We start from the raw sequence: 144,179 nt of genomic DNA on the forward strand, positions 1-144,179 counted from the left end.
TCAAGATATAGGTCAAAACGTGGACCCGGGTAACCTTCGGACGTGTATGTACAATATGGGTATCAAATGGAAGCTGTTGGTGAATGCTTTAGTTCAGAGTATTTCCATCCGCTCCGTGACTAGGGTCTCGAGATAGAGACCAAAACGTGGACCCTAGAATGTGTTTGTACAATATGGATATCAAATGAAAGCTGTTGATAAGTGCTTTAATACGGGGTAATTTTCATACCTATTGATGACTAGGGTCTCGAAATATATGCCAAAACGTGGACCCACCGTGACTTTGAACCGAATTAAACCAAACTTACACACATTGTTAAGGAGGTATTGAAGATGACTTCCGCATAGTTTGAATACCTATTGGTAGATAGGGTCTCAAGATATAGGTCAAAACGTGGACCCGGGTAACCTTCGGACGTGTATGTACAATATGGGTATCAAATGAAAGCTGTTGGTGAATGCTTTAGTACAGAATATTTTTCATGCCGCTCCGTGACTGGGGTCTCGAGATATAGGTCAAAACGTGGACCCGGGTAACCTTTGGTTGTGTATGTACAATATGGGTATCAAATGAAAGCTGTTGATAAGTGCTTTAATACGGGGTAATTTGTTATGTTATGTTATGTTATGTTATGTTATGTTATGTTATGTTATGTTATGTTATGTTATGTTATGTTATGTTATGTTATGTTATGTTATGTTATGTTATGCTATGTTATGTTATGTTATGTTATGTTATGTTATGTTATGTTATGTTATGTTATGTTATGTTATGTTATGTTATGTTATGTTATGTTATGTTATGTTATGTTATGTTATGTTATGTTATGTTATGTTATGTTATGTTATGTTATGTTATGTTATGTTATGTTATGTTATGTTATGTTATGTTATGTTATGTTATGTTATGTTATGTTATGTTATGTTATGTTATGTTATGTTATGTTATGTTATGTTATGTTATGTTATGATATGTTGTGTTGTGTTGTGTTGTGTTGTGTTGTGTTATGTCATGTTATGTTATGTTATGTTATGTTATGTTAAAGTATATGTTATGTTAATGTTAACTCATTCTCTATATCCATACAAAATATGTATCAAACAAATAAAATTAAAATTTTCTTTTGAAAAATGCAACCATTCAATCAGTATTTTCTTATGACGTTATCACGTTAAACTATCGTCAGTAAACCGACTTTGCAGACAACCTCTTTTTTACCAAGATCGAAAGGAATACTAACCAAGAGCAACCAAGTTCACCTTATATGGCTACCTACAATATTTTTCTGTTTGATCAAGTCAAAAACAACCACGGCGAACGCGTTTTAGTAGCCGAAAGGAAGTAATGGATAAATCGAAGACGGCTCAAATGGCTTTTGTATTTGGAATTTTCTGAGTATATTCGGGGAACTTCTTAAACAATGTGGTATATTGTTAAGTACATACATCATTTTTTTCTATAGAGACATTCTCCAAATCTGTTTATACTCCATGGAAAGGGTTTAATCAGTAAATAAAAATACATAAAAAGTTGGAATATGAAGGCACCTTTGGCCCCTTCTAATTTCCCAAGTTTCTACTTTTATCATACTATACTATTAACTGATTTTCAACGTCTGAGTTAGCCTATGCAGTAATTTTCTGCCGTGGAATCTACCACCTCTGCTTCACGGCTGAAGCAGAAAAATTAGCAATTTCTCATTTAGAGCCGTTTATTATTTTCCCTGAAGAAAAACTTCGAGCTAAATTCTGTATAAGGAACAAATCTGGCAGGTAAGAGCATGGATTTATAACCAACATGACCAAGGTGCGATGAAAAATGCAAATGTAAAAAAGCCGACCCTTTGGACCAGAACGATACTCTGCCAAAGTTGGGCTGGGTGACATCCTCTTTCATAATTACAGTAAAACCTCCTTGGGGTGGACGCTCACTGTCACCGTCCAAGAGCGGTGCCCACTCAATAGAGGGCAACTTTTTTCCGTTACACAAGATTTGGTATAAAAGAAGTTTAAAATTAAAAAAAAAATAAAAAAGTTTAAACTAAAAAAAGGTGCGATGAAAAATGCAAAGCTTTTAGAGGGTTGCTGTTTATATTTTAGGGCTAACATTGGAAATATAAACATTCTTGGTTTTATATTTATTTATCAAAATAACAGTCGTATTTTCAGGGCATTACGTGGGATCCTATGCGAATGCATCTTTGGTACCAAAAGGTGACCATGCATAAGTACAAAACATATAAAAATTTAAATAGAAATTAGGAAAAAAATCTGTTTTGCAACTATTCATCGCTACTTGATAACAGGCGTACACGTTTATTATAGACTGGAACAAAAATGCTATCATCAGTAGATACTAAATATATTATTAAGAGCTTCCCTTGGTTTTTTCGCTGTAACGAAGCCTGCTATTAAAGACTGTTTTTTTAATTTCTCGAGTTTTTATACAAGGTGGCACAAAGTTAATCACCCTATTGGAAGAATTATATTTTTTGCAAATGGCATCGTACGTGAGTGATATTTGATACTTGTGAACTAGACAACTGCAGTATGCAAAGAGACAAGCAATGGAGTGCGTAATGGTCAAATACAAATTTCCATAACTCCAAATTAATTTTTTTCATTCATAAAAAAAATTAAAAAAATTGGATGGATTAAAACATAGTTCGACTTATTAATTATACTTAATTCTAAAATGTACTTATTGCCCTTATCTTACACGAAAAATGTTTACTTCATAAGACATTCATTAAGGAATCCTGTTTTGTTTAGAAAAAATATTTTATGTTTTGAGATTCGTGTAAAAATAGAGTTGTGTGTATGTGGGTGTTGCTTAATTATTTCGCGGCACAGCACCGATATTTTCTAAAAAAAAATGACTAACGACATTGGACGACCATTCCGGAATTCATCGAAAATTAATTGTCCCAATTTTTTACCGTGCTAAAGGGTGGCGGTCGCCGTAGCCGAATGGGTTGGTGCGTGACTACCATTTGCAATTCACAGAGAGAACGTAGGTTCGAATCTCGGTGAAACACCAAAAATTAAGAAAAATATATTTCTAATAGCGGTCCCCCCTCGGCAGGCAATGGCAAACCTCCGAGTGTATTTCGGCCATGAAAAAGCTCCTCACAAAAATATCTGCCGTTCGGAGTTGGCTTGCTTACCATTTAATTCCATTTTTATTGCCGAGGAGACTTTTTAGTTGGTTCGCTCCGAATTTACGCAGATCTAAAAAAGGGATCGGGTGAAAGAAAATCACTCCCTATAGAAATGGAGTCAAAAAATATACAGAATCAACTTTGAGAGAAAGTGAGCCAAATATATGTATATACTGTCAGCTTCAAAGGAAAGTGTATTGATGATTTTTGATTATTTATTTATTTATTTTTAATTTTAATTAATTTTATACAAAAATGAGGTACAATTACCTAATTTTTATAATTTGTATATAGTTTTCTGAAGACGAAGATAGTTTTTCGATGTATTTCTTTTCTCTAGAACCCAAAGCCTATTTCTGATAAAAAATTTATTTATGTGTGCATTATTATAAAATGCTTGGATTATATTATCTGATATTTTTGAATAAATTAAGTTAAGCAATTCATTTTAAATTTATTTTAACTAAATAATTACAAGAAAAACTCTGTTTGTGGAAAAAAGTTAATGAATTGGAGTGCACGTAAAAAACAGGTATGTCTTCCGAAGGTTAATGCTGCTAAGGAGCATTAATATGGTTTAGACGTCAAAACGTTCAGAGTGCGTAAAATATGTCAAAATTTCCCGTGAAAACGTCAGTTGGCGCCTAACAATACTACAAGTTTCCAAGCTCAGAAATATGCATAGCAAGCTTCCTTCCATATTAGGTATGGGATTTATGGTAGGACAAGCGCTAAAGTGCAGGTGTGGAACTCTAAACGGTGAGCATTTGGGTTATCAAGTAAGCATCTTGCGCGTGCCAAATTAACGTACTAATACGAAGCATAACGGCACTGATTTATTTCGGAAGAGGAAAAAAATTAATTACTTTAATGGTCCTTCGATCTTAAATAGTACAATAATAATCTCAATTTAAATGCCAATAATAACAAAATAAATATGGAAGTAAAAATAAGAACAAAAAAAATCCTTCGAGCCGGATTTGAACCAGCGACCTATGGATTTCTGCTCGTACAGCCACTTCAATCACTTGCACTCGCAGTGAAACTCAGCTACAGTCCACCGCTCTACCAACTGAGCTATCGAAGGTGATACATTTTTGTTTTAAGATTGCCATTGCCTCATTCATTTCTCTTCAGCTGAACTGATTTAATTGAAATGTGAGTCATCAGACGACTTTGGTGCAAAATTGAAGAACAAGACAAAAAGGCAGCCTGCAGCTTATCAGTGGAATGTTAGCATTGTGCGGCATCAACTTTGTTAGCGCCGCTACTTAAATAAATACGAAATACGAAACAATTAAAAAAAATCTGACAAATACATATACACACACACATAAAAGTAAAATAAATACATAAAGACAATTAGCAGGGCACAGCATCGCACCGTACAGTAAAGCGGCAGCTAAAGTAAAGCAACAAAATTACCGGTAATGTGAATAGAGATAAGCAAGAAGAAAAGTGAGCGATGGCAGAAGAAACCTTCCAAACAGCCGACGTTTGTAAGCGTAAGTCAGCGAGGGTGCAAAAGCCATGATACCGCCAACATTGACAGGGATATGTATGAAATATTTGTATGTATTTTACCTATTTCTGAATATGTAATCAAAGCGCGCTCATAGCAACACATGAGGCATGTAGGGAAATTTTCTGGTGTGGAAATTTTGAATTCAGAATTATAACGGCATGTCAGACCTGCTGCTTTTCAAAATAGGTGGGCTTCCATTAAGCGGAAGAGCTTGGGTGATAAGCAATGTTGATTCAGTTTCACAGATTTGAAACGTTCTGATATACCTAGAAGAATAAAAGCATGATTTTTCGCTATGCTCAAAGTTATATGACAACGTCATAGGTATATATTTTTTTGTAAAACCGGAACACCGTAGTCAGCATTTTGGCTTAAAAGTTGTAACACTCTGTGAGGGAAATTGATCAATCAGAAGGCGAGGGGGTCATGCGATGAGTCTTGAGTACTATGCCCCACGTCGATGTATGGAGTTTCGACGTGCATGACGCCGCAGGTGGGTTTCCCACATTTCTGCGGGTACAACTTGGTTACTGCATTTTTCGCGGGCTTAAATTTTTATATCTATAGGGTGCATCCATAAGTTACAAACTTAAAGAAGATCTGGTAAGCTCCATAGGTAAGATACCCAAATACTCAATAGCACGAGGCCGCATCTAACCAGAAGAACGGACGTCTTTTGCAGCCGCTCGCTCTGAGACAGACGCTCCGAGACAGACGATTCAAACTTCGGAAGGCCTTTCAATTGTATATCCCAAAGTAGCCATCCGAAGCTTTCCACTTTAGTCACATGGAACAGCAGGAACTTCGGCGAAGTCAATTTTTATACAACACAAATGGTTTCGTGGCTCTGGTATTTCCAGAAATACCTGTTCAAAATAGGGAAATGCGAACACCCCACATGCATATACGGGGATACCGCTGACCACACATTCTTCCAATGCATGCATTGGGAACAGGAACGTCGAACGCTGGAGAATGCAGTCGGTAACATAGCCACTGGCAATGTAACCGACAAGATGCTAAGTAGCGAGGAAACGTAGGAGATCTTCAATAGTTTCGCGGAATGAATTCTTCCGATAAAAAAGCGGGACCTGAACGCAGGTAAATAGGCATTGACCTTTGTAATGAGGAAGATGGAACGCTACTCTGAAGTAATGCGAAAACGGTTCCAGAGTGGGCGCCCTTTTCAAACGTGGAGGACTTTTTTAGTCTCCGGACATACCATTGCAGCGACGGCAGATCCGGTTTGATTGTCCTTGTCTCTTCTTTATCTTTCTTCTACTTCCTGAATAAGAGCGAAGAAGTTTTATTCACCTTGGTCACAAAATAGCTCTGGGTATATAAATGGGGAGGCCACCCCTTTCCTGGCTAATCCATTAGGCACTTCGTTCCCAGTAATTTCATAGGATACGTATCTGGGTGTTCTGGCCTAAGATGGCCAGCTTATTAAGACATTCCGGCAGGAGTTTTGTTTTAACCTGGACAGAGTTAGTCAATCGTATTAGCCTTCAAAATTAAAGCATCAAGTATACAATCTGGGCAGGAAACTGTGATTGGAAAGAGTATATACATAAGTGTTCCTCTAATAAAAAAATTAATTCTGCATTAAATTGTACAGGCATAACAAAGAAAAACTTGTTAAATTGTTAAATTATATTTTATTTATTTCATTTATTTGTTTGTTTATTTAACCTTACAGATTAGATTCATATTTCTACGTATGTATATTTGTTTCAAGCTTTGGGATGCAAAATATTCTTACATATCACACAGCTAACATTAATCTTAGGGAGGACTTGTAACATTAACTACAGAAGGACTTGATTGCGTGAGATCAAAATCTAAAGCATTAAAGAATAAGTTTCCGTTGAACCCAGTAGGTAATTACTACTAGGAAAGGCAATTTTAAAAAATTCCGAATGGCGAAGTATTGTAGAGGTTATATGAAATACAATCTTCTTTAAACGAGCAGGGCAGTTAAGTGGGCCAGTTATTATGTTAATGACAAATGAGATGGATCTTCTGCCTTCAAGTGCAATAGTAAGAAAGTAGTGGTAGAGAAAAATTTAATGAGTGGAAAGCAAATAGTGTTTTTTTATTTTTTTTTTAGAAATTTTTGTTTTGATAATTTTTGGAATGATAAATGAAATACTTTTATGGATAATTTTTATGCGACAGTATTGTGGCCAATGGCTGACATTTCGACCTTAAAAAATTTTGTGTGCCCAACTCTTATTGATGGTTGATAAGTCTATTACTTTCGATGATTCGTGAGATTCTCTGCATAGAAAGTTTACATAAGAATGATAATTTAAAATTTATTATTTTCTTTACAGTCAGATCAAATAATTTCAGCAAACCTTAGCCAACTATGATAAGAATATTCAAGTAAAAAAGCGTTAGTTTGCGGACCCAAGAATCGAGTGTTTTTAAGAGACTGAGAACTTAAAATGATAACAAAAAACAGAAATTTTGTTCAAATATTTTTTTTTTTATTACAATCCGGTAGATAATTTCATGGCATTTATTTTTTGAGTATGATGAATATGTATGTACATACCTTCTGCTCAAATATGAACGAGACTTTATCAATAAAACGGTCCGCGGATGACATATGGCAAAAATACATTTTTTGTTGGATGGTAGGACTGTTATAAGCTTACATGGCAAATTTCAGCGTGATATGTCACATAGTTTGTTTTCTGTGCTACTGTAAACAAGTCAAGCTCGAGTGTGTTTTCGAATTTAACGTTTCAGACGCCTTAAAAATGTTGCAGACAACCTATGGGGACTTTGCTCTATCGCGTGCACGTGTTTTCCAGTGGTACAAATCGTTCAAAGAGGGCCGTACATCGGTCGAAAACTTGAAACTCGTCCAGCAACATCAGTAAACGACGAAAACATCGGAAAAGTAAAGGAAATTGTGCTTGGAAATCGCCGTGTGACCGAAAGAGAGATAGCTAGTGAGCTGAGCATATCAAATGGAACCGTTCATACTATTATTCATGATGTCTTGGGCATGAGACGAATGTCCGCGCGTCTTGTTCCAAAATTGTTGAATTTTCTTCAAAAAGAACAACGCAAAACTGTCGCTAAGGAAATGCTCGCCATGACTGATACGGACATCCGGCATATCATAACTGATGACGAGACTTGGGTTTATGAGTATGACGTCGAAACAGCCTAACAATCATCGGAATGGCGCTCCCCGGAGAGCCGAAACCCAAAAAACCACGCCAAAGTCGCTCAAAAATTAAGGTTATGCTGAATGTTTTTTTCGATTACGAAGGTGTGGTGCACTCGGAGTTCCTTCCGCAAGGTCGATCGGTTAACGCTGAATATTATTTAGACGTTTTAAAGCGTTTGCGCGAGAACATTCGTCTTAAAAGGAAGGAATTGTGGGACAACAAGTCATGGTTCTTGCATCACGATAATGCACCAGCTCACACATCACGTCTCAAGTTGCCGCTCCGTGGAAAACATTTTGAGACAATTGAAGTCATAAAAGAGAATTCGAAGAAGGAACTGAAATCCATACCGAAATCGGCCTTCCAGAAATGCTATGATGATTGGAAAAAACGTTGGCATATGTGTATCGCCTCCAATGGTGATTACTTTGAAGGAGATAAAATAAAAATTAAACAATAATTAACCGTTTGTGTTTTATTAAATCAGTCTCGTTCATATGTCGGACATGCTGGATAAGTCTGCCGCGGTTACGAGCTACAAACCGTCGACCCGTCCAATAAATCGATTGTGAGGTGTGCTGTGTGGCAAGTTACGTCGCCTGGAACCAAATGCCATTGTTAACACCCTGTAACTCACAGCTTAAGATAAATAAATAAACATTAAATTGTTTGATTTTACTTTACGAGATATCGATCACTATAAGCATCTATCGAGAAAAGAATGGTTTTCTTTTTCCACTAACTAATATTGTGATATTTTTTCCTCCATAAATATTTTACATAATTTGTGAACTTTTAATCAGTTCTCGCCCTGTGAAAATCCAACTAAAAATACGCAGCAAAGTTTCAGCGCGAATAAATTTTAAAACAAGCAGATTAATTCTATTTCCACATGGCTTCTATTTTCCACAGGGCTTCCACTAACAAGCGTGTGCCTACAACGGTTGCAACATGTTTTCCCATTGTTGTTGTTTTCTACTTTCTATTGTTTTTATTATTTTTTACTTAAGCGCCAGGTAAATAAAATCAAAAACAAAATAAAAAAATAAAAGCAACGATTTGACACACCAATTAGGATGATCAGAACAACAACAAAAAAAGTAATGTAGCAACAATTACCACCAAGGCATATGGTGGCAACTTTAAAAAAACCAAAAAGGGCAATTCATAGGCAAAAGCAACAAAAACAATGATTAACAAACATTTATTTATTTCAGTGAGAAAAGGTACTCGAGCACAGCATAATCATCTTTGTGAATCAAAATCTCGTACATAAGCGAGAATGCGGCAAACGCCAGCGTAGAACCGAAAAAACTGACAGCTTTGGGATAATTACTTGATATCATGAAAATTCGTGCGCATGCGTATGCGTGTGGAGGGAGAATGTTCAAAGATGCATTTTACATGTGAACATCTTTCAGTCGCTCTTCTTGTAGCCTTTCGCATAGCGAGAGCTAACGTTCTTAGCCGCTATGGCGCTTATTCACTCATACATATTCACTTATGTATATGTTTGTTTGAATGTAATCAATGTTGACTTACAAAATAACCACCTCACATCCATTTCATCTTATTCCAGTTGATTTCCGTTTGCTGCCTTCTTTTCATTTGTTTTACATGCTTGATTGGTGGCGCTAACATTTTAGTACATTTTTTTCCATGGAAAATTCTCGATTCTCATTAGAGCAATAGAATTCGTTGCGGATAATTTAGAGTGTTGTGAGCACTTACCTTCATATGTATGGATGTATGTATGTAGGTGTGTAGAATTTGTCTGCAACTGGTTAGGTTTGTAAGTTATTACCATTTCGTTATGATCAATTTTTCGCTTAATTTAATTAAATTTAATTTAATTTTTTCGTTTGGATTCGTGATTTGCTTCATTTGACAGAATTCACATTCATCATACTACTGCTGCTTGTTATATGCTGCATTACCATAATTTTGATTTAAAAAATTAGAGTTTGTCTAGGACCCAATTAGTGCGTGAAGAGACATTTCGATATGCTACACCTGCAACCTTGGAATATCGTTTCTTGTCACGATCCACTGCTCTTTTCAAAGCACTTGAACTTGTTGAAGAATGTACTAATAACTACGTCATTTAGTCAAAGAGCACTCAGATATCTCCATTCACTTCGGCCTTGAGACTCAGGCTGTTGCCTGTTATTATTGTCCGCCAGGGCTCGACACCTGCCGAGATAGTGACGAACAATTTTTTTCCAGCCCTCGAGTTTACAACTAAGCACCGAGTAATGTGCTTAGGGAATATTTCAGCTGCATGATAACCGACGATATTAGTATAAAAATACGCCTACTGGACCTTCCCAGAAAGTTACTTGTTTTAGACGTTTTGTAGTTGCGTCAAGGCTGCTTTGTAATGTTACAGATCCGTATTTTGCTGGACAATAGCTCCTTGTACAGAATTCCACACAAGTGTAGAACATTATTGAATGAGAACCGTCTTGGAGCTCACTACTTCAAATTTTGTTCAAGTGCTCTCTGGATAGCAATTCCATTGATCATCGACGAGGTCCGTAATTAATCGCTTAATCTTAGATGCTACAGTGATTGCACCATGTATATAAGTATATAAATTCAAGAACAAAGCTAGAGAAATTGCTATATTATGTAATTGACAACATAGGATATCTTCCTGCTAGTCGGGTCCACCTAACCAATAATTTTTTGCCCGATAAGCTGAGCGGGATCTGAGAACATAAACTCGCCGTGAATCTCAGCAAACTAATTTAAAATCCTCGACTTATGCCCTCATAAAGTTCAATTAACTCATATATAGATAACAAATAATAAAGGACTTAAAGCGATTCGCATAGTGACGTGATTCGCATCCCTTTATAACTGATGAAACCAATGAAGAACTTATGAAGCTTGCATTAGAAGATCATTGAAAAAGGGAGACGACAGCCGATTCCGCAGTATGGCTCAAATGTGTCACAGATGGAATATTCTGTATACGACGTTGAGAATGAGTCACGGCTTGTATCAAGAGTGCTTTCTTTCAACCAAAATATTATATCATGCAGCTTCTCTGCAGGACCCAAACGCGAAGAACACGGCAAAGTTTAACCCTCCGTTGAGTACCCGGGTCTGGCCAGAAATATCTAGAAAGCCCTTTTCGACTTCGAACGTGAATTTAACATATTTCTATTAGAGCTAATGACTTGAGCTTCCAGGTAGCCTCCTAAAATTGAATTTTCTATCGATTTATGGATATATCCTTTTAAAAAGGATCCTCCAACAGGACAAAAAAGACCAGACTCGGGTGCCCAACCGAAAGTTTTAGAAAGATGTTCAACGGAGGGTTTAAGACCAAAATTATAGTTTGGTTGACCCTTTTGTTTGATTATCATGATGTGGCTTATCCCGAACTCCTTCCACTAGGCGACTATTTTACGAAAATAATAAGTGTGACTTTTTAAGAGCTATAGGAAAATTTTTCAAAAAGACACACGTAAAATTCAGAAAAATGCATGTAATTTTTATTTAAATCGATAGTACAGTCCATATAATTTAATGTTTGAAGATTACGACTGCGCTTCAAATGGTCCATACGCTTAGTCCAATTTTGGCATACTCTTTCCAATGTTTCGGCCGGTATCTCACATATAAATGCTTCATTGTTGTCTTCCAATTCGTTAATTGAAGCAGCACAAAAAATAATCTAAAGGCATTATATCGCATGATATGGGTGGTCCCTAACGTGAAATATGTCATGCAAGTCGAGCTCTTGCATTTTGGGCACAAAAAAGTTAGATATCATTTCACGGTAGCGCTCACTATTTACAGTTACGTTACGATTCGCAGCATCTATAAAGAAGTACGGTCCAATGATACCTCCAGCCCATAAACCGCACCAAACTGTGACCTTTTCTGGATACATTGGTAGCTCTAGCAATTCTTCTGGCTGATCTTCACTCCAAAATCGACAATTCTTCTTATTTACGTACCCATTGATCCAAAAATTAGCGGCGCTGAACACAATTTTTTGATAAAAAAGTGGATCTTAAACTTTCTTAACAGAACACGAATTTTTATAATAAAATTCAATGATTTGCAAGCGTTGTTCGTTTGTAAGACGATTCATGGTTAAATTATAGACCAAACTGAAGATGTTTGACAGTGAAACAAAACACGAAACGTGCGTCAGCTGTTTGAACGGTTATGATCATCGAAAATAGTATCGAATATTGGCTATAACGTCGGAATATGTGTGTGGAGATTATTAAATTGCAGTGAATAACCCTTCATATCGGCAAACAAATAACAGAGTAGTGATAATGGAATATGATATATCGAGCCAAAGTAATTCATACCATTTCATATTTTTTTCCTTATTCATTCCTCTCGGGAGCATAGGGCCTCGACAAGACTTTTCCATCGTACACGGTTCTGAGCTGTTGTTTTTGCACCGTCCCATTAAATGTCGGCATCTGCTAGTTCGTGCAGTATCGAACTTCTCCAAGTGTTTTTTGGTCGACCGCGACGCCTGCTCCCTCTGCTCCCATTTCATCTTATGTGGGAGTAAACTTTGATCGCCCTCTAAATAAACTCAGACGTTGGCTGAAAATATGAGAAATATTAGTAGTTGGTTCCATTTACCACATTCCGTTATGTGAATCGTTGTCACAGTGTAATTGAACTGTCTTCATTTTCCTGATAATTCCCGCAACGGAAGTGCGCTTATGGATGCTAAAAAAAAATGCATTTACGAGTGACTCATGCCGTATTTCTATAATAATCCACCTGTTATAAGCAAAATCCTCAAGTGTCTGAGAATGCAGACAATAACCGGCATTAACGCGAGCCATCACCTATTGTACTCGAAACAACTGTTGCAGCTCCTGTTAGCGCTTATGTTGCATTGATGCGGATGAGGATGCTGTTAGCATAACTCAACTGCCTGCTGTGTTATATTATATACTTATTACTGTGTGCGCATTTGTGTGTGTCGTGCTTTGTTGCATTTATTTTTGATTCATCATGCATTGTTCTTTTTGTACTCCAATTAATCTGTCGAAAGTGCCTTGAAAATACGCTACCCTCATCTTCTACTTCTGCTTCTGCTTCTGCTCAACTCCCTCCCTCGTGTTTCGCTTTTCATCTATTCATTTAGCCATTCCGTCACATTTCATTACTGACAGATTTGCTGCTGATCCATTCTGTTCTGCATAGCCAACACATTGCGAAGATCATCTTTTATCCATAATTCATCGATATGCATGTATCTTCTTGTTTTTGTGGCCCAGTATCTGGTATCTTTCGTACATCTTTTATATCGCAAGTCATCTTCTTAAGTTTTTGAGTAATTTTTTGAATGAATATGAATGGGCGCTGCCAACACTTCTGCTCCTGTTGCTGTTCCGACCATTCGCCGATGTTGTTGTTATCGCTAGCAGCAGCCACCGGCGAGTTGTTTCATCGCCTAAAACGGTTGCACTTCTCATTCTTTTGCTCCTTTGTTCGCAATCAATTGATCTTTTGGAGTGTATTGAATATCAATACTTAAGTGGGTAAGTAGACTGTGGTTCCCTTTTCCTTTACCATTTTTTAACTTCCATGATTTGTATTCCTTTCCTTCTTACAAGTTGTAATTATTTTATCTTTTTATCATTGTTTTGTAATTTGTTAATGGAAGTACTTATATTATATGTTTGCGCATATGCTTGTAATTTTGTATCCCTTGTTCTTTTCCTGTTTGAAGCATTCAACCAACAGCATGACTCGACGCGAGTTTTGTTTTGGAAATATTTTGAGCCGGAAGTCAAGTGAAGGAAATGCCAAAGCAAAGCTAAAATTGCTATATTGTAGTAAATATTAAAAGGCTCCAGATTTCGAGAGTGATTGGCCTTAGATTTAAATAAGGAGTAAAAAAATAACTTTAAGAAATAAAACAAAGCACAAAAGATGGTTTTTTTTAAATATTATTAAAATATTGTTTCACCACCAAAAGTGAAATGAACTAAGGTCAGAAGTTATCATTTAATAATAATAGGGAAATTTTAAGTTAATATATTATAATTATGCCATCTTTTGCTTGAATTGTGAATTAAGAATAAGCATCAGAAAATTGATTTCTTATAACTTTTTTTATTTCATGTGATACACGGATTCCTTTTGATATTTGGCGCCCAATAATACATAAAAACACAGTAAAATAATAATGGGAATGGCTTTTTCAAAATATTCTTCTTTGAAGACAACATATTTCTGAATTCGTTTGAACCGATTTTCAAAGCAGATTTGCCACTCAGAAGTGGATACCTCCGAAACGAGCTGTTTAGAGACTTCAACAGCTTTTTCAAGCATTTTATTTTTGACGCTCGGGAACAAAAACAAATTATTAGGTGCTGGGCTGTAAAGTGGATGGCTCGTTAATTTGATCTTTTGAATGCTCGAAACCTCTCATGTGAACCGGCGTTTAGTTTTCTCTAATTTTTCGAAAACTTAAGTATGTCAAATAAATGTTGTATACCTCTCTGAATTTACTATTTTAAGTTACCCTAGCGATACCAGCCATTCGCTTCGAGGCGCTTCTTCCACGAACATCTTTTCTTGAATGAAGCTCGTCAGGTAACATCCATATTGTCCATTGCTGTTTTATTTTCGGCTCATATACATAGATCCAAGATACATAGATCCAAGATTCATCAGCTTTTATGATGTCATAGATGTGTTTTCAACTAACGTGGCTCAATTTGTTTAACATTTCTTTACCCCAATCGACACGAGTTCTTTTTTGGGCAATTGTCAAATTATGCGTATCCAATGTCAAGAAATCTCCTTCACGACCAACTGCTCATGCAATATTGAATATATGTTGGTCCATTAATACCCATGGATGTCAATATCGGCAACGCTTATTTCTTGTACAATAATCGTTTTTGAACGAAATTGTAAGCATCGACGGTCAAGTGAGAACTCGTTGTACCAGCGTTTCACAGCGACAATATCAAAAGTTGAAGTCAGTTGATCAATGCACTCCTGACTCTATAATTCACGTCGAAAATCGTAATAAATCATCGGCCGAAAAATCATGTTTTTTTTTTAAATAACAGAAATGGTATCGTTATTCTATTCGTTTGTAGAATTTGGACGTGACTTCTTTACTTTCCTCTTGTATTCTGCTTCTGTATCATCTCGACAAACAGATGATATCCTGATGGATTCGCTAACATATTCATCGCTGTAAGCCCCACAATTATCCGGAAAACTTTCAAATATGAATGAAAATGTGAATTTGTAAGGACATGTTCTTTATATGATGACAAGATACTTTCGACAAGTTCAGCATAATTATCACTCCCTTTATTTCCTAAGAAGTTTTTTGGGAGAAAGTGAAAATTATCGAAGGCCTTTTTTCTTTACCTTCTAAAAGAGAGTCACAGCTATCATCTTTAAATAAATTCCTAATTAAGGCGGGCGCATTCTTCTTCTTTTTTGGGAATACCCTTGCCTGTTCCGAATACAGGAATACCCTTGCCTATTCCGAGAGGAACCTGAGAGCATGCCACACATACCACTGGTATGACGGCACTGAGACATTAGAAGAAGAGCGTATAGCATGAAGCTGGTGCACCCAGACATGGGCGAATAGTATTGCTCCATTTAACACCATTCTGGGCCTTCCCGAAGTAATGGAATGTAGTTCCGGGAAGGGGTCTTCCCAGAAGAGGAGGAGGAATTGTTTTAGTGGCTACACCATTCGACGCAGTTGACGACGGTCGTTGTAAGTGCGAAGGCATTTTAAACCCTCCTCATCCACCACAAAACAAAAAAAAAATATGTCATCTACCACTAGCTGAAGGTCAAGCTCAGAGCCTTTCCTTGCACACTCATCTGTGTGGTGTTGTATTGTTAGATAAGCGACCTCCTACATTCTTTAAGTGATGGTAAATGTAGGGAAAATTCCCTACATGTAGGAATTGTTGTCGAAAAATGTGGGTGTAGGTAAAAGAAGGACAGATTTTTGGAAATTCTTTCAAAGTATGGAATTTTCAAGAAGGACGGAAAAAAAATAAAAATCCGTAGTAAGATTTCATACCAGACTTTTTTTCCTTATGGCAGCATACTTTTAAAAGCGTTAATACGGCAACATTGCCATTTTTTTCTTCGTTAACGCTAACGCGATTTTTTCTTCGCGCGAAAATTGTTAGTTGTCCCGCGTTTTCTGGTGCTTTTCACTTTTGAAGTAAGTTTGCAATTATTTTAGTTTCAGCTGTTTTTATATTTAAAATGCATGTATTTTACAGAAATGAGCTCCACCTCTTCGACTGACTCTTCGGAGGAACACCAGGATAAATAATGCAAGTATCCGAAACAAAAGTTCAATAACAAGTGGCTTGTCGACGACAATTTTATTGGCTGATTGGAAGCTGAGGCTAACGATCCATTCAAATGCAAATGATGGGGATTGAAAAGTTTTGGAGCGAAGTCTGTGAACTTAAAAATTTCAATGACAATTTTGTTTTTCCTATTTTGGCTAAATTAGCAATGTTTGTTTTAGCTTTACCTCATGGTAATGCAGACTCCGAGAGAATTTTTTATCGTAACAGATCTTCGCACAAAAAAAGGAATAAACTCAGTCATCAAGTTTCAACTTCGATCTGTATTAGCCGTTCTTTTGTGCAAAACGAAAGTCAAGATTGCTGAACATTTCAATGCATTGAATCTCATTTCAAGAAAATGGTATCTGCAGAACTCTATGATCACGTGCAATAACTCATGAATTCTTAATATTGACACTATGTTCCTTAGCCAAACGCAAATCAGTACATAATACAAACCTTTGTATTGTTTTATTAGTAACTTAGCTTTCGAAAATGAGCTGAATGTAATTTTTGTGATCTTAGTTCAACAACTCTCTTATGCTTTGTTTTTTTTTGTTTTAAACAGAACTGAAAAAGTCTAATTTTTAGTCTTTTTGCTGAATTATCCTTTATATGTGTATGTGTTTATAATATAATAAATGTGTGTATTTATATATATTTGAAATAAAATTTGTTTTTATTATAAAGTGTCAAAACAGCACCAAGTCAAAAACTTAAGCAAATAATTCAATTTTGACGTTGCAAGTGACTCATTATAGTGTAAACACAGGAGAAAAAAATGTAGGGAATTTTGTAGGAAAAATTTTTTGTAAGTGTAGGGAAAAGTAGGGATTTTTTTTGGGCTGTAGGGATTTTTCAAAAACTCATTTACCATCGCCGTCTTTAACACATTTTGAATTGATACGCGCTGAGGCCAGTACCTTGATTGCTGCTTGACTATCAACAAACAGGATAAGGCTTGCTGGAAGTAAGTCCATTAGTCTTATCGTTTTTGCTGCATTGTCTATAGCATCGATCTCAGCTAGGAAGACGTTACACCGGTCTTAGAGTCTGAAGGAGTAATTTAAAAATACTTGTTCTGAGTACACTCCCGATACAGTGTCATTGCCCATCTTTAAGACGTCAGTATAAATATTGTGACCATTGTCAACTGGGTCCATTGTCAACAAGGTGAAGTCCAAAATAGATAAGACTGGCGTCATAAACATTTTTTTGATGGCGCCATCTTTTTAATGAGTTAGTGCGTTAGAAGTTACATCCCTAACTTCCAGTGAAAGCTTGGCGACATTCGGTTAGTGGAAGCGAAGTTATTGCGTCTAAAGTGTCAGTATATTTGTGTCATCGTACAAAAATGAGTTTCGAAGAAAGAGCTAATAGCAAATTTTCTTTTAAAATCGGTAAAACGTTTACCGAAACATTTGAAATGATGAAAAAAGTTTATGCCGATGATTGTCTATCTCGTGCCAGAGTTCATGAGTGATTTACACGTTTCAGAGATAGTTGTGAGGACTTAAATTACAATGAACAGTAATCACCGAAAACTCCATCGAAATAGTTCGTAAATTTATCAAAAATTCAAATCATCGTTGAAATTCATGGAAACGGAGTTGAATATCTCCAAAACATCGAAAAGGTCTGTGCAAAATTCAATATTCGAAAGATCTCATTAAAGAGGTGAGAAAAACTTTCTTTACAACATTGTACCTGGTGATGAAACGATGTGTTTCCAACATGAAGCTAAGCGTCACCCAAAAAATCGCGTTTGGAGAAGTGAGAAATCAAGTCGATGCTTATTTGCTTGTACGATGCCAAGGGATTTGTCCATAAGGAGCTCGTGCCAACGGGCCAGACCGTCAATGCAATTTTCTATCTTGGTGTGTTGTAGCGTTTGTTGTATCGCATTCGTCGAATTCGCGCTAAATAGCGCGAAGAAGGAAGCTCGCGTTTATTGCCTGATAATGCACCATCTCATCGATCCACTTTTGTGACTGATTTTTTGACTAGAAATCGCATTTTAACCATCAATCATTCAACGTATTCGCCTGATATAGCTCCCTGTGATTTCTACCTATTCGGAAAGTTGCATTTGGCCATGAAAGGAAAACCTTTTGCATCCGTAAAGGGCATCCAAAAGGCTTGTATCGACATCCTGAAGGACATTCCGGTCAATGATCTGAAACACTCTTTCGAAAAGATTTTATATTGCGCAAATCAGTGGAACGAGACTGTCGTTTCTATTTTAGCTCACTCTTGTTTGTTTTGGACGTAACCTTGTAGAACTGATCCATGACGGTTCGTGTTTTTTTTTAGTATGCCTGCTGCTTTAATGCTGGAAGCACATTTGACAGCTATCCCTTTAACATATATACCAATGGGTGGAAAAAGTAGGATCACTTCCAGTGCCGCCTGAAGCGTCGATAGAAGCACGCCTGTTATTTCTACACAAGATACTAGTTGGATTTTTATGACATTCTTAGGATTAGGTCTGTATTGATTCCTGCCACACGAAAGCTCCATAAGTCAAAATGGGACTGATGCTCGTGATTTATAGACGGTTTATGACCCCATTTTTTGCCAAAAGTCCTCTTACAGGAACGAAAAGCTTTATTCACCCTTTTCTCGGCGAATTATGCCAAGATACTTGGCTTCGTTTGATAGGGTGAGTGCTACTCCATCAATAGAAGGTAACTGAAAACTCGGTATCTTATACTTTCTAGTAAACAGAACTATATATTATCATTTATTTGTGCTCTTCGAAGTGCCGAAACTAAAGAAATGCTAATAAATTCAACAATCAGTTGGTTATGGTTACGGCGAGCAACCAGAATTCAATTGGTCTATACGGTAGGGATATGACTACGACATTGTGCCAGTATGCCACTTCTAATTGATTACAGTGTTGTCCATAGGTTGGTCCGTTCAACAGATTTATGTGGTTATGGTTATTGCCTCTCTAGTTTGAGTTAAACGCAGCAGTATTTGCCGGCAACTACCTGCATAAGCTATTCTGGTTTCTACATGCGAAGTACATATTTGTTTTTCTATTCCATAATTTTCCTTTGGCATGAAAATAAACAAGTGCAGATATTTTTTCTATAAAAATTTTGTTTTATATTTTTTCTTTTTTCGTTCTTTTTGTTTTCAAATATATTTATAAATAAATAAAAATTTATGTTTATTTATGTTTTTTTTTTTTTGGGTGTGTATGTGAGATTGTTGTTTATAACATTCTTTGCATTTAATTTTTTAGTATAATTTTCCACTTAGAAATAATTTAATCTACATACACATATTGTAGTATTCGACCATTTCTGCATATATAATAAAATTTATATATATTTAATAATTTTTAGGAAAGCATACACATTTGCTTGTAAGTATGCATGCATACAAATGTTGCTATTTAGTAGTAAAAAAAACTTTACAAAGTAATTGTTTTTATATATTTAAATAATAAATTTAAATAGTATCAAAATAATCGTCATATAACTGTATAACTAAGACTTTGTGTGGAATAATTAAACAAAAACTAAAAATTAAAATTAAAAAAAAAATATTATCATAAGATAAACATACATACATACATAAGCATAATAAGGATGCGGCAAATGAATGCAGGATTCCTATTGTTACTGCAGCCACATACATACTCGTACATAACAAATTCTATCAGTAAATTGTATGAGTATAAGTAGAAGCTAAGTTCTGTTTTTTATGTTGTCATTATCCTTACTCATACATATATATTATGTGTAATGAATATATATAGGTGAATATTTACATATATCTTTAAGCCTGGCGTAAAGCCCATATTACGCAACGGCTTAGTAGTCAAGTGTGCTTGAAGGAGGTACTTGTATACTTTCTTCGTTCGGAAGAAAATCGAAGCATTTTTTCAAAATTTGTAGTGTTTATAAATTTCTTTTTCCCCTTAATCAGGCGTCAATTACATACAGCTACTACCAATGACTCAATTCGATTGTAAACAAAAAAAAAAAAAAAACAATTATAAAACAAATATTGTTATTGCGATTTACACATAATACAAATTTCATACATTCTAAAAACTAACAGTTATTAACAAAACATTAATTTATTTAAAATTACTATAAATTTTTTCTTACTAACGCTACTGTACAACGTATTCTTTACATCTCAGCTAGCTTAGTTGCGTCTGCGCAGAAGTACGCACACATCTACAGCCCGTGTCGTCAATGATGCTCACGGCAAGATAGTTGCCAACGCGCAGTTGTCAGCAGCACGTAGCTATTGGAAAATGACTAAGGACGCCGCTACAAGGTAGGTATTTATGTGGCGGCGACGACGGTGTCGGTGTTGTTCGCGACTTCGTTAGATGATCGGTCGTGGCGATACACGAGTTTCATGGTGAGCACTTAATTTTCTCCCTCTTTCGCGTCTTCACTTCCTTGTGCGTGCAGTATGTAGTTTCTACGGCTATGCGGCTCTGCTGTGGTGTTGGTGTGCTTTTCTCAACTACTAAAAGTCTTTACATCCAGGCTGTCAATAGTGAGAATCGTGAGCATTCAAAGCAAACTTTCAACCAACTCTCTACGCAACTCAGCTACTTCTCGCATTTGCTTATTTGTCCTAATCTGCGCTGTGCTGTCTCTTATCAACTTGCTCCATCATACAAAATAAAGTCTAATTTATACTTAAAATTCATATAATCAGTCCATTTTATTTTCATTTCGTTTAATAAAATTTAAACTTATTAAAGCGTGAAGCGGCTTGAAACCCAGCAATTAATGCTCTCTCGTCTGCGCTCCCGACTCGTGTGCTCGTGTGTTTATGTGTGGGGCATTGCATACTGCGATTGGTCTGCGAACTTTGACCTTTCGTACCTTGGCAAGAGACTGGTAACCTGAGGCTACTCGTTTTCATTCGTTAACTCCTTAACTTATGTTGCTAACGAATTGGCGTACATCACTTCGCATATCGCGTACAGTGGTCATCTCGTTTACTCATAATTACCAATCGTATCGTTCCGTTTCGCAATGGAATTTCACTTTCAACTCCCCTACTGTACGCGATAAGCTAGTCTATATTTTGTGTTGTAGTTTTTTTTTGTTTTTTAATTTTTTGCGCTTGCGCAAGCACACGGCGTTTGCATTGTTTGGTCGACGCATTCGACTACATTGGTTTGGCTTCTTGTTTTTATTTGCATTCGTTTATCTCGTTGTTGCGAATATCAACAGTTTGTTTGTTGTTTGTTTTGTTGTTTTTGTCGTTTAGAGCATTATTGCTGCTCCCTTTGGCGCCTGATTACCGACACCCACAGCCGACCACTGTCATGTCCTGATAGTTCTTAAGCACAACGCTATTCTGATCATTCAGATAGAGCATCGAGACACCCTCCAACTGTGTGGGCACACAGCAGGCCTTTGGCACCTTCCCCGGATTGATGTTATTGACTAAGGTTTGCACGACCGCATGATTTGTAGAGTTCAAATGCTCCGCAAGTGGAAACGGACATTTGCCCTGACAATAGAAAGCATCATAGCCAGGTGGTGCTACGATCCAATCACTCCAGCCCACATCCGCAAAGTCCACATACAACGAATGCCGCCGACAAATCTCGTCATTATTCTTCCTACGATGCGTACGCCGATGATGTCCGGCACGTTTCGATCGTGAACTCACTTCACGTATTGAACGAGATTTGGGTTTGCCATCGTCGGTGTATGTATAGAGCACCGGTTGTTTTCGTTGCCAAGATTCTTGTGATTCCTCGGCGTTGCGTCGCAGGCGTACATGATTATAGGGTGCAGGCTTTAGTGAGCGCGACGTTCGCACTTCAATTAGCAGGCCGTAGTTCTTTTTCGGTTGCTGCAGCCATCGATCAACCGCTGGTTGTACATCAAGACTGAGTGCCTCGGTGCTATTTAGACGCACCGTCTTGTTGTCCAACAGGAGATAACTAGGCTCTCGCTTACCTCGCACACCCACCCGGGTTATATCATAAACGAGCACCTGATAGCTTGTCCGATTGGCAAGGCCTGCATTGAAAACCGCATTATTAATGGCGACACGTGACAGCTGCAATTCGGCAGCTTTCAGCTTCTCATCGGCGGGTATGCTCTTCACATCAAAGTACAAACGAAACCGATGATGATGCGGAAAGCGATCGTCGATTTTACTCTCTGCAAAATAGAAAGATAGAAAATTATAGAAAATTAGATAATGTCTATACCAAATGAGTTAAATTGAGATAATCGATTTGTAAGGTAGGGATTATTATTAAGGAAAAAGTTGACCGCCGACAACAGTGAACATAAATTTTAATTATTTAAAGTCACAAACTAGTAGAAAACCAGAAAAAAGATGTTAAGACCGTTCATCCAACGACACTGCGTACCAGGAGTCATGATATAATAATAGCTTTAAAGGCTAAAATTTCTAATATTCTGTTTGCTAAAAATTTCTTTGACGATGCCGACTGCTTATTTTTCTGAAGCAGAAACTCTTTTTGAGAAACAAGTTTGCTAATATTTAAATTATTGAAAGGTTCTACGAATATCTGATATAAGTATCTACCTAAAAAAGGTTTCGAGCTGAAAACCAGTACTACTCGGCTAGGGCCGAACGCAAGACTAATGGTTAAGGAAGAAGATTTTATTTATTAGCCATTCTTCGTCAACTAAGCCGCACTTCTGCCCAAAATTCCAAAATTGGTTTAATTTTAAATTATCTGTAATAGTCTGGACATTTATTTAAAAACGTTTCGTTTTAAATGCCGAGTGCGGATTTATTTGAAACTCGTTACGGATATGAATTATTGTAAAATTTTTAGAATATGTCGCACAAATGGGCAAAAACGAGCCACGCTTGGAAGTATGTATTCGAAGCGAAACCTGCTGGAGTTAGCAGAGGAGTAATATGACATCCTGTGCAGTACTAATATCTGCTGAAAAAGTACTCGAATGCACACGAAGTGAGTGCCAAACTAAGCACGAGAAATAAACGTTTTTGCGGGCTTTGCTGAACTCGGATCAAAATCGCTTAATTCGGATGAAACACGCAACAGTTGTTTCTCTATAATATGACATCCTGCACTTTCCATCAGACAACAGAGAGCACTTTGTGCCACAGTCAAATCTAAGTGACAGTAAATACTTATATATATATAATTGGCGCGTATACCCTTTTTGGGTGTTTGGCCGAGCTCCTACTCCTATTTGTGGTGTGCGTCTTAAAGTTGTTCCACAAATGGAGGGACCTACAGTTTCAAGCCGACTCCGAACGGCAGATATTTTTATGAGGAGCTTTTTCATGGCAGAAATACACTCGGAGGTTGGCCATTGCCTGCCGAGGGGCGACCGCTATAAGAAAAATGTTTTTCTTAATTTTGACCTTTCACCGAGATTCGAACCGACGTTCTCTCTCTGAATTCCGAATGGTAGTCACGCACCAACCCATTCAGCTACGGCGGCCGCAGTAAATACCTATACTTTAGATTTTTCCGGCGTTCCAGAATGTAGGCATTTTAAAATCCCGAAAACCCCGGGATTATAATATCAAGATTCCGAGAATTTCGGGATCGTAAATTTTTAAAAATTTCCATTCTTTCCATTCCACACACACACATGCATATTCAATACGAAAATTCACACATATCCACAGTGTGAATTCTCTATAGCTGTATGAATGCAATGTAATGGCAACCTGCCGTCTCGCTACCTACAGTGACATGAACAAAAAAATTATTTGCGGTACTTGAAAACTTAGCGGGAAACCGCCATAGGTAACAACTTTGCTGAAATTTGTTGCAATCACCTTTTAAACGCTCAAATGTCAGCATAATGGTCAAGCACTCGAATGCGCAGTAGGAGTTTAAGGATTTTGCGTTTAGCGGCAAATGAAAGGATCTTTCTGTGCATAACACATAGCCATACACATTTACTATTTCTATAGAATATATGGCACAAAGCCGTTTAACCTTTTGTGCTAGTTATTGTTGCACTTTACGTTTCACACCAACAACAGGTAAATCGTAAAATAAATAAACAGGATAAGTGCTGTTACTTGAGCCGTTTTAGCACAGCGCTGCAGCAGCGTGCTTCCAGGCAGCTCCTTTCCTCCTTTCTCTGTAATAATTGAGCCTGCGGACGTTGTGTGTGTGTGGTAAAAGGTAGATGTGCCGAAGCAAATATGCTTTGTAATTGTTGTTACCAAGGAACAAGTGCATTTTATGATTTCTAGTACTTATAGCTCCTGGTGACGCTCAAGCATGCATCCCCTGCAGCTTCTATGTGTGCGTGTCGGGTGCATGACGCTAATATCTAAAATTTTTATTTTCATCATGCAAAAGCCGACAACAAGTATGTGTTACACGAATCAAGTTCGTGTGCCACCCGACACGCACACATATAATCTGCAGGACATGCATGCTTGAGCGTCACCAGCAGCTATTAGACATACATATGTATATCAGGTCATTCCATATTTCCGCCAAAATTTTATTTTTTTTATAAAAGTCGTAAAAATGCAACAGCTGCTGCTGCAGAAATAAACACTGTTCACGGAGAGGATACCGTGAATGTAAGGACTGCGTGAAAGTGGTTTTCAAAATTCCGAAGTGGTAACTGCGACGTGGAGGGTGCCCCTCGCGCTGGTCGTCCTGAAGTCTTTAACTCCAACGCCTTGCTCGAACTCGTGGCAGCTGAGCCAAATTTGACAGTCGATATTATAGCTCAGAGGTTACATTCATCGCATGGAACAGTTCACAGCCAGCTGGTTCAGTAGGTTTCAAGGCTCGGAAAATGGGTTCCGCATAGACTTTCCGTCGTTAACCTTCAGCAGAGAGTGAATGTGTGTTCTCAGTTGCTGCAACGGCTTGAAAAAGAAAGTTTTTTGAACCGTATCGTCACGGGTGATGAAAAATGGGTCCTTTACAAAAGTCCTGTTCGAAAACGCCAATGGTTAGATAAAGATGAAATACCAGAACCGACCTCTAGAGATGGCCTTCACCCCAATAAGATTCTCCTGTATATTTGGTGGGATATGGCCGGTATTGTTTATTATGAACTTCTGGAACCAAACTAGACGATAACTGCTGATTATTATTCCCATCAGCTATCAAACCTGAACACTTATCCTGAGACACTTAACAAAAGTCGGCCATCTTTAGTGAATAGACGCACCACGGCAACGCATGACCTCATACCGCAAGGCAAACATTAGGCAAGCTGAACGAGCTCGGATGGAAGCGAATGCCGTATCCAGCATACTCTCCGGATATTGCACCTTGTGATTATCACCATTTCCGTGGACTTCAATATGAGTTACAAGAACTACTCCTCAAACAAAGCTATAAAAAGGGATATCGAAGCGTACTTTGGCTCAAGGACAAACAATTTTTGAGCAGGGAATTAAAAATTTGTCTAAACGTTGGGAAGACATTGTAAATAATGAAGGAAGATATATTATTGATTAATAAATACTTTAATCTTTTTTATTAATTTTAAAACCACCTTTAAGAATCGCACGAACTTATGGACTGACCTGATACTTCGATAGGATTACAGATTATTTGAGTGTGCGTACATGTGTATGTGTGTGGATTCTATTGAATCAACATCAAGGTCATTCAGTTTCATATTCCATACAAATCCCGACTTTAAGCGTCTTTAGATGCCAACTATTAAACCAATGAATTAAATGGAAATAGAAGTGATTTTTTAAGCCATTGCAGAAAGTGTGATTTGCATATCCGCATATATGTATTTATGCATATGTAGGAATATATAAATATTTTGGCGGAAACATCCTTTATCAGGTGTTTGGCACAGCGGCTGGTTTGATGCTGATCTTTAACTATTCAACCATTTTCGAGGCTGGCAATGCCGATGACCAAAACTTGACTTCAATTTCTTTCACTTAAAGCTTAACTAAAATAATAATAGACGCACATAACCTTTAATTTTGCTGATTTTTCTCTATATTTGTTGAACGTGCGAAGAGAAATAAGCAAAACCAACCAAAGAAGCATTGGTACAGTACTGTGCTAAACATAAATGGCTGTTTTTTTCTTGTTCGTATACATACTAAGATTCTTCTTAGCTGGTTCTTGAGAAGAATCTTCTTCTTCTTCTTCTTGCAATCTTCTTTGCACGAAACACTTGTGAGCTTAGGCGAAAAATGCACTTTAGCGAATTCTTTAACTAAAAGTACAATACCGTTGAAATGTGTTCTGGGGCATGTAGCTTAAGTATATATGGATGTATAAATTCATATTTCATTTTTCATCATTACAATATGCATTCCATACATACACAAGGACAAAATAAATTTAAAAAATCAGCGTAATAATTTTAATTTCACGCAATTCACAGTAAAAAAGAAACAAACAAATTACAGTTTAAATACAATTTCCATCAAAAATGCCTGTTCTCAATTCTCGTAAACCCCACAGCTGCAAGCCCAGGAGAAAGATATTCGGTGGAATCGTATTTTAAGATGGTCAATTCGCAAATTAGTCACACACTCAACTCAGATCCTTCAGTAAAACAAAAGATCGCCAAAGCACAAAGTGCACAAATTTCACATCTAACTGGCCTTTTCCCCGCCAACAACTGCAAATGCCGTTCTCCTCAGCGTTGCTCCTTTGATTCGTTTCTAACGAAATGCCAGTTAAACATTCGTGGAAGACTAAATCATTTCAAGGACTTATATGTATGGTACATTTGCAGGTTTGGAATGTATTCTGCTGGAGTTGAGGTAAATAACAACTATGGGTATTGGTAAATAATGTATACATATATAAATACGGCGGCCGGGATGGGTTGGTGCGTGATTACCATTCGGAGTTCAGAGAGAGAACGTCGGTTCGAATCTCGGTGAAAGATCAAAAATTAAGAAAACGTTTTTTCTAATAGTGGTCACCCCTCGGCAGGCAATGGCAAACCTCCGAGTTTATTTCTGCCATGGAAAAGCTCCTCATAAAAAATATCTGCCCTTCGGAGTCGGCTTGAAACTGTAGGACCCTCCATTTGTGGAACAACAACAAGACGCACACCACAAATAGGAGGAGGAGCTCGGCCAAACACCCAAAAAGGGTGTACGCGCCAATTATATATATATATATATATATATATATATACTCCTAATACAAGTAACTACCTGTGTGTATTAATTTATATGCAAATAGAAATGCACCGTGCAGTGAATAACCAAACTACCCATAAACTTTCTATAACTAACATATGTACTAAAGAAAGTAACCAACTGTATTCATATTAATTTATATGGAACATTTTATAAGTTCGTGCACTAGTCCCAAAGTGGCTATAATTGTACCAGTTGCAAAGTAAGCGATTAACACAATTTTTGAAATGTATGATTTTTAAAACTAAATCATCGCTGGCTTGCCACAAAGTGGTGATTTGAGCCACAAATCGGTCTAGAATTTTGGGTGTTCACTATGAATTAGGTCATTAAATTCAATTAAACACTGATAGTTAAATTGACATCTGACAGCTGATATTTCACAGTACACCGCGTTGAGTAAAATACCAGTTGCTAGCAATCAAAAAAGGTAGAATACGAAGTACTTCAGCTACGAAGGAAAGAGGCAGTCAAGTATTTCAGAACTATTTGGTGTGACAGCATAGGGTCGTTACATTCATCTATGGGCCATGGCAGTAAATGTATTTTCGTACTATTAAGGGCTTATTAAACTCTGGGGCCCATATACATGTCTAACGGTTGATGATTGATATTCCTTTTAAAATTCTGCAGGTAGGTTTTGCTTTTGTTGTATTGAAATAACGGAATCAAGCAAGCTAGTTTGGCGTTCTCAGAATATTAACAAAGCATGCCCTGATTTTTCACGATCCATGTAATTGTATGCCAATTTGCAGAAAAGGGTGTGGACGTTTAGTTGATTTCTTTTGTGTTCTCAGAAAAATTGCTGCCTAAATTGATTTGTTCTTCTTGTGCTAAATTACCGAGAGCAGAAATTTATGGATTCCCAATTCGCTGATGTTTTTGGGTTAAAGGATTAAGAAAAATAATACCTTTTCGGAAGAACTATTTTTTTCATAACTGCTAAGATTTAATTACTGCGTATATTTTAATACCAAGGTCACTATTTTGGTCACAATATTATGGTCATTTGAGGAGACTATAACAAAAATAGTTTGGTCCCTACATAGGCCCTTGAAATGTATTCAGGCTAAGCCATTTCTTAATGTTGCTCTATAAATTATGTGGCCCTCAGCTTTATAGTACCTTCCAATGGCAGATATTTCTAATGGAGGCTCTCTCTTTGATTTCATGGATTTCAGGCACGACAAGAAGCAAAGAAATACCGCCAAGTCGAGCTTGAGTAAGAAGAGAAAATCCATTCAGAAGATAAGAGGAATAAGCTTAGATTGTAAGGCCTGCTTGGTGGCAAGTCATGCGGAGCGTCATGCGCGACTGTTGTTTGAAAAATACAATGATTAACTTTTGCAGAAATCAGCAGTAGCTCAACGATGATTTTCAAATTCATGCGTGCTAGCTCCTTACATGACTTGTCGGTCTTCAATTGGGTTCATATGGTTATGAATACTAAGCACGAATAGTAAACAAATCTATAGTCCACAATTTATGTACATATTTCTGTCTTATATATTTAACCTAATTTTGAAACAATAAACTGTCTAATAGTACAGTCTGAGAAAAATCTTAACGATCCTAAGGCGCATTTCGGTAATACATTAACTATGCAAATAAATTCTAAAATTTTGTTGCAAAAGATGTAGTAACTAATTATCGATACGCATGTCTGGCTTTTATTTCTTATTTCTGCAAGATAATTTGGTGTGGAGCCCCAACTGCGAGTCTACTTAAGTTTTGCAAGAACAGTCTGCAGTGAAATATTTATAATGTTTTAATGTTAGAGACTTTAGGCTAACGTCTAACCCTGAAGGCATTTAATTTTTTTGATTATGAAAATTAAAATAGAGTCGAAAAAGGAAAAATTTGTAATTTCCACTCACCTATATGTGTAAAACTTCGCACTGTATTCGCTGATTTAGTAAGTAGACCCGGCCGTGGTATCATCACTGAATCCAATTCATGACCCATAATTTGTGCGTACAGCTGTTTCATCGCTTCCGGTATAATAATTTTAGTGCGATCTATTTTTGGTGGCCTCTTCATATTGAATAGCGACAAAAGGCTATTCTCAATTTGGACTAGAGTCGATGGATCGGGTTTGAGTTTCTCACCGATGATGTCTTTATTACTGTATGTGGCGGGTTCCCTGTTGATGTCGATATGGTCTTCGCTGTCGATATCTGTATCAGTATTTATAGCAGACATATAGTTTGAGGAGAAGGAAGAAGTAGAATCAGCGGGGCTAACATCTGGTATTGTCGCTGACTCTCGCGCCAACTTTTCAGCGGCTTCTTCATGTGAAATTGTGCTTGCTGCTAAAATGTCTTCTGCTGATTTTGTCGCTAAACGGTCTACCGTCGCTAAGCGTTCATTTTCCGTTGCAAAACGCTTTTCCACAGCCGCAAACTCCTGTATCGCTTTTGCTTCAGCGTGCATTTTTTTATGTTGCTGATGATGATGGATGATATGTTGATGTGTGTACTGCTCCTGCTGTGAGTCCTTATGCTGATGCTGTTGTTGCTGATGATGATGGTAGGGGTGAGGTTGCCTATGATGTTTGTGGTACTGTTTGCTGTGGGTGGCTTGCATTTTGTGCGCTGCCACAATAGATTCTGCATTTTCTTTAATCGCCATTTTTCTAAGATATTCGAGTTCGGTTTGTACTTCTTTTGCACTAATCACTGCACTGATTTCTTCTATTTTATTAGTACTTTTTGTTTCTTGATTGCGTAGATGTTGTTGCACTTTATTTGTTTGCGATTCCCAGGCGCTATTTTTCTTTATTGTATTGTCTAAAGTGTTTCCCGCACTTTTTTCGTTCACTTCGTTGTAGTTTTGAATTTTGTTTTTAAACTTTTGTTTTACTTCGAAATTTTCTTCAATTGCTTTCAGAGCGTCACTTGTTTTCCCGCTTTTGCTTTCTTTAATATCCTTTGAACTAATTTTATTTAAATTATTACTATTATTATCACTTCTAACGATCGTAGATTTTGCTGTATCACCGACGGTGTTTGATTTTGTTAAACGCGCGAAAGCACCCGCAATTTCAGTCGTTGCTGATTTTGTCTCTGATAACGGTGTTATATCGCTAATTGCTGGTAGACCTATTGACGTCACGTTTGATGATTTTTTTCTTACTTCAAATATTTCGGTCATAAATGGTTTTCGCGCACTAAATGCTGTCTGTTGTGTTTCTTTAATTGGCGGAGATATCGCTTGAATGAATCTCGAAGTTATATCCTCGGTGCTAGCAACTTGAACGATCGCTTGAAAAGTCGCCAGCACTGCGAGGAATAGAAGCCATGCGCGCATGGTCGTTTGCAACTCTGAAACGATACAAAAACATGGAAATTGACCAGCGTTAGTCAAAACGTTAACAACGATTAAATAACAGACGAAGCGTACACGACAACTAAACGGTTGAGAGCCGAATGCCAATTAATTGGCAATACCTAAGTATATACATGAAATCGTACACTAACTAACCATAGGCCAGAACACGCCGATCATGAGCACGAATATGAGAGCGCGAGCACACAACTGCGGCTAAATATTGAGTGGCAATGATACTGAAGTGTAGTGGTGGTGGCTGAATATACACACCAACTTGGCTGGCTAGTAGCCGTGCAATAGTGTTAGTTATGTGTTAAATGAGCGTAGTGGAATTGCAGGCGAACAGCGAGTGCGATCGAATGAGTGAAAATCGGTATAGTATAGATTTGGTTTTTGCTATGAGCTAGAACCGCACAACTAGCTGGAGCACTACTCACTCAATTCGATCAGTAATAATGACTTAAAATGAAGTTAGCGAAAGACTCACACTCTATGTTACTGTAGTAAGTGAATACATAACAACTGAGCAAATGAGTTATGATTTCAGTGCCAAATTCGAGAGAGTTCGCTTTTCTACCAAAGGCCTATAATTACGCTCTCTCTCTCTCTCTGTACCTTTTACTACAATGATACCTGTTGTTGCTGCTACCACTGCCATTGTCATTGCTGCACATGTGCAGCTGTGTATGAGTATTAACCCATGCAAGTGCAACAACAACAGGTATGTCCTCATGCGAAAGTGCATACGGTCAGTCCTTGAAGACGTCGGCTATTATTTGCGCTGAGTGTTTTCGTGCCTGGGTCATATCCTTTTTGTTTCTGTTCTATTGTAGGATTTCATTACCAGGTGGAAATGGCACATGGTTGTGTACACTAGAAATTAGGAACATTTTCAATTTTAGGTATTTCTAAAAACCTTTCTATTTCGCAATGCTATTGTACTATTGTACTAAACGATTAAAATTCTCGGTAGTTGTTAGTATCTATACTTAAAGCCTGCAAGTGGATGCAGGTGAGGTTTAAAGGACACCGTTTTTCAGGGTCAGAGAAAGATAAGTGAATGAAAAATTTGGTATGGGAAGCATTTATTTTCTTATACATAATGTATGAAGATACTAAAAATATGCATACATATTTATAAACCTGCTTTCGAAACGGAACATTTCTTCTTTGCTAACGAAAAATGTGTATGTGAAAGAAACAACAGTTCAGCGGTTTTAACGTGACATGTCGAGGCCTGAGGAAAAATTTTGTACAGTCATTATAAGACAAAAACTTTTTTCTTAAAGTAGAAAGTAATTATTTAAATAAAGCCGTGATCAAAAAAATAGTTCTCCAAGTCCACTGAATAGAAAGAGGTCGCCGTAGGCGAATGGATTAGAACTCAAGAAAATTGAATGTTAGTCAGAGACAAACTCACTCGGCTTTGATAGCCGTCCAGGAAAAATATTGAACAAAGAATTATCCACGGGTATGTTTAGAAGAATTCGTGGAAAAAATTGGTTCCCAGAGATTGTCTTACTACACTAAAACAAAAAAAAAATAAATGTATTTTTCTGGAGGGTCGAGATATTTCTCAAAATCAGTGTGATATCTCAATTCTTCTGCCCTTTATTTAAATAAAAAAACGTTATGCTCTTATAGAGATAAACTTGATTAAGTTACCTAGTATTGAAAAATGAAGTACACCTTTTAGACCCTCATAAACGTTTTTTATTTAAACTGAGTTACGTCGTAGCAAGAATTGTTCAATATTTCATCTAAATGCGTTGGAAGGTTTCATATCATATCGTGCTTCATCATCGGCACGCACATATGTATGTATGTACATACATATGTATTGTATATCTATATATTGTGCTGCACCCATCACAACTCCACATTTATTACTTTAACACACACCACAAGCCTCAGAATGAAGCTCACGCTTGTTAAATTTCCCACAAATCTACTCTCAGTCGAATATGCATTAAAAAAATGGAAAAATAAATTAATTTATAGACAAATTTTTATTGCTTAAGATTGCTCAAAATAAGAAAGAAAAAAAAACAAGGCAGCGGCACTTTTGAAATATAAAAAAAAAAATCTTGTCAAGTTACTAATGTACTTTCATTATAATTTTAAGGTTCGTTCAAGAAAAGAAAAAATAATAATAGAAAAATATTGAATGGTTTTCAAGTATTTTTTTGTAATAAATTTCATTTCCGCTGTCCAGATTCTAATCTACAGCAAACTATTTTAGTGTCGCTTAAACACAGGGCGATAATCTAAAAGAAATAAAATGAAAAATTCAAGAACACAAAATAAAAAAAATGTGGGACGTGTTCGAGAACAACACATCACAGCCAACAGTTCAATTCAAAACTAAGCCAAATTACATTGGCTTAGAACTTACACCAACAGTTCACCAAGCATCTAAGAACTACGAGTATGCATGGAAAGATGAGGAAAGCAGAGGAAACAAGTAATCCGCATAAAATAACTACGTTAAAATTTATGTGCTTTTGTACGTGTGTGCAACACTAATGTTCCATAACTGCGCTACAAACAAATTACAAGTTATGCGCTTGTTGTTATTCCAAAAACAAAAACAAAGAGAAAAAACAATATATCCCGAAATTTAGTTTTTGTGCACCTAAATTTTTGTAGATTAAAATCTTATCGCATTTAGTATGCAGACGAAATCGCAGCTAAGTAGAGAGGTAAGCATATACACACATAAATAAGCAAAAACCAGGAGAGAGAGGAAAAAAAAAAACCAAATTCAAAAATACCAATCATGAAGAATTTCTAAAATATTCTTTAGCACACGCCAGGGGGTAATTGAGTTTAATTCCTTGCCACGATGAAGTATGAGCCCACACGAATAACCCAAGATCTCAACGAGCTGATAATAAGAGTATTTTACTACATTCATTTACAAGACTAAGTGAGTATGTGTGTGTAGAGTTATAGCCATGCACGAAAATTAGGCGCTGCAACTAAGCAACAGCATGAAATTATGAGCACGAGCAGTGAAAGAGCGAGCAGCCGCAGTAGAGGGTAAAATACACTAATGTTAAGTGAAAGCAGCAGCAGTGCACATTTACAGCGATCACTTTGCCGTCTGTTATCAACAGGAAATAGCTAAGCGCATTATGTACGCATTGCAGGCCCTCCAAGTATCAAAGCAATAGCAAATATAGTACTCAATGCAGCTGTACGTACACAATGAATGTCCTTGAAAATCCGTACACATTCAAATCACTTACCACTGGTACAAACATGCACGTGCATGCGTACGCAGTCAATAACTTTCCAGGCAATAATGCTAACGCGTCGCTGCCAGTACCTGTATCATTCCAGTTTCGCGTACAAGCATATGTGTGCTTGTGTGTAGCGTGTAGTTGTTGGCTAGTTAGTAGTGAAGGCTTGGAAGAATAGTTTTTGGGGAATTTTAAGCTCAATGCAAGAGGTCATGAATGAATTGAGGGTGGGAATTTCCATGATCACATGAAAGGCACCAAATTCACTCACTTACTCACATAGTTAGCTACCGACTGCTAATCGTAGAGGTAAGTAGTGTAAACCTGATATGCGAATTTGGTCACTGCCATTTATAATACTGTTGTATACATATGTATGTATGTCTATTTAGAACAAGAAGTCGTATAATAGTTAAAGCACGGCTGAATAAATATACCATTTATATGCTATACAATACATTAGTAATCAACGAATTAGCATTTATCGCGCCAAATTTCGTATATAAATTTGAAAATTATCTCAAACTTGTTTTCTTAGTCGCAATTATTTTGTTTATTTAATAAGATTTTGTTATAGTTTTGACAACTAAAATGCAAATTAAGTAATTGTCAGAGATAAGCAAATTATAATTTTTACATATACAAATATAACGGCTAACTATTCATATACATACATACATACATACATAAGTATATGCATGTATTTATGCTGGATCATAAGGTTGTGCAAGCAGCTGTGGTGTATTGGGTTTAATGACTCAGCAACACAATAGTTAAAGAGTGCTTCGCAAATTTAAGTCTTTGATGCCTGTTTTGCACTCATCTAAACTAACTGTTCTTTTGGTTCCCTATATTATGCAGCGACAGATCCGCACTAATGACGCCAATCATTTTGCCCAAACACAAAAAAATAGAGAAAAACGTTGCAAATTTAGGTGATTAGTAAAATTAGTGTAATATCATTTCTATATATAAAACTCTTCTAATAACCCGCTTCCCTTAGATCCGACCTCGCAAAACTCAGCTCGTCTCTTGCGCATGGTATTGATGACGACGACAAGCGGGAAACGATAGAGGGGCAAATCGACAAGTGTTATGTTTAGTAAGCTGCGACCACAACAACAACAAAATCACTTATAAAACAATTTGCTGTATGCACCACACTACAGTTTAAATTAATTATTATAAAAGCATAATTACCTATAATTTGAACAAATCGTTAGAACACGAAGACTTTCTTTGCACTGATTTATAGTTGGAGAATCGAAATTGTTTATTTGCATAAAGACGGATATGCGAGAGAAATGCAATGTTTTTTTGTTTAACTATTTTTAATTTGATCTTATTAAAGATTCACTTTTATATTGGTTTTCAGGATGAATATTTTTACCAACAATCAAAAAAATTTCTAACTTTAACTTAACGAATGAAATTCCGCGCTTTTCACTTTCACATATTTTTATGTAAAATAGATTGTTAAAAAAATACAAGCACACAGAAACCGGCCGGCTAATCAGCTGCTTTGATTATAAATTAAAGCATAAACACTTCCAGCAGAATGAGCGTTCATCTGCAAACTGGGTGTCGAGCACCGTCCAAACATCAACTAAATATATTTTGTGCATGTGCGGGCACGCATGACCTCTAGACCAGCTCCACACCCCGAAAAAGTCAAATAATTTCCAATGGAATAAAATTTGATATACATACGTACATAAATTTCGAACACTGATTCCAACGAAAATGTTTGCAATGCATCAGAATGTGATTTTTCCTAATAAAAAGGTGCTAAGTGGAAAAATGGACAGGGAGAACGTAAAGTTCAGAAAATGTAGACAACGATGACGTTAATAGGAGCGAACCTAAAAAAGAGGTGTTGTTCTCGCCCCTCCAACAAAAAAACTTGAAATAGAATAAACCTGTTGAAAGATTGTTTAGGCCAAAAGTGTTTGGAAGAACTCTAGCGGTTTTTACAGCAAGGGGGATAGGGATGTCGTAGTGTGCGTTCATATATATTCCTGCATGTGTTCATGGACAGGTGTGTGTGTTTGCAAGGGGTGTGCTACATATATACTTTGAAAACAATTGAAATTCTTTGTTAAAAATCTCTTTATACATAGAATACTTTCATATAAGTATTTCATCAAATTACAACAACGCATTTAAGTGTAAGCAGCGCTAGTGTAGCGCTCCAGAGTTTGGGCGGGTGGCGGGCTATTGAGCGGTGCCACTCTGACGTACTCACACGCCAAATAATCACGAAGCTAGCGATACGCGGAAGAAAATCAATATTATTTACGTAAACTATAAGAAAAATAATCGTTCATAGAAAAGCGAAAGGCTACAGCTGTTGCGATTTTTTGAAATTGTCTAATTAAAAATAAAGAAAGGGAATATTACATCTACTTAAGTATGTCCAGTTGCGAAATTAGACCGATTGTTTGGCATTTTCAATATAGTGCAATATTTTGAGCCTTTTCAAAATTTATCGAGTACTTATATGGATGTCTCCCTAAAAAGGATTACAGTTTTTCACCGGTGTTATAAAATTTATTATCTAGTAATGCCAACGCCAAAATATTTCGGAAAAATATATAGATTTACGTGAGCTGATTTGAAAATGCCTCCAAAAATCAGATTGCTTTGAATTAAAAAGAGTTTTTAAAAATATGTTTCCGAAAAATCACATCAGGTGATAGAAGAATTTATGCTTAAAATGTCTGCATAAAAATCATTAAACAATTTATCAAAAATTTACTTTTATATTGGATTCAGCTAACATAAGCTCACAATATGGCAATCCCATTCAAAATAACAAAAGCAACAGTTAAGATTAGGCTAACTAGAGGTGGCTACCGCAAGTTTCAGCGGCGGTCCACTTAGGATAAAGATAGACTCTTGTTTTACCATCACATTTGTCCTAACAATAATCATCCAGTGTCTTTGATAATCCAGCAGTTCTCTTGATTCGTCTGATTTAGATGTGCTAAAAATTAAGTTTTGAGATGTCGAATCGGGTTTTTGGAAAGTGGAAGGCAGTCAACGAATTTTATACAATTCTAGAATTTCACACCTCGTGTCCATATGAATTTTTGAGTGGCTAATGGGTTAAAATGTTCTATGAAAATATTACCTGTGAAATTTTACCGTACATGGTTTAAACTTTCATTTTACTATAAATGTATTTTAAGCTCTTCTGACTTTTTTGAAAACTACTTAGGGCGGAAAATGAAAATTGTCTAGGCCGTAAAAAAATCGAGCTAATGTTTTACTATAGAAAGGTATACCTGTACTTTCAGAAAATATTAGCAAAGTCCGGACTGGTTTGAGTTGCCACAAAATAGCCACAAAATGTTACCATCTGTATCGGATGGACTTTCTTGCTTAGACGTAAGCTGATTGTGCCTTAGGCATGAAGATTCATGAATCACTCACTGCTTACGTGCTTCATTAGGGGGTCTCCTATTTTGGATATTAAATGTTACATATGTATTATTAGGCTACAAAAAATCACTATTGCGCTGCCGTTCAGCGGGAATCAAACCTGAAGCCTTGCACTCCCTTACTAGTGGTAAATAAGAATAAAAAAGAGCAGGAATAATTTTTAGTGCGAAATTTGCTAATTATAAATGTGAAGGTTGGGAAAACTGCGAAACATTTGCTTTTATCCCACAACAGGTGCGAAATAGTCGCTGCAGCAGCTGGTTGCAATTAGATTTGTTTCGCATGCCGTCTTCTTCGTGAGTATTTGCGTACTTTCCACGTAAAAATATAGCTACAAATATTTAAATAATCCATATTTTTTTCGTAAAATCAAGTTTAAAAATATCAATAAAATTCTGCTTTATTTAAATGTAGCAACTTGTCGTTTGCGTAGGTGCGGCACGTCAGCGCTTATAAAAAATTATGAGAGCAATAAAACACAGATATGCTGGCAGTTGTTGTTTACAATTGAAAAGTATTGTAGCTATTTTTGAATGAGTAGCTGGAAGCGCGAAAGCAGAAAAATGATGAATTGCTTGACTATCGATGAGTTGCTGTTTACACGTGGCACATATGCCCACACATACAAACACATGTATACATTAACATTTTCTGCTTCAGCTACATTCAAGCACAAAAAGTGGCACTTGCAAATCCTTTGATTGGAAGAAATCAGTGGTTACACAAATGCATTCACCAATACATAAACGCTCACGCGTCAGCTGCTCTATAGGAGGTAAGTGTACTATGTAAATGTGTTTGTTTATATATACATATAATTTTTTTTTTTTACTTTTTATGCCATTTCTTATAATTGACGCCTTTGGCAGTAAGATTCCCGGGGCTCATGCACTTCGGCGGTTGCATGGAGTCAAAATTTCTTGTATTTAGAGCAATTAAAAAAAATGCTTTACTGGGCAGCATTGCATCGACTCGAAATGAGTTGTGAACTCAATTCAGTTGCTTGTTTATTTATTCATCATTGCAGTGCAATCAATTCCTTTAAATGCTCTACACACAGGCGCTTGTCAAAATAATTAAATAACATACGAAAAGCTGTTAAAGGTGTTGCGCGCAGATCTATCAAGGATTGCACGTACATACATATTTACACAAATGCAGTTGTATATATGTCTATATGAGAGCGTAAATATTTATGACATTTGATAGCAATGCCTATTTGGATGGATGGCCAGTGTGCGTATACAAATGTATATATACATACATACATATGCATATACAGGTACGTACACCTTAGTTTTTGGTTAAAAAAGTCGTTGTTGTAGGATTGAAGTCAAAGTAAAAAATGTTTGAATATTTCTCCATTGAAAATGAGGTTAGGTGATAAATAAGTTCGTCTTATTCAGTCATTCGCGAGTTCTCTTTTTACAAATAATTACCGGGAAGCAATAGAAACCTAGTCAAAGGAATTTTAAAACAACAAAAGTGCTTGACACAGATATGTGACTAAGTAGACCAAAAAGCAACTTTTAAATTTACACTTTTTTCGTATACGAGGTGTGTGTCAAGAAATAAGGTGGCTTTCTACTTTTATCTAAAAATATTTCTTTATTATCAATGTGTATTTTATCCGCTTCAAAGTAGTCCCTTAAAATATAATGCACTTGTGTCAACTTTTTTCTAATCCACAAAGAGCTTTGGTATGGCCACGATTCTGCCACTTTGAATATTTTCGTTTTTTCTATTTTTAACAATTAAAAACAAAAACCTATGCCGTTTTGCTTGTTCTTATTTTTCTTATTTGCGAAAAAAATAAATAAATTGACCTTCAGCCGTTTTGGGCCACAATAACAGCAATCACGTTTAAATGGTAAGCAGGATTTGGTTGTTTTAGTAAAAGTTATAAAGGTATGCAAGTATGGAAAGATTAGTCACTCTTCGATATTTCGATACTCCACAATCACCGTTAGTATATTCACATATGTATATGATAATATTTGAAATACTTTTCACTGTACCTTTTAACTTTCTTTGCCACCCAAAGTTGTCGACTAGGTTGTGTTGCCTCTACTGATTGCACAGAGTGTTGCGGAATTGCGGGAACAAGTGAAATATTGTTGAGCTATGTAGGAATACTGCTGCAGATATAGCTGCCGCTGATGTTGTCGATGCTTTTTCTTTTGTTTTAGCGTTAGCTGATAGTTCTTCACTTGCCGTAAAATCAGCACTTTTTCTTCTCCTTCTTCTTCTGCAGTGATCTTGCACACTCTACTACTGGCTGGACTTGCTGACAGTGCCGTCGCTGACGTTTCTGACACTAAACGCTCAACTGTTGGCAAATGTGCTGTTAACGTTAATGACGGCAACAACATTTAGACTGCTCAATAGTGGTGGAGAATGGAGTGAAATGCAAAGACTTCTGCTGTGCACTACTGCTTAGCGCTTCTATGCGAACTCGAATGTGTTGTTGTTGTTGTTGTTGCTGTTGAGTTTTATGTTTTGTTGCTGTTCTTGTGCACGTGGCTTGTGTCAACACTATTGCTATTACAAAACTTTCAAAGTATGATGATTGTGGCAGCAGCTTAAATGGCGGCTTTGTCCCATTGGCTTATTGGTCAATATTTCGATGGCGTATGATGCAAATGCAACAATTGCTGACTATGGCACTGAATTTAGTTCTGCTGTTCGCTTTACAGTTACGCCAATGTTGGTGTTGTTGGTTGTACTAGAATTTTGGGCACCTTTGTGGCTGTTGCTAATTTTATATGTTTAAAAAAATGTTCTTTTTTTTTGCTCTTAAGCAAGTTTGCTTTGTTCATGTAATTCAAGTCGCTTTGGTGTCTCTTACAACAAGTTGCATGCAATTTGATAACACCTTTTAGTCATTGACGGTCGGTCGGTCTTCTTGCTTTTAATGTCATTGCAGTTTTTTTCACACAGTTTAATTTCATTTACTTTGCTGAGGAATTTGTGTGACATGAAAACCATAACTTTTTAATAATTTTTTATTTTTATTTTTTTGCTTTTGTTTGAGTTTATGTTGCAATCTGAAATTTCGGAAAGAAAATCGAAATTAATTCAGTTGCCATAACTTTTGCAGTTCTCAGTCTATCATATAACATTTCAATAATCGGAATGCATTTTGGGGTGGTGTGGCTGTTTACAGAAAATTAAATTGATATGTTTGGCTTATTGTGGAGTTTGTACTTTCTAGGGAATTTCAGGAGTCATTTTCCAGTGCCTTCAAAAGTGTATTTGCAAGTGGTTTACCCTTCTTTTATAAATAAATGGTTGATTTATTAAAATTAAAATTTATCTAGGGTTATTATAATTATTTAGGAGATTTTAAATTACTCGGCTGCAAAAAAATATAATTACTTGAAAAAATCGAAAAACACGCTCTAATTCAACAAAGTCAACAAAGTATTTCTACAATTAAAGTTTTTTCAGTTTTGAAACTTCCTGGAATACAGAAACTCTAAGTTGTAGCTGCGATTTCTTCGAATAAACCTCTGCTGCTGTTGATATTTTTGTTTCTGTCAATCAGCTAGTCATAAAACTCTTTCCTGATTTACCTCGACGTCTCTGCTTACGTTGATAAAACAAAAGCATGCGACCTCTAGAGTTGCCCATTACAACCTGGATTTAGCAGGTAACACTTCGGAAATTTAAAATAGTTCTTCTGACGAAATGACTACGCCGATGATAGTCAAAGTATGGCGTAGCGTACTTCAGGTCAGTGAAATCTGGAGAGAAATTTTACGAGAAGCCGCTACATCTCTTGCTGAGTACTTGAAAACTGAAAAGATGTACTTGGAGAACCGAATTCGCACTCACCAGGTAGTCTACCCTTTAATGCGAGGCAAATGGTAATTGCAACGCAAAGGGAGATTTAGTGATTTGTATTGCATTATAGCATTTAAATATCATCGTACATCTAGGTAAATATCAGGTCAGTCCATAAATAAATTTCACTTTTGTACGATTTTTCCATACAAAAAATTATTCGCGAAATATAACGGAACTATTTATATTTTCTTTGATATATTGTGCATTCAACAAGTGATTTTAATCGCGGATAGAAGCACGTGCTGTTAAAAAATAAAATGGAATCTTCGAACGCGTATAAGAGGCATATTTTGTATTTTTTTATAAAAGTGGTAAAAATGCAGCAACTGCTGCTGCAGAAATAAACACTATTCACGGAGAGGATACAGTGAGTGTAAGGACTGCGCAAAAGTGGTTTTCAAAATTCCGAAGTGGTAACTGCGACGTGGAGGATGCCCCTCGCGCTGGTCGTCCTGAAGTCTTTAACTCCGACGCCTTGCTCGAACTAGTGGAAGCTGAGCCAAATTTGATAGTCGATATGATAGCTTAGAGGTTAAATTCATCGCATGCAACAGTTCACAGGCACCTGGTACAGTTGGGAAAGGTTTCAAAGCTGGGAAAATGGGTTCCGCATAGACTTTCCGTCGTTAACCTTCATCAAAGAGTGAATGTGTGTTCTCAGGTATTGCAACGGCTTGAAAATGAAAGTTTTTTGAACTGTATAGTTACGGGTGATGAAAAATGGGTCCTTTACAAAAGTCCTGTTCGCAAACGCCAATTGTTAGATAAAGATAAAATACCAGAACCGACCCCTAGAGATGGCCTTCACCCCAATAAGATTCCCCCGTATATTGGGTGGGATATGACCGGTATTGTTTATTATGAACTTCTGGAACCAAACCAGACGATAACTGCTGATTATTATTCCCATCAGCTATCAAACCTGAATGAGACACTTAACAAAAATCGACGATCTTTAGTGAATAGACGCAAAGCAGACGCAAGACCTCATACCGCAAGGCAAACATTAGGCAAGCTGAACGAGCTCGGATGGGAGCTAATGCCGCATCCACCATGCTCTCTGGATATTGAACCTTGTGATTATCACCATTTCCGTGGACTTCAATATGAGTAACAATAACTACTCCTCAAAAGAAGCTATTAAAAGGGATATCGAAGCGTATTTTGGCTCCAAGGACAAAAAATTTGTTGAGCAGTGAATTAAAAATTTGCCTAAACGTTGGGAAGACATTGTAAGTAATGAAAGAAGATCTATTATTGATTAATAAATACTTTAATATTTTTTATTAATTTTAAAACCACCTTTAAAAAAGGCACGAACTTATGGACTGACCTGATAGAAATATAGTTTCCAAGAAACTTAACCACATTGTCAAACAAATGGTTTTGATAATACAATTTTCGCTCGAATAGCATTGCAGAGTAGAGCAGCTGATAGTAAATAAGGGTTCAAGCGTGTGGTCTTAATCCTTTTGCAGCGCCGCTTAAATACGCAATGTACTCAAAATACCTTGCGTCCGTAATTTTTTGCGTCGGCAAAACGTTTACTCTTTGTTCTAATGAAAAATAATGTTAAAGGATTACCAAAACTATTTATTTTCATGAAACTTTAACAAAAAAAAAAAAAATAATAATTCATTGCGGATTATTCCGTTCTTGGTGATAAGAGAGAGATTTTGTTGGCAGATTATGCCGTCGAATGATGAATCTATGTCTTGTCTGTGTGCCGCTTATCCCGCTTACTGGAGCTTGGCAGACAGCGAATATACACAAACAGTAATATTTTGATAAAACCTTCTTTTCATTTTCCAAATTTTAGTATTAATAACAAGTAATTGATAAATCTGAGTAATGGAGTGTGAGTGTAAACAGGGGTTTATAGCAATAAAAGAGTGTTTTAATTGGTTGGGTAATTTTTGACTTTTTGCAGTTTGAAAATTAATTTTATGATTTTTTAACGTATTTGGGCTTACAGAAACGTTTTTTTTTGAAAGTTTATGTAACCTATGTCTTTCCAAAAGAGATTACCTTCAAAATACAAAAAACCCTCTGCAAATCGGAGCAGTGTGTACGTAGTTATTAGCGTACGTATCGATGGTTTTCGAGAAAAGTGACACAATTCAAAAATACAAAATACTGAGGTGGGTCAGTTTTCTAGATAACTGACGCACCAATTCGATCACCTGACAAAACGACACTAACGCCATCTCTCAGAATTGCTTCAAGATTCGCTTATGACGCTTTTCCAGAAAAAATATATAAACTCTGTAGTTGATTTTTGCTTTTAACTGCAAAACTCCGAATTTGAGTTAATTTTGAGTTGTGTCGCTTTTCTCGAAAACCATCGATATGTACTTACCAGGTGGTGCAAAATTAATCACACTATTTGAAGATTTAGAATTTTTCTAAATGGCGTCACACGTCAATCACATTTCACACTTACGATCTAAGCAACTGCAGTATACAAACAGAAAAGCACGGAAGCGCCAAAAAGTCAAAATAAAGATTTCCATCATTCAAAATCTATTTTTGTTTAGTAAAACAGTTGGATGATTAAACAAAATCGGTGCTACTTTTGCCATCCGAACTATAAAATTTCTTACATTTTAAGACTCTCCTGGCCATTTACATACATAATTGTCGCTTATATCTGGGTATTTGGCCGAGCTGCCCCTTCTACTTTTGGGGATGTCAAAAATTTCGATTTTTGGTGACGCACCCTAATGTGCATACATGTATTTGTATGTCTTCATATTTATTTTCCGTATTTTGGATTTATTGTTTCCACTTTGCTTTGCCTCCTGCAATGCTGCACATCTTGTCTTGTATTTGTTACAAACAAAGAAATATACAAACATCCATACATACACATATAAGTATACTAAATACACCGGCACTGGCACGCGTTCAGGGTTGAAAACGTAATTTTTCCAGTTACTCATTTCAGTCAACTTACACGCTTTTATTAATACAGCAACCGCTCACTTATGTGAACTAAGCCTTCGGCTGAGAAGATGAGTTATTTAGCAAAAGTTTTCGGGTTTTATTGGATGAGATTAACTAATCCCGACTTTACCGTTGGTCGCATGATACCAATTCGTGCACCGATTGAACCTTGTAAGGCTTAAGACCAAATATTATCTCGAAATTCGCTATGTGATGGTTTTAGGATGGTTTGCTGCGAAAACCGTGCAATTCGAAAAGTTTAATATTCTTCAAAGCTTTCTCTTAAGGCACTGATATTTTCGAGTGAACGTCCGTAACGAACATGCGTTGATCTTTTTATGTATAAGAGGCAGTCACAAAGTAATAATAAACGGAAATTATTATGGTTCTAACAATCTAAAGAAAATCGTTTTCACTTGTATACCCGTGGTAATTAGCGGGGGGAAAATATATAAAAAGGAAATCTTTTCTGGAAGACACATTCATTAGCGTTGAGTGAAAACTGAAGTGGAGAAAAATTAAGTATATTAGCTCTTACTTAATTTTTCTCCACTTCAGTTTTCACTCAACGCTAATGAATGTGTCTTCCAGAAACACGAACCTTAGTACAACCTTAAACAACATCTAGACAAAAATTCATCCCGAATTGAGATGCTCTTCTTTTCCATGTACTCCAATTGCAATATGCTTCAAGGAGTTTAAGTTGGGCAAAACAACGCTCATCCATCTGCCATACCCAAGTTAACGTAAAAAAGTCCTAGAAATTGTAGTAGCTGATTAACGAATGGCCATTCGGTATATGATTTAGATCATGCCTTAAAAGAATTGGGTTTCGAATTGCTTAAATAACATCCATTCTTTTCAGATTAACTTCCTATTCTCATTTCTTACAACTAGAAACAACTCAGCGGCTAAAAGTTTTATGACAAAGAGAGTATTTTTTTTAAATCCATAAAAACTTTAGAGAAGAGATGGATCAACTTTATCGAAATATTAAAATATTGTTTAGAAAAGAGTTTACTATGAACAATTAAATGCTGCTTACCGAAGAAAAGCAAGTTTTAAAATTTACTTTTGTTTAAAACAAAATTTTGAGTTTCCTCAAAGTCAAAGAAATACTAGGCATTTTTGTATGAAAGAAAATACCCAACATCATCAACATTTAATAATTTAAAATATTTTAATGAGTTATAAACAATCAATACGATGTTTTTCTAGAAAATCTGATTAAAAAGTTTGAAATTTTGTTGAAAAGTGAAAAAAAAAATTCTTTAATCAAAAGTAAATTTTAAAATTTGGATTTTATGGTTTTTATAGTAGGTTAATTTATGCCTACATACAAAAATTATTAAATTTAAATGAGTAACAAATAGATTGCCAAAAATTGTCAATAAGCCCCTGTGCTATGGTCATGAAATGCACTTTAGTAAGCTAATCGGTTGATCGACGTGATTTTTGTAATCGACGACGAGCAACAGCGTCCGGAATAAAAATTTTATCACATAATTTTAGACAACGGGCTGGATTCAATGCGAGGAACGTAAAATTTTTTATTAAAATTTGTGGAATGTGTAATGCAATGTAAATTTGCGTACGTAGTTGTACTATGGTTGTTTTAGTAGAAAAACTACAGTCTAGTAAAAAACAAAAATTAAAATTAAATAAAAAACAAAAAGAAAAAAAATCGTCGAAATTTGGCAATAAATACCTCTCCTATGGTTATGAAACTCGATTTTAAAATTTTTTTAGTTGCGCCATTTTTGAAAAATACTCTGAAGTGCCAAATATCTATCTGATTGTCCCTTTAACCGAGTGACTACTGCACATTTGTATTTTATTTGATTATATTGTATTATTATGCTTTTACAATTACTCGTATTTTAAAACACAAACACACACTTGCATGCACACATATATGTATATACACATATATATGTAAGTAGTATATTTTTGCAGTGCTGCTGCCCCAACACTTTCAACCGAAATGAAATGTGAAACTTTGCGTATACGCACCGTGAAACCGACGTGTGCCGCGCCGCAAAGTACAAAACAACAAAGCAAATGAATAATCAACAAAAACACAAAGAAATAAACATAAAATACTTTTGATTTTTTTGCGATGCCTGGTTTTTACTTTCTTAGCGTACCCTACGACGTTTGCTTATATTACAAGTACATTACATTACAATTAAATGAGAAGTGTTGTTTTGTTTATCCTATCCTATACTTGTGCTTATACACACACATATACATATAAATTTAATTATTTTGATTTTTTCGAAGTTTGCGCCTGTTTATTAGATATTACTGCAATTTACAGCAAAGCACGAGAGCAAAAGTATAAATACTTCTCTTGTTTTTGTTTTTTGTTTTTTGGCTTTTTAACAGAAAAATTGCTTATGTCGAAACAAAAATTAAATGGAAAAAATGAATAAATAATCTAAACAAAATAAAATGCGTGAAAAAATATAAATCCAGTTATATGTTGATTAAATTAAAAAATAAAAATGAAAAATGAATAAGAAACATAAATACACAACATTTTTTATTTATTTACGGGTATTGTCGCTATGGTGTAGTCCATTGTGGTTGTTGTTGTTTTCCACTATTACTTGAGTCGCTGTTAATGCATTGACAGCGTATTAATATTAAAATAAAACTCGATATTCACACAGGTGGCTTGTTAGCTGCCTAGCTGGCTGGCTGGCCGGCTGTCTGTCTCGCTCACTTAAATACCAACTGTCTGACAGCCGAAATGTTCAGCCAACTGGCTTACTGCCCAGCCGGCTGCCTGGTTGACTAGTTGACTGCTTGACTGGCTATCCATCTAACTAGGCTCGCTTTTCAAGCTACAAAGCTGTGGTTATGTTTGCATGTTTGACTGTTTGAATGTTTGTTTGCTTGTACGTATGTGTGTCATTTTGACTGACAATTTTTCGGTTACTGGCTGTTGCCATGATTTTTGATTTTTGATTTGTGTATTTCTTTATTTTTTTGCGTTTTCGCCGTTTTGCCTTTTTGTTTCTGCAGCCGGTTGCTGCATGTTGCATACGATTTATCGATTTTTCGTTGCTATCATTTGAAATTGTGTTGTTGCTGTTGTTTCTGTTGTGCGCATTATGTTGGATCAAATTTATGGCTTGTTGGTTTTTGTTAACACTGCGTAAGTGAGCAATGCATTTTCATTAAACTCGTTTTTTTGTTGCCTTTCGTTACAACAAAGTTAATCAGCTGTGGTTTGTTGAATTCGTATAAGTAAATTTACACTCTTATTGCATTAAAGCAATAGTTTAAGCAAGTTACATCTTAAGTTTATTATTTCATTCGCCTGGCAATATGTTTTTAATTCTCATATGGCCAGATTTTGAGGGTAAATTCAAAACACTGAGAAGATAGTTATTTTAAAGTAAAAGAAAAATGTTTTTTAGTTTACTTCAAATAAGTTTTTTTGGCGCACAGTGCAATTGAAATGAAACGCATGCTGCTTACATCATACCCGATAGTAGGCAAAGCTTCCATCTTAAGTGAACTCCGTGAAATTCCAGCCGATAGCAGCCTAGCTTCTATCTTAAGTCAACTCGGCTACATATACCCCAAGGCGCTGAGTGGACATTATTGAATAGCAAGTGATTGTTAGCAGCATCACGTGCAATCGTTTCATTAAATCTGCTATGACCTCTACAAGTCTCATCAAGCTCATGAAATGAATAGCTAACAATAACAGAAGTTCATCTTTGAGCTTTGCCTGGCTGTCCACATGACCCTCTGTACCAACAAATCAAATACCGAATATTACTTCCTTGGGCAGGCGAAATAGCTTATTGAGGGATTTCACGTCAAGTGATCCAAGTGTTTTGGATACTGTAGTACATTTGTCTGAAAATTGTTTTATGTGCAGGCCTGGGTATAATAAGCAATAAACTGGAAACAATTTGAAAAAAATTAAAAAAATTTGAGATATATTCAGTGCCAGAAATTTTGGTATAGTTTATTTTTTGAAATGCTTATGTTTTTCGTTTCATTTTTTTTAGAATGAAACACACTTTACAAATTTTTCTGTTTCTTTAAAAAAAAATTTAGGCATTTTGCGAAAAAAATTTGGGAAAAACATTTTTTTGTTGTGCTCAAATATTACAAAAAAAATGATCCCCATTTTTTAAAAGTTTAATTTTTTTACAAAAAACATCAAATTTTTAAATTTGTTTTAAATTGTTTTCAGTTTACTGCTTAATTTAACAATTTTAATATAATGTTTTAACAAATCAATTTTTTTTTTTTCAAGTTTTTCAATTCCAAAAAAAAAAATTATCCAGTGGCTGCTTAACTTTTGGCCAATACTGTATGCACACCCACGTACATAAATTTCCTTAACAGCAATTTATTAGAAATGTTAAATGAATAGTTTCTTTTACCTTTATTTTACAAAACTCTTAACCCTCTGTAGTCCAATGCGTGCTTTAGCGCGCGCTCCAAGAAACTATTTCTGTTATCGAGACGATCTTTTGTTTTGTACATTGTGTACAGACATTTGTACACGTTTGTATGCACATACATACATACATATGTTTGTATGTATTTCACTTTTTCTGCTGACATAGTAATCCAAATAACTTTGAAGTGACAATTTGAATATCGCTTGGGTATCTGTTTGCATCAGCTGTGTGTGTGTGTATGTGTGTGCGTAAGTTGTTTTTAACATTCGATATCTTTTTTATTTACCTTTTATTTACATACTTTTGATTTTATTTTAATTAAAATTCACACTTAATTTTTTCAGCTGCATACTTGAATATGGATTTGTTACATATGTATGTATGTATATATAAGCGACTCGTACGTTATGCCGCCGGCTACCAGTTGTCGGCCGCCTTCCTCTTCCTCTTACACGCCTACTTGCGCTTATTCTTCCTCTTCTACTTATGTTTCTTCTTCTTCCGTTCAGCCACAAGTTAACCTAACAAAAACAGCAACAACGTGAGCAGCAACAGCTGTAACGGCAACACGTTTTCTTGCTGCAACGTCCTCCAGTCCGGGGTTTTCTTTACAACTTGTCTGTTGACATTCCAATGAAATAATTTTTTTCGTTGTATTTTTTTATTTGTTTATTTTTTCTTTTTAATTTTTGTAATGTGTTTCTGTTTTTTTTTGTGTATTTCCGTATGCACTCTGGAACTTTTTCGAAATTTTTTGCATAATTTTATTGTAGCTTAAGATTTAATTGTCGCTTAAAGCTTTTTTACTGATTATATTAAAATATGGATGAATAGGGTATTTAATTCAACATTGTTTAAATATTTGTGTTCAATAAATAATGCTCGTTTATAAGTGAAATAAATTTCACTTACTTTTAAAAGTTTTTGATTTTGTGCATTTTTGAGATTTTATTTTGGTAATTCCTGAATTGCAACTTTTTCGGTCTTGAATTTCTGAGATTTGTTTTTGTAAATATGTTCGTTTTTTTCGCATTCGTATCCCATATGCACGTGGTGATGCATATGTATCGGGTGTTTTTTAGGAGCTTGGGGATTTAAAATGGTAATGCAAAATATAAATATTTTTCTGATGCAATTTTTGATTATTATCTGATTTCATGGCATTTATTTTTTGAATATGATATTCGGCATACATTCCGTGTATTGTCCATTCGATTAGTCCAATTTTTCTCTACTTTTTCCAATAAGGCGCACGGTATGGCGTCAATGGTAGCTTGAATATTGCAATAAATCGATTACTAAGCACGCTGTGTGGCAAGCTGCGGAGTATTGTTGGAACCAAATGTCGTCGATGTTGACTGAATAGTTTTTGGAAATTAAAATTCAGTCAACAGGGCTCAATAGTGCTCGCCATTCACCGTAACGGTAGCTCCTTCCTCATTTCGAAAGAAATAAGGACCGATGATGCCGCCAGTCGCGAACAGATTTTTTTTTTTAAGTAAATCTCCAAAATTTGAAAGCGTTTTTCTGGCGTTAAGTGATTGATGATGACTTGCTAAACCTTACTGAATAGAAATGTTAGCACAGTTTTGCATTCCCAGTTCTCAAATCATAGTTATCGATATCGATATTGAGAACTGCAGCTAAAAAAACAACATTATTTTAGAATTGAATTAAGTTCAAAAGAAAATGAAGTTTTGGAAAAGCTTGAGCCTTTCCTTGTTCCTTCCACACTTGAAAAAGACCAATATTTGTAACTAATTCCAAAGAGTTTCAATTGTGTACTTCATCAGTTTTTTACTTTTCATTGGAAAATAAATAATCAACTATTCAGTTATTTTCAAAAATTGAACAAAACTTCTATCTCAACTAAAACTTCGAAATAAGGGCATTTTACATTACAAAAATTGGTTTTTTTTAAGAAGGGTACTGTTGAGGCATTACAAAGCATACCTATAATGTAATTCAAATGCCACAATTTCATAAAAAAAATATTATCAAAACAAAGAAAAATTGTCAAGTGGTTGCTTAACTTTTGGTCATTACTGTATATACACCGACGTACATACATTTCCTTTTCAGAAATTTCTTAGCAATGTTAAATTAATAACCTAATCTTCAATATTTTAGAGTATTTGAATAACCTACTAAAAATATTAAACGAAAAAATCAGGCCAATCAACGATTATATAATTAATATATTTGAATATATTAGCGACAAAAGCATGGAAAATTTCATCCCCAGGGGTTTGGGGTTAAATTGGTTCACTGTAACGGAAAAAATTGTAAGAGGCAACTTAAATCCACAACTCAGCAGCATTGAACATTTTCGAAGCATTTAAAAAATTAATTTTTTTTTAAGTACACAAGTATAAAAAGTATCAAATTGAAAAATAAAGAAGGTAAATTACGTTACATAATTCTTACGAGAAAAGTACTTTTTTAAACTTCATTTCACATTTTTCCGTATTTGAAATAAAATTTTCAAATTTTGTTGAATGAATATGAACATGAATTAAATTTAAAATGATATTGCATTTGCAAGTTTTTTGACGAAAACTGAAGATTTTTTTGTTGATTTCAAACATTTAAAAATAATAATTAAAACATGTAAGAATGCGGAATTACTGAAAAGCATCAAAAATATGTATTTTTCACATAGAATTTCTAAGGAATTGGTTTTTCTTAGTTAAAACAATTGATTTTTAAAGTAATCATAATGCTAAAGTAATTGATGACAAAGGAATCGTTAACACGTTGAGCCCGGCATCGATATTACTGTACTTTCCATTTGGCCGGCAACGAGCGAGCAATCGGGAATATTCAGACTGGAGACTGGAGCGATTAGTTAGAAACGAATTGCAGCAGACAAAAGTACACTTTGAAAATATATTCTGTTTAGAGTGTTTCAATAAACTTCATTAAAATTACTATACATTTATTTTTTAACTATCGGTCTTAGTTCATTGTCGGTCCCTAGGGACCGACGCCGGCCAAACGGAAAGTTCACTGTCGGTCCCTAGGGACCGACGCCGGCCAAACGGAAAGTTCACTGTCGGTCCCTAGGGACCGACGCCGGGCTCAACGAGTTAAATGAATGTTCCTTTTAATAATGCATTTTAATCATAAACAATATAAGAAATAGTTACAATTACTTTGTAAGCATTGTGAAAGTAATTGATTACAAAGGAATCATTAAACGAATTTTTCTTTTTTTGTATATTTCAATTAAGTGCAAGAGTAAAAAAACAATCAACAACTATTATACAGAACACAGAACAGATTGCAAATAATCTCGAAATTTGAAAGTATTCCAAATCAACCAAGATTATGGGTAATTGATTACAAGGTAATCATTAAATTCCTAGCTCAGATTGTAGTGAGGTGGTCATTTCCGACAAGTAACAAAACCAAGACAAAAAAGTATACTAAAAATTTATTAAAAAAGTATCAATAAATTCACAATCCGTATTGTAAGTAATCATTCAAAACAAAAACAAATAGTAGTGTGTGACATTTTGATATTCAAAGTGGATATCGAACATATGTATGCAGAGGATGGGACTACGAACACGCGCTAGCAAAAAGTATTAAAGCGCTCTTCTGTACATATTTCTTTCTAGTTCCAGGTAAGATAAGGTAAGATATAAGGGTATCATAAGGGGGAGGGTATATTTTTATTTTTTTGCACGCCGATATTACGCCTCTAATCTGAAATACCCAAGGCGCCTTCAGACTCCCTAATGAAGAGGAAGAAGTAATTAACCAGCCACACTCCTAACAGTCTTAGCATTAACTAGACTTTTCTGAAAAAATGTTAACCTAGAACTAGCCAAAGTTGGACTGCTAATAAAATGTGTTGAGCCTTTTCCCCGGCCGGCCAAGGCATAGACGGCAGACGCATTCGCTCTAACTCTTAAGTGATATATATTTAAAATGCAATCGTGTATACATTTTTAAGAACATACGTACTTTTAAGAATTATTTGTTAATATTTACTCAACATTCTTGTAATCCATTATTTTCATTTCATTCGAATTATGAGTTTCATGTAGTTTTTCATAATTTTTTTTTTTCGTAATTTTAGTTGGTGGGTTAAAAATTTTGGTAAGTTTTTGTGTTGAAAAACAAATTGTGTACACAGGATTGATGTACACTTTTTCAAAATTTCTTTTGTTAAAGTTCTTTTCAAAAGTTTTGGTTTTGTTTTATTTGCAGTTTGTTGACAGTTCCGATGTATCACTGACATTCAATAGATTATTTTAACGTGCCGTGATGATTGGAACTGATACTTTCTCCAAACAGAATTTATAGCACTATTCTTGAAAAAGTGTTTTATTTACTCCATAAACGCAATATTGCTTTTTGGCAAAACAAAATTTTCGAATTTCTTATTGTTATTTAAATTTTTTAAATACAGTTTTCATGCGCAAAAAATACATTTTCGTAATTACCCGGCCCACAACAGTGTTTGTCGTTAAAACGTTGTCTTTGAATAAGTATTCAAAATTTAATAAATTTTCACAATACAAATTGTTTTCATGTCACTTCAATTTTCTTTTACTCCAATGCTTAAACCAAATGCATATTTCATTGATTTAAATAAAATTAAAAAATTCCAAACCACTTCAAAATTTTTCAACCACATTTATCACCCAAAAGTAACCGGTAATATTTCGAATAAGTTTTTATTTTTGAGGTACTACAAGTTTGCAATATTCACTAAACGTACGATCTATCCAAATATGCTGTACTTCTTTTTCTCCTCTTGCTTCTGCTTTAGCTCTTTTTCAGGCATTTTACAGTAAAACATTTCACCAAAATAATACATTAAATTGTTCTAATTTGAATGAGGATAAAACGACGCATTGTCGTTTGGCTTTTCCATCGATCTACTTTAACTTTACACCGAAAAATTGATTTAAACTCGAACAGCGCTGTAGAACGACTAACGCCTTACTGTCTACCTGTGCCACAAAATCAACCGATCTACCGATCAGACGATCGATCTTACATACGAGTGTATATATATATATATAAACATGCATACATGTATGAGTATGTTACGAAAACAAAAACAACGAACCAAAATCAGCGCCTATAGCCAACTCGACCAACACAAACACTAGCCACTAGCATCGCCGACACTACCCTCAACACACTAACACGATCTCTGCGATACGCACATTGAGAGACAATTGCGTTCTCATACTATCGAGTAGGAGTGTGAGGCGTTTGGAGAAGTGATATGTGAGTGAGCGCGCAGAATTGCTCAACTTGGGCGAGTTTCCGATCGCTGCAGAGTTTTTGGTTGAATGTTTGAACACAGCTGGCTGGACATTAGCTAAGATATTATAGTTGGCTTGCTTGAAATATAGTAAGTTCGGCATGTGTGTTTGGCTGCGTGTGAGCGCGCTTTTCCACTTATTGTCGGCACTTTGTTATACGACACGACGCAGCGAATTTGAGAAAGGTAGGCAAAGTATTTGTTACAGGTAAAAGGTGTACTAACTAAAACATATTGGAATTTTAAATGTTAAATGCAACTTTAGAGATAATCGGCGCGGAAATTATTAGTAGCAGATATTGCAGCGAATGTTAATTAGTTTATTTGTGCAAAAAGAAATTGCGATATTGTAAGGAGTTGTAGGCTCTTTTACTTCATTTTTCTAACTATGCGTCAAAAGAGCTGCACTATTTATTTTAATCAAAGCTTGGATTTATGCAGCCGATAATCATCTCTTTAATCCACTCAGTTAACCAGCTACGGCTAACAGGTAATGAGTGACCAGATGAATAAGTGAGTAAGTGGGTTGAGTTGAGTGAGTGAGTGAGTGGGCGCGCGCGCAAACTAAGCCGCCAGTAATCGTGCTATACATCACTCTCATAATTATACTTATCAACTCATAAAGGCATGATTTGTTGAAAAATAAAAAAAGTGGTATGTGCTGATTTTATGATAATAATCAAACTCTCTGAGCCACAAAAGTGTGGTGAATTTATTTCTTTCAAAAACTCTTTGTGAAACATTAGAGCACGTACAGTGCATATATACATACACACATACATATACATACCTGTGCATGCATTACGCGCTTTGTTGCCTGGGGCAAAAGCGAAAGCACAAATAAATAACTGAATTAAAATGAAATATCTTAAGTTAATTAAACTCTTTATTTCACCTGGATAATTAAGAAAAAGTTCATTAAATTTATAAAAACTGCAAACCTGTGCATTTATTTACTTTGTAGGAGAATATTTTTGTGTTTAGGGGCCTCGTAATTTGTGTGTGTGCATTAATACACAATTGCGAATATTCGATAGTACCACCTACAGCAATTCCTCAAGATCCCCAAGATGTATGGGGAAACTCCATAAGATGCATTTATTGTGCAGGGTCAGTTGGCTCATGACGTCGTCTAGGACGATGGCGAATAGAAGGGGCGACAGGGGTTAACCTTCCCTTACGTTTGCGCTAGTAATAAATGGGTCGCTGATGTTGCCGTTGTGAAGCACTGCCTGTTCGCCTCATAGCTGTGGCCGCTTTTAATAAAACGAAAAATTCTTGCCAGGGTCGTAGTTAAGCCTTGTTCAAAAATTAGTAATACCATCGATAGTATGCGCTTAAAATTCTAGAAGCAACTAACTTTTGGGGTATGAAAACTCGTGGTAATATTCTATAAGAAAAACTACGCCTTTAAATAGTAAGCTTAGTTTCGGTTAAAATATTGCTCACTCAACTTTTATGGAATTATGTTTTTAAGCATTTGAATTTAAATTAAGCCACCTTAAGCCGGTATACTACTATAAATAGTTCAATATTTTAAAGTTAGTCTCTAAAAAATTAAAAAAAAACTACTAAATTGGATGTTTCACTGGTTGGGTTAGTACTGACGTCTCAGGCAAATTAAATTTTTTTGATATCCTTTTCGTGGAAATTAAGTAAAGCGACCGACTTAAGGATTAGTATCAAAGAAAATTCATTTTTTGGCGAAAACGTTACTTAGGTAAAAATATCGGGTTTTTCGAAAATCGCAAAACAACCTCAGCGACTCTAATACTCAGAATAGGCATTTAAACTTCAAAAGCCTTTTTTTCGAAACAACGTTGAACGACTTGGTTGGCTTGATTTAGATCGGACTAAATTCGTAACAAACTTTTTTAACAATTTACGCTTGAAAAAATTATTCATTTTTTTTTGGATTTTATCAAGGCAAATCTCTTAAAAATGGTATTGGAAGATCAGCTGATTATTTTTTTTTCTTTCGCCGTGCCCATGCGGCTGTCAGCACTGAATAAAACAAGGGAAATTCAGTCTTTGATCTCTACTTTACCGTGAAATTCAAACGTGCAATACATTGTTGTTGGTCTAGTGCCACCACCTTTAATTATTTCGCCTTGGAATCACCATTAATAACTAGCTTTTTTGTTGTTTCAGTACCTCCAAATTTGAGACATCATGTCAATCGTTTTCTAATATGGGCAACTTCAAATTTATCAATGAGAACCATCAAAATAAGTTCGAATATGAATCAAAAAATTTTGAGAAAAAGTTAACTCTTTGGTAATAGCCTCTTAAGACCACAGAAGCAGTTTACCACACCAGTAGTACTCGACTGCATTCGCGTTTGCATCGAAGGGGTCTATCAGATGATAAAAAATTCCGCTTATGTATGCCTGGAGTCCTAAACACATTTTCTTAAAATAATAGATCTAAACAAAAGCATAATTCGTCCCCTTAGTATTAAAATAGCCTATCAATTTTTTGATGTTTTGAGAAAATGAATTTCAAACTTTTTGTCGAAAGTAGCTCTCACTCAAATCTCGTTATGTCTGTAAATATTTATTATTTTTTGACTGACGTTTTGACCCACTTTGTGGAACTAGAATTTGACAAAATTTTGACCACATATAAAATCGACGATGGAGAATCCAAAAATTCAATAAAAAATAATAGCCTATGAGCACATATATTATAATTGAACTTTTGAAAAGGTTGCTACCGAGATCTTCTTAGCCTTCACTATGTAGTCTGAAGGTGTTCTGTGCATTGGGACTTAGGAAACCGTCGCGGTGCTACCCAAAATCTATCTCACCTTATGCAGATAATTTTAAAGCAGAATTTTCATCATTATTTTCCGGTGTAATAGATACATTGATTTATATATTTAATGCAATATATTTTTTAGAGAAGCCAGTTGATTAGCTCTGGGATAGTGTAGCGAAAGTGGGATGAAATATTATTATAAATATATATATGTATTGGATTTATGTTGTGAGGTATTTATGCATATCGTGAACCCGGGTAATAGACTGCTATTATTTGAAAGGTTTATTATTTTGGCGGCCCAAACTATTACTCGTACTACGGCATTATAAGGCATATGCAAAGCGTGCGAAGAGAGTGCCCTTAAGGCTTGATTGCGCACATCACTTAACAGCAACAAAAAATGTTGAGCCTTGCGACTCGGTGACTCGCTTTAAATGACGAAAATTGCTCATTTAAATATGAAAATAAACGACGAACAGCAAAGTGATCTGTTACTGTTACGAACGAAGAATTTCGTTTGTAGAAGCGTCTACCGAACATGCTGTACAGCAAAAATGCATACATATATGCATGTATGAGTAGAGAATTTTAATGGTGGTGTGGACGAAGCTACTTACGAACGATATACTGGTTTTTAGTCCTGTTGGTATATAGTGAATTCGGGCTTTGCTTTAAGGTGTGCAAGAGCAAAACGATAGAAACATAAATGTAAAATCATGCTGATAGTGGAGGGCACAATAAATAATCGAATGCATTTCTAATATAAGGGGCGCAAAATTAATCATGTTATAATTTTGCTAATGGCGTCGTACGTCAGTCATATTTAAAACTTGTGAACTAGACAGCTGGAGTATAAACAGACAAATAATGGAGCGAGTAAAGGTCAAAATAGAGATTTTCATCAGTCAAAATCATTTTTGCTATTTAGTAAATTTTTTTAAATTTACTTTATTTAGTATAAAAACGAAATTGATTATGTTTGCGAAAACAAATGATTAATTTTGCGCCACCTTGTATAAAAAACTAAATTATTTCAAGCGTATTTTAGAGAAAGAGGCTGGTTTTCTACCTTATAAACAGAATTGTGATATGAGTGGGAAGTTTGGACTACATTGTTGGATGTTCATGAGGAGTGGGCATGGTTTCCTTTTTTTTTTTGATTTCAGCAATAAAATTTTGGAAAAAAAGTATCAGAATAATATAATGAATGGTGTCTGAAATTCACACAAATTCAACTGAATATCATTACATAAGTTCGATAGGATGATTTATTTAAGTCAAATATTAAATCTTGTAAAACTAATTAAAATAATCTAAACGTGGCAAAGTTAATCAACCAGTTATTTTTGAGTAACATTCTCCTAAATAAAAAAAAAATATTTTGAGTGATGGAAATCTTTATTTTCACCTATACACGCTTGCCTGTTTGTATACTGCAGTTGTGTAGTTGACTAGCGTACCACGTCATTTGCAAGAATTATAACTTTTTATGGTAGGATGATTAATTTTTCGCCACCTTGTTACATACATATATAAAATATAAAAACTTCCCACGATTAAATTTAAATTTGAAACAAACGTTCATCTGGATTATAAAATTTGTTATACACATACATATACATACATAATTCTAAAGAGCTTTCAATTAAACTTCTGATAAAAAACCACATTCTGACTGTTTTTTTTTTAACTTTCGTGAATATAAACCGTGGCTAGCTTTGGCTTGAGGCTGCTAAGTACTAGAAGAATAAGATATAGGCTCTTAATTATACTAAATTGAGCAGAACGATGAGTTGATTCGGTTAAGTCCTTTGTTTGCCCACCTGTATGAAATCGAATTATAAATAACCTCTCAATTTTCAAGGTATCCTATTTTAACTATGTGTATGTAAACGGGTGTCTTTCATAGTGTTTTTATGGTTTGATCATTTTTCGAAAGATTTGACTAAATCGAATGCCTATAACTTAATGCTCCCATATAACAGATTATTCAGATATGAAATTTTTCTATAAAATTCCATTTTGACTGCTCAAGCCGTGAAATTGAGTGATCTGCTCACTTACCAATCATATAAAGTGTTTTAGGGTAATCTTCAAAATCGTACATATTTACATATACATTTACATATTTATATGCATCTCTGCATCTTTGATACCACCGACATTGTAATAATCCGGATTGGGCATTTTGCACTACGACTAATATTTGAGTGGTTTTATTATCACTAAATCTTCAGTGTTTCAGTGTTTTGACTATCTGCTTAATGCATTGAATATTTAGTGCACTATGCCCAACCCTGGCAATAATAAAGATTTTTTAAAACTTTTTCGAAAAAATGCCTAGTTAATTTTTTTCTCACATTTTGGACATATTGCAATTTTTGTCACCCTTTTCATTAATTTCAACATTTTCGGCAAGACATGTTTTCGAGATTTTAAAAATGTTTAAATTTCGACATTTCAATTTTAATATCTTTAGTTCGACTTATCGTACGAATTCCATATGTTTTATATTTAAGTATGTCTGCTTGTCCAACTAAAACGTTCATCCGATTGCAGCATTTGAAAGAACTGTCGGGAGTGTACCCCGTTGGGGATTTGCAAATTTTTTTTGGTCCACGAGGTGGAGCTGGAGTCGGAATATTTCTAAGAATCATATTTACAGACCGATTTGGCTCATATTGAGAAGGTAAATTGACTACGTAAAGTTAAGTAATTTGTAGAAATGTGGACCAAGCATAAAAACTATAAAAAGTGTTATTTAAAGGCAAGAAATATTTCATAAAATAAAGCCGACTGAGGTTTTTTGACAGAAACCATACCAAAGCAATTCTGGGTATTTTACAATTGCATTTTTTATATTTATTAATCAATAAAATCAATAAAAAACGATACCAAAATAATTACTTTCTTTAAAATCCAACGGGTGATTTTTTAGCTATTATCTTTTTAAACAGTTGGTTCAAGCAGCTGACGCACGTTTCGTGTTTTGTCTCACTGTCAAACATCTTCAGTTGGGTCTATAATTTAACCATGAATCGTCTTACAAACGAACAACGTTTGCAAATCATTGAATTTTATTATAAAAATGCGTGTTCTATTAAGAAAGATTATCGCGCGCTTCTTCTATTTTATGGTCACTTTAATCGACCCACTGAAGCGGCTATTCGAGCTATTGTGACTAAATTTAGAAGCAAATTTACATTATTGGACATCAAACCACCAACACGCTTACGTAGAGTGCAAACTGAAAAAAAGTCGCAGCTGTATCGGCCAGTGCTAATGATGACCATCAATTATCGATTCGTCGCCGTTCGCAGCAATTGGGCCTCTGTTACTCAACAACGTGGAAAATACAGCTGGTGCAAGAATTGAAGCCGAACGACCTACCGCAACGCAGAATTTTTGGTGAATGGGCTCTTGGAAAGTTAGCCGAAGATCCACTTTTTTATCGAAAAATTATGTTCAGCGACGAAGCTCATTTCTGGATCAATGGGTACGTAAATAAGCAGAATTGTCGATTTTGGAGTGAAGATCAGCCAGAAGAATTACAAGAGCTATCAAGCGCAGTCGCGATCAACATTTGCATGAAATAATCTTCAAACATTTAATTATATGGACTGTACTATCGATTTAAATAAAAATTTCATACATTTTTCTGAATTTTAGGTGTGTTTTTTTGAAAAACTTTCCTACAGCTCTTAAAAAGTCACCCTTTACATCTCCGAAGGTTTTCAGCTATTTTTTTTTGTTTTTGTTGTTTTCGGGTGTACTTGTATCCATCAGCAACAACAAAGCATATTTTGTATGTACAAGTATTGGTACGCATAATTTCTATTCTCAAACACCAATACAATTCGAGGACAATTTGTTGACGATCGCAAGGGCCCGATACAAAACGATTTATGACAAACGAAAACCGCTATCGCGCTTGCAGGTGTACGCACGCACTAATGTTTTCCTCATAAAACGTGTAAAATTATTTTACAATGGTGAACTACGTACGCAACACATTCGCAGAAATTGTATACATTGACGTTAGGCACAGCTGATTTACATATAGTAAAAAAATGCTCACGAAGTTGTGAAGTATCCGCTAGACTTTTGAAAGTCGGAGTCGAGCCGGCTGGAGTACAATATTTTTTCGTAAACTTGAAAGTCGGTTTTTGTAAACATATTTTTGTTTTTCTGTTTTGCAAAATATGCCCACCACATCATTTACAATCCAATTGATTTAAATCCAGTAGGCAGGAATATTTGAAGATGTTGAAACTGCATGCTCCAGTTTCACCCAACAGAATTTTACAGAGTTTTTTAGAACTTTGAGCTCAGCAGAGACTATAGAAAATCCCCATAAGATCTTTCTTTTTCCACAAGATTATATATAAGTCACCAGTTTATCGAAAAAAAACTTTATAAAATAAAGGTAATTTTGCTTACCAAAATATCGTCACTATCAAAAAGCACTGCGTTTCCAATTCTTTCAAGTTCACCCGACGGTTTTTGTATTTACTTCTGTATTTCTGTGTCACTAAGCACAACAACTACACGCGTCACTATCTTTCGCCGTCGTTGAATTAAAAATCACTTTGCATTGAAATGCGAGTAGTACATTAGTCAAATGTTTGGCAAATCACAAAATCACAAGCCAATAATTTTAAACAACTACTAATAGTCAGTTATTAAATTCTTATGCTCTTGTTCATGCTCATGCTCATGAGCGGTGCACGTTTCGGGACGAGAGATCTGGTTCGTGTCGTTTGATGGACTAAATAATGCAACAGACTAAGAACAGCACCAAACTGTCTCGAAGATCGAGCATCAGAAGAACAAGCCATACAGGCAAACAAAGCACATACAAACATAGCCACACACACTCATGCAAACGAGGTAGGTATATGTATGTAAACGCATAGTTCAAGAAGCACATAATTGGTATGGCGAACGAGCGAAGAATGTGCCTGAACAACCGACTGGGTGGCCGGTACCAAAGCTGTAGCGTTACGGAGCTGTTTAGTTTGAGTTTTTAGTCCTTAATGAGTGACCTTAATGCGGTTGAGCGCACGCACACGTACACATATTTCCATATATATATGTATGTATACACTCTCATGTGCACCAGGGCCAACAAACACTCATTCACTCGTTTCTTTAGGTAGTTTCGCGTGAATGAACAACGTGACTCAGGTGCGGAGGTGTGCACAAGCATGCCTAGAAATACACATACACAAACACACACACACAAATGCAACACTCGCGACTAGAATGAAACCTAAGGCAAAAGCATGAATTAGGATAATTTTTATTGGTCAAAATCTGCCAGCCGTCGTGGCGCAGCATAAGGAAGCCGCTGCATACATACACACATACATAAGCCACAACCGTACGCTGAAGAGGGAAGGCACTTAACATTCTGATGCATTCGCTCCTACTCGCATCTACATACACACATGCAGACATATTGTCCATACAAATATGCAACGAAGTAACGGTGTGCCGGTGTGCGTGCGCAGTGCTTTTGTCGCGCACACCCGCGCTCACTACTACATCTGCATGTATGCATCAGCAGAAAAGTGAATGAGCAGCACGAAGTCAAAATATTACTTTGCTTCCATATTTCTTGTTGTTTCTTTTTGTTTTGTTCTTTGCGAGACTTTGAAGCGACGCAGGCGTGACGCAGTCAAAGAGGAAGACTAGTCTGCGCCGCCACCACGAGTGCGCGATCTACCAACACTAAGGCAATTTTCAAAATGTTCTTCTGCTCCGGTGGCTCACTTAAGCACCTGTCGTGACTTACTTTGCGCTTGTGTTTGTGCGCGCACCACTTTGTATTCCTTCTTTGTTTGTGTTTGTTAAACAAATGTATATATGCGCATATACATATATATAGGTATATGTTTTTTTCGTTTTCGAGACTCACGGTTTTGTGGCGCCGCGAGTGTCGTCGCTGTGGCTCTGTTGAATTCTGAGCTCAACAACAATGGATTGTTGTCTTTGGTTTCGTTGTATCCCCGCGAGTGCCATTGCCATCGCAGCAGAATCGGCGATACTTATTGCGCATGCGCTGCTACAAGACGTATTGACGACATGGCTGGCGTCAAAGGGCTAAGCACAGTGGGTTTAGTTTTGTCAATGTTATTTGTAATTGTGCGAGTTCTGTTTCGTATTCGTTAATTCATTTGTCTCCCAGCAAATATGGCTGCGGTTCTCAAACGATTTATAAGATAAATAAAAAGCACTTGTGGGCTGTATCTCAAAATCAGGCTGTGGCCAATAGCACTTCTAGCCTAAGCCAACTCCCTTGTAATCAAAATACCTGCATCAGCCATATCCACTGAGCCACTGAACCTTAATATTTGTACTATCGTTTTATCATCATTTTTTCAGAAGTTGAGATGCCAGATAGAAATGAAGCAGGGAACATCGAGATACACGTATTTATTCAGAAGTGGGCATGACACCGTAAATTTTTTATTTTTAGTTGTATCTCATTTATTTGTACTAAATTTGAGTAATTTTGCATAATTTATAACGCAGATATAAAGGATGGTTGAACTCTCTCCACCGCACAGATACATATATTTTTTAAATGACCGTTAGATGAGAGGCGGTCATGGTTATTGACCGATTCGCCATAGAAAATCACCTCGGAGAAAGAGTAATATGATTTATTGAGATTTTATATTAATCATACTCGGACGGATGGACATATGAATTGGCTAAATTGACTACTCTCATCATTCTGAACATTTTTGTACATGCGTCATGGTGAGTTTTATATGGCGCAAGAAGTGTGCTTACTGAAAAGAAATCAAAATCATCTTTTCTGGTGAAGCGCATTTTCTGCTCGGCGGCTATGTTAACAAGCAAAAGTGAATATCGAGCAAGCCATCAGTGAAATAGAACCAGAGACCGCTACCAAGACCTTGGAAAACTGGATTAAAAGGATGCGCTACTGGGAAGTTAACCGAGGAAGCTACAATAATGAAATCGTGCTCCATACATAATGAGAATTTTTGCTCTTTTGAATAAACCAATAATATACCGAAAAAACTTTAGAAAGTTAAGAAAAAATCCACTATAAGGATAAATATCTATATCTATCGTCGTTCCTTTATGTTGTTACATACGACAACCGTTATGTGGAAAAAAGTAAGAATACCCTTGGGCACAAATTAGCACGGGTATAAAAGAGAGTGTGGGCCCACTACACACCGGCCTCTTCTATGGCACTATCGAAGAAAAGCTACTTATGTAGAATTAAGAAGCCTAGAAAAGTTTCTAGAATGATATACTTTGACTGAGCAATATGCGGAGCTTCCGCATTTGAAGCCGATTGAACTTTGAAACTTCATGAAATGAAGAGTCTAACCTTAGGTATAATTAGTATAGTAGAAGGTATGCAGAGCTGAAATTGATTTCAAACAAGATTTCGTTAAGTACTCCAGTGACTACAAGGGAAGTCAAAATAGAGTGCAGCGAACTAGTGGCTGTGCGTCCTGGGCTCGAACCATACTGTAGACAAGATCGCTTCTCAGCAGACAATTTTTTTTTTTTTTGGCGGTGAGGTTGGGTTAAAAATGCCTTCGCACCATATAGTAACCGTCACTACTACGTGTGTGGTGATTCCACTAAAAATATCCCTCCTCTTCTCTTGGATTTTTCCCTCCACCCCGGGAATGCTTCCGCATTGCTTCGCGGTAGAGGGCCAAGACGGCGCCCTAAGAAGGACACTTACTTACTCACCCTGCGTCCAGGGCCGCCTGTTTTGAGTAACCTATGCTCAATGCTCTGCAGCATAGCTTTCCATTTTGTGCTTCTTTTTTCGGATAATATCCTCCATAAAATTTGCGACGGCATTCCATTTTTCTTCGTCTATCATCATTTTCTCGATAATTTCTTCAGGTGTAAATACACCAATAGCTGGTTGTAGACCTGTTCTCCCTACGTTCCACCTCCCGCATTTAAAGAAGGTGTGCTCCGCATCATCATACTCAGTATCTCCATATATTCAGTTTGGTTGGCTCACTTTTCCCATTCGTTTGAACTCTAATATCGGAAAAGCGTGGTACTGGGATTCCTGTGATTTTTGCAGACAACGGCAAGCTGCTGAATGCATTTCTGTCTTGAAAAAGCTTCTCTTAAAAACTATCTGCCGTTCGTAGGTGGCAAAAAAACTGTGGAGAGATCAAATGTAACAAAAAAATTATATCCTAGGTAAAAGTAGAAGCTTGATATAAACACCAGCTGATTACACTAGATAAGACATTATATTACTTCATGAATACAAAAGCTATATAAAGTAATATACTATATTATAAATGAAGGGAAAGTTATGTGAAAGTTTACTTTCTTGGAGACACTCTCCAAAGTGTACGAAAAAACAGGGTAGTTGGAGTTCTGAATTGACCAATTGAAAATCTGGACTAAATGAACCAAATTTTCCAAAGTGGGGTTTCAATTATTTATATGTTCATGGGCGATTTGGAAAGTTTGCAGTTTTCACGTAAATTTTTATAGTTTTTGCAATATTTCAGCAAAAGTGTGTTCGAATCATATGAATTTTTGACATCAATTAGAAAACGTGTTAAGCTACAAAATAAGGTTGTTAGATTGTAAAATTTTGACGTGATAACGTCTTATAATTCGATTTAACAGGCTGCACGCACGAAAAAATGTGTCGTTACCTTGCTCATTAGTGTTACCTTGCTCATTGCCGTTACCTTGCTCATTTGTCGTTACCTTGCTCATTGCCGTTACCTTGAATGAACTGCAAGCGAAAGCGCGGAACGAACGACAAAGCAAACAAAGCAAACGAACGGCAACGTTCGACATCTTGCTCTCTCCTACTTAAGTGAGCGTATATGTGTATGTATATGCGCATATGTACATATATAAATTCACGTATTTGTATTTGCATATGCCTTCTTATTGATTATTATTAATTTGATTTACTTGAAGAATTTAAAATAAAACCAAGTTTGTTAATAATACCTGTTGTTTTAATGTTATTATTATTTTTTGACGTGATAACGTCTTATAATTCTATGTAGCCGGCTGGACGCACCAAAAAATGCGTCGTTATATTGCTCATGCGTCGTTACCTTGCTTGAGCAGCATGTTATGTTATGTTATGTTATGTTATGTTATGTTATGTTATGTTATGTTATGTTATGTTATGTTATGTTATGTTATGTTATGTTATGTTATGTTATGTTATGTTATGTTATGTTATGTTATGTTATGTTATGTTATGTTATGTTATGTTATGTTATGTTATGTTATGTTATGTTATGTTATGTTATGTTATGTTATGTTATGTTATGTTATGTTATGTTATGTTATGTTATGTTATGTTATGATATGTTATGTTATGTTAAAGTATATTATGTTATGTTAAAGTTAACTCATTCTCTATATCCATACAAAATATCTATCAAACAAATAAAATTAAAATTTTCTTTTGAAAAATGCAACCATTCAATGGGTATTTTCTTATGACGTTGTCACGTTAAACTATCGTCAGTAAACCGACTTTACAGACAACCTCTTTTTTAACAAATTTTTTGTGAAGAATTTTTTTTTTAATGAATTTAATTTTTTCACCATGTCTTCATATACTTAGAAAAAATTTAGAAAGCTAAGCAGCTAATTTATTTTCCTAAAAAAATTGCTGTACCTTTGAACGACAAAATAGTTATGTTGTTTATAATGAAGGCCAATCAAGCCGAAACAAGCCCGATCAAGAAAGTAAAACATCTGCATTTAAAATGTTTTTTAATTTTTTCTTTTTAAATAGCGTTGTCGTTTGTTTACGAGTATTTATATGTATGTGATTACATGGGGCACACACACACCATCTTTTAGCCGACTTCAAAGCTGCATTCAACAGTACCTACGAAAAGGAGTTACCTATATGCCGCAATGCCTGAATTTGGTATCCCCGCAAAACTAATACGGTCAGAATTGGGAAGGACCTCTCCAAGCCGTTTGATATCAAATTAGGTTTCAGACAAGGTGACTTGCTGTCGTGTGACTTCTTTAACCTGTTGGAAAGGATAGTACGAGCCGCAGCGTATCGACACCCATGTCACTGTTGACAGTTATATCTTCGAGGTTGTGAAAGACTCCGTATATTTAGGAACCAGCATTAACACCGATATCAATGTCAGCCTGGAAATGCAACGTAGAATCTCTCTTGCCAACAAGTGCTACTTTGGACTAAGTAGGCAACGTCCTCTCTCGACGAATAAAACTAACACTCTACAAGGCTCTCATCATGCCCGTCCTAATACATAGCGCAGAAGCGTGGACGATGACAATATCCGATGAGGAGTGTTTGAGGGAAAGATTCTGCGTAAGATTTTTGGGCCTTTGCATGTTGTTAACGGCGAATTTCGCAGGCGATGGAACGATGAGCTGTATGAACTTTACGACGAAATAGACATAGCGCAGCGAACACACTCCAGTGGCTACTTTGGCTGGATCATGTCGTCCGAATGGATACAAACGCTGCGGCTCTGAAAGTATTTGATGCGGTATCAGCTGGTGGTAGCAGAGGAAGAGGAAAGCCTCCTTTGCGTTGAAACGATCAGGTTGAGAAGGACTTGGCTTCACTTGGTGTGTCCAACAGGCGTCGGTTAGCACGAGAAAGAAACGACTGGCACGCTTTGTTAAACTCGGCGAAAGTCGTGCAAAAATTAAAGCTACTTAATTGTTTGGGGCAAATCCTTTTTATTTTTCGGCGTAGTCTCCTTTAGACGTATACACTTCGTCCGACGATGTCTAGTTTGTTGATGCCATTCGAATAATGGAATTTGTCAAAGTCTGAAAAATAGCCATTTGTTTCTGCAATCACCTCCTCGTTTGCATAAAATCTTTTTCCAGCCAGCCATTTGTTCAAATTGGGGAACAAATAGTAGTCGAGGGATTCAAGTTTGGAGAATGGGAGGATGCGAAACAAGTTAGAACCCGATTTCCATTAATTTTGCCAAATACAAAGAAATATACACATCTGGCTGAAACTTGATGTCTGCTCTTCCATGCTACTAATTAAATGTACCCTCGATATGCGCCGGTGGTGCCATCCCTCTGACTTCTCAAACGACCCTCATAAAAACTAACAAAATTGGGACTTGTCTAAGACATTTGACTTTTCAATTTTGTCGTGAAAAAATTATAATGCAATTCTGGATAAAATGTGGAAAACTGGAAATTAGTGAATTTAGAAAGCTGCGAAACTTATATTCATACCATTCTTTTATCACAGAGTGTTATTATTAAGGAAGCAAAAGAAAAGGGAATCAGCTATCGGAAATGTTTAAGTAAATTCGGCAATACTGGTTATGCGTACATCCGTGATTTTCTAAATAAAATGAATTTAAAAAAATAAAAGATACAATAATTTAGCAATTCGCTAAGATATGCATTACGAAGGCAAAGAAAAAATGCGCTAATTTAAAGTGTTTGGAAAATGAGCGTATCTCTGCCCTCTTTTAGATACATCTTCCCGATCATTTCATCGAACTCTTCTGAAATTGGCACACAAATCGCCACAAATTTGCTGATCGAACCAACATATGGGCAAGACTGCAATCGATTAGAGATGACATGCCATAACTCCATAGTCATAACCATAACCGTAGAGCCCAATTGAATTTTTATTTTTCGCCGTAACCATAACCAATTGCATTGTGTAAAGTCGTTATTTTAATGAATAAATTACGAATTTCCTCGTTGTTATCTTTTCATTAATTTCTGCACTTCTCTCTGTTTTGAGCTTACTTGAGCACTCACCGACCGCAACCCCTGTCTGTTGCCCGTGAGATACACAAAATTGAGCAAAATTTGAGCCCGTAGAAAACAACTGCTTTCGTTTGGTTACATATTTGCACAAGACATGGGTTTGTTTGGGTTTGTGTTTGGTGGTATCGACACAATGTTGCCATTGATATTTTCGCATACACACTTGTCACTTACAATTTTGTTTGTATAATAAATCAAGCCAAAAACCAACAAATGCAAATAGTTAATTTATCTAAAGTATAGTTAACATAATTAAACAGCGTGTTTAAGTTATTTCAATAAAAACTAAAATTTTTCTAAGTTTACATATTTTGTTAATGGTTTCGAAATGCACTGTTTGGCAACACTGTGTGGTGAGAGTGCAATCAGCTGACACCTTTTTACGGAACAACCCAAAATTTTTCATTTATCCAGGTCAACGGTCCACGATACTACATAACGGATTGGTGGTGATTTTTCATTTACATGGCACTCTCATAAGTTTGATCGTGTCAGCTGACACGGAACGTACGTTTACGTTGGTGAGTGTGAGCACCATAAGGCTCTTCGCTCACGGCTCGTATTGCCCTCGTAGCGTATGTGACAAAATGTACACGAGATATACTTCACGCTTTGTTGTCGCACACTTTTGTTCAAGGGTTTTTGCCTGTAATTAAAAATATATTCTATGAACTTTTCTCAAAAATTTTGAGCTTCCTTTTAGTAATTATCTACAGGTAGTACAGGTTAAAAATGGTTTCCTCAGGGTTTCTACGGAGAAATCCACAGCTTTTTGTAATCTATTCACCACAAATCTCAAAAAGAATGCTACTTGCCTCAGCCTAATTACATATAATCCTTTCCTCCAGGCTAATGCATTCGCGCATGTAGTTTGTTTTTGAATAGCCGGTTTCGTAATTTTTACAAGCTGCTTAAAAGCATTTTTAAACCTCCTGTAAATTGACTAACATTTGTAAACATTCTCTTGTAACTGTGTACGGAATCAGCTATTGCCTTTTTTCATTTACTTCTTCTCCGATGGAAAAGATAATATAATAAATTACATTTCTCTTAATCGCTCAACATTTTCACAACTCGTGCTTTGATTATAGATGGTCGCATAGTGTACGGACGGGAATGCGTTTCGTCATCGGTGCTGCATTAAAATACATGTCGTGCCGATGACAATAAGATCACGATACAAGCCGTGTGCGAAGGACCTTAGTACTCTCGGGTCTTTCTTAGATATTTCCATGGCAAGTGGCAAGAGTACCACGGGTACTCTACAAGTAGCACTAGAGTGCCGTTTTGAAACTATAATATAGACCACTACTCGTGAAAAATTTCGAAAACTTAAAGGAAGAAAAACCATCTACAGCCATCTAGTGCTGTTGATGTATTGCAGGGGAGAAACGTGATATAGGCTAGAGAACTGCCTAACCTAAGTAACCTCAAGAGCTCACCACCAAACCCGGGCATTTGCAAAGAAAGTGTTCAACAGCTTCTTTCTCTGAAGGATCCCCGCAACTGCTGCAATGGGGGTTGTGTGGAAGTCCAAGCTTCTCCGCATACTTTCCTATTACCCAGTGACCGGTCATCACCGCTATGAGTTTGGAAATTGAATGGCGTGGCACCTTCCACATTTTAAGCGTCCTGCTTCTATGTAACTGAGGTCAACGTATTTTTGAAATAACACATGATAAGATAGAGGTCCTCCATCTGTTTTGCGCTTTTTTAAGAAAGAAATTGAACAGTTTCCCTTTAACAACATTCAAGAGAACACTGGTGTTTGAGATGGGGACAATTCAACCCGGTTCTGTCGGCCCTTTCCTGGCAAGCTCATCGGCAATTTCTTTTCCCTCTATGTGTCTACACCGTGGAACCCAGATAAGACAAATGTTTCCTGCACTCCTTCTGCAGGAGTTGACCAATACGGCGACTATAGAGCTTTGATCGCAGCGTGACTATCATTAGAGATATTTATGTATCCCTCCCAGTAGCGATCCCTAGGCATTTTGCAAGCCCTGCTGGACCGCGAAGACCTCTGTTTGAAAAACACAACAAGTTTTTGGCAGTTTAAAGAAGACTGGAATATTGGCGAATCTAAAGAAAATCCCCGCTCCAACTCCAGATTCCATCTTGGATCCATCTTGGTCCGTGCAGACTCTCCTATCTTTCGAGTCCAGCCTGCTGGGAAATATAGATTTTTTTCTATATCTGTTTGAAACATATTTATTCAACTCAATCCACTGTATGTTCTATGTAAGTACAATACATATGTGGGTAAGTACAGATAAATGTTCAATAAGTATGTGGTTGTAGTTGTGTGGCAGTGTTTTACAGCAGGAGGTGGAGCTGAACTGGAGTTTGAACGAGACTCATTGTGTATTGACGAATTTCGTTATTGAGACTTTTCATCCACCACATTCATTCGGGCCTTTTCGAGTGTTACAGGTTAATATAACAATAACAAAAAATAGATGTACGTTTTTTCTTAATTTCTTGTACATACAAATTTATATACACACGTATGCATGTAGGTAGAGATATTTAATGACTGCTGTAGAGAATGTTGCCACATCATTACTTTAGCAGCCATTACGACTTGTTTGCGGGCTGATCGAACGTTTGGTTGGTTGATTCGTTAGTCGCTTGATCCGCTGGCTGGCCGTACGTCTGACTGACTCGCTATCTTAATGGACGACTGCGCATTGATGCCCCTTAAATATATACATACATACATATGCATACCAGTACATATATGTATGTATGTATATATAAATGGCGGACTCTCTCTAAACCGACCGAAAGTCTGACCATTTGGGCCAGCGCGTGTGCCATGTGCGCCGATATGCCGACGTAGCTCAGTTGCTGTAGCCAAGCTGGCGAGTAGCTTTGGAGTCGAGCATTCTTGAATTGTTGTTGTTGAATGCACCGAAGCACTGAGTGGTAGCTTCTTATACAGTCGAGTCCCGATAATTCGAAATGGCAAGGGGATCAGTTTTTATTCGATTTACACAGAAATTCAAATTATCGCGATTTCCATTAAACGAGGCTCAAAAAAGAAAAATTCAAATAAACGAGGCTTTTATATTTCATCATGTATACTTAATAAATTTAATTAAAAAAAAATTTAAATACATTCAATTGTACGTTTTTCATAGTAAATCACAATTGAACAGTAAATAAAATTATAATAACAAAATTCATAATTTTTTAATAACATAAAATTGGATTTAAAAAAGTCTGTTATTTTCAGATTAATAACCATTTCCTTGCGGTATAAGGATTTAAAATCTTTTATAATGCCCATGTCAAGGGGCTGCAGCTTGAATGTGGTGTTAGGTGGCAAAAACTCAATCTTTACGTGGCTCAGATGAGAATTTACGCTATGCGCCGTATAGTTGTCTATAAATAACAATATCATTCGATTCTTAGCTGCAATGGTGTTATTTAATATTTGAAGCCATTCGTTAAAAATTATTCATGTCATCCAGGCCTTCTTGTTGTGCCAATAATGCACTGGGAAGTAAGAAATGTTTTTAAAGCACCTTGGTTTTGTTGACTTCCCAATAAACAAGGGCTTAAGTTTTCCCTTGCCATCCATGTTTACGCAAAATAACAAAGTCACTCTTTATTTACTGTGCTTGCCCCCATGACATTTTTCATTTTTAAAGCAGTACGTTCGACTTGCTAAACACTTATAAAATAACCCAGTTTCATCTGCATTAAATATGTATATCCTTAGCTTCGTAGTTTTTAATCAGGTCAACTTTTCCTTCCAGTCAGAACAAAACGCATTTTCGCCGCACAGGTTTTTAAAGGAGATATTGTTTCGTTGTTTAAAATGATCTAGCCAACCACTGCCAACAACGCTTTTTCTTTTAATAGTTCTCCGCCAATGGGAACATTACTCTCACGGTATCGCGTAAACCACAAGAGTACAGATTTTTCTACATTTGGATGTTCAGCATATTTCTGACGTTTCAGTTTACTATGAGATGATGTTTGCAGAATAAACTCTCTTTTATGTAAGATTGACGTGATTGTTGATGGAGCGATATTAAATTGTTTTGTCACGTCAATTTTTTTTGTCCCATTATCAATGGCTGAAATAATGTCTTGCTTTTGCGCTATTGAGAAGGTCTTATGCGTACGTCTATTTGCCATTTCTAAGAAATGATTTTGCGGTTAGAATAAAACTCCACAAACTAAACGAAAACAGTGTGAGAAGCGCAAATTCAACATGCACAGCGACATTAAGGCGTCATAGCTGTTTGCAAAATGCAACAGTAATTTAACGACAAAAAGTTTCAAATTGTAATACGAATTATAAGAGGTTACGAAAAAAAAATTTCAATTTATAAGAGGTTTATTATTCTATGAGTTGTGAAAAAGACTACGAATTAACGAGGGGACCAAAATATAAGGAATTTTTACAAACTAACGCATTTTTTTCAAGGGGATAGAATTTTTTTCGATTTTTCGCGATTTTCGATTTAGCGGGTTACAAATTATCGAGACTTGACTGTACAAACAATGAACTTTCACATGCTTGTGTAGTTAAATGCTTGTGTGTGTGGACACGCGCTTTTGTGGGAGTGTGTGTGAGTGTCTGTTTGTGTTAGGTACTGTATTCCTTTAAGTTGTGCAGTGCGTGAAGATCTGCGCAGTCGTCCAACCAACCCCTACTGCTATAGTAGGTAAGTGAGTGGTTCAGTCCCACCAACTCTTCAAGGAGGAGGTAACGATCGGCATGTTTATTCGTGTCGTTCATTTCATGTATGTTTTCTTTCTTATGATTATTATTATTATTGTTATCATACTTCGATTTCTGTCGTTTTTGCTGTTCATTTATTGTTTGTTGCTTATTCTGGCTTGCATGTTGCCGTTTATTTATTTAGCAACTGACCAGACAAAATGTTGAAATTTTGTTTTACATATTTTTGTGTTTTTTTGTTTTAGTTTTTATTCATTTGGTCTCTATAAGCAAGTCAGAATTTATTTTTTATGCTTGTTGACTTTTCTGTTTTCTGTAGCCATGTATTTTCAGCTTGAAATGCTTCCCAGCTGGTTTATGTGAACACACTTTGCGGGTCGATTGACTCGCACAAATGTTCCTTTATTTTGCTTTGTCTTGAGGACCAGAATGTTTCGGTGATACGAGTGATCGCAAATATGTATGTATAGTACTCGGTGCAAACATATGTATGCATGTATATACAAACCACCAAATAATGTCATGCATAAGAAAGTCACTTCATATTCCTACATACACCCATTGCTAACATGATTCTTGTTTTGCAAATGTAGTCGAATTGAAAAAGAGGGGTTTTTTGTGTATTCAACAGCCTGTGTTAGGTATGCTGGAATACATACATATGTATGTAAATACGTATGTATATATGGGTGAATCATGAGTTTGCGATGCCATGCTTGTATTTGGGCATACCAGACGTTTTGACTATTCCGATTTTATTGAAAATATTTGATAGGTGCAGAAAGAACTCGATTCGTTTTGAAGAGTTGCAAAAAAATTATGTACAATAAATTAGGTGCACAAGAGTGTGGAGCTGCTTCTGTGCTGTATGCATTTACTGCGCAGTTCAATCGTAAGTTATGTTTATCCTACCCTGTAGAGCCTTGTTTCATAGCTTAGAAGTAAGAGAGATTTAATGGTGCGACCCCAACGTTTTCGAATCGAATCGTTTGAAGAATCCAATTTATTTCGTAATTTTAGCCAACTAATTGAGATGCCAGTGGGCGAAATCCTCCAGAGAGTGATGTTGCGTGATGCAACTCGTAAGACACGCAAGATAGTTTACGTTGAGTTGGTAGCCTACACAATGGCCTTCCATAGATCAAATGCGTAACATTTTCCGCGTGAAACCCTAACTTCTATCCACTGCCCGTAAGCAATGTAAAACATGACGCCCCTTTGATAATAGAGTAGAATTTTCTGTTCACTGAGTGGGCTACATTTGAGCCTGTCGAGCACAAAAGTAAGTGCCTGCAGTGACAGTTTTCTATTTGAAGGCGATCAGGGCAAATATGCAACGCATTATGATTTGATTTGTGCAGTGTGCTTTTGGCAGTGTGTTCTCTATCCCCCTTCATTTTCGTAATTTAATATCGCAGACCATTGCCTGCAAGCAGCACTTTTTATATAACTCATCGTGATGTTTGATTTAAATATTCTCATTTTTGTTTGGAAGGATATTTGTGATGAGTCTCAGATTCGGCGCAGCTGAACATAAGCTCCAGTTACTTTATTTATTCTGGCCGGGATATTCTTTCCCGCACTATTCTCAGCAGATATTCTACTTCCTTGGTAAGTAAAATCTCTGACTTGTTCGATTTCTTTGAATGGTTTCGTTTTGTCGGTGTTGATTTTAAGACCAAATTTACCCAATTCGGCGCACAGAGCGTCGACTTTTGCTTGCATGACAGAGTGTTTTACTGTTAATAACCAAATGTCGGCCGTACAACCAATAGATGTCTCTTCTCTTACCTTACTAGAATTAGTAATGTCGACCAAGTGTAATTAAGAGTACCAATTAGTGTTTCGGGTGCCCGCGCATTGCAAACAGATCTCACATCGAACAATTTGATCCTCCGGCTAAGTCTGTCAAAGTATTGCAAAGCTGTACCAGCAATGATGATAGTCCTAAGTTACACAAAGACTGCAACCAGCTGCCCAGATGTTTTTATTAAGAGATCAGGCGCTGCTGTTAACGCGCTGAAATCTTACTCCGTCTTACAGTAGCCAATGCTACCATCAAAAACAGTGTCAGTCCAGTTGGCAGATTTTCTTGTCACCGAGACTCCTTGTAACAAGACGTTCCTACAACTGTAGTCGAAACTCCTCGCGAATAGATTTGAATCAGCTTTTAAAAGGATTAGGGAGTGTTTGTATTTGACACAATCCATCATCACCAATTACCAGAGTTCCAAGTGAACATATGTAGAGCCACATAGGGACACAAGCCCTATTTCATAAAAAAATACGACTTTGCCTACTTTTCTTTACTTTCAACAAATCATGAATATTTTGCACAGTTTGGCGCACATGAAAAGTCAAAATTCTTCAAGTGCTCGTGCATTGCTACTTGATGATGATTTTTATTGCGTATTCAATTAAAAGTACTATCATCAGTAGTCCAACCTATCTATCGGGTTTGATTCAAATGAAGAATTTTGTTTGTTATTAATGGCTTCTCATAAGTTTTGTCGCTATTATAAAGTATGTTATTAGCGACTGTTTTTTTCGTTTCTCCAGTTGCTTATACAGTTCTTGATTTTCAGCTATTCAAAACCCAAAATTAGGTTGAAATTTTGATGTACGCTATGTGGGAGGATCATGAGTAGAAAATGTTGTTCCAGTCCCACTTGGTAGGTTCTAAAAAGTACTTATTGCGTCGTTTCATGGAATATGCATGGTGGCTAAAAATTAAGCATCTAATTTGGTTTTTGAACAACTTTTTTACCAAATAAAAAAAAATTATTTTGAGTGATGAAAATCTCGTCTGTTTGAATATTTACTGCAGCTGTCTAGTTCACAAGTGTCAAATACGATTGACAGACGACGCCATTTGCAAAACTTATAAATGGTCTGATAGGATGATTAATTTTATGCCACCTTGTATGTCTGTACTTTACATACGTCTGCATGTACATATGTATTTCAAGAAAGCTCTTTATTTGATATTACATTATTTTAAAAATAATATTTCGCTTAGAATAATTTTTGTTTTTCATTTTGGGGAGTCGCGGAATAGGAACATTTTGAGTAAAAAAAGCACGGTTCTCCAGTTTTATTTCAAAATCGAGTAAAAAAACCGTGTTTTTTGGTTTTTGTAAAGCAGCTTGTCAGCTCTCGTTTGCCTCGTCGTTTTTATATTTTTTCTTCATAAATGGGATCGAAAGTGAAAAATATTCGACGTATGTCTGCCAGCTAAATTAGCATTCGGCTCATTCCACTCTATTAACATATTTTCTGCATTGATTGCATCGGCGTACGAAATTTTCGCGAACCTTTACCTTTTATCTCTCGTTCACTTGTTTGTTTTCGTCTATCACTACTGCGAAGGTAAATAAAATTGATAAAAAAAAGAAACTACCAGATATCTTAAGTAAAATCTTAACTATCATAGAATCTTAAGATTTTAGCTTAAACCTTAACTAAAAATTTTAGGATTTTGAGAAGTTATATCATCATCATCATAAAGTAGCGATTTCAGCTTAGGCTGAGGTTCGTCCTCAAGCAACAAACCTCCAGCTGCTAACTCGCAGTTTTCTCAGGCGGTTTATGACTTGGTCAAGCTAGGTCAACTTTACACGTCGTCCGGCCCGGGTTGTTAAATAATTTGTTGCTATAAAATATTTTTGAGGGGGGCTGTCCTCCTCGAAAACTCCTAAGCTCATTTCAGCTTTGCTTTTCACCGTCCAGCACTCGCAGCTGTAAGACAGTACCGACTGTATTATTGACTGGTAGAGGCGGAGTTTACATTCGCGTGTAAAGTGAATGCGGCAATTTCGTGCGAGCGTAAGATGCTTTGTTTGCTGCCATTATTTTGCCTTGTATGGCGTCTCGACTAATGTTGTCATTTTTATTAGAACTCCCGGATATTTGAATGTTGAACACCTGCAAAGATAAATGCCCTGGTTTCGATGTCCTTCATTTATTCTAAGGCCTACTGCTTTTGCGCGACTTTCAATGCTACGGAAGGTTTCCAACAGATACCTTTTGTCCTTGCCACTACTTCGATATTGCCAGCATAGGCGATTGTTATTCCCGAGCCGCTAAGAAGGTTTCTACATTTGACTTCATTTCTTATAATAGACTTCCAAACTTTGCAAACTTGACTTAATTTCGCTAAATGGAAGAGGAGATTAAAAAACATTTGTTGAAAGCGAGTCGCCTTCTTATACGCCACAGGAAATTCCAATGGACTTCGATACATTTTGTTGTATAACTACTTTTTCAGCAGCTCTGGATTTTTGTCTCGGAGAACACTGTCAAAAGTTTGCTTGAAGTCGACGAACAGGATTTGCACGTCAAAGTTGCGTTTGTGCCATTTTCTCAAGATTTTGTTTTAACATAAGACCAGGACTGCCGACCTGGGGATAGCTGCCGTGATATTCACCCAAGATTTTTTTTGCTGCGGCAGTTAGCTGGGTAGTGAAGATTCTAGAGACGATTTTATATGTGGTGTTTAGGAGTGTAATTAAGAAAGTTTCATGCAGGAAAAATTTCTTTAGTTTTCGGTACAATCCAGATTCCCGCACTTACTCAGCGTCCACTCTGTACCATAACTTTAGCTACAGAATTTATTCACAAACTGAAACACTCCTTTTTCAATCTTACAAATCCGATGCGTGCATGGGAGTATGTAGCTAATGGTAAGCATAGCCGAATTTGTGGCATTTGCTATCAATTTCACCTTTTCACATCAGCTGCCGAATGTATGTCTGTCCATTTAACGTCTGCACAAATGTCGCACGCTCTGGACGGCTGTTCATTTTGTTGAGAGCTAAGCAAATGCTAAATGCGGTATCTCAATTGCACAGCATAGGGCGCACTGTTGTGCCATTGTCTCGCTGTTGGGCCGCCTTCTTCGAGTATCATTTGTTAGGCTCCTGCTGTGCGTTCAAGTACCGACCCGAAATCAAATTCCAAAATTATTTGATAACAATTTACGAAATGTTAAGTGTTTTTCCCTTTCTTCGTGTGTTGTTTTTGCGCTTGTCGGTCTTTCGAATTGTTAGTAGTCATGTATGTACACATGTGTATGTATGTGTGTAAGTATGTGTGCATGAAGATTGTAGATCGTTTTTGATGGGATTTGCTTAGGTTAGGTGCGTGCTGTACTTGTTTGCAGTTTTATTGCAAGAGTCATGCATTTTCATTGGAAAATGCTACTAAGAGCGAAAAATTTTGCTTCAGCAACTGAAAAAAGAAAAAAAAATATATAAATGCCAAGTGCACTCAGTTTTTCCTGTTTCCATTTTATAAATGACTTCTCAGGTGATAATAAATGAAGGTTTGCTCATTTTTCCATTACTTTTGGAAAAGTGATTTAGATTTTGGAAAAGTGAAGCAAAAAAGAAAATTTTACGCAGTTGATAAATGTCCACAGATAAGGAAAGGAAAGATCCTGTGTGTTCTTGAAGAGGCAGCAAATCACGTCCGGCTTTCAGTGATTTGGAATGTTAGTTGATTTTTTCTTTCTTGGAAACTTTAAAATTGTTGCTACTCGTATTTGTGTGTATGTAAGCCGCATTTTTGCGTGTGTGTGGCTTTTTCAGCGGCTTGCCCTTTGTGGTCAGAGTGGGGTCTTTCCGGTGCATTTCATCAATTTTAACAATTTAATTGCATATTGTGGAGTGATGAAGGGATCAATCAGTTGAGCACAAACCAAAAATTGTGGAAATTAAAAAGAAGCACAGAAGGTGAAAGTCTGTAATTAGACGCAGCAGATAAAACTTAAGAAATTCGGAGGAATTCTGCATCAAGTTGGGCGATCAGTACTTCGAACGAACTAAGTTGGAGAGACATTTATTGGTTTTTCGACAGCACAGAGGAGATAAATGGCCAACTAAATGGTCAGCAAAAATATGTAGGTGCATTTCTTTCAAAACAAGTTTGGCACTTAAGGCTGTATATATGTATGTGCATACATATTTGAATATATGCAGATATATTTCTCTTAAAAAAGTAGCTAGCACTGTATTAGGGGTGTTCTCATTTCTTTTTAATTTCTCATTTCTGTTAACTCAGTCGTTTACGGATTTCTAAAAACTTGTTAAGCAAAAATATGCTCGCTACCAATGCATTATGGAACACGGAGTTGTACAAAATTTCAATTTCTGTAATTGACGACTAAGAATTAATTTAATACCTAACCAAAAACCATTTCTGGTCTGGCACTCAATAATTTCTTGCAACTCATTTTCTTTCCTCTAGGTAGGTAGGTAGGTAGGGTGGTTGTCGTAAGACACACTTAGACTTTCGGCAGGTCCATTGTGATACCACTGGAGCTTATCCTTACTCTACGTGTTCCTTTTCAAACCATCCGGTTGCTTTAATAAACGAGCAGGGCTTCGTTAGTTATAGTTGGGCTATGTCCGCTACATCGGTTAGAAATGCTGTATCGAGAGTGCGCAGCCTTCTCATAGCTAGGCTTTCACACTCACATAAAAGGTGTCTGACTGTTTCCTCTTCTTCTGTATTAAGACAGCTTCTACAGAAATCGAAGTAAGGGAGTCCTAACCTTCTAGCGTGGCTGCCTATTAAACAATGACCAGTTAAAACACCTATCATTTTTCTTATAGATTCTCTGTTGAATCTTAGCAAGATCTTCGATCGACCGCTGTTCCAGTTCGGCCATGTCTATCTGCTTAGTTCGCATGTTGTGAGGTTTTGCCAGATTGTATTTACCTTTTTGATGGTTTCCCTGTCTATAAGTAATTTACAAGTGGCTATGGGCATGGGTATCAGCGCCTTATCCGGTTCGAGATCGAGCGTTGCACCGGTTCTTGCAAGTTCATCCGCCTTACAGTTTCCTGCGATGTTTCTGTGGCCTGGTACCCAGATTGGGTGCACCTTGTAGCACTTAGATACGTCATCTAGTAGTTTAAAACATTCTAGAACTGTTTTTGACGAGTGCGTTTTTGATTCCAGCGCTTTTATTGCTGCTTGGCTGTCCGAGTAAATGAAGACTTCATTTGCGGATAATACTCTCGTTTTTATTTCTTTAAGTCCCTCTTTTATGGCAGTGACTTCCGCCTGAAATACACTACAATGATCAGGTAAGCGAAATGATTGGTATACTCCGAGTTTGTCGGAGTAGACCCCTCCACCTACTTGGTTGTCTAGTTTTGAGCCATCTGTGTAGATGTTTAAGTCATTTATCTTAACAATGAGCCCGTTATCCCATTCCTCTTTGGAAGGAAATACTGTGACAAAGGATTTATTAAAATTGATGTCCTTGGTCCTACAGAAATCCGTTGTGCTGAGAATGCAGGGGAATTGTTCTAAAATTGAGGAGTGTCCTCTTTGGCACGTTCTGAGTAGGCCGATTTCTCTTAGTCTGAGAGTTGCTTTGGCAGCTGTTTGCTTACCGTATTGCTCTATTGGTAAAATGTTAAGCATAATATTTAGTGCATCTGTGGGTGTGGTTCTGAGGGCCCCGCAGATGCAAAGACTGGCCATTCTTTGTACGTGTGCCATGGTTCTTTTGATGTACAATTTATCTAAAGCTGGCCACCATACTAATATGCCGTATGTTAGGATTGGTCTGACAATTGCCGTGTAAAGCCAGTATACGATAGATGGGGAGAGACCCCAACTTAGTCCTATCAGCTGTTTACAAGAGTATAGTGCTATTGTCGCCCGTTTTACTCAATCTTCGACATTTGCCTTCCAAGTTAGCTTTCGGTCTAGTCTAGTCCTAAGTAGCGGGCCTCATCACTAAATGACAGTGCCGTTCCACCCAGAGTCGGAGGAGCTATATTTGGAATTTTGTGTTTCCTGGTAAATAGCATGAGTTCAGTTTTGTTGGGGTTGACGCCTAGCCCATTTGCTTTTGACCAGTTTTCAACCATGTTTAGTAAATCTTGCATGACTTCTCTAAGTGTATTGGGGAATTTCCCTCTTACTAACTCATTAACGCTCAAATTGTTACCCTCACCGTGTTGTGTTCTATACGTCATTATTTTTGTTTACTGTATTCCATCTATAGAGCGATTCCAAGTATTTTAAATATTATAGACATTTAAACATTTCATATATTTACTTAAAAGTAAATCATACATCTTACAACATAAACGAAAGTGACGGCTCAGCAACCGACATTCACAGTCGATTTCGAAGGGTTGCGTCTTTTAGAGAAAGTGTGGAGATCATCACATACTCGTATATCCAGGCGCCCGAAATTGTGAGACGTGGAACACAACAATGCGTGATATACAAGCACTCCAGGTGTTTGTCAATCGCAGTATTCGCAAAATTGTGCTCGTTTTCTGGCCGGATACCCTCACTAACACCGACCTCTGGTCATTAACGAAGTAGATACCCGTTCACCTTGAAATCCGACGGCGAAAGTGGAAATTAATCGGTCCACTTTGCGAAAACTCTTGGAGACATCACAAAAGTAGCTCTATGTTGGAACCCGCAAGGCAATCGGAGATATGGTAAGAAATTTAACACGTAGATGCGTTTAGCGGAAGTAGAAGCGCTAGAAGCTGATCATATTAACGGACCAATCAAATTCTTCGGCGTCTTCTGAGATAAAATGCGTAGGGGCAATTTTAAATATTAAGCTCACCTGGAAGATGCGCATTGAGTAGAAGGGCTCTTGAGCACTAAAAGCCTTCCGGCGGTGTGAGAGAACCTTTGGCAAGTCATGGGGTCCGACATTGGTTGTACATCGCCATGCTTATACCCATATATTAGTTACGCCTTGTAGCCTACTAGAAGGCTACTATGGCTAATTCCAGAGTAAAAACTTTAAGCAGGAAAAGGACCACACGAATCAAATGCCACACCTAGATCAGAAAACTTTTTAAATTTACGAACCAAATTTCGTGTTTTAATTTTACACTTCTTCTTGATGGGAAAAAATACCGCTTTGAATGATCGAAAAGTTCAGTTGCGTGACTTACCTGATATCGTAAAGATATCAAAAGAGCGCGTTGACTTTATATTGCATGATCATTTGACTAAGAGACTCTGTTCAAACTGGGTGCCGCGTTTGCTCACTTTTTGTTTTATCACGACAATGTCACAAGTCAGTCAAAACAATGACAACACTGCATAAATTCGAATTGCTCCCACATCCACCGATATCGCCAGATTTGGCTCCCAGTGACTACTGGCTGTTCGCAGACCTAAAAAAATGCTCGCCGGTAAGAAATTTTGCTTGAATGAAGGGACCTGAAACCGGGGCCTATTTTGAGGCAAAAGATAAATCGTTCTACAAAAGTGGTATTGAAATGATAGAGCGGCGATAGAATGATGTTGGATTTGGATGCTTTATCTCAGATTTCTATTCCATATGTCCAAAGTGGTGGAATTATCGTTTTGCCTGTTTTGACTGATGTCGTAAAAGCCAGTAAAGTTAGCGAACGCGACTTTTAATTTCATTACATCTTTTCATCAAGTGATCCATCCATGTTAATTTTGCGTCAATTGTTTTGTAATTCCTAAGTAAGTGACGAATCTCTCGAGGTGAATAAAAACCACACTTAATAAGACTCATTAATCTTCTCTTGTTAACAGCATTAATTGTGGCGATCCTTTGATGTTTCGAGAAAAACGACTTAGTTGTTGATGGAATGAAACGTACGAACATTTTAGCGGGATAGACATAGCCAAGTAGTGCAGAGAAATAAAATAGCGACTCCACTGATAAGCTCACATTTAGGCGTTTGCAGCGCCAGTTATAAGGAAGAAGAAGGAGCTCGTCGTTAGATTACATTTTGCGAAAGTTCAGCCAAGACTATGAGTACCAGCCTTGTCACCGTCAAACGTTTATCCCTGCGGTACCAAATATCCAATCGAGACTAGACTAAGGATCTCGTTCTTAAAAAGCTGAAGCCTTGAGCTTCGGTTATATTGGACATTTTTGAAATCAGGTTCTTTATAAATTTCGTCAAATTGTTCATCTCGTCATGCTTCAAAGCTCGAAATATTGTGTGGCTAACTCCAAACGAAAAAATTTTGTGGCATATTTTAGAAACTTTTTTTTTTTACCTGAAATTTGTCCACTTCTTCACCCGCAGGTGGAAGAAATACAGGTAAGTGCAATTTTAAAAGCAAAACAGAAATTCATACAAATTCGAACACCCAGTATATGAGGCATTATATAAGAAAATATACAAAAATTTGCAGTAAGTGAGAATATTTACTGCGAGTTGAATAGAATAAAAATGAGGATAAAAGTCAATTGCTAAAAGCTAGAAGCAATGAAAAAAGGTGAATAATAGGGTAATCGGTCTGGTTTTTTGAAGTTGAAATTGATGTAGCTTCCACTGTTTGCACATTCTTATGGAAAAGCTGTACAGGAGAATCATCATCTTTATAATTCAGATATATGATATGTTCAGTAGTTCTATCAAACGAAAAAAACATCAGAGAACATTTTAGTGGAACATTTTAACCACCAACTCTTCAATAGACGGTTTTTTTTTTCTTTATCCTGAAAGAGCCGAAAATACTCATAACAGAGAGTTAAATGTCCTACGCAAATATATTTCAGCAAATTCTAATATAAGACTCTAAATACTCCGAAGCTCAAAATTCAACTTAAACGATAGAAATAAGTCAAAGTGGAAAATGTTTAATCGTTAATTTCGTTAGTATGTATTGAAAAATTTGTTTTCAATATATTTAATTTATTCCGACAAAATTTAATAGGCCTTAAAATCGCGTACTCAATTTTTTTTTTAATTTGGATTAAAAAGTTTGAAATTTGCATAAACATTTGTCGATTTTGCACAAAATTTAAAAATTTAATTTAATTATTTAATATTTATTGTAAAATAAAGTATATTTTTATAAAAAATGTATAAAAATTAAAAGACGAAAGAAAAGTAGTCAAAACTAGTTAAAATGTTGTGGTACTAAAGTTTTTCCGCGCTAGGGGGAATTTACATCCTTCTTCTGAAAGGTCCGCCAGGTGAAAAAATCTGGCATTTTGTATTTAAATACACCAGCCCTAACATGTAAACTTCAAGGATAGTAGCGTAATGTTATTTGTAACATTATTTCGATGAAAGCTGTAGATCTCTGTACGATAATTTTATTAATTCTAATACCAGCAGAGATAAAAACATTATCTACAGAGCCACGAGTGCATCTACAGGGTGGGCCAAATAAGACCTACTAAGCAGGTCCATAGTTTGCCTAGCAGTATGCGCAGTTGCTCCATATTGTTGAAACCACAAATTAGGATACTGCTCCGCCATTGGCCGCAAAAAGTTTTCAATCAATGTTCCGTAAGAAGCTCCTGAAACCGATTCTTAGTGGCCATAACACCGCACCAAACACTACATTTAGATGGGTGCAACTGATGTTGGTGTGTTGCCCTTGGATTTTCAGAGCCCCACAATCTACAGTTTTGTTTCTTGACATAACCATTTAAATGGAAATGCGCTTCATCCGACCTCAAAACATTATTTAAAAAATCAATTTGTGTGGCTAATTATGTAAAACGTATAGTGTATTGTATGTAGTCGTTTTTGGTGGTCTTGCGGTAAATTTCCAACAATTCAATTATACCTACAAAAAGAGAAAAATAAATGTGTCAAAAAAGAAAAAAGTTATTTGTGCTTAACATTAGTAGGTCTTATTTGGCCCACCCTGTATAACGGGCATGGAATTCCCGTATCGGAAACTTGGTAAAGGGATCAGATGAGCTCGTATGTTATGTCTGGGACAAACTTTCGATTGCCTTCCAACATTGAACGAATTCAAACAAATTTAATATTCTTTAGCTTTTGATTTTTCATCTTCTGAAAATTTTTCAAATTCCCTAACTGGATTATGTAGACAAATACGAACTATTGCCGTTAAGTATTTTAATTGTAGTCTGGAAGAAATTGTGTGCGTTATTCCTAGATTTATTAAGATTAAATAGAAAAATTAATAAATATTCCACAAATTCAGTAAATTCTTCCTATCACATATTCCCTCATTTTAAAAATCTAACGTAAATTCAATAGAAAATAAAAACAAAAAATGTCAAAATCGATTATTAAAAAGTTAAGTGAAGGCTTAAATTTAAGTTTCATTAATACATATATTTTTAGAATGAAAAGCATAGAAAATAGTAAAAATTGTACGAAAGCGCCACCTAGCGGAAGTTATAAGTACAAATAAAAATAAAAAATTAATTATGCCACCTAAAATAGTAACCCACACCAACTTTCCAGAAGAATTGCAGAAAATAATCATTATTTGATCGAAATTGATAATTTTTTTCCGACTGCAGGATATTTTAAAAATTTGCCAACATTCAATACGTATAAAAAACAATAGATCTATATGCTAAAAATTCTTTGTTCGTGAAATATGCGTGAAATTCCAATAAGCATACAAGTTCGCGTTTCACGTGAAAAGGCTGTCGAAGTCCATACAAATTAATTTTCCGTGAAATATGCTTGAATTTTCGTAAGTATCTCACGGCAATGTAGTACTCAGTTCACGCCGTGAATAACCGCACAAAATGCCAGCAAACATTTTTTTACATAATTTGATATTGAGTGAAAACTGACAGTATTTATTAATTTGTTTAAAAACATTTTTCTTTTTGGTTTAAAAACATTTTCAAAATTCTAGCAAAGGCAGGACATTCACACAGAAAATGTTCAGTGCTATCCGGCTTCTCTAAGCAAGACAGGCAGCAATGGTGGTCATATGCTGACCTCATACCGACTATCAACCGAACGTCTTTTCTACCAAGTCTTAGAAGAAAGTTCGATAGTTTTCTGTTCGGGCTTGTCACAAAAAACTTTGCAGTTCTATAGCGTTCTAGACTTTTCCAACGCTGTTCATGTAAATTGCGTACATAATCGCTGATTTAATAAAGTTAGATTCTCAAAATTCAAAAAAAGAGGAAAAATGGTGGTTCTGCACCCCTTTATGCAAGCAGCTTCAGTCAATAACGAAAGTTTGTTAAATTTAAAATCTTCCTGTTTCGATTCTGCTTAATTTGATTTGTTTAATTTTACCGCCAGCTGCTGTTAAATGTTCGCGTGAAATAAAATGATGTTGCGAGCAAAATTTCACTTCGAAGAACGTAGTACAACACTTTAGTTTCTAAATTTGAGTTGATCATTTTTATAATAGACTTTTTTTCAAATAAAAATAAGTAATAAAATAATCTAGATTACATTCCTGTTACGATTGCTGTGAAGGGTAAACTAAAAAATTGTTCGCCATGATGCCTGCCTACCAATGAAGCTGTATTCTGCAGTTGAAATGCTGAGCGCTTACAGTATAAACAGAATCAAATCGCTGAGCGAATTTCGTTGGGTGAAGCGATGACGTCGGGATCAGCAGGATTTCACCCAGTTAAGCAGAACCAAAACGAAATTTGGAACATAGGCGAAAATTTGAGTCCCCACATTTTTCGATTAATGAAAATTATAAAGTTTAAATATCCTCTTTACAATATGGAAGGCATTTCTGCAAGAAGATTTATTCACATTTTTCACTGAGAGCTTGTCGCCGGCGGTATTAAAAAAGCTAAAACTTATAATAATAATAATAATTGTAGTCTGCAATCTCATATAATTTTGACAACGAAATTTCGCTCGACGAAGCTCGCTCAGCGATTCAATTGTGTTCATACCATTAGGTAGATATTTAGACACAATGACCTCAAGGATAATAAACAAATCAATGCACTAATAATAGCAGGCTCGAGAGCGCAACTCACTGGGCTCAGCAGGTTGCTACCAATCGTCTATTGTGCAAGCTGTTTATCCTCCGCTGCACCTGCAATGAAGTCTACCTCCCGAGTTCACCATTGCTTTCCGATGGTGGGGTTAATATGCTAATTTAATATATTCGAGGCTTCAAAACGTTTTTAACACACAGAGTTTAACGATCAAGATCTTCAAAACTAAATTTTATATTAGTAATTCAGTAATTCGGCCGCCGTAGCCGAATGGGTTGGCGCGTGACTACCATTCGGAATTCAGAGAGAACGCAGGTTCGAATCTCGTTGAAAGACTAAAATGAAGAAAACAGCAAAAACCGCCAGACTAGTTGACGAACACCCACTTGCGATAAAATCATCCTGATTCAAAAAAATTATGCCATTGTCATCTCAGCATACCTTATTTACTTCACTAAAGTGCCTCTCCATTTGGCTGAGCTCCAGAGCCTTTTGAAGCTTCGATAGCTGTGTGCACAGCAGCGTTCGATGAAATCGATGATTGTGCAGCAATTGTCTGTATTCTCTACCTCCGACTGTCATTATGCACCCCGGTATTTCAGTAGAGTTGGCTAACCACCGGGCTAATAAGTGCGTTAAAGGCTGCCGACTTCGTTGCTTGCAAAGCACGAGAGCCTTCCGTCAAGGTATTCTTAAACTGGTTAAAGTCCCAATAGCCAAGTAAAACGCGCAACTCATTTATAACAACTGGTGTGTTCAAAATTCCATTTTCGAATAGCTTTTCTCTCATATCAATAATGATCACCCTACTGCTGCTAAAAAAATACCCTTCAACCAATGCAACAATTCACGAAACGGCGGTTGCTGACATCGTCAGAAAAGTAAAACGAACATTTCAAGAATTGAAAAAAAAAAAAAAATGAAAAGGCGGCGTCGAAAAGGCAATGAAAATAAGAAAAGAGCCCCCCGTACACAAATGTGAAAAAAGAAGAGGCAGTCACAAGCGCATTTACACACTCACATTAGTTTATACCTTTTGTTGGCTACCAGTGATCAGTGAAGTTGGAGTCAGCGGCATAGCCAGTGAAAAGAACTGTAGCCCCACAATGCTACTCCACGATTTAGGTAATGCCTACGAAACCAAACGAAAAGAAATGAAATGAACAATAGCAACAACAAAATCGACCCGAAATAAAAAAAAACAACAGTGGCAAAAAGGTCTGGTTGTTGTCGCTGATTACCATACAAAAGGATCTCTCTGTTATACGGAATTCGGGCTCCTCCTGCTTTGTGTGTTCGGCAGCACGTAAGTGTAATCATTGAGACGCACCAATAGCGTAGCGTATCATGCCGCTTGTGGATTGCGGTGTGGGGGAGAACGTGAGCGAAGTAATGGCGATGATTGATAGTGATTGTAAAAAAAAAAGGAATTGGCTATAAGAAAAAACGAAATGAATAAAACTAAGTTGAATTAGTTAATACAAAATAATCAGATTTATTTAAATCATGCAATGCTTAATTTGTTTGAAATCTATCAGATTAACGAATTAGATTGTCTGAATCAGATTAGCGAATTAATCAGAAAATCTGAACTGTTTCAGATATTTATCATTCAGCACACTCTTCCAAACGTCATAAACATACTTATGTATTGTATACATAACAGTGATCGGGATCATCGGAGCAGGTAGAACTTGCTCGGACAGATCTCTCTATCCGCAAACTGGGGTTTGAGGGTCGTGCCAGGGCAATCTTTCCTAGTAGGCAGGATTGGAATGAGGGGAAAATCTGCACCGATTTGGCACCGATTTGGCACCTCTGCTCCAAGATGGAAGTGCGATTCGGAGCGGGGGTTTTCTCTAAATTACCCAGTTTATCTATTGCCTTAAAATTGCTAGTGTTTTTCAAGCCTACATTTTTGTGATACTGTAGGCTCATGCATCAGCAGTTGTGGCCGCAAAATTAAAAATTGGGTTCCCACTCGTTTCATATCACTTCTATTCCTCCATACTTGGTTCCGTCGAACTACTATTTGTTCCCCTATTTGAAGAAATGAGTAGCAGGAAAGAGATTTTATTCGAACGTGGGGGTCATTGCAGAAACGAATGGCAAATTATCAGACTTGAACAAATCCTATTACTCGGAAGGGATGAGCAAAGTAGAACACCTTTGAATGAAGTGTATAAGCCTAAAAGGAGATTAGGACTTTTCAAACGACCCTAGTATAGTACAGCGGTTTATTCACAATGCCTATTCAAGGATGAAAGAATTAATTCATTAATGCAGATTTATTTTATGTATCAATTGGCACAACTAGTACAGATAGTAAATCTGAATGAAAGTTGTGGAGAACTCAGCCACAATCGCCACCAACAAACAACTGCCGTTTTAGCCTCGCCAATAATTCGTTGCTATTACTATATATGTACATACAAAGAGCCTTTGTTTGAAAACATCATCGCTTCTGAAATACGTTTTAGGGTTTCGGAAGTACCACTGACTATTGTTAAGTGCATTTTGTGAATTCTGAAGTACATTTGACGCTTTCTGAAGTACTAATTAGTTAGATCACCTAAGATTGAAGGATCCAGCAGCTCAGTCAGTTCATTATAAGTAGAAACCTGCTTTAAGATGTTTTTTTTTTGTGAATAAATAATAATTGAGCTCTGCAACTTGTTTCCAGTTAAAATATCTCGAGGCGTGGAAAATGTGTAACGCTAAATGTAGAAAATAAGCAAAAATCCCCAAACTTCGGCATTTTAGCGCTTAGAAAAGAAAAATTCATTTCGACTTGACATACATTTTTTCAGTTAAACGCAAAATAATTCAGTATTGAAGAAAACAAGTTATGATTCATTCGAAAGTTCGATTTTTTAAGAAAGGTGCTTGGTAAGGTTAACCGATAATTTGCTTCAATTGCTGGAGTATTAGTTATAACTTGTAATAAAAGAAATTGTCATTCTACTTAAAATACGAATGCTAATTAAGTTTTACCGCTTTTCTTGAAATAAAAGGTGGTGACATTCCTATGGCCGATAAATTTATATTTAAATTACATGTCTTACACTTGGGCTGCCTCTTCAGTTATGAACTCAGTTTGAGCTCCATCATCGAGAAGAGCTTTAAAATTAAATCTCCTACCTGGTGTATCCACTATTATACGGTAGCTAGGAGTGCACGTGAGGAAATATAGAGTGCACTTTAGTTGTCAAGGTTATTGCTAAGATGTGCCACGGTAGCTGGATGGTTCTTATTCTTAATTGAGTTTCCAAGAAAAAAATCGTTGTGAAAACGAGTATGTATTTTGCACCGCGGTATTGTTCTAGAAATACTGCAGGTGTGAACCTTACCTAAGCACTCAATGCACTATTTGTTTCGCTTGACAAACTCTTTTTTGTGAGCTGCGGAAAATGCAGCGAATTTGAAACACAGCTGAGGTAAGTATATAGTAGTATTGAGGTTATAGTAGTTGTTGTTGTATGAACTATGTTTGGGTACTATTTTCGACGGAATCCCTTATTTGGCGTTCTAAGATTTTTTTGCAACTTTCCTGTAGGAATGTCTTTTTCGACAAATTCCAATGCTTTGTTCATATAATGTAGAAATTTCAAGAAAGATTTAACTAATGAAATTCCGTAACTTCCGTTAAGAGATTATTCCCATTCCTTTCGAGTTTGCTTTACAAGTTTCTGAGTCAATATGAACATAAGGATGGGGTGCCAGTTAAAAATGTCCGCATACAATGTCCGCAAAAGTAGCAGGATTTACGCGTAACATCTAGCAACTGCAAAGGTGCTAGCATGAGTACTAGGAATCGTTGAATGAGCAAGTTCTATTTGCAAGTCCAGTAATTTGGACTTCAACGCTATGTATAGGTGATAGCAGTCGTAGAGTATCTCATCACTCAGATAGGGAACGTTAACGCGAGAATTGAGTTTTACCGAGCAGTACTGCAAAAGTCGTCATGGCCTTATGTGAAGTTGGGAAAGAGCAGTTCAACTTCTGTAAAAAGACTTTGTCCCAATCCAAAAGCTTTCTCAGCTGGTTTTTCTTGAAAGTAAGAAGGGCTGAGGTGCGAGTAAATTTTTCGTTGGTCTTCAATCGCTGCCTTATGGCAGCACTCCACTTTGATAGCAAAATTTGAAGGATAGGCCATCCACGTAAATACAGTGAAATGTAGAATAGCTGGCAGCGAAGTGTATAAACGTGGGTGTACTATTGTTAAGTAAATGAAATTCGTTGAGTCGATGCAAGAACTTAGTAAATAGAATACTCAAATATTCCCTGGCTTTGGCACCATTTTAATGTTTAAGACGCACTACTACAAAAACTTTGATCAGCTTCAATGGCAGATAGCAACTACTACAAGCAGAATAGAACAGTGAAGAATAAAATTAAATAATGCCAAACACTATAAAAAAGATAATTTTCAAACTTTACGACTCTACGGAAGTTATTCAGAATAATGCTTTCATTAAAGATGTTGACACTGTCAAAAGCTTAAGGGTTATATCATATTTACTAGAACTTTGATGTGGAGTAACCAGATTTGTAGCGCTATAGGCAAAGTATTATATACTCCCCTGGGGGGTTTCCCATACAATAATTTCAAAATATCACCATTTTTGGCCTTTACATGAGAAAAGAAACTAAAAAGTTCGACCCAAATTGGGGGACATCAGAATTCGTTTTAGAGGTATGGTTCCTTCGGTAAAGTTTCTTATTTTGATCCCTAGAATATGATTTTCACAGAGCAATGAGCGATTTTTAAATCGACCCGCCCTAATATATATCAAACGGTTTGACTTTTTTAACAAATTTTTTTTTATTATCGAGTTTGAACATATACATATAAGTATGAAATTCGATTTCTTTTACATGACCACCGCGTGCACGTTTTACGAAGTCCAATCGTTGAACCCAATTTTCGACCACTCTTTTGCATAAATCGGCCGAAATTCCAGCAATTTCGCGTTCAATATTGGCTCTGAGCTCACAAATCGTCGCCGGCTTGTTACTGTGGACCAATGACTTCACATAACCCCAAAACGGGACGGCTTGTTAAATGGACCGTAAAATGGCCGTAATGCTCTTAAAGCAGCAGCAATAGAACGATTATTTTCATAAAAAATTTGCACGATTTGCAATCGTTGCTCAAGTGTGTAGCGTTCCATGATGAAATGTATACTAATGAAGTTTACAAATGACAAGCGAAAAATAAAAAATTTTGCGTCGTTCGCCCTCCCTATCGGAAAAAAGTTGAAGCGCACCTATTGAACAACCCTATACATATAATTGGCTCTTACACCCTCTTTTTGAGTGTTTGGCAGCACCCTATTTGTGGTGTGCGTCTCGATGTTTTCTACCTCCGAACGGATGTTTTCTGCCTACGAACGGCACAAGGTTTTTTTGGAGGAGCTTTTGCATGGCATAAATATACTTGAGGGTTTGCCATTGCCTGCCGATTGCGTACTTCTTGTGTTTAAATGTTTAGTGTTACTTCAGAAGATCAGTACTACTCAGGAACTCCAGCGTCTCATGCATCGCCTTCAGTTTTCAGAATCTTTGCATTCTATCAACTTAATTTCTATAATTGCGTCCTCTGCCCGCTTGCAGAACACTTTACTTCTTAGAATTAGGAATATAAAAGGGACTTAGTGCTGCAGGTGAGAACTGCTTTGTTACTTCGTTGAATATTGATGAACGCACTCAAGAAATTTCTTTTGTCTCCTCCATCTTTCACTTTGTTCCTTATTTTCTTTCAACTTAGTGCATGTCTATTATTTTCTATACTTAATCTATTCTTTTACTTAATCCCCACTACTACGACTACCGCTACTTGTATCTCTATTCTCTAATACTTCTTCTATTTAATAATTTAAGGATTATTTTCTACTCTTAGTCCAACTCGTGCAATCTTGTTTTAAGGCCAAATATTGTAAAAATAATTTTATGTTTGTGTGTTTGACTATGAGTTGCGAAGCGAAGATTCACGCGAAAACCGTGGGCATTGGCATTATTAGGGACATTCTCTTTATTTGTTGTTGGTATGTCAAAGAACAAAGGGTACTTCTCAAATGCATTCATCCAAATTTGTCAATTTTCACACCTGCATGTTCGCTTCGCTACTCATAATACAAAAGAGATAAATTCGTGTGAAGATTCGTTCGCTACGCAGCAAAATCACCCAAAAATACCAAAAAGAATTATATTAAACAAATAACCTGTACGCAAATCCAAGAATCCAGGCCATAGAAGCTGGTGGAATCCTCAATAGAAATTTTACGGTGTGTAGGTACAGGCTAAGTATTAGAATTTAGCTAATAATGAGCCTCAAGTGAACCCATCGTCTTTTCAGCAAAAAGCAATAATAGCCTAGCATTGAGAATTGAAAACAAACTGAAAACTGAGCTGCACGCACTCTTAGAGATATTGTTTTCGAAAATCAAAAGCACCCTCAATCCGCATTTCCAGACGATCTGACACCAATGATACAGTCCGGTTCACTTGATTAGAGGCAATAATTTTTATGGTGAAAATGGTTACTAAATCAACTGATCTAGTAATACAAAGTTTTTTTGAATTATCAAGTGAAAACTGTACTTTGCTCGAAAATAAATATGCATCAAAAAATTATTCCATCTCATCAACGGTATTTCGCAGCAATAAAACTTCGGCAGTTGTAATATTGGGCATGATTTATTGGATCACTTGAATAGAGGCACTCAGTGTGCCTACAGTATTTGCGCATTAAAGCTGGGAAAAGGAATCGATTTCTTTAACCCTTTCGGTCCGAACGGGACTTATATGTCCCGGCAATGTTTGAAGATACCTACAATTTTGATGGGACAAAAGACTTTTATTTCACCCATTGCAACTATTAAACATATAAAATAATTTGTATTTCCGTTAGCGGCTTTCCGTACCGAAAGGGTTAAACATTAATTGTGTTTGGGCGAAAACTTCTTAATTCTAATAAAATGAGAAAGCAGACCTTAAACCTTTCAACATATCGCCATATCAACAAATCGCCAAATTACCAAAAAGAATTTTAGAAGTCCAAGCTTTGTCTACCTTTACGTTAAACATGGTAAGAACTACTTTGCCGCCGCAGGAAACCCGCAAAATCCTTACGAGTGCATCGAATTTCCCACTTCCAACAGCTGAAATTAAAAAAATTGCAAATGACGCAACCAGCAAGTTCACCATTCGAAGGGCTTCTAAAAGTGGCACATTTGAAGCATAAATAATATCAATTAAACCACATTTGAACAAATTTTGCAAAGAACGTCACCTCGATTTTGCAAGGGACCATATGGAAAACAGTACTATAGCAATTAGTGACGAAATAAAGTTCAATCTGGATGAGCCGAATGTATAAATTACTATTTCCATGAATTAAGAAAAGAGGAAAAGTACTTGAGTCGACAGCCGTGATGATGGTGTTTCGGTATGCGGAGCAATATCGTACTATGGCGCGTTCGAATTGAAAATTGTAGGCTAAACAATGACGGGAAAACGCTACAGAGCTCTGTTGTAATAATCTGTTATCGACATTTGGACCTATTAAACAAATAATCCCAAAACTTGGATTGCGTCCCAAAACGTCGAAACTTTAGCACGGCTACCCTATTCCCCAGATTTGAACATTATTGAAAGTCTATCTAATCATTAAAACGGCCTAGTCTCACATTTCATTAGGCTATCTAGAGAATTTTTACAAATCAACGTATTTACGAAGTAATTTATAAATAAGGTGGTAGCACAAACAAGTAATCTTTAAAGAATAAAAATTAAAAAAAAAAATCCTATATTTGGTATTATTTTTTCTTATTTGGGTAGCACAATGTAACAGCTGCGAAATACCATTTAGGTAGACCCAGAATAAATAGGATCCCAAATGATGCTACAATACTCAAGATTTGAATGAAAAATATGAACTCTTGAGTGTAGAAAAGTCCCGGAATTCTAGATCTACACTAAGCAATCATAAAATCAATATGTTTACAAAATTACATTTTCGAGGAAAAGATGTCAACCCGAACTTTCTTTTCATAAATTTTAGTGAGTGCAGCAGTTCTTAATCCGCAATGATACCCAATTGTCGCAATACGTCTATTGAAAGGCATAAGAGGTGTGTTTAAAATATAAGTAGAATTTTCAAATTTTGCAGGCTTCGTGCATCCGACTTATAACTTTTTTAATGTTGGCGCACTCGTCTCGAAGAGACAAGTGTTTTGCGTGTTCGGCGATTTTCTGCTATCGCTAAAAATGGATCAAAGAAATTGCTTCAAATTTTGTGTAAAAAATGGAATGAAATGCCCAAAACCACTTGAAATGTTGACAGTGGCTTATGGTGAAAGTATATTACTTTGATTCAAAAATATGTTCACAAGTGGTACAAGCATGAATTGTTGAATGACGTCAACGATGATCCAAATTTGCTTAAAAGGGTTATAACTGGTGGCGAATCATGGATATATGGTTAGTGGCATCGAAAACAAGGAACCAAAGCCCAACGTCCTAACGGAAGAGTCCAGGAGAAAAAAATAAATAAATAATTGGCGCATACACTTCTGTTAGGTGTTTGGCCGAGCTCCTCCTCCTATTTGTGGTGTGCGTCTTGTTGTTGTACCACAAATGGAGGAACCTACAGTTTCAAGCCGACTCCGAACGGCAGATATTTTTATGAGGAGCTTTTTCATGGCAGAAATACACTCGGAGGTTTGCCATTGCCTGCCGAGGGGCGACCGCTATTAGAAAAATGTTTTTATTAATTTTGCTTTCACCGATATTCGAACCAACGACATCTCTGTGAATTCCGACTGGTAATCACGCACTAAACCATTCGGCTACGGCGGTCGCGGAGTCCAGGAGAGCCAAGACTAAAAAAAGCACGCCAAGCTCGATCAAACATCATGGTTTTGCTCACTGTTTTCTTCAATTACCATGGCATAGTGCAGCAGGAGTTCTTACCACAAGATCGTACGGTAAATACCTTGAAATAATGTGCCGTTTGCGTGAAGCAATACGAAAAAAACGTACTTTTGCATCATGATAATGCACCTGCTCACTCATCTTTGCTTGTGAGAGATTATTTTGCCAAAAATAGCACCGTTATTATGCCTCAGCCACCGCACTCACCTGATTTGGCCCCCTGCGACTTTTTCCTGTTTCCAAGATTGAAGATACTGATTGAGGAGATCGAATCGCTGAGAGAGCTCAAGTACATACCAAAAGGTGCATATCAGAACTGCTTCGAGGTCTCCGTTCGAAATATCGTTGGAAAATATCAAAAAGAGTAATGACCACCTTGTTGCTGCGGATGAATGGCGTCGTATCAGCAAGATAGGGTGCAAACCATTTAAGCGAATTGATATTATTGATAATTATCCTTATCCAAAGCTTTCGAAAAATGAAAATAACGGGGTCCACAGTTTTATGCCTCCTCCGAACGGCAGATGGTTTTTTTTTAAGTGCACTCGGAGGCTTGCCATTGTCTGCCGAGGGGTGACCAGTGTTAGAAACGGAGGTTCGAACCTACGTAATCTCGAATGTTAGTTATGTTAAATATATATTATATTGCTGATCTATTTTTACTAGTAATCCTTAAGACATTATTATCTTATCGTACGCTTGGAAGATGCTCGAGTGGTTTCCCAGTCGTAGTTACGAGTAATAAGTGACACTAAATTAACTCTCGTTCTTTTACTGCCGATTTCTTGCTGATGTAGTTCAACCAATGGGGCTCATGGCTCATGATAGAGTTTAGTGCATTGCACGGATAATATTTTAGTCCTTTGCCTTTAATTCTTCATTCAACTTGTATTTAGCTGAACTGTCGAACTACAGTTGCAAAGGATGAGAAATTCTAACATTTCTATATTTAATACAGCGTTTTGTACCTACAACTAATTCGCAATTCGTCCTTTTGCTTATGTATTATATCTTAAAAATTTCCTTTTGTTTGTCGTTTCTGGGTGCGAAATTAACATTAGCGTTAATGGGAAAGAAGAAGAAAAACCACACATAGTCGTAGAAACGCCGAAAAATAATAATGCATCGAAGTACTTCCATCTCTACGTGACGGTCTGTCAATGCATTAGCCGGTAAATGCAAATGCCAATACAAATACGCTAATGCATAATTCTATCTGAATTTGTGTATGACTGTGTGTGGTTGTGTCTGCAAGTGCGGACACTTGATCGTGCATTGTTGTAAATATACAGGCTTTTCACGATTTTAGCACGCAGCTACTCACACACATTTACACACAACGTGTTTCGCTGTGCTAAGGATGGAGGTCCGTCCACATGAAAAGGAATTCAAAAAATTTTCTTCGTATCATATTTCTAGAAAATGTATTTTTCCTTTTTGTTGGCTGGATCATAGCTTTGTTGTTTTTGTAGCAAACTAATGTAGTGGAAAATCGGTAGTGCGCCAAAACGGCAACAAATTTTAACCATCACCGCCAATGCCACTATGCCACGGTCTCTTAAAATCCTTAAACCGGATGGACGATCGATAGCTTAGCGAGTGCCAAATTGTTGTCAGTCGGTGGTGAGTGGTGTCGAATTCTACCCAATTTTCTCCTCTTTTTTTGTTGTTAGTTTTTTCCCTGTTGCGTTTATTTTGGTAAATGCCTGCCACTACAGCGTGAGTATGGGTCAGTGCGGGTTCTGCGAGTATTCGTCTGTGCGTGTTTTCCACCTTTCGGCATACTTGTCTGTCCGCGCCTCATTTTTCAAAAAAACAGTGAAAATACCAATTAGTAGCGGCGACAGAAAGAGCGGCGACTCTAGCAATTGACATTGACAGCCAATGTGGCGTGCAGCACGTGTTATGAAGTTAATTCTGCGCTGTAATGGCTAGCTCCCATTGATTTATTCTTTTTATGTTTGAGAACAATGAATGCGATGTAAAATACCGAGCAGTTCATACACAATTTGCGCAAAATTGTAATGAATAATTCTTAAAAATTCTGCTTTCGGTACTAAGAACAATTTTCTTTGTCATTGTCAAGCTGACACTAAATCTTAGCGCTGGAACAACGGATTGTGCAAAATTGAGTGAATTTTTGAATATGTGAATTTTTCCAGATCCAAAAGGAGTAAACAGAAGGGCCGAGTTTTCTTTTTTGGAAGTGCTTTATGGTAACACCTGTTACCGTTCGATGGCGTCTCTTTTGACAGATGCTTACTCTACTCTAAATTCTACAATTTTCTAAAATGAGTTCTAGATAGTAGTTTTCCGAAACGAAGTTTCATCGTAGACCGCAACGCGGTACCACGGGAAACAGGAGCCCTAAAAGTTCGCGCTGACCTGCTCTTGGGTTAGTCCTTTCGGGAACTTCGGGGTGATTGTAGTTTAATAACTAAATGTGGGTAGAGCCTTTTCCTTCAATATTAGGTTATCAAGAGGTTTTGTCTAATTATGGTAGTATCCAACGACATAATTTGAAAATTGCCCCATAAAAAGTCCCCGTGTCGATTGCTGTAAAGAAGTTTTGAAGAAATTCAGCCGCGGTGGTTCAAGCCACATATTTTACATCGTAGAATCGGTGAAGAGTCTTGGATCTATGTACATATATGAGCTGGAAACAAAATAGCACTTGACAGTATGGGTGTTCCAAAACGGGCTTAATCCAACAAAAGTTACTTGGGGAAGAAGCACTTCAAAGAAAATGGTTGGCTTTTTTCGGAAATCTGGTTATGTCCCAGCTGTACAGCCTAATTTGGCAGCCAATGATTTCTTTTTGCTCCTGAACATCAAAAATAATATGAGAGGTCAGCGTTTTTCAAGGCCCTAGATGCTGTTGAAGCCTTTAATCAGCTCGTTTTGGAGGTATCTAGTGCTGAGTATTGACTTACAAGGGGAATATTTTGAAAATCAATTTCATCATCAGATTCAAAATATAAAAGAAAACCCTCGTATACCTATGCTCTCCAGTAAAGAAGCGGGTCATCGTCTGGTTTGGGATGCATGCATTCAAAAATTGATATCAGTAGCGATAAAAGAACTAAACAAATATGGTGCGATACTTTTCTTAGATGTATCAATAATTTCTAAACTATCGATATACTATAAAATAACAGGCATTGTCGATACTATCGGTGACAGTTTGATAGCTCTCTTGGCCTGCCAAAGATCATAGTGGCCAATGTTCGAAATCTTATCGGAATGGCTTAAAGCTTGGTATCATAGGAATTTTAGAGTCGTGGATCACGGATTTAAAGTTAGATTTTAAAAATTAAAGGTGTCGGGCAATATTTTAAAAATAATATAGTAATATTAATAATAATAGTAATAGTAATATTTTTTGCAGTTTCTTTTTGTTTTTTTTTTTAATTATTTTTGTTTTTCGTAATTTTTTTTTCATTATGTTAAGGTGGCTGAAGACGTCTTACTGGAAAAATTAATCTTAAACTTAAGTTTTAAGATGAAATATTGGATTAAAGTGTTTTATTCTTTCTCATGATCCAACATGCGTAAAGTTTCAGATGGTATTCCATACGGAACCAGTCGATACAAATTTTTCGATTAGCTGTTTTATACCGGACTTCTAGGGAGGATGTAACGACTAAAAATGTACAAAATTTGTTTGAATTTCATATCGTTTTTGAATTATCTATAAAAAGATACGAACTTAGAAGACCCATTATATAGGGTAATTCAAGCGTGCTGCGTATCTTTGGTACTAAAATGGGTACTACTGTCTTTGACAAACTTAGTTTCGGATCACACACAAAAGTAATCCAAAAGTTAAGTAATCTGGAATGGGTACATTTCGCGCATTGCGTGGTTGTGCGATGAGGCGGCTTTTCACCTCAACGGATAGGTTAAAAACATAACTGCTGTATTTGGTATACTGACAATCCAAATGTCACTCAAAAAAAAACGTACACACTAAGCACTATCCACTATTGGCGGGGTCGTCGGAACTTTTTCTTCTTCTTATGTGGCACTACAGCCGTATGTCGGTTTTAGCCGAATCCAAAATGGCGCGTCAGTTGTTTCTGTCCTGCGCTCGTTGGTGCCAGTTGGAAATCTCGAGTGAAGACACGTCCTGCAGCATTTGGTTCTCCTCTTCCAGGCCTTCCTGTTTCTAAGACATAGTATTTCACGAAACACCAAAAATGAGCGCCGAGATTTTGCGATTTGGCATCATTTGACCTACATGAAAATTATGGTCTATGTCAATATAATTAGGTATTATTTAATTATGCTACTGCGCACTGCACCTAAAAGAGATCTATTGTGCAAAGCCTGCTGGGGCACCGTTTTCTGCCTAATGCAGGACATTTACAAAGAAGTTATTCTGAATTTTATGTATTCATTTCACAGAATCGGCAATTATACCAATTTTGTTTAAGTGGTATCTTATTCTACAGTGGTCTGTAAAGTAACCAGTTAAAAGCTTAAGTCTACTCTGCTGAGTGAAAGTAGCCTATCAGAAACTCCTCTCGCTGATTACTAGCAATAATGTTAATGCGGGCTACAAAAGATTCTAAGGTCTAAGTGCAAACCTCCATTTCATTTTTCAAAAGTAAATAAGTTAAATTCACAAGGAAGTGCAAATAACCTGTTACGACCCAACAACTACATTCACATATATGCACATGAGTATTTTCCATTTACACTTAATTGTGAACTGCGCTAATGGATATTTTTGTTTTTACAATTGAGAAAAAGGTAAACTTCTCAAAGGTTTGAGAAAAGTAGGATAACAACCTTCGACATCTGCTTCAACAATTTTAGGCGTAGTAAAAGGTTCTTAGCGTTTTTCCCTTTATTTCGACGATGAAATTATCCGACTCAGATAAACTTTTTTTGATAAGCAAAAATAAGCAAATGTTCATATTAAGGTATCATAAGGCTGAATTGGAAATTTCCATGCTTTTACCAAAATTTTCGAGGATTGGTTTAAAAGCACGGACTTCTTAAAGCCGCTTCTTTGCTCTTGTATTTGATTTTTATACGGCTTTAGCTTTCTTAGATGACTGCTGCAACTTTTCACCTTGTTCGTACTAGTACTGAAGAGTGCATAGATGTTTTTCTCTTTTACCTCCATTTTGGAACGACTGCTATTAGAAAAAATCGTTTCTATCATTTCGGTGCCTCTCTTTTATGTAAGCCTATAAAAATAAGCCTTGAATATAAAAAAAGAAAATTTTTTTACAAGTTGTTTCTTAAAAATTTGGGACAGCTTCGATAATAACCGTTGGTTAAAGTGGTGATTCATCCAGAACCAAACTAGCGCTTCCGCACCATTTTGTTGCCACATCCTCGTTACCAAATTGTTTAACGGCTTCTTTCATCATGATTCTATTCAGCCTATGTGGTTTAAGAGTCTCATTAGGTTGTTGACATCTTAGCCAGACAGTTGTTACAGACTCTCGAACAGTAGTTTGCTCCAGGTTGATATTCTCTTCTTCCATAGGGCAGGGTATTCTCAGATAAAATGTAAAATCGTTTCCTTTTTCTCTGGTTGTTTACAACTGTGACGGTGTGTGTTGTGAGGGATACCCATTTTGGTTGCCAAAATCCAGTTATCAACGCCTTGAGTCTCCAGACATCCCCTTCGTTCCATATTTTTCAGTATTGACGTTTATTGCAATGTAATGTTTTGCTAACTTTGAATGTTGTCTGTTCTTTCCTTCTTCATTTCACGATTTGTAGATATTAAGTATACGGCTAAGCCCAGCAGAATCCCTTGTAGATTTAATGGACGAGTAAAACTCTCCCCGGTTCTCTTTCTTGTCTTCTTGTATTGGGGAATTGAAAAGTTTCTCAAAAACTTGTATGGAATATGCATTTTTACAAGGATACATAAATAGCTTCTAGTAAAGAGCGTTTTAAAAACACCCAACCATCCAATATACCTTACAAAACAACGCGCTAAAATTATCGAATTTTTCAAGTCATGCAGTTGCACACAGCGAAACTATCGCTAATAAGTTTTAAATTCCTGATCAGCCCTCACAGCATCCATAATTCTAGAAATTTAATAGTCCAGTTTGAAGAAATGGCTGGAACTACGAAAGCACCACACTTAGCTACAACCAGGTATTTACTACAGAATAATAATCTAAAAAAATTTTAGCGGCAAATGGCGAACACAGCTTCCTAGTTTCTGGCTCCGACAAATTGAAGTGACTACGCATACTGCCACGCAAACAATGCTACTGATACGTGCAATGTTGGCGAACGGAGAATTTAAAAAGGCTCAGATTTCCATCGGCCAGCTCGTTTAACTGATTTAAGTGTGCTTTTATATCGATTTCTAATAAACAAATAATAAACGAGTCGCGAGACGAGAGCTGAGACAGAATATTAATTTTTCCGTTTTTTTAACTCAGTAACAAATTGACCACAACTGATTATTTACAACTAATGTCAAATCATTAAAATCGTGCTTATCTGTAATATGAGGTTCAATTGTGATAGAAAGCTTAATTTTGATACTGAGAAATCAAGTTCTATAGAGTAAGAGATATCTTTTAATTCGCGAACGGAATAAGCAGTTGGGGCATTATTCGCATAGTTCGTTCTACACCTGCTTAAATAGCATGCATTGTTAGTGTGGAAATATCTGCAGGAACGGAAAAGTTAATGCTTTTTAATAGATCGGGGTAGTCGATCATGCTCTTGATAAAACCAAACAAGGAGGACAGAGACAATATCATTATTCTACTTCCTATCGGCTTAAAACTATTAAGAAACAATCAGAACTTATAAGAAGAGGGGGGATTAAAGAACTTTAGTGAAGATAGATCAAACTGGACAGAAACTTTTCACGTTCAATTCTACCAATGGAGAAGAAAGTATGATAACAAGGCTTGTAAACAAACGTTGCATAGTCAAATCTTAAACGAACGAAGGCAGGATAAAGTCGGTGTAAGGATAAAGTCGGCCGAAATCACTTAAGCGGTAATCGCTTCAATCACGAAGAAAAAGGATTCTAATAGTTTGAACTATTCTTTCTTATGCAACCTAAGGCAGAAAATGATTTTGAGGTAATAAACTTAATATGATTTGCAAACGTAATAGCTCCCGGGCACGCTCATGCATGCATGTCCAGCAGCTTATATGTGTGCTGGGAATGGGAAGTAATGAAGGGTAGACGGAGACAGAAATATAAATGAAGAGCCATAATGGCTAGCTTGGCCCTGCGATTCAATGCTTAAGCGGCGGTACCGCAGGGCTACAGAGGTCGGAGTTAGGGTTTAGTACGTAGGTGTACTGTTTCGCAAGTCCAGCTTAGTAGTAATACTGACTGTGCGTGGTCCCGAATGAGGTGCACCCATAGCGATCAGTATGAATCGTGCATGCCGTCTATATTGACGGTATCTATGTAAGATTCCCCCTTCGGATAAAAAAAAAAAAATGCATGAGCGGGCCCCGGAGCTATAAAACCGGAATGGAGAACAACTCCTTTAACTTTGCTTTTGTCAACATGTCAATATATTGCCGTACAATATCGGAGATGTAAGATAAGCTTAAACCATATGTTAATATTTAAATATAGCCGTGAATTATGACACCAATAGCTAAATTAATGACAATGGCTTGAAGTTTATGTGACTCTCCAGGGTTAATCAAAACAGAAAATATTTTTAAGTCATCAGCATATGGGTATATACATAAATGGTGAAAAACAAGCAAATGAAAAGCAACCACTGATATTATTTATAAATGCGGAAGCCTAAGATGCATTCTTGGGCTGCCCCAGAAGACGCAGTTAACAGTCTATAGGAGAGGCCATGGACAGTAACTACGCCACGTTTTTTGTTTAAATTTGTTCTCAGCCAATCAAGTAAGATTAAGTCAAAATCTACAAATGCAAGCTTAACTAAAAAAAACCATATGATACCATATTAAACGCTTTTAAGAAATCGATATAAATACAGTCCACTTTATGCCCAGATGAAAATACAATGCCATAATACAGTATTCAGCAAATAGGGCGAGATTAGAAATTGTGGCTCTCCCACAAACTAATCCACGCTGCTATGGAGAATTCATACCCTTTGTAGTAAAATACATCGTATCTTTCACGATCTTTCAAAAAGCTTAGCCATAGCCAAGACCTTAGAAATACGCCTGTAATTAGAGAACCCAATTTTTTTTGCCATTATGAAAATTGGGGGTTCAATAAAGATGCAAGTCCTTAATGATTTATTAGAAATTAATTCAATTAATAATTTAAGAGGCAAACCTAGAGCACTGCACAATTTAAGAAGAACTGAGAGACCATGAGCATCCGTCTTAGAGGAGGGCTTTTGACCAATATTACCTTTAATATCTTTTTCTACAGCACTCAATGCCAGACTCAAAAGCCAAAGTCGGGAAGTGAGTTATCATTCACAGTTTATAATCGGAACCAAACTCAAAATCACCATAAACAGACTTTGATTTGCTGCAGATGGAATTCCAGAGGTGCAATTCTCTGTGGATTTCTCATAAATAATGTAAAAATAAAAAAATTAAAAAAAGTTTATCTCATCCTACGTTGGTTAAATGCAAAATGTCAGAAATATTGTGAAATAAAATTTTGGTGTGTATCTATACACACTCACACACTTAGCCATGCATGTAGGTGTAAGATATATTATTTTGTTGGGGCATTTATGTACGTGATTGCCTGCCACAGTCAGCCAACTATTGTATTTAACCATTTAACCATTTACCAATTCAGCCAAGCAACCAATCAACACGCAGTCATTTTATGCCGCAATTACAATTGACTTTAATGCGCTTTCTAATTGCATTTTAAATTGCAGTTGCCTGCTGTGTTAATTTGAATTCAAACAGTTTTAGACGATAAAAAAGGCAATGAAATGTAAACAAAATTGAGTTGAGAAAAACAAAAAAACCGTGAACATGAAAGAACGAAATTTAAGTAAAAGAAGAATAAAAACAGATTAGGATAAAAGAAACATCAACCAAAAGTGTAAGAAGAATGCAACATGCTGACAACAGCAATTACACAAACAACAAACGCACAAGTGGGCAATTTCAAGTGGCGGTGGCGCTAAGGTAAACCAATACATGCACACCCATATGTAAATGCAAACACATGTGTACACATGCATGCATCTGTGTACAAAGGTAGCTATGCAATCAGGGAAGGATTTGGGCGCATAGAGAAGAGTATGCATATGCATGTATGCGTGCGCAGCTCGAATGCTGCATTGCGGTGGTAAAGCAAACCATATGAGCTAGTATATCTAACCATATTTTCCATGGCGGTGCTAATGAATTAGTATTTTTTATTTGAGAATTAAAAAAAAAAACAATCGATTTGACATTAACGAAATTCTAGCTTCAGTCACGAGCAAGCTGTCTTAACTAGCTCTGCAGCCGCGGTCCGAGAGTTCAATGTTCTAAAACACATGCATTTTTTGAATTTTTATTTGTGTATGGTTGTTTTTAAATTGTTTTCGTCCACATTTCTTGCCAGTTAGGTTAGACAGTCAAGCGCCACATGTGGTAATTTATGTGGAATTCGCTGGCCTTTCTCTCGAAACAGTTTTTTGTTTTGAGTGGGCCACTTCTGCCGTTTCTTAAACCCCGGTTACATTCGCTATTAAAAGTTAATAATTTTTCCAAGCAAATCAGCTCATATTACAAGCGATTACATAAATCATCGAGCGCATAGAGATCTCTATCATTGATAAGGGCTAAAACGAGCGCGCTGAGAATGAGAGGCTGTAACTTTGGTATTTATTTCGGTGCTACGTAGATACCTACGAGTCAGGGATTCAAGATTTTTCGATTTTTACAATACCGAGATTTCGGGACTAGTCCCTGGATTCAGTTATTGACTTTTTTATAAGATCCTAACTCGAATATAGTTTAGTAAGAAATATAAGATTGTATGTAAACGCATATCTGCACATATCTGGTATGGCATGTCGATGCAAAATAACTAAAAAAGTGCATCCAGTGCATTTTGTGGTTGCAAGAAGTTTAGGCGGAAAGTAGAACAAAACAAGAATTAATACGTCAGTAAAACTTTAACAATAGAGCCTTACATATAAATATGTTAAAATAAAATAAATAATTGGCGCAGACACTTTTGATAGGTGTTTGGCTGAGGTCCTCCTCCTATTTGTGGCGTGCGTCTTGATGTTGTGCCACACATGGAGGGACCTACAGATTTTAAGCAGCAGCATGCGGTTACGACGGCATGCAAGTATTGCTTTCTATATTCAAGGGAAAGTAAAAACAAAAGTATTTAAAAACACCCATATTTCAAATCAATGTTGCTTTCATTTGCAATAAAGAGGGATTTTACGGCCTCCAATTCATATGCATATTTGGGAAGTTTAGGGACGTAAGAATTTACAAATACAAATAATTTCGGGACTTCCAAAATACGGAGATTTTGGAACCGCGGGATCTTGGGGTTGACGTCCTTACTACATACATGTATACTGGAACAATGTATTAACAATTGTTGCAGTTAATTTCAATTATTTCATCAATAACTTTCGAGTTCTGCAGGTAACTTTTGCAGATTTAGACTAAACTGTTCTACGGAATTTTGGTACGGCATTTAAAAATTTTTATTGCATTTTTTTAAATTTGTGCTTAATATCTCAATAATAGTGTGTCAAAATTTCAAGTTGATCGGAACAAACTTCAGAAAGTTATAAGTATTTAAGCGTCCGTTGCTCCCGGCTGGATTTCTGCACCTGCTCGACTTTAAAGCGTTTTTCTCGAACTTGCTTGAATGAATGAATTTGAAGAGGTCGAGCCAAGGAGCACCAGGAGATTTGGTGGCTCCTAAAACACTCAGGCTAAAAAGCCCATTGTATTTAAAGCTCTGGAAAGGGGGTAGATAGTCAAGGAGGGAGGGAGAAAAGTATCAGAGAAAGAGATAGGAAAGAATAGAGACAGAGATAGAGATAGTTAGTCCTGTGAGAATTTTCCAGATTCTTTGGCGAATCTGTAAATATCCTCCAGTTTTAGAGAACGAATATCACTCATTCCCATGACATCTGAACCCAATACCCGTAGTCGCGCTCTAGCAAAGGCAGGACACTCACAGAGAAAGTGCTCAGTGCTATCCGCCTCCTCCAAGCAGGACAGGCATACCGGGTCCTCGATGATTCCAATGGTGGTCATATGCTGACCCCATGGGTTGTGTCCCGTAATGATGCCGACCATCAACCGAATGTCTTTCCTTCTAAGTTTTAGTAGAAAGTTTGACAGTTTTCTGTTCGGACTTGTCACAAAACACTTGGCAGTTCTGCAGCGTTCTAGACCGGACCATCGCTCTTTATGTAGATTGCCTACATAATCGTTGATCCAATTCTTGATTCCTGCGGGACTGATTCCGATTATTGGCTCTGGCCCCTGTGGGGGCACCGCTGATCCACGGTTGGCCAATTCGTCGGCGATTTCGTTTCCTTGAACACCGGAGTGTCCTGGAACCCATATAAGTACAAGCCTGTTTTGTCTTGCGACAGAATTAAGCTTCTTCTTACATTCTTGAACAATCTTTGAGGTTTGCTTCGCGTTCTCCAGGGCCTTCAATGCAGCCTGACTGTCACTGAAGACTCCAATCTGTTTCCCGCTCCATTTCCTCTCGATTATCCATTCGGCTACTTTTAGGATGGCAAAAACTTCTGTTTGAAAAACAGTTGCCATTCCCCCCATAGCATAGTGATACTTATAACTATCGTTTAAGTACCATCCGGCTCCAGACCCTATTTCAGTCTTGGACCCATCGGTAAAGAAAATATCCGTCAAACCTCCCTGCATGCATTCTGGATTGCTCCATTGCTCACGCAATGGAAATCTGACATCAAATTTCCTTCCGAATGAAACTGTGGGTATCAGGTCATCTTTAGGTGCCAAAAACAGTGGATACTGCTCCGACAGCAACTTAAAGATTTCTCTGTGTCCCGTAGTTCCATCTTCGTGCCAGAAACCATATTTATGGAGTCTACACATTGCTTTTATTGCTTCCTGTTGTATCTTAAGATCCAGGGGGAGCAAATTAAGCATAGCATTTAGGGCATCACCAGAGGTTGTACTCATGGCACCCGTGATGCATAAACATACACTTCTTTGCAGCCTGTATAGCTCCCGGATTGTGGACTTAACCATGCTCCGTCGCCACCAGACCACAGAAGCGTAAGTGATGATTGGTCTGATAAGTGCCGTGTATATCCATAGGACCACAGCAGGTTTCAGGCCCCAAGTTTTGCCAAAGGCTCTACGGCATTGCTGAAAAATCTTCAATGCACGATTCACCTTCAGTGAAACGTGTGTCTCCCAGGTCAGCTTCTTATCCAAGATTACTCCTAGATATTTAACTTCGTTGGAGAGACCAAGTGTCACACCTTTCAGTGTTGGAAGACTGAGTCCATCCAATTTCCGTTTTCTCGTAAACAAGACTATGGTTGTTTTGTTCGGATTAACGGAAAGACCTTGTCTCATGCACCAATCATCGATTTTGTCAAGGATCCTCTGCACTTTCGTGCAAAGCCTCCTTAAGGATTTATCCGATGTTAGCGCACAGACGTCGTCCGCATATGCTTGGACGTGAAATCCGAGTTCCTGCATCTCCGCTAATAGGGAGTCTACGACGAAGCACCACAGCAGCGGAGAAAGAACACCCCCTTGGGGACATCCTTGCTTGGCCCTGACTGTGATTTGCTCGTCGCCGCTCCCACCAGCGGTTAACAGCCTCTCAGAGAGCATGGAGTATATCCATTTTATAATGGCTTGATTAACTCCATGTCGTTCGGCAGAAGAACATATCGAGCCGAAAGTGGCATTATCAAAAGCCCCCTCAATGTCCACGAACACGCCCATTGTGTATTCGTCAGCTTCCAGCCCAGCTTCAATCTTGCTAACAAGATCGTGTAAGGCTGATTCACATGATTTTCCACTCTGGTAAGCGTGTTGGTTTCTACTAAGTGGACTTCTCGGCAATACCCCCACTCGAATATGTTTCTCCACCACTCGTTCCAGACTTTTCAACATGAACGATGTCAAACTGATTGGTCTGAAACTTTTTGCTAGGGAATAGTCATCTTTTCCTGGTTTTGGAATAAATACTACTCTTACGCGTCGCCATTGGGATGGTATATAACCAAATGCAAGGCAGGCTGTGAAGATCCTTTTCAGGGCCTCAATCAGCCTGTCTCCTCCTTTTTTAAGCATTACTGGATATATTCCGTCAGGTCCAGGGGACTTAAAGTTCTCAAAGGAAGATAAGGAAAACCTTATCGATTCCCTTGTCACTATCCGACTAGCAATATACCAGCTGTACCTAGAGGTTCCACCGTTGCCACCGTCATTGTTCATGCCACTCTCAGCTTCAGAGAGAGTTCTACTACCCGGAAAATGGGTTTCGAGTAGAGCATTAAACGTTTCCGATTTGGAAATGGTGTATGAACCATCAGGTTTTCGAATGGAATCCAGCCTTACTGAGCGGTCTAAATGAAGGACCTTACAAAGTCTCGCTGTTTCCCTCATTTCTTCGACGTTACTGCAGAAATTTCTATAGGATTCAAGTTTGGCTTGCCGTACTTTTTTCTTATATTCTCTCTGTGTAAGTCGATGATTGGCCCAGTCCTCTTCTGTTTTGGTCTTCAAGGCCTTATTAAGAAGTTTCCTGGACCGTACACGAAGCTTCGACAGTTCAGGGTTCCACCAAGGAACCGCTTTCCCCTGTCTGCTTTGCCTGAGTGGACACAGTTCCTCAAAGCAATTGATTAAAGTACCTTCTAATTTCTTAGTAGCATCTTCAATCATTTCTGCTGATTTGAGTTTTTTCAGGTTTGGTAACCGCTCTGTTACAAGCTCACCATACCTGTCCCAGTCCACATTTCGAGGATTCCTACCGGAAGGTATTGATATTGTGTCAATTCCCAGTCGGAATTCGATAAGACGATGATCAGAAAGAGAGTCCTCTTCCAAAACTCGCCATCGGTTGATTTGATTTCCAACTGACCTATTGGTAAGTGTTAAATCAATCACCTCTTGTCTCCTTCTGGTCACAAAAGTTGGTTTGTTACCAGTGTTTTGGATGACCAAATCGGATGACAGGATAAAATCCAGTAACTTGAGACCTCTGGGGTTGCATTTGCTGCTTCCCCACACAATGTTCTGTGAATTTGCGTCACAGCCCACTATTAGCCCCAGATTATTGGATTCTGCGTACTTGACCACTTCTCTTAGCTCCCTCGAAGGAGGTGGCTGTAAAGAGTCGTAGGGTAGGTAGGCCGAAACTATGATAGCTTCGACACTGTTCCCACTTTTCAAGTACTTTATTTTTGCAGCAACGATATCTCCAGAGCATAGCTCTTTTAACATCGTGTGTTCGATCAACCTCGGCATGATAATACATGCTCGCGGTCTCACATTCCCTTCACAATGAAGTATTTGTCCCCACGACATAGCACTTAGACCACAGATACGCTTGTGACATACCCATGGTTCTTGTATAAGTATTATGTGTGGGTTTGTTTGCAGTTTTGCATGCCTACGGCACAAGAGAGCCGTAGACGCTTTGCTATGCTGCAGATTAATCTGTGTAAATATTACTTCAGTCATGAGACTGAGTATATTTACGCTTTGTCCTCCACCTTATCCTGGACGCGGAACTGGATCCGCCCCAGATGTAGGTGAGGACGGCCTCGAACTTGCTACTTTCAAAATTACTGTGCGCCACAACTCAAAATCTACTGGATGAATAGTTTTGAAATTTTTCACAATATTTCAAAGAATTTATTAAGGTCTAGAAATTTCAAAAAATCGATTTTTTGTTTTCGATATTTCCAAAGCATAGTATCTTAGGAATATGTTGTGAAATTTTCATGTGGAAATTCCCAATATTATAGCTTTTATAGCGCATTAACTAGGTAGAGAGCGGTCCGCGCGCTCCTGTACCTCAAACTATAAACTCATTTATCGCGAAACGACTTTTTTCGGCACGGCGGGGATGAAAACAAAAAAACTATTCAACCGAATCACTTGAAATTTGGATATGTTGTTCACAACATGTATCGCTATCGTCGGAACTAGAATCATAATTTTATTTAAATAATTTCCTATTTTTTAAACTAAAAAACTAGTGAAAAAAACCGGATTTTACGAACTTTTTTTTCAAAAGTGCGCCATTTTGTAAATTTTTCATTTTTTCCATTTGTTCTAGTTCCGACTATAATTGCACTGTTTCTGATTAAGAATCTTTTTGAATTTTGTGTTTCAGATGAGTAGAAGTCTCGAAATCATCTACGCCGTCCGGGTTCGGGTTTTCGAGAGGGGTCATCTTCAGCGGCATTTTTATAATAATAAATATTGTTTCAAAAGTAAAAAAAATTTTTTTGTATGCTCAATGGACTATGAATAAGTTCGTGCGGTTTTACAACAGATGGCGTAACTTGATTATTATTCCATCGATCCACATTTCCAAACATTCATTGGAGAGCTACTGTCGTAAGGCACAAACGTCAGTATAAGTTTTTTATTTGAAGCGTAAACAACAATATTTTTACCACACTTGAAAATGTCGAATTTCGTGCCAAATAATGTGTTTTTGCGGGGAATTCTTCTTCATTATTTTAATATGAAGAAAAAAGCAGCCGAAAGTCATCGTATCTTGGTGGAAGTTTATGGTGAGCATGCTCTAGCTGAGCGAACGTGCCAGAAGTGGTTTGCACGCTTTAAAAGTGGTGATTTTGGCTTGGAAGACGAAGAACGCGAGGGTGCGCCGCCAAAGTTCATGGATACCGAATTGGAGGAATTGCTCGATCAATATCCGGCTCAAACGCAAGAAGAGGTTGCAAAAACTTTGGGAGTTGATCAATCAACCATTTCCAAACGTTTAAAAGCCATGGGAATGATCCGAAAGGTAGGCCATTGGGTGCCGTATGAATTGAAGCCAAGAGACGTTGAACGCCGTTTTATGGCATGCGAACAACTGCTTCAACGGCACAAAAGAAAGGGTTTTTTGCATCGAATTGTGACTGGCGATGAAAAGTGGGTCCATTACGACAATCCAAAACGTCGGGCAACGTATGGATACCCTGGCCATGCTTCAACATCGACGTCGGCGCAGAATATTCATGGCCTGAAGGTTATGCTGTGTATCTGGTGGGACCAGCTGGGTGTTGTGTATTATGAGCTACTGAAACCGAATGAAACGATTACGGGGGATGTCTACCGACGACAATTGATGCGTTTGAGCCGAGCACTGCGAGAAAAACGGCCGCAATACGCCGATAGACACGACAAAGTTATTTTGCAACATGACAATGCTCGGCCACATGTTGCACAAGTGGTCAAAACATACTTAGAAACGCTCAAATGGGATGTCCTACCCCACCCGCCGTATAGTCCAGACCTTGCGCCATCCGATTACTATCTCTTCCGATCGATGCAACATGGCCTGGCTGACCAGCACTTCCGTAATTACGATGAAGTCAAAAAATGGATCGATTCGTGGATTGCGGCAAAACCGACCGAATTTTTCACAAAGGGAATCCGTGAATTGCCAGAAAGATGGGAAAAAGGAGTAGTAAGCGATGGACAATACTTTGAATATTAAATTTGTAACCATTTTACGTCAATAAAGTTTCAAATTTCGGAAAAAAACCGCACGAACTTATTCATAGTCCTATTAATAAGCCCGAACAGTTGAAATATCGTTTTTTAAATTTTTAATGGCAAAAAAAAATTGTGAAAATAGGTGAAATTTTCGTGCTGTAGACTACCGGGTACCCTTAAGCATCCCTGAGAGTTTTATTTATTTATTTTTAATACTCGTTGCTGACTGGAGAAGGGTATCAGCGATCAGATTGCACTACTTTTAGCTTTTTATTCAACTTCGTGCTAAAAATACTTCACAATTGAAATTTATTAGTTAATTTCCAACATATAGTTTAATAGTACACCAGCATTTGTGTCTGCACTCGTAGGATTATGCGACCTTCTCCGCAAAAGCACACCTAACCGCAAGGGGAATGACGTTTAGCAAGACAGATACCATAAGTTGTAGTCCATAAACGATTCGCAATTAGTAACTTTTAATTAAGATAACCCTCGTGCGTTACCACTCGTATTATTCTTTAAATAACTCAGCTTACTTTTTTAGGCGTTGAATATTTGTATTCTATAAATAACCGATTTTTTTCTACTAACTTCAAGATATATTTCGTTCTGCTTTTTACTGCATAATAGTTTCACTCAAGGGCTACGACGCCAGTGCTGACTCAGGTTAGTGTCGTTCGAAACTTTCCCGTAAACGCAACCAAACAAAAATTAGTGAGAAATACTTAAAGCGTTTTGAGACGGTATTTTTATTAATGCATTCGAAATTATTTTACGCCGCAGCAGCAAAACTGATTAAAAAATCAAAAAGGCTTGTAGTGATGTGGAATCAGCGGTATAGGTGTACAAAAATGTTGATGACTTTTCCGAGCGCGGCTTGAAGCGAGTGATGACAAAAAATCAGGATAAAGCGATCGTCCAACTTTTTAAACGGGAGCCTTCTTTGTGACTTCGCCCAGCACGATCAGTTCTTGCTAAATAAAGAATAGATGTGAGTGTCAACACCATCGAACGTCAACTGAAGGAGACGAACATATTCTACCGGCCTACATCATAAAAACTACTGCACTCAGAAAAACACATTGATAAACAACAAAATAGGAAAATGGCGTCACAGTATTGGACTGACCTTTTCAGTCCCTAGGCGTCAATTTGAAAATATGTGAGGAATTATGAAAACGCATCAAGGCCAGTCCATGATTTAAAGCAACTCGTGCGTTAAGTTTGCAAAATCTAGTCCTGTTTGTCGACAATCTACACAGAAAAGCTGGTTCAAAGCATGAAGAAGATGCCAGGCTATACTCGACAACGATGAAGACTACACGTCTTATTGAGTAATTGCGACTCGTAGTTTTGTACATACTTTGATGTAAAAAAAATTTAAATAAATATCTTTTATATATCATGAATAATCGCGCTTCCTTTTTTCTGACGAAGACTGTATTAGTACATTTGCCTAATTAGACCGGTGAGTTGCATGCGTGTAGTCAATCGGGTTTTGACGTATAGGCTTGGACGATAACAAATATCGCAGATGATGGAACAGTGAGTTGCTCGCAGCCATGGATACAGTGCAGCGAAATAAGATTCAGCGATTACGTCGGACGAATGAACATAAACACACCAGATCTGAAGATATTCGATCCGATACTCGAGATTGGTCACAGAGGAAGAGGAAGACCACCACTGCATTAGAGGTGCCAAGTGAAAGAGAACTTGACTTCACGTGAAGGAAACGTATTCCGCTGGTGCCAAGGAATATGCAAGAATAATAAAGTCGACGTATTAAGTAATGTTTGCTAATATCTTAAGCTATGTTAATTTAACTTAAGTTAAATTAAATCTAAACTAGTTGAGCTTCTAGTGAGGGACTTGATCTCGGCACTATTGTATCTTCAGGCACCTATCTGTATACGAATCTCTTAACTAACCCTAACCAGATACGTATAAAACAAAGGCGCAAGGTAAAATCCACCAAAAAATAAATTAATGAGAGGGTAGATATATCGATTTGAGGTTTCTTCAGCAAAACTTTGCGCTACAGCAGCAATATCCTTAATAGTACGTCCAGTTTCTATCCTCGAGTTTCTTGATATTTTTTCAACAACCTTTGTGGAGTACTTTCCACCAAAATCGCGTTGTTCAATCGCGTAAAATTACATATCTGTATACTTGGCAAATGTCAAGGTGACATAAGGAAAGGTACCGTCTAGGAATCATTCACTATTGACATCTAGGCGTCAGTTTTGACTTTTTATTATTTTTAGGTAAGTACTGCTGCGTTAACAAGACATATACCCTTCATAAATTCCTCTTTTAGGAGAACTTTTTGACCTTCCTTTGCACAGACACATTCTAATGCCAGTCGTTTATTTTGTTTAACTGCGTTTATCTCCCTTCTTAGATATTTCAGTATTTTGTCTTTTACATCATTGTTAGCTACTAGACTAAATAGAAATGGTGCATCTGTTTGCCAAAAGCTGATTTTCCTAATGCAAGTTCACAGTTTTGGAAGAGGTAAGAAATCGTTTCATCCTTCTTAGCGTTTTTGCGACTTAAGCAGCATTTTTGGAAATCCCCCTAACCTCGCCGACAGGGTAATTGTGCGAACGGCAGTACAGAACTTCCTACTTTACTGGTCCTCTCAGATTATCTGCCCCTGTCTCGCCTATCGATATTAACACTTTATATCCATGCACAAGCACATTTTATATTTCGGTTTATTTTACTAAAGAAATTTGTTAAAGATATTTATAAAAGAGCATAGCGTCAATAACAATTGGGAGAATTAGTATAAAAAATGAATAACAATTCAAGATTTATATCGCTGTCCATATTTTTTATAACTACTCGTATCATATGCAGATTCATTTCGAGAAATATATTTCAATTAGATACAGAGTAAACGCAAAAGACAAAAAAAAACAAGAAAGAAAAAATCAAAGTGAGAACAAAGACTTAATGCCACTGAGAACTCTAAAAAGCATTTAAGTCGCTTAAAATCAAATTGCCAAAAAAACAAAAAATACGCTCAACTCATATTTTTGTCAACTTAAGAGAGATACGTTATTGTTTCATTTGATGCCAACTCAGGTGCAGTATTGAACTCTCAAAATATCAACAACGCCACAATGTCTCAGATTACCGAGCTGGAGAGTTGAGAAAACCTTTGGTCAACGAACAAAGCCTTAACTCAATTAAATGACAGCACAAGTGAGGCGGTTTTCAAATAGAGCAGCCAATCGCATTGTTGGCGCTCTTTGTTAAAGACAAAAGCAACAAAAATGCTGATAAAGAGAAGCAGATACAAAAGAAACACAAATAAATGAAAGTATATGGATTTGCGACTGTGGCTGTGGCGACAGCTGTGGTTTGATTTCAAATTGAAGACGGGTATAAATTTCGGGATCTGCGGGACCCAACTTATACAATCGAAAGTGGCTGGGACGCGGGGAAAAGAAGTAGTAATCAATATCCAAAACTTTTTAAATATTCCCAAATAAGCACCTATCTACTTAAAATTATATATTTGTTATCTTATATATTAAAAAAAATTAACAAAATTCCAAAGCATTGGCTGCCAAGGTCACCGACTCGATTTCGGGATTTTATTAGGTTGTTCGAAAGAGTAAACATATCTGGTTTCGTATTAGCGCATCCAATTAATTCAGTTTTCCAAGACCTTGGTGACATTTCCTGACTCTTTCTCCCGAATGGCTTGCTCGATATCCGCTTTAAGCGATAGTGGACTAATTGAATAATATTGCTCCTTCACACACCCAAAAAATAAAGGCTACCGGCAGCAAATCGCAGCTCCGTGGTCGCCAACTGACGTCATCGAGACGGCTGATAACACGACTACGGAACTTGGCGCGCAAAAGATCGATTATGACACGATTTGTATAGCATGTTCAAAATAAAGATTGTTCAAGTCCATGTCTTTAATTTCGGGTCACAAAAATAGCTTATGATGCCATCCCGAAATGTCGTTTACAGCATTTTCAAGGAAAAGTAGGCCAATGATGCTACCGCTTGAAAGTCCGAACCAAACTGCGCACTCTGAGTATGCATTGGCTTCTTAAATATCACGAGCGAGCTTACCAATAGAGGAATAAGTTTGCAATATTTCTCAAAGTTGTTGAATCGTAATTAGGCGATTCATTTCGTTCCACGATTGAGAAAAGCACTATATGCATCACCCTCTACACCGAATAAAATGTTCTGAAAGGGAATATCGATCATCAGACAAGCGTTTCCTACAGTACCGAAAATGCCGGTATAACGACGCGAGTTTAGCAACAATACAAATACATATATATGATCGGGATCGATCTCTAGTTCGATTATCAGTTGTCACTGCCAAACAATGGGGCACAAACCCACTCACACACAAGAAATAATATCGAACAAATAGATATGTATATACAAACAAACTTATATTCATCCTCAAAGCATTACAAACGAGAAGCAGCCGTATCACATTTCACTTTTATTGCAATGGGACTCCTCTAATCCCTTTTTCGGCAAAGTTATATTTGAAACACCTTGTCTCAGCCGGGCACAGAATTCACATCATACAGGCATCACCCTCATACACACGACACACAACTCTCATTGACTTCACATTACAATGATACTAATGAAATAATTGTGCGGGTGTACATACATACATACAGACAATGTGTTGCGAGCCACTTTAGATTTCCTTAACCGCCTTTCAATCATCCTCCATTAATTTAACCTTCTTCACTCCTCTTTAGGGATGTTGGCGTTGTGACTTCGATATTGTTTGATGCATCTTCATTGCTTATGTGGGTGCTTTGTGATGTGTCCATAAAATAATGGATCACTACGGGCTCTTTGTTTGCTTGTTGTCAAAGCGGCTGTTATTGGATACTTACGTATAAGTAACTTTTGTTTTCTCTATTGTCCATTTTGGATTTTACTTTCAAAGGACACACACTGACTTTTGTCATACCACCTTCAGCTGTGGCAAAGACACCTTGACTTGACGTACAAAATGTGTTTCAGAGTGCCTACTCCTTAAGATTTTCATAAAGCATTTGGACCACGTGCCAAATATGCGTATGAATTTTAGTAGATGAGGTAACTTTGTACAAAGCAACTACATTTTACGAGCAGTGAGTTTTTTGCATTACTTTCGGCCTAGTTAGCTCAGCGCAAGTATGGCCTCGCTCCTTTCATCCACGACTGCACGAAAGGCTGTCTTCGACTACGTGGAAAATTTCACGTTATGATCTTAGCATGCGTGCCTATAAAACACAGCTCGTCCAAGAATTCAAGCCAAATGACCATCGTTTGCATCGTATTTTTACAGGTGAGCCTCATTTAGTTATATTATTCACATTTATTGTAGAAAAGTAGTCAAAAATTGGACTGATTGAGTGGACCATATAACTCGTAGCCGAGGCGAACATATGCCGGATAGCATCTTCAAAAAATAAATGACATGACATTTTTTACATATATAGCATATCTCCATCGAACAAAATTAATCACTTTCCCCATGAACAACATTCGGAAAGTTATCCAACTTATTTCCAAGGTCAATGTTGTGTAACCTAAACAGAAAAGCAGAAACGAAGCGTATTTGCAACTCAGCGCCTAAGTTAACAACAAAACTGCAGATCGGGCTTCAAGTAATTCGCTTGAAGTTTTCATTGACTCGGCATTTGAAGGTAAAAAAGGCAACAGCTATTATTTACTTCTGAATTTGGGACTTGAAGCAGTTCCAATCGGATATATGATTTGCTACTCCGCTTTCTGACAAGGGGTGTTTTGATTTCAGCAGCAAAGGAAATTGTCACGGCTATAGATTAGAATACTGGCTTTAGCCAGCTCGCCCTTTTAGATCACGGCATGCCTTCATTCTACTAACCCGAATATTCCAACTATCTCTTGTTTTGCTTTGGGGCAATTATATCAGTCGCAAAATAAAAACTTGGAGATGCAACAACATTTGAATTTGTATGGATTTGTTGTATTGTTGAAATTTTTCCAAGTACTGGAATATAATACGAATGACGCATGGCTGCGGTCTTTTAGGTGCAAAAGAAATTTCTATTTCAGGTAAATGTATGTTAAATGCCACTCCTTGACATTTCCTTTGCTCAGGAAATATATTCAAATTACGCAACAGTTATTTTATGAGCGATAATTCGATATTCGTGGTTCTATTGATTGCCTGACTTTCATACCCGAAAACTGTTCCCAACTGCAACCGTTAAGTACTGCAAGTATATGAAGTTTATATTCAATAAAATTTAGTTAATATCAAACAGCAAAATCAAAAATTTTGTTGAATTTTTACTAAAAAAAGAAAATAAATAATAACAATTTTTCGGCTTTGCACCTATACAACTTTATAGATATTTCAAAAATTTTGGCGTTGAAAAATTATGCCATAAATGTTGCTGTAAATGGAAATTTTCCCAAAGCAATAAAGCAATGTTTGGAGGGAAATTGTGTAAATATATAAAAAGAGTTTTATGAGCGAGTCAGGTGTACAAAGTTAAGGTCGCTAATAGACATTGTATATTTGTACATACATATATACATAAAGCAAAATGGATTTCATTAACGATGACTGAGAATTTTTGAAATATTTTCATGCAATTAAGGAAGCTTAACATCTGCCCTTTTTGCTGCTGCCACTCACCTGCAAAGATAAAAGAGAAAGAAGAGAAGAATTAGATATAAAATATTTACATATAAACATTTGGAATACATTTTTTGCAATATAGTTCAAATATTTCAAAAAAACAAAATTAGACGTATTTCTGTGGTAGAGGGCAAATTAACCAAAAACTAGCGTCAACCTTTATTTCAATTAATCTACAGGAACTTTCAAGTTCCGTCGCCGCCGAATGGGTTGGTGCGTGATTACCATTCGGAATTCACAGAGAGAACATTGGTTCAAATCTCGGTGAAACGCCAAAATTAAGAAAATGTTTTTTTCTAATAGCGGTCGCCCCTTGGCAGGCAATGGCAAACCTCCGAGTGTATTTCTGCCATGAAAAAGCTCCTCATAAAAATATCTGCCATTCGGAGTCGGCTTGATACTGTAGATCCCTCCATTTGTGGAACAACAGCAAGACACACACCACAAATAGGAGGAGGAGTTCGGGCAAACACGCAAAAAGGGTGCCAGCGCCAATTATTTATATATATAACTTTCAAGTTTGAGATTCTGTTTCTAATGGGATTCCAACATTTGTATGTATTTATACATATAAAATACAAATATTTTTAAGGAGATCTCATACTTTTTCTGACATGGCAATGCAACTCCAATCGGTACAGAAAACATGCAATCATTTTGCTATCTGGGCAGTATCACCTCAGTGTTAGGTGGCTCAAGCGAAGACATCAAACATCGCATTAAGAAAGTTTAAGCAACAAAGTATCACACATTTCGCAACGCGCAAAGCTAAGGATCTTTGATTCTAATATCAAATCATCTTTACTGTATGCTTGTGAAACGTGGCATGCACTGCAAGTTTTCACTTATCGATCCTTCTCGAATGCTGATCTGTGGAGAATAACTAAGCAAACCCCAATACTTCTTGATACTTACAGAAGAAAATGGGGTTGGATTGACCACGTCCTTCATAGACAATATGATGAATTAACAAGGGCCGCTATTGAGTGAAATCCCCAAGGCAGTCGTAGTCAAGGAAAGCCATCGAACACTAGGAGACGATTTTCGGATCTGAAGACGCGCGCAGAATAGATCTAAATGGAAAGAATTTGTTGGGGCCCTTTGTTCCTCCCTGGAACCTGGAAGAACACACACCAAGTTTTAGTCAGATTTCTTTGTGTTTGGTATTCGCTTGATTCGAGGAAGTCGAGTGATTTTCCTACTATATTTCATCGCGACAACCTACTAGCTGTGGGTGTCGCAAAATTAATAGAAATAGGCTTCCAATTCGTTTCACAGCATTCCCTATTATTCAGATTTGGATCCCTCAGATATATCGTACTACATTTTGTTCCCCAATTTCAAGAAATGGTTGGTGGGGAAAAAGATTTTATTCATAAATAACGAGGATGTGATTGCAGAAACGAATCGCTTTCTTTCATACTTAGGCAAATCTTATTATCCAAAAGAGCTCAGCAAACTAGAACAGCGGTGGACGATTCGTATAAGCTAAAAAGGAGTTTATGTCGAAAAATAAAAAAAGTATACTCTAAACATTTAAGAAGTTCTTTTTTTGCTGGAACTTTTATTGATATTAGTAGTAAGGGATTTTGTAATATGTAAAAGATATTTTCCAAATGCCAATTTTTTTGTGAAATGCGTGTATATAGTCCTAACTGGGGCACTATTTCGAACATTTTGCGCCGAATGTTATTTTTCAAAGCTTCAGTTGTTTCTCATATGAAGCCTATCTTTGAGGTGGCCCTGCGGAAAATAGTCCAAAAGAGTCAAGCTGTCGTAGAATAGCAGAAAATTTCCTTGCAAAAAATTGGTTATTCTGTTGGCTATGTGGCATGTCGCGCCGTTTCGTTGAAAGCTCATATCGCTTATGTCCATTCCATCAATAATGGACCTAAAACAGACTTGTTAATATTTCAAAATTTTCTACAAAAAACAGTTGTTATTCTTATATTATATTAAATTATTTGTATTTATTTGAATAAAAATTAAAATTTGAAACAAAAAATCATTAGTTTTTAGAAAAATATAGATTTTTTGAAGGTCGAAGCTTACATTGCATGTGTTTTTGTGCCTCCAAAAAAATTCCTTTAGGTTTATTTTTGTTTCTAATATTGCTTTGGTATTTTTCTGTTTGCGCTAAATTGTGGTATACTTCACTATTCAAATTATACAATTTTTCCTAGTCTCCAGTTTGACTTTCTTAAGTATATGAAATCCAATTTCAAAACAATAAATATAAGTAAAATAAAAATATTTCGAAAAATATACATGAATATTTGAGCCGACTCTTTATTGATCCTTTCCAAATGTTTAGTATAGCACTGATATATTCATTTTATGTTGCGGAATTCGAACGAAGAATGCGTAGCAACTATTGGTAACTGTTCAACAAGAGAGTTCACAAGTTCTACGTCGATGTCACTAGATTTGATGTAAGGCGTGAATATCTTTAATTTAGCACTACAAGTTTTCAAACAACTTTTTTTATTTTTCACGGATTTTATAGTTTTTTATGATGAGGATTTTTCGTCAGAAATTGGTGAAAGACTTTGAGACTACTATTATTGGAATTAACTACGCCTTTTTACACTCCTGCTCATCATGCACGAAAGCAGACTGGTTTATATTGTTGAAAATGCTCCAAAAATGTTTATTTTCACTGCTTTCACTTTCAGAAGGAAACTGAGGAACACTCGTAACGCGATTCTTTCTGTAGCCCTTTAAGTAATGACTTTAGCTTTTTGTAACCTATTTTTCCAACACACGTCTATTTTTTATTTTCTTTAGCTATGCCTACCGATATGTACGAATTCCATACATTCCGAAGCAAGCAGTTTTTGTGAATCAGTTTCATATTTCTAAAGAAAAATGGTGAGTACCGCTATGACTGTGTGGAACGAGTGCCCTTTTATTTGAACGCTAAAAAAGTTTTAGTATACCATTCAAAATTATATATAATTCTTTAAACTTGGTACAGATATAAAAACACAATTACCCCTGGCTGCTACAACGTCATATTAAAAAAAACCTTAATGAAAAACGAATGTATTGTAATTTAGTCACTTAAAAGCCACTCGCGCTCACAAAAATTGTAAACAAACTAAACATTTGTACTTACGTCAGAATTGTTTTTGTTTTAAATTCGTAACGGCTCATTCGACAGCTATGAGCAGAGAGATTGAGAGATGATGTGTGTGATAATAAATTATCGATTTTCATAAAAAACAAAAATCGAAAATTATGGCGCTTACGTATCTTTGGCGCACAGCGCTCGATATTTTCTTCCTAAAGATTTTAAATAAAATTTTAGGGAAAGTTCAAAAAGCTACCCTGAGTGTCGCCCTCGGTTTAGTTCAAGAAGAAAATAGCCATGGTTGCCGGGCTCAAAGTGATTTCCTCTATTCTGGATTAAATGTTGCCATATAACAGAGCCCACTACTTAGTCTCTGATATTTCTAATTTTGTACGTCACTAAAGCCATTTGAGTCCAATTAAGGGCATTAGACTAGCTTTTCCAATATATGATAAAAAACAAATTTTCTCCAAAAAGTTCTTTCCCCCTATATTTTGAAAACAATTTTTCACAAAAAATTAAATTTTTAAACAAATAAGGGGCGTCCATAAATTACGTGAGGTTTGTTTTTTAATTTTCTATACCTCCCTCCCCCCTGGTGAGATGTCGTGAGATTTTATTCAACCCCCTCCCCCATCCCCCAATCTCACGAGAGATTTTTCAAACTGTGGGTTTCTTATGTAAACGCGTTGGATTGTTATTGTAAAAACAGAAAAAAAAATTTGCTTCGTGCTTTCATTTACAATTAGTTAAGACTAGTAATCAATATTGCTGAGAGTTATACGTATAATAAAAATTTAACAATAGAAGACTTAAATCGTAACTATTGCGATTAAAAAAAGAATATTTACTCTAATTCAGTCCATGGAGAATCAGGCGCGGTTTCAAGAGAGACTATTGGGACCAACATGTCCGTATGATTTTGAGGAAAATCATCTGCTCCTTCAACTTCGTTCTGATCTAGCCACTCTAAGCCGTTGACGCTTGCGCACAGTAACTCATTAGCTCGTCTTGTGACAATCCGTGAGGGTCGCACTTTGCGGAACATACGCGCTTGCTTAGCTGGTGCAATCTGAGCTGTTCGCCTGTGCTCTGCGGCTCTTGTGATAGATGCGAAGTAAATACCGCATGTACTGCAGCATCTTTTCTCTAAATTATCTCGTATACTTGGGCAATAGAGATCATAAGGCGTGCTGATGAAGGCATTCAGCGGTTGAATCGGTAGGCGTATTCGAAATGGAGCGAATGACTTTGCGTCATGTTCTTTAAAGTCCGAAATTGTCAAACGTCCATCAACCTGAGTGATAGGGTATGGAGGTGGCAGAAAACGGTCGTGAATAATCATTTGCAGATCACTCCGGCGTGCGCTGCAGCACTTAGGTCAAGCTCCATATGCAGCTTAGCAATCTGTTTCTTCACAGTGTCTTGTGCTGGAGTGGGACGTACGTTAGAAGGTGTAGTGTTCGACATAGCTTCATCCTCATCATCGCTGATCACAAGAAGCTGATTTTGAATTATGTGAAAACAGTGCAGGAAATGACCGCGCTAATATTTTGTAGTTATGATTTTAGCATATTTTATCAAGAATTTCACTGTTTCAGTTTTTTTTATGCTATTAATTGTAACAATAAACTTTATATAAAAAAGAAGTATTTTCTTAAAAAAATATATATTTAACCTACCTTTTGAAGGAATGCTAAAGTAGACCGAACTTTTCTCTCAGTGGATTCCCTGAGAAGCCGTTCAATCTCATGTTTAATGCGATGTATTAACTCTTCTTTCTTCAGGAATTTTTGCTTCGCAGTATTCCATAATTTTATCACATCGTCGTGGCAGGACTTCTTCGCCTTATAGACGTGTCTTTTGACGTATGCGTTATAAAAATCTTGATAGCTCATTTTAAATTAGTAAGAGCATGAACTGAGTCGAGTAAAACATTTACAATAATAAACAAAGAAGGTTGGAACCTGTCCGTGTGTCGCTGCCACTCAGCTCGTACGCTCTTGTTCATTGAGTCGCGCGTTCGGCTGATAGTGGCGCGAAAACAAACGACGGGCTACACTGTACTGTAAATTCAGATTAAATTGAGCTATTTGGTATAAAACAAATATGGTGGTTTGACAGTAGTAATGTACATATAACGTCGAAGTATGAATGAAATTATTTTCTTTCGAACGAATTAGTGAATGATCTTAATCATACTACGATTACGCTTAAGATTAAATCTTAAGCATGTACAATCTGGATAATGGACCAAAATAGTATAATTTTTTTTGTTTCAATCAGAAAAAAAATTGCGTGATATTTGCCGAGACCCCCCCCTCTCTCCAACGTAAGATTAGATGAGATTTGACTCGACCCCCTCCCCCCTTAAACATCTGACGTAATTTATGGACGTCCCTAATAATAATTTGCTCAATTAAAAAAATTCAAATAATACAAATTTAAAGTGAATCCAAAACATCCATACCAAAATTTTTCCACCAAAAAATTTTGTTTCTCCACAAATTAAAAAAAAAAATGGCAAAAGATTAATTACACAAGCCAACAAAATCTCGCTTTTTTACAGCTTTTAAAACGGCTATGGGTATTTCTTCAAGATTTTTTTATGCTGACAACGAATATGACCTTGAAAATGCTCCAGCACGTTAGGATTTTTGGCAATTTGAGGTTAAAAAGTCAAAAAATGCAGATTTTGCCCATTTTTTAATTTTTGTTTGGGCAAGGTAAAGTTTTCTTTTAATTTTCCACAACGGCATCGCAAAGTACTAGTCTTCAGCTTTAAAATCCATTTCTAAAAATATTTTTACGATTAGTATAAAAAAAGTTATTTTATTTTGAATTGGAGACTTTTAGATATGCAAATTCAACCTTTCTAACTCTCTAACGCCCCTGTAAAGGGCGAATTCAAAATAGTATAACTTTTTTTATATTAATCGCAAAAATATTTTAAAAAATGGATTTTAAAGCTGAAGACTAGTACTTTGCGATGCCTTTGTGGAAAATTAAAAAAAAACTTTACCTTGCCAAAAAAAAAAAAATTAAAAAAATGGCCAAAGTCTGCATTTTTTGACTTTTTAACCTCAAATTGCCAAAAATCCTGACGTGCTGGAGCATTTTCAAGGTCATATTCGTTTTCAGCATAAAAAAACCTTAAAACCTTAGTTAAAATTACCGAAAAAGTTGTTTGGTTGTTGGCCTGTGTTATTTGTTCAATTAAAAATTTTAAAACTATAAAGATTTAAAAGGGTATCGAAATAATTCACTTTAAAAACATCTATAGAAAATTTTCAAAGTTGTATAAATTATTAAATTTTTTCCAGGCAAATTTTCAAAATTCTTCGATCACTTGACATGGGATCGTTTCTACAATTAATTATGGTTCATAAAATTAAAGAAAAGCCTTTCCATCAGCTTCTTTATGAAGTTTAATAATGCCCTTAATGTTACTCCAATTATATTAAGGGGGGAAGCTGGTCTAGAGCGCAAAAAATGGGCATATTTTATGAATTTATTTTGACTTAACAAAGGAATCAATCGAAAATCTGTGAAATAGGTTTAATAATATAGCTTTCATGGTACAAATACAAAATTTTTCGTCTGAATTAATTTCAAAATGGCCGCTGTCCAGCAGTTCTCCTAAGGCGCCTTTTTTTCTAGTGGGTCCATTGCCGAAGACGTAAACTCCTTAATTTTTGTCCTGGATCAAAAAATAAAATTTTTTTAGTTTCTATATAACAACAGAAAGAGACGTACGTAGGATTTTTTCGATATTTTGTTTTTTCGCGAAATGGTGCACGTTTGAACAAAAAGTTACAATTTTCACTATAAAGAACGACATAAAATTGTTGATTAAAAAAAAAACTATGTAATATAAATAAAAAATCCTACGTACGTCTCCGGAGAAAGGTATTTCGAATGTATTGTCAAAATTTCGTAAGAATCGGTAAAGATTTGTTCGAGTTATGTCTTCGGCCAGTTTAAAAAAAGTGATTTCGAGAAAAACGCGTTTAAAGTTGTAAATAGCGTTCGGGGCATACCTGCGAGGCACTACCGTCGAATGAAAAATTTGGGCATTTAGACATTTTTGCTGGCATCCCTCATTTGGTATATTATTTCTAAGACCCTAAAGCACCTTTTAAGACAAAAAAAAATTTTTCGATTTTTTCAAAATTCTAGACCAGCTTCCCCCCTTAACTACTGTCCACCACATTTTCTGTTTCTTGGAATTTATAGATTCATTCTAGTTTTATTTATAATTAAAAATTAATTTTTATAACGCTTTCAATTTCATCTAATCTTAGATAAAAATAATAGACATTTTTCAACGTATGTCTGCGATTGGTAAACTAAAAAGCCGCTGGAGCTCAAAGTCTCAGGATAAGTTTGCCTTCAAGCCAGTTACAGAAAATTGCAGGGTTTTTCTGTAAGCATCATATCTTTAACAATTGTATTTGTGAGCGATTTGGCTTAAACTCCAAGAATATATGAGATACACTAAGAGAAAGATATATTTACCTTCTACTCAAATATGAAGGAGACGTTATCAATAAAACGGTCCGCGGATGACATATGGCAAAAATAAATTTTTTGTTTTTTGGTAGGACTGTTATAAGCTTACATGGCAAATTTCAGCGTGATATGTCACATAGTTTGTTTTCTGTGCTACTGTAAACAAGTCAAGCTCGAGTTGGCCGCGGACCGTTTTATTGATAACGCCTCGTTCATATTTGAGCAGAAGTATTTTATACCTAAAATTGATTGAGCGACAGCGAAGCAAGGTCAGATTCACTAGTCAATTATAAAAATTGTGCAATAAGAACAACTGGATATTACGGTCTAAAAATTAGCATCAATAAAACAAAATTCATGCATGTCAGCAGGAGTCACGCAGGCACAGGCGCTAATAAAAAGAGATACATTTATAAAGAAATTGTAGATAATATAAATTAATATGTTTTATGCAATGTTGTTCAGGAACAAAAAGACATAAAATATTGTGTGTTCACTATATATTCGTAAATGAATAAGGAAGAAGAAGATTTATAAGAATGCTTGAGTTTAATTTGAATAAAGTTCCACTGTTCTTGGAAACAGTTTAATTAATTCTGAAAAATATTTCGTTTAACTTTAATAAACTCTTTCTAGCATTTTCTCCAGTTTGGGGTTTGAGTCTCGAGGTTATCCCACAGGTGTTAGTGTATTCTCACTAGGGACCAAAAGGTCTATGCGTGGCTTATTGCCAACCAGGCTAACCTAACCTAACCTCAGTAATATACCACCTACAAGCAGCAGAGGGTTTGTTGGTGAGAAGTTTGTTTTTTTTCAGGGCGAACTTATACTACTCGCAGATTTGCCAATGCCATTGAACGGCGACCGGGTCTAAAGAAAAGCTACTTTTCTATCATTTGATTTTGTATGTTCAGAGTGGGCATTGACCTCGAGAGCTACCGAATGTCAGTGACGCACTAATCTGGCGTTCGCAGCGCTTATTGCAATGTATCTACCAAAATATGTGTAATAATGTTTCAGGTGTACTTAGTGTTGAGGTGTTTTATATGATTTTTTTTTGCGTTAATTAACACACATAAATAACCAAGCATACGCTTTCAAGTTTTCCCACAAACTAAATTTTCTTTCTTAAGTTTTGCGCCACCATCAAACAGTTAAAATCGATTTTTTTATTGTTCGGCAAAAAGTGTGAATTTCTGAAATAAAAATTTCCAAAGAGCAAAGAAAATTAATGAAATAAGAAAAAATTAAAAAAAGAAACATATGTAGATAAACAATGTACGAATGTTGAATGTTTGAATTGCGCCACCGAAAAACCGAAAGTGTTGTAAGACAGCGGTGGGTCGCAGCCGCAGCGCATTACAGCATTTTAAGAAAGCATATTCGGGTGGAGCTACAGCAGCAGGGGTGGAGGACGGAGCAACAGGAAAAGGAGTAGCAGCAGCGGCAATGCGCAAGAAGATCTACGATTGTGGTGATTCAAAAATTTAAGTTTAAATAAACACTCAGACAATTGTAAAATAACAAAATCACAAACAGACAGACCCACACGCACATAAAAGGAGTTTTCATTTGATTTCACTGCAAAGCATTGCCATCAGCTTTCTATATCGCATCCAAAATAAAAACAAAACACAAAAAAAAACAATGCAAAGAGTTTTCAATTTCGTTATCCAACTCAAGTGGCAAGTTGCATATTTATGAAATCATAAAATTTGATGTTTCCTCTGTCAAATGATTACCGTTTGACACTAACGATCAATTTTTCCTACTCTTTCAATTGTCGAATTGAGTAAATTGATTACAGTTCATTGAGTGTTGCCACAGCCGCACACACTCAGTTGATTGTTTGTTATCAATAGCACTTTTTGTTGTTTTGCAACTCAAACTTTCTTCTTTTCGAGCGCAGTCTTTTTTGTTAATTTTCATATTGTTGTATTTGCTGTTGTTGCCACTGATGATTTTGTTTGATGGTTTTTACGATTATGATGACGATTACCATAAGAACTTCAAATGATTATGGCAACTAAATGATGTTGGGCTGCCACTGATGTTTGCCTACAATTTACATCAACAAAAAAAAAAACAACCACAACAACAACATGCTATAAGTAGTAGTCGTTTAAATATGAGAATATTCAACTTAAAGTAATTAACATCGCTATACTCCATAAGTAGATAAGAGCGAAATGCGCTAGTTGATTGAAAGTGCGGGCTGATGCACTGTGAGAAATTTAAAAATTTTTTGGTATTTTCGGGGTATACACTGTAAGATTTTGCGGTTATAGTTTAAGTACACTCTTCTCATCTAGTCAATAAGTTGTGCTTTTCTAATAGAGCCGATAAACTATTTTTTTACCTTAAAGTGGCATTTAACTTTTGTGTTTTCACCAATTGCTTGGCAATAATAAATTTGCTAGCAGCAAAAATATAGTAAGAAATGGTAAGGCTGGCGTAGAAATCTTCTAATTGGTTCATTTTTTTTTCTAAGGCGGGTAATGTCGTTAGGTAAAGCTTAATTTTCTTTTACTATACTTTAAATTTAACCGCTAATTTTAAACGGCTGATATTTTAATACAGCGGCTAGAGGATATAACCAGTTTTCGAAACAAAGAAGACCAAGTGCCCTGTACTGTTAGAGTTTAATTGAGAAAATAGCCTAAAAAGGCAAAAAAAAAAAAACTAAAAAACTATTATATCTTATATTAGGTGCGGTAAAAGAATGTATAATTGCAGAAAAAACCGAACTCATGAACATTCAAAAAAGCTGACGAAGAAGCAACAAAAAAGAAGTATATTTTTTAACTGATTTTTAAAATCGAATATCTCGAAAATGGTTAAGGTTTTAACATCATATCATATCATAGCATTAAAGAGAAATAAATCTAAATAATTTCCCTTTAAGTATCTAGGACGATTTTTCCAGTAACCTCATTTAAATAACTACAAACTAGGCCCTATTGAGAAATGTTGACAATTTATTTGTTTCTTATTTGCCTTCCTTCTAAGTTTCAACGCTAAAAGAGCTAACATGGCCCTCACGTTAAACAAAAAGAGCATCCGCACTCTCACAGGCGCCCTCACGGGTCACTTCACCTGGCACAAACACCTACATAAATTAGGCATAACTGCCACCAGCACCTGCAGATTTTGCTGCGAAGATGAGGAGTCTATAGAACATCTCATCATCGAATGTCCGGGGTTGACGCATAGAAGGAAAAGGTTTTTAAACAAGGAGCTGGTACAATTCATAAGCATACTTAACAGTCAATAGACAGCATACGGTGCACAATAGATCAATATGGTCGCAGTGCTAAAGGGCCATACCTTAACCCTTTACTATCATTAACCAACCAACCATTATTTGCCTTCCTTTAAAATTTCAAACTTTTCAATCAGAATTTTGGGTGCAGTTTTATAGTCCATTAATAATAAATAGCAAGTTTGAAGTAGCTCGAAAATCACGTTCATTTTTGTTTTTGTTGACGGAGTTGGGTGTTGTCTTGCGTTCAAAATTTTTTAGCTACTTCAATTCTATATTTTATTATATCAAATTTTAATGGGCCTTAAAAGTGCATACACAAAATTTGTCTAGAGATTCGGATTAAAACGTTAAACATTGATAAAAAAGTGTGAAGGTTTCTTTTAATTTGCCCAAAATTTGAAACTTGCATTCACATGGTTTTTATTTTTAGAATTATATAAGAAATACAAAAAAATAGTCAAAAGTCCCGAATAAGTCCAAAAATTATTTAAATCCGTTTATATATAATATTATATCCTCTGTTGCGTGTTGGACCGCACTCATGCCCCGATTTATAATATGCGCTGTGTTGTCTAACCGATCAATATACAGAGATGGACATAAAAATGTTGACAGTTAGTATAACCACGATTCAAGGGTCAATAAAAATGATATGCTGGTTGTAATATAAATGGAGATCTTACAATTCAAGTCAAATTAATGAATCTTATATTTCTTTTCTCCGTTCGAAAATATAAGTTTCAGCAGCACAGCATGGCAACTGTCTACTGACTTGCAATAGGTAAAGTTTTGAATACTCACCGACTATTAGATCCATTTACTGCTTAAAGAGTTTTGGAAGAGTACGAGAAACTATTGCCTATGATATTCCTTGCTAAAAAATGTGCTTCTGCGATCGGTTTCAAGCTGCAGAGAATATTAGAAGATTGAAAGAGAAACAGCTTATTCCCTCGACAACCTGACAAAGTACCGGTTTTGATTGAAAAAATGCGAAAATGATGAGAGGAATGGGGAAAAAAGTAACCAAATGAGAAGGAAGGTGTCGTCAGCAAGATATTATTCACCGAAGAATCCAAATTCAGTTTGCTTAAATATGATGGGATGGCTTACATGAGGCGTTGGTCGGGCGAGCGCTCTTCGGACGAGGGTGTTAGAAGAACAGTTAGTTAGGAAGACAGAAAATGATTTTGGTATGTTTTACTTTTCATGTGGTTGGACAATTGATATTGATCCGTTAACAGAACTGTCTACAAAAACATTTTGTATAACTATCTACCCGATTTTTAAGTCAATTTTTCGGTATGTTATTGCCGCAAACTGGTTTTCTTTGTTTTTACAACCGCGCATTTGTGTCATAAACGATACCTGTATTTCTATGAAACACAGGAAACTGCCCCCATATGAATTCGTTTGAGAATTTTTGGAAAAAGTGTTGCTTAATTTATCCGAACTGATCGAAGATTTTTGGTTGTTTCACAAATGGTGGAACTTATAGTTTTACGCGCCCACGGAATGGCAGACGGGTTTTTATTGGAACCGTTTTCGGGAGAAATGTAAACTCAGATGTTTGCCATTGCCTGTTGTGGAGGAATGGCTATTCTGGCTATTTCGTCTTGAATGCTTACAATTGATTTCGAGCCATGGTCCTACCGACTAGTCGTCACGGATCATTCAAGTAATGCGCCCCTTCAAAAAATTTCCGAAAAGAGAAAAACTGATTATAGCAGAGGTTGAGATTTTTACATAAGACCGACCTGAAAACAGCTCTACATGAATTCTTTCGAGAATCTCTGTCATATTTTGCAGACGCACATAATAAAGCAAAAACCCAAAATTCTTGATGAGTTGGATGGAAATTATTGAAGATGTGTTTTTTATAATAAAATTAGAACACCACGTTTGAAAAATTTGGGCCATTTGATTAACTACATCAATTATTTTATCGCCCATCGGAACACAGAGCCATGCTTCCTGTGTGTATGAATCCAGCGGACATAAGAAATAAAAGAAATAATAATGAAAATCCAAATTAGGAATCGGGAGCACTGTACAATAACTAATTATTTAGTAAAAAGTAGCGGCGTAATGACTATACAATTAAAAAAATGTTCCTTCCATTAAAAATAATCCATCTGGAACCGTAATTATAATTTTACTGATTTCCATTGAAAAAATGTTTTTTTTTTTTGGAAAATGAGGAGAAAAATTAATAAAATGTGAATTTGTTCAGGTGTCAAAATTTGTAGGTCCTCCACTGTACAAGATATAAAAAATGCAATTCAATGGCATGCTTTGTTCACTTGTTGCAAGCACGGACTAGCTTGCCACATTCTCTAAACATATGTAAATGTGTATGTATGTGCTTGCTTATATTTATGTACTGAGTTGAACATTTTTATTTTCAATACAAATCTAAATATTTTTAAAATTTTTCTCACTTAGCAAGATCAAAGCCATTTCAATTAGCACCTCATGTTGACGGCAGCCACAAATGCTGCTGTTGCTCCTATTGCTATTGCTGCTACTGTTGAGGTGCTTGCATGTGCTAACGGCTACTGATTGCTTGTTGCTACCGCGCACTGATGATTGCAACTGCAGTCAACTGCGTTGCACCTTTTTAGAATTTTTTTATGCAATTCACACCTAATTAGTAATAAATTTTAATGCCTCTTTTATGCGTAAGAAATTTTTCGTATGCTTTCTTGGTTTCTTGATTTTTCTTGTACTTCCTCAATTTTATTTTTAATTTTTTAATTTTTCTATTTCAAAATACTCTATGCAAGTACATGTGTATATGTACATATATATTACTTTTTGCTTTTTTCCAAAGTAAAAGTGCTAGCCCTCATTCGTTTTACTGCGGTCTGTTGTTATAGGCAATGCAATCTCTCAGTTATTAGCTGCAATTATATTTCACTCGAATGTGTTTGCTACTATTGCAATGCAGTTATTACCACTGTTTATATGATTAGTCAATTTTCAATTGATTTTCTTCAAGATTATACAATATTTTCTCGTCTTTTTCCCATTTTTATACAGCTTAACGCACCATTAAGCGTACAGTAATTACGGAAATCGATTTTATTAGATTTTAGCCAAGCTGTCTGCCTCAGCGCCACTAAGTGGTATATCAATGATATGTATACTCACATATGTATGTGCGATGACTATGAAGCATAAATACGTAGGTTTTTACTGATGCTTCTATGCGCCACTGTTGCTTTTTCATGCTTGCATCGTCCCATAACCGATTAGGGCCGCTTTGTTAGCCGCTGGGTTGCATTCGGCACACCCTCTTGAAGATATTTTATAACCACCACAATTGGTTTGCCATACGTCTTATTCATTTTATTAAATTTAATCAAAGCTTTTGCTTCATCTTATTCTTGTTTTGTGCAGGTAGGAAATTTAATTTGAATTTTATATTGTGTTGAATGCTCTAAGATTTATTTCACTGATATTAAAAAAGACATTGCTTACACGGAAAATATTAAAAAAACATTATGCGAAATACTTCTAAGACATTTTTTTCAATTTTTTTTTTAAGAGAATGAAAATAAGATATCTGTATGAAATAAATGGTGTTCCAAAAGACAGACCTAGATATTTTTTGCACATATAAAAATTTAGATTTCTCAAGCTTCACTACTTTTATGCAAAATACTTACTTAGTTTTGTTCTTCGTCGCATGAATTTGGTACCTCCATATCCGTTGTGCTGGCAAACAGTCAATGATTGGAGAGTTCAAGGACACATTTATTTAGCGAGCCGTTCGATTGAAGGTCGGCAGCCACTCCAGCCGTACCTAACATGGTGAACAGACGCTGAGACTTAGTCAAGTGTTTTAACGCCCCGCCCTCTAAGAGTTACAGGCATCCACTGAGGGGGTTCTTAACAATTATATGCAAAAAATGGCATCACTTAAATGCTTACCATGAGAACGTCTACAGGTAAATCCGCCGAGCAGTCGATTCATGAATGCCTGATTGTTGAGAACGTCGATATATCGATGTTGAAAGTTGTTCAGCAACACATTACACTACAGTAGCATTACTCTCAACAGAATGCATAGTTTTTGATCTGCAAGTTCTTATCTATCCTCTAAAGAACCAGTTTCTTTAATTTTTTTCACCAACCTCTCTTAAGTATAGTTGTATATATAGGGACTTTTTCATGGCAGAAATGCACTTGGAAAACATCTATATTACAATTTTTTTTTTTAAATGCTCATAACTTAGTCAAAAGCGAACCGATTTTAATGACTCTAGGTTCAAAATGATCATTATTACTTACACGAGTGACTTCATGTAGAAACATTTGCAAAAAAGTAGTTAAAAATTTTTTATTTTGCAAAAAACATGCCTGATCCTACAACAGTGTCCATTTTAGATCCGTCCGTGTAGATCTTAACGGGTGCGTTGGGTGTTGGCTCTTCTTCAAGCCATTCCAGTCTAGAAGGGATTTTCATTAAGGAATTCCTTTCGAAGCAAAGAATGGGATGGTGACAATCACAGTCACTGGGTATATCCGTGTAGGAGTCTAAGATGGTTGAATGTTCATGTGTGACAGTTCTCCATTGCTTTGAGCTTTAAAGCAGAGCAGGCCGCTGAGTATTTGCAGAAGAAAACTAGGGGCGGCAGATGTAGCATGATGTCCAAAGCCATGGAAGGCGTCGCCACATATTGATAATCCCGCTGATATCTGCACCTTATTCAATAAATTAGAATAGATTTTTTTCTGCATAGCACACCACCAGACCATATTTCCATATAGAAGATTGGGTCTGTCGACAGCAGTGTAAAGCCAAAGAGCAACCTTAGGTTTAATTCCCCAATCTCCTGAGCACCGATTCTCCTAGTTTCGCTTCAATGATTCTGCTTTTTAGCATTTTGCCAATGAAGCCTACCAAGCCCGGTTCTGCCCCAAGATCAGTGAGTGCTGCAGTAATTGTAACAAACTAAGTAACAAACTAAACATGCTATATTAGTAAAACCATGAATATATCTTCCAGACGGCTGTGGCAACAAAAAAAAATACTAATCGAAAGTCGAATGTTTAAAAATTCGCCTTATTTTTTTAACACGGGCAGTACTAAAAGACACGTCACCCAAAAATTACAATTAAGGGGGCACCCTCATTTAGACGGTCGAAAAATGCATCATTTTTGGGAATTTTTTTCTCAGGTAAAATAACTTCAAACGTTTTGTAATTCATAAAGTACTTTAATAAATGTCTTGACTGTCTACAAAAATTTTCGGAGAAGAAAAAAAAACATTTTAAGTATGGAAATATACACCTCGTCCATGGCACCTCATTCTATCTGTGTACATTCTAGCGCTCTGAATTTTTTTCTGAAATAAAAAAACCAAATTTTTTTTAAAACTTTAGGATAATACCTTCGATGTGACATTTTGATTTAAAAAAAAAATGTCGAAATTGATATTTTTTACCCAGTTTTATGTTAAAAGTGATTTTTCATGCATAAAAATTGACTTTAAAATTACAAAAAAATATGAAAATCTTTTTTTTTAAAAAAACACTTAATGTCACATTGAAAACAATTTAATTATCTTTAAAATTAGCTATTGTAAAGCCTGATTGGTTCAATACAGCGTTCTCAATTGTGTACACAAAATCGAAAAATGATGTTTCGAGAAAAACGCGTTTAAAGTTTTGGATACAGGCGATCAGGCCACCCGTCGCGTCCTGTTAAAAATTTTGTCACTCCTTCAAAAATACAGATATCGACTTGAAATTTTGAAAGTATATTCTTAAATAGTTGTAGAATAGATTAAAATTATTTCCAAAAAATCGATTTTTTTGACCCGATAAATGAGGGTCCCCCCTTAAAGCTAAACAAATTGCTTGGCTCGTTTTAAATTTGAACATCGATATAAATAGTGACAAGAAAAATGTGATTGAAAAATAGTGATTCAAAAATGGGATAACATGCCAAATTTCTATGAGAAGGCAACAACGAAATTATCGAGCAAGATTTTCCGCTAGTGGGGTTATAACTCACTATTTTCGATGCGGCCGACTATCTTTCAAGAGAATTTCATAATACCGCGTTCATACAGGGAGACTTTTGTTGCTTCAACATTGGAAATTCTCGTTTGGTGTTACTCGTTGTGAGAAGAACGAAAATACAAAGGGTTTTGGACAGATCACGAGCATCGAAAGTAACGAATTGAAGTACTAAAGGTTTCCCTGTATGAACGCGGTCTTACTGATACTTATGAAGTGCTTCCAAAAAAATTTAATTTTTGACATCCCCTTTCCTTACTGCCAATATATGTTTATTTACAGCAGTAGCTTTATATATTCGCCACTTGCTAAGCTTGGCGAATCGAAGGCGCCTAATAATTACCTAATGTCTCAAAACAGTTGTAATATCAAAGAAAGCAGTAAGAACCCCGAAAAAAAACAAATTCAGCTGAGTCAGCGAATGTTGATATGCGATATGCATATTGTTTCATTTGACTTCAGCTATTCGTACTAATTGATATCGAATTACAGTCCCAGACTCTTCCGAATTTGACTCTCATAATGCCAGTGACAAGGATGCTCTTAAACTATCTGAAAATGCTTCCGTCTTTTGTACTCATTTCAACTGTTTTCCAAACAGTACAGAAGTCGCAAAATGTTGTTATGGCGGATTCCCTCACGCACCCGCCTCAATACGGCCAGCGAAATTCAGCGGCAAGTTTGTGATACTCCGCACCATGAGTGCCGAGGAATATCGGATTTCGGATAGAAGTTTGTAAAAATTGACTTGATGCACAATCCAAAAGTCCTTTCCATTCAGCCACTTTCTCGCGTGAGCTACTCATTTCGTATTAACTGTTGAAAAAGCAAGTGCCTAGCTGGCTAGATTCTTGCTAATACATATAACTGCTATTTGAATTGTGCAGAATATTATAGGCTGGAGCGACTTCATTATTTTTTTCACAGAATTTTATTCTCTAAACTTTTTTGTCTGCAACACAAACAAAAAAAAAGTTATCGAACTGCTAACGCAACAAAGACCAACTTGAAGGCGCCGTATTGTCTTCCAAGATTTGTTAGCACAAAAAAAAATTTCAATATAGAAAAAATCTACACAATACCAAATGCACAATTGCGTACAACTTTGCTAAGTCGAAAGTCCAGTACAGCAATAAAAGCTAATAAATAAATAATCGAGTTATGAGAAAAAAATACAAAAAACTAGCAGCTTAGGAGACGCACACAATCTAAAATAACAAAAAATAAAAAATAATTAATACAAAATAAAACGCTGGCATTGCAACATGACAGCAGCATTAAACAAGCAGACAAGCAGCTTTAAATAAATTACAGCAGCAGAAATAGTAAAATCAACAGCAACAACAGCTTCATTGCTGCAGTAAGAAAAAAGCTCTTAATAAAAGTAAAAGAATGCAACTAGCAAGTTGCATCAACTACACAATACGTACACACATACATACATACTGCATACAATACTGCCACAGCTGGTGCAACTACCGCTTCCAGAGGATTTTGCTGCTGCTATTTTTGCCACAGATGTTCATTGAATGCGCATATATTTGCAAACATTGTTTTTACTTCGATATGAGTTTTTCTTGGTTGTTTTCTAAGCTTGGTTGCAACATTTGCCAACGATTGCTTGCCACAACTCGCATAAGTATCTCGAACATTCTTCCTACTTAATTGAATGTTCAATGGTGGCCTAGGATTGGTAGAGGATGTGCAGCGGCCCATCAGCGAAGGACTAGAGTTTGCAATTGCGCAGGTTGAATATCGAAAAAAATATATTTGTGTGTAATTTGTAGGAAGTTTCAACTCTACAACCAATGAAATTCAGTAAACTGCACTTAATGAGAACTTAACAAGTGCATACGAGAAAAAAGACCTCCAAAACTGAACAGACTTTTTTCACGAGACGACATAAGATAGGATCGTTTCGGACCCTATAACTTCCATTTTGTGGAAAAATCATCTCGAGGAGAGTAGAAGAGTGCGATTGGTAAAGACTGGGGAATCTTACTTCAGAGAACACATTGTTGCCTGCATAAGGCGGTTGTAAACGGTTTTTCAATGGGGACTCAGCTATTCTGAATTTAAATAATATCTATTGCAGGTTTATGCTATTACCATAATACTGTTCACAAAAGGGGCAACATTTGGAAATTCTGAAAAATTACCACCTTACCAGTGCTCACTCAAACTTTCAATTATTGTAATCCACAACTGGAAAAGCTGTGAATAAATTGGAGTTAAAAATATTCACTATTGAAAACTTACGAAAATATCGCACTTAGAAGTTTCACATTTGCGACCGCTGTAGCCAAATGGGTTGGGGCGTGACTACCATTCGGAAGTACACAAGCTCGAAAATTTATTCGTATCTTACCTCTTGATGCACGCAATGCATTCTGTGTCTCATAATGCTTCTTATATCGTCAATCGTCTCATAATGCTCCTTATATAAGGTCAAAAAAATCAATTTTTTTCTTTTCGTTTTAAGCGATTCCTAATATATTTCAGAATATTCACACAAAGTCACAGAGCCTAATTCTCAATATTTCCGTAGATACAAAGCCAAAGGTAGGCGAGCGTTAGATAGTTAGACTGTGACAGCTATAGTACAAACTTTATCTTCTTTTCTCGACTTCTCATTTTTTCCATTTCTTTGAATTGGCATACATGAATAAAAAAAAAAAATAATGAACCTTTTGAAATGAATCATAGCTTGTTCCCTTCAGTATTAAATTCTCTTCTATTTGAATTAACAAAATAGATAAAACAAAATTTTCAAGATTTTTATACCAAGTTGAAGTGAATTTTTTTTTTTATAGAAAGGCATTTTTTTTCTTTAAAACCTCCAAAAAGTTGAAATTTTGGAATTTCTCTCAGTTTTCTTAGTTCATCTAGAATAAAAAATCATGATAATTAGAAATCCATTTGAATTTTTTGCTTCAGATAATAATTACGAGCTGTATCTTGTACGCCAGTTGGAAACTCCAGCGTTGCAGCGCTCTACTAATTTCTATGTTAAACATTTTTTTCAACTTATTTTTACCAGTACAAAAATTTTTTATACTTTTTAAATGTTCATTAAAAGATAGAAAAAACTTTGCAGTGCTAAATTAATTTTTTTCTTAAAAAAAAATCGCAAAGATATGCAATTTTTAGACCTCATAAACCATGCTCCCCCCTAAAGGAAGATATGCTACTTGACCCAGTTCCTAGACACTCTCTGGCCATATACCACTGTTTGTAACATCCGAAACATATCATATTTTTTCTCCTTGCATTTTATCGTTCAAAGATATCTATGCAGAACTCCTCTTGTTTGTCGACAATGGAGTAACCCAAACCTTCTCATCTACACGAATATGTCTCTTCAATCCACATACCATACCTGCCTGGATCAAAACACTTTTAATTGCCCTGACGTACGTTATCCCATCCAAAAAAACACTCTACAACATTGCTTGCTAATACTTTCCTTTCTGGAATACATTCACTCATTAACGAGTTTTCAGTTAATTTACATATTTTACAAAAAAATCTAATTATTTTAATTCACGTTGCACCTGCATGAAATACATATTAATAGAAAAAGTTTTTCTAATAGCGGTCGCCTCTCTGTAAGCCATGGCAAATTACACACAATTAACTTGAAAAGTGAAGACTCTTCATGATCAGATAGTGTCAGAACACGTTTGTGGAAGGTGCGCAATTTTTAGCAAAAATCCACTAATAAATAAAGCAAATGCCTTTATCAATAAGTAAAATATAGGCTAACCGACAGCTCCTTTGCATTCACAGAATGTTCTTATATTTTTCGAAAGTGAAAATGATTGTAACATCGTAGCTTACCATTTTTAGACAGAATTTAATGGACTTGATATCAATGATATTTCATTTTAACAACGTAGTGCTGCATGCTACACAGTTGCTAAACAAATTTATTTATTATTTTTATATCAGTTCGGAAATGCTATGAAACTCCATTGGATTTCTTTGTATGGATTAACTAAAAGTAGTTCATTTATGCAAGCCAATAACGTCAGAGGAGCTCAGAACAAAATCGAAGAAAAAATTGCCAGCTTTACGCCCGATATATGTAGAAAAATTAGTTGTTACAAAGAATATACGGATTTGAGCCATATCGAAATCCATACCAAAATCTACCATTTAGGCTACACCTGGAACAAATTTGAGCGTAATTAAGTTACGTCGTGGTTTTATTTAAATACAAGGCTCCTAATAAATAACCCCTTAGGATCCCTTCTCATGTCCCCATGTATAGTGGGTTGACCTGGTATGACACCGTTAACACAACACCCAATCTACTTAACCTGACAAAATATGTACCGGAAGCAGGCAGTTCAACGTTTCCTACTGCGCTAAGAATATATATGTTAAGGATGCTCTAAGCAGCCGCCGTGGTGGAATGGCGTGACTATTATTCAGAAGTGCACAGGTTCGAATTTCAGTGCATGAAACACCAAATGATAGAAAAAGTTCTTTCTATGGGTTGTCACCCTTCATCAGACAATGGCAAACCTTCGAGTGCATCTCTGTCAAGAAAAATCTCCTCCTAAAAAGCAATTGTCGTTCGGGGTCGGCTTAAAGTTCTAAGGCGTTCCATTTATTGAACAACAGCAAGACGCACACAACAAATAAGAGAAGGAACTGGAGCCTAGAATATGTGTCTCTGTATTCTGCAGAAGATTATAGGAACCGAATCTAGTTCTAAATAATAATAAGAGTCCAAACTAGGCATCACATCGATGCTGTTAAGCCTAAAAGTCTAGCTGTAATCAAGTACAGCACTTCTGCTAGATCTCGAGATGTAGCAGAATTTCGGAAAATAAGGAAGTCGGAAAATGTTCCTATAAAATTGTTATTATTAACGGAACCTTAACTCATTTCTAAAACGGATTTAACATAACTTTGCTGACTTAACATAAAATGTTACGGTAGCGGAGACAATTTTTTTCAGGATTTCAAGATACATACTTAAAGGCGCATTCGGAGCCATAACTGTAGAAGTGAAAGAGAGATTTTGAATTATTTCTGAAGTTGAAACCGAGTGTTACTTTGAACACTACAATAGCTCCAACTCAACTTTGTATACAAACTTAGCTGCTATTAAGTTTTCTTGCTCGCTCACCTTGGTTCATAAGAGTTTTTCACTTTGGTGGTCGCTAGTGAAAATTTCTACTGAAAACTTTCTTACAACATTTGAACTCTCTACCTGGCTTATATTATATAATACATTAAATTTGAACGAAGCTTATTTTAAAGAGGGTCAAAAGGATTCATTCAGAGATCAGATTCAGCTAAGAGATTAAAATTATGTCTGAAGTCAATTTCGAGAAAAATAATATGGTTTTCCATCAAAATACATTAATTTTAATCCACTCTAATCACAAATTTTTTATGAGGTGGAGCTGAATCCTCTTGTGGTTTCACTTCGCACATAGATCCTAACGTTTGAAATTGGTTTGGTTGAGGCCCTACACAACAGCCTTCAAATTGTTGCACAGTGTTAAGAAATTTTTAAAAGGCAAAGAGAAAACATGAAGCTTGCATAAATGTGAAGGGAAATCAGCCTCTAAAGTCAATTCTAATACGGTCGAAATGCTAGATAATTCTGAAACTTTACAGAGATCTTAACTGCAGTAAATTTGTTGGTGAAACTAAATTCTTACATTAAATTTAACTTGTTTACCTGGGGTAATAGCCACCAAATAAATATTTATTTTTCATTTTATTAAATCTACAGTACAAAGTAGATTTAAAAATAATTTATATATCATCGAAGCATCACCACATTAATGTGTGACTTTATCGCGTGACAATAATTTACAAACAACTACATACATTAACAAACAATAAGGAAGAATTTCATTCCACCCTGCGCAAACATTCCAGCCACTGCGTCCTTTCATGCTAAGCTTTAAGAAATCCTGTATTTTCTACTTCCTTACCTAGGTAGTCAACCACCTGGTATATTCTCGTAATCTCCCTCATCCACTTACCTTTCTTCTCCTGGCTGCCTCAATTAAAATTCGAAACCACACTCGTTGTTCGATTCAACTGTCATCTGTCGCCTGCCGCCTGTCACCATTTATAGGCTGCTCCAGGCGATCAAGTTTGACTAGTCGTTAAAAGTACGCGGGAAAAAATCATCAACGCATCACCAAGTTAAATTCATTCACTCACACACTGTGCCATTCATTCATTCATGCATGCATACTTGCAAGCCCCCGTGAGCCCCTTGCACTTATAAATTCAGCAAAGCTGAGTTTCTAAACACATTCTAAGCTCCATTGGTTTACGGCAGACATGCATCCCAATCTGAGGCAGCTTTTGCTTTGCGAGCCAGTGCGCTTACGCAAACCGGAAACAACTCATTATCCTAATTAAAACGTTCGACGCACCGCTCATATGTATGAAGCAACATTGCGTTGCACGCGATCGCGCAATTGACGTTGAGACGATCCGATCTGGACACGCCGGCCATTCAATCTGTGCGTTCAGTTGTTCCAGCGTTGTTTGTGTCGCTCGCTATGCGAATCGTTGTGCTGTTGCTTGAATTCGAAATTAAATAATGTGTTCCAGCTTCCACAGCGAACAACAGGTCGTAGTAGCTGGACCATTACTGTCAGCCACATAACTCTTGTTGTTTACTTTTTCTTGTGCCTATTTTCTTTTATTGCTGGCACTCATATGTTGTTACTTTTGCTGCTGTGGCTACTGCTGTTGTTGTTTGCTGCTCATGTCCTTATATGTGGCATTCATTCATTCAACCATTCATTTATTGTTCCATTCACCAAGAAATGTTGACTCCGGAATGTGCATCATCAGCGTTCAAAAGTCCAACTGTAACATTTATGGTGCAATGAGTAGTATGTATAAGTAGTTGTTTTTGTTGTTGTTTTGGCAAATGTTGTCATCTGTGGCGTAGTTGCACAGCTTGTATACACCAAAATAGGTAAAAGCAACAACATTAAGCTTAGCAGCGACAACAGTGTGGAGTTGTAGTGACAACTTTTTTTCTCTAAATTAAAATAGAACTTTTCCTACATATTTGTGCTGACGGAATAGTGTAGCTCGGAAGCAAAGTCCAAACATCGGATCAATCTGAATCATTTAGTGCTTTACGAAGCCATTTGCGATATTTTGAGTGGAAAAGATGGCGAAATAGTTATGATTCTGCTAGAAAATTGTCGAACGCCACGAACGGGACAGCCCAGTGGGCGTACAAAGAGGGATTCAACCTCAGTCGCGCCAATGGGACTTTCTCCAGTTTAACAGCATCAATGACGTCCTGGTGTGCGGAATAACTTTTGCCAACCAGAGCTACTTTCGAATGAAGGGTAAGCTGGAACTCTTCGCTGCGAAAGAAGATGAACGCATTTCTTGCCTTTACGAAAGTCAAAACTTAAAAACGGAAAGCAAGAGCACTTGCGAACATTTTGTAAATTCCAGACTTAATCAGTTCATGGAGAGGAGAACGGGACGAAGTTCCTTGAGATAATTATAAAAGCATTCAGTGAAAAGTTAATGCTGATACAGAGTAGGTAGCAGAATAGAAAGATCTTAAAGGTAAATTTTCAACTCTTCAAAAAAAGCAAAGAGGAGCGAGTGTTACTACGAATCCCATAAGAGTAACTTTTAACGGGTACAGGTGCGAGTGCATAGCGGCATCGGAACAACACTATTTGTTCTTAGAATTTTAGCAAAATCTCATTTTGGTCACAGCAGCTTAGCCGAATGGATTGGTGCATGACTACCATTCGATAGGGCCGGGTTTGAAACCCGCAGTAGGTAAGCAATACCAAATGATAGAAAAGCGGACACCCCTCACCATTTCGGCAAACAACCGATAGTATTTTTGTAAAAAACTCCTCATAAAACGCCATCTGCCGTTTAGAGACGGCCTACAACTGTTATTCCTCCATTAGTGGAAAACGTACACATACAACAAAGTATGTACATGTCAAATATATATATATTCAAACAAAATATGAGCACGATAACTCAATTGCTATTTATTGATTACTCATTTTTTTACTTAGATACAAAATTTTCCTGTTTGCATTGGAAAAGCCGATAACAACGGGTAAACTAATCTGAATACCTGCAAAATATAGCGTCTACTTCGGCAGACACTCGCGCCTTCTAAGCGCCTCAAATACGAATAAGCGGCAAACAGAACCATTGCCCAAATAACCA

The 144,179-nt window shown here is 36.5% G+C and overlaps 1 protein-coding gene and 1 non-coding gene across 3 annotated transcripts; both read right to left on the bottom strand.

Annotated features, from left to right (window-relative positions):
• Positions 1 to 4,126: 4,126 nt before the first annotated feature.
• Trnay-gua (transfer RNA tyrosine (anticodon GUA)) lies at positions 4,127 to 4,248 on the bottom strand. Its single transcript has 2 exons — positions 4,212 to 4,248; positions 4,127 to 4,162 (listed from the first exon to the last, which is right to left on the bottom strand). It is a non-coding gene; the product is annotated as a tRNA-Tyr (tRNA).
• A 15,156-nt stretch (positions 4,249 to 19,404) lies between these two features.
• Positions 19,405 to 121,246, bottom strand: LOC129247309 (protein decapentaplegic). 2 transcript variants are annotated; one of them, XM_054886393.1, is made up of 4 exons: positions 121,144 to 121,198; positions 39,387 to 40,415; positions 29,227 to 30,672; positions 19,405 to 22,386 (listed from the first exon to the last, which is right to left on the bottom strand). In XM_054886393.1, exons 3-4 carry the CDS (start codon positions 30,656 to 30,658, stop codon positions 21,509 to 21,511), a joined length of 2,310 nt encoding a protein of 769 aa, XP_054742368.1. In that variant the 5' UTR covers positions 30,659 to 30,672; positions 39,387 to 40,415; positions 121,144 to 121,198; the 3' UTR covers positions 19,405 to 21,508. The 2 variants fall into 2 exon arrangements, with proteins under 2 accessions (XP_054742368.1, XP_054742369.1); XM_054886394.1 differs by lacking the exon at positions 39,387 to 40,415 and having other exon boundaries at positions 121,144 to 121,246.
• Positions 121,247 to 144,179: the final 22,933 nt, after the last annotated feature.

The sequence above is a fragment of the Anastrepha obliqua genome, chromosome 5, assembly GCF_027943255.1.
Source record: "Anastrepha obliqua isolate idAnaObli1 chromosome 5, idAnaObli1_1.0, whole genome shotgun sequence".
NCBI lineage: Eukaryota > Metazoa > Arthropoda > Insecta > Diptera > Tephritidae > Anastrepha > Anastrepha obliqua.

Bases quoted from the DNA above. Each gene is read 5' to 3' on its own strand.
- LOC129247309 (XM_054886394.1), bottom strand. From the start codon at position 30,658: ATGCGCGCATGGCTTCTATTCCTCGCAGTGCTGGCGACTTTTCAAGCG. The intron at 22,387-29,226 runs GTGAGTGGAAAT...TCTATTTTGCAG, and splicing joins GCGAAGTTTTACACATATAG to AGAGTAAAATCGACGATCGC.